The sequence below is a fragment of the Homarus americanus genome, unplaced genomic scaffold (genome assembly GCF_018991925.1).
Source record: "Homarus americanus isolate GMGI-L3 unplaced genomic scaffold, GMGI_Hamer_2.0 scaffold31037, whole genome shotgun sequence".
Classification (NCBI taxonomy): domain Eukaryota; kingdom Metazoa; phylum Arthropoda; class Malacostraca; order Decapoda; family Nephropidae; genus Homarus; species Homarus americanus.
This window is the reverse complement of record NW_024722227.1, coordinates 27,341,013-27,456,480: the sequence shown is the minus strand read 5'-3', so window position 1 is coordinate 27,456,480 and position 115,468 is coordinate 27,341,013. Positions and strand designations below refer to the sequence as shown.

Genomic DNA, 115,468 nt, shown 5'->3' with positions numbered 1-115,468 from the left:
GGGGGGGGTGGTGGGGTGGTGGTGGGTGGTGGTGAGGTGGAATTGGTGGTGGAGTTGGTGAGTGGGGTGTGGTGGTGGGGGGTGGGGTGGTGGGGGGTGGTGGGGGTGGTGAGTGGGTGGTGGTGGTGGGTTGGTGGTGAGTGGGGGGTGGTGGGTGGAGTTGGTGGTGGAGTTGGGTGGTGGTGGTGGGGGGTGTGGGTGGGGGGTGGAGGTGGTGGGGTGGTGGGGTGGGTGGTGGTGGGGGGGGAATTGTGGGTGGTGGTGGGTGGGTGGTGGTGGGTTTGGGTGGTGGTGGGTGGGGGTGGAATGGAGTGGGGTGGTGGGTGGGTGGTGGTGGGTGGTGTGGAGGGGTGAGTGGGGGTGGTGAGGTGGTAGGTGGTGGTGGTCAGTGGGGTGGTGGTGGGGGGTGGTGGTGGGGGTGGTGGTGGGGAATGGTGGGGTGGGGGTGGTGGGGAATGGTGGGGGTGGTGGTGTGTGGGGGGATGAAGGTGGTGGTGGGGTGGTGGTGGGTGGTGGTGGGTGGTGGGGTGGTGGTGGGGTGGTGGTGGGGTGGTGGGGGTGGTGGTTGGTGGTGGGGTGTTGGTGGTGGGGTGGGGTTGGTGGGGTGGTGGTGGGGGTGGTGGGGTGGTGGAGTGGGTGGGTGGGAATTCAGGTGGGTGGGTGGGGTGGTGGTGGTGGTGGTGGTGGGGTGGTGGTGGGGGTGGGGTGGTGGTGGGTGGGTGGTGGTGGTGGGGTGGGTGGTGTGGTGGTGAAGTGGGTGGTGGTGGGGTGGTGGGGGTGAAAGGTCTTGGTGGGGTGGTGGTGAGGTTGGTGGGGTGGAGTTGGTGGTGGGTTGGTTGGGTGGGTTGGGTGGGGTGTGGTGAGTGAGGGGGTGAGTGGTGGGGGTGAGTGGGTCATCTCCCAAGACACCATCACAAGCTGCTGTGTCCTTCATGCCACTTAACCTTCCCCTTCCTCTCTCTCTTACTTCACCTCAATTCCCCTCCTATCTCACCTGCCCCTCTTAGCAGTAAGACACAACACTGGGGAGCCTTATGTAACTTCATCTATATAAAAACTGACACCAAGGGAGTAATTATGACACAAACTTAATGTGATTTCCGTCCTAAACGTCTGTTATTATCTCACGGTATTGTTAAATCACACTGTCTTATTACCTAGACTTCATCTTACGTCAGCACCTTTCATATGTCTGTTCACCTGTGTTTTATTCATTGTTGTTTATCGTGGTTTTTTAATTGTGTTTTGTGTGTGTTGTTTTTCTTATTGGTTTTAATGTTTTATTCAGTTTAGAAATTGTGTTAAATTGTTTGTTTTGGTTTGTGAAAATTATTATCGTTATGAAGGTTATTGTTTTGTTGTTATTATTATTATAGTTAGTAGTAGTAGTAGTAGTAGTAGTAGTAGAAGAAATAGTAGTAGTGGTAGGACAATAAATTATGAAACAACCGAGGTCAAGCAAGTGGCATACGCTGATGGCCTAACAGAAGCAGGAAAAGTGGAGGATATCAAAAAGTGGTGGGACCTGGTAACATCGCGAGGCCCACAAATAGGGTACCACCCAAACGACAGCAAGTCCTTCCTCATTGTGAAGCCAGAACATTATGAACGGGCAATGGAGGTGTTGGGCGGAGGTGAGGTCAAAATAACAAAGGACGGCCAAAGACATCTAGGTGCGGTAATCGGCACGAAGGACTTCAATACCGAGTACGTAACGGGAAAGGTGAATGAGTGGGTTAGGGAAATCTAAGCTCTGTCTGAGATTGCTAACACAAAGCCACATGCGGCTTTTGCGGCATTCACCCATGGAGTCAAGCATCGCTGGAACTACCTGATGCGTACTATCCCTGATATCGGACCCCTCCTCCACCCTCTGGAAGAAGCTATCAGTGTCAAGTTCATTCCCAAATTAGTGAAACACCCTCACTTAACCCCAGCAGAAAGATCGCTCCTTGCACTACACACCGAGACTGTGAGGTATGGGATTGACCAATCCAGAGGAGATTGCTGCCACCGAACATCAAAACTCAGTTAAGCTCACGGCAGCCCTCACGGACCACATAATAGCTCAGAACGCAACAGGGGAGGTGGATACCAGCGAAATAAACAAGATTCGAAGATCCATTACGACAGAACGACAGCACAGCCAAAGTGATAAGTTGCAGCAGCTGTTGTTGCAAGTACCAGAGAATTGGAAAAAAAAGTAGCTAAAGCGCAGGAGGTGGGCGCCTCGAACTGGTTAACTACGTAACCGATAAGGGCAAATGGTTTCAGTCTGAATAAACAAGAATTCACAGATGCCAATGCTCTAAGGTACGGTAGGCCAGTGGAAGGTTTGCCCTCCCAATGCGTGTGTGGCTCTTCCTATGACGCCGATCACTCCATGGTGTGCAAGAAAGGGGACTTCATATGCATGAGGCATGACGAAGTAAGGGATCTCACAGCAAATATGTTGAAGGAAATCTGCAGTGATGTCACGGTAGAACCGACCCTCCTTCCATTGGACGGTGAGATTTTCCAACATAGGACTTCAAACACATCCAACGAAGCCCGTGTTGACGTCAGTGCTCGAGGATTCTGGACGCGGGGACAGTGAGCCTTCTTCGACATCAGGATCTTTGATCCCATGGCTGCATGTCACCGTAACTTAGCTCTCGATGCGGCACACAGGAGGAACGAGAACGACAAGATAAGGGCATATGGGGAGAGAATTCAGAACGTTGATCAAGGCAGCTTCACTCCTCTAGTGTTCACTACCGCGGAGGTAACATCTGAACAGAAGCAGCAGCCCAGAAGTTATGTTACAGCCTGGATCAGATGTCGACTGTCCTTCTCTCTCCTTAGGTCGGCTTTGCTCTGCCTCAGGGGAACGAGAGCTTCGGCCTCAAATCCGACAACAGTTGCAGATATTGACTATGAGGCAACAGTCACTGAATGCCGCATAGATCTGTGGTTCAACTAACTAAACACAGTTAGGATAGCTACTTATGTATTAGGATATGTAATATTAAGGTAATAAAATGGTGGTGAAGGAATGGCTATTGGGGGAGGCTGGAGGCCATTTAAAAAAATAAAAAATAAAAAAAATAATAACAGCAGTAGTATTAGTAGAAATAATAGTAGTAGTAGAAATAATGGCAGTAATAGTAGTAGTAGAAGAAATAATAGAAGTAATAGTAGTATAAATAATAATAAAAATAGTATTAGAAGAAATAATAGCAGTAGTACTAATAGAAATTATAGCAACATAAATAATAATAGTAGTAGAAGTAGTATCATTACCACAACAATTACCACCACCATGTATTTATGTCGTAGAGTAGAGGAAGGTCGTGGTTAGGGTTACTCAATGGTTCTATATATGTGTGTCCAAGGAAACACCTCGTCACGGACCAAGCGAACCCTACCTGTGGACTGAATAGGATCGAAGGTAACACAGTGATTGTTCCTGATCAGTAGATGGTCTCTTGACTATATTTTGTTATTTTAATCCAATTTATTTTATTGTATTCTGTTATTTTATCTAATTTTCGTATTTGTTTTTTTTTATAATTTTATTTTTTGTAATTATTGAATTTTGGGGGTTTTGAGTTCACAGAAATTGTCAAAAAAAATTGAGAACTTAATTTTTAGCGGAAAATGCTTCTCACATCCACGAAATTAATTAAAAGATACTTGACTGAATTTAAAAAAATTAGAATGAAATCGAATGTTTGTGAAAATATTTGCAATAATTTTTTAAGAATGTTCCATGTTTTAGATTTTCTGTCATATTATTAGTAGTAGTAGTAGTATTAATCATCATAGAGGGAGGAGATGACAGGGGGGGGATATGGGAAGGAGAGTGAGTGAGGGTGAAGGGAGAAGGAAGGAGGAGGAGGAGAGAGAGAGAGAGAGAGAGGGATAACTGTTAAGTATTTGATATGTCTTAAGTATTATATTTAGGTCGTCATATGGCCCTTAAGACGATGACGCGACAAACACATTCAGTAAATTACCTCGTTGATGGAGCAGACGTGCGTGATGATAGGCGTTCCGCGCAAACAGGTGTGTGTGTGTTGTTCTACAGTATAAGGCGTTCTCATGTACAGATAACGACCTCGTCAGTACAGAATTGTGTACATGTGAGAGGGTGAGTGAAAGGCGCTCCCACACACCACCACCACCAAAGCCGTGCTGAAGGAAGGTGAAAAAAAATAATCTTGATTAAAAAGATAATTGTTCCGCTTTACATTTAGATTAGGTGTTAATTACCTTCATCACATAGTATTTTGTAATCAATGTCTATTAATATCAACGAGTAGTTAAATAGTTTTCTGTTCTGTAATAATCATAGTCATCATTCTTGTTGTTTGAAATATTTATTCTGAGTGTGAAACAAAATAATGAAAAGTTAATTTCCCTTACAATTTATTAATATATTTTATCCATAGATATTTAGGAAAGGAATCAACATTGATTCAAGTGTTCTGAGACTTTTTACTGTAGTATTTACATAATATAATGAACGATTTATCAATACATTAATATCATATTCACCTGTGAACTCGGCCGTTGATGGACTGTATGCTTTGAAATTAAAATCGTAAATTTTAATAAACGATAACAGCAATGAGTTTGCTACATAGTGATGTTTAGAAATGAAAGTAAGCTGTTAATATATCGCCTTTTCTCAAGACAAGAGTACGTGTGTACGCGTTGAATTATGACTGTGCGTACAAATGTACATAGGTGTGTATGCAGATCAAAGCGCTTTTCAAGATGAGATTAACTGTCTCTGTACACAGTTACAACCACACACACACACACACACACACACACACACACTCGCACACCTTAAGTAATTACTGTATTACCAACCTCCACTGGATACATCACCCGTGCCAGGCGCTGTAAGGTTATAAGAGTTTACCTGGCTGGCGGTATTGTAGTGACAGTATTTTTGTTCGCCCGGAAAAAGAATTGGCAACATTGTTCTTTTAAGGCGTGACGTCATCTGTGTGTTATGATTGGTAGTGAGGCGTGTAAGGGGGGGTGAGAGGAGGGGAGGGGAGGGGTGGGGGGGGTTGGGGAGGGGTGGGGGGTTGAGAGGGGAGGGGTGTGGGGAGGAGAGGGGAGGGTGGGGGGAGAGGGAGGGATGGGGGGAGAAGGAAGGGTGCGCTGAACAATGATTCCAGCTAGTCATTATCTTACCTGGCTGTGTTACCTTGCGTTCGCTGATTGATGACTAGTAGGAAAAGGGGAGTGGTGCTGGTGGAGTTGTGAGGGTGTGGGGTGAGTGAGTGTGTGAGTGTGTGTGTGTGTGTGTGTGTGTGTGTGTGTGTGTGTGTGTGTGTGTGTGTGTGTGTGTGTGTCTGTGTGTGCGTGTGTGTGTGTGCGCTAGGGTCTATATTTTGTTGTTTTTAGTTCAGAATCTGTCTTTTGTATACTATTTTGTTCATAATATTTAGCCCATCAGTAGAGGTGTCCGCTGGTGTCAAAGTATTTCCCTCACATCTACTCCTTACTTGATTAAGAAAATAAATTATAATATATATATATATATATATATTGGGCTAATGAAATATATATACGTATATATATATATATATATATATATATATATATATATATATATATATATATATATATATATATATATATATATATATATAGATATATATATATATATAGAAGGACAGTTGGCAGTTGGCAGTGAATGGTTGTCAAGGGCAGTTGGTGTCAACGACCGTCTTGGCAGATATTGCAGGTCAATATCAGTCCCATTCATTGACAACTGGGACAACTTCTACGGCAGAAGGGACCTTTATGCTAGGGATGGGGTGTACCTGTCTCAGGATGGGGTGGCAACCCTGGCGGGATCTCTAGAGGGGGCAGTTCAAAGGATATCGAAGTCTTTAAACTGCTAGGGGAACATATGGGCACGGGGGTGGGGGAAACTGCAGTGGGAGCGGGTAAACAAAGTAAAAGATTACAGGGAAATAGTGTTAGGAATGATGACAAAGTTAAATTAGACAGGGAGTTAAGACCTAAACTCGGTAAAGGGAGGACTCAGAACACAACTAACCTAAATGTCTACTACGCAAACAGTAGAAGTATGAGAAACAAAATGGATGATATTAGGGCCTTGGTATGTACCGAAAAAATCGATATAATAGCATTCATTGAAACATGGATCAACTTAGACTCACGTGAGTTACCCGTCGAATACCAAATTGCGGATTACAAATTGTTCCATACCGATAGGCCGTCCCGGAAAGGAGGCGGAGTAGCAATCTATGTCAGGGATAATCTGAAGTGTAAAATAAATAAGGAAATAAAAACTGAGCGGATAACAGAAACAATTTGGATAGAATTAATCGACGGTAGGGAAAAATTAATCATAGGAGTAATATATAGACCTCCCAATATTGATAGAGTTAATGAGCAACTTATCTGGGATGAAATGCGCAGGGCTTCCATACACAACAAAGTCTGTATAGTCGGCGATTTTAACCTTGGCCAAATAGATTGGACTGACCTTACGGGTAACTTAGTATCAGAGGACTTCCTCGAAACAATCCAGGACTGTTTCCTAAGTCAATATATAACCGAACCCACCCGGGGTAATAATATACTCGATTTAGTTCTGTCGAACAGAGAAAACCTCATTTGCAATGTCGAGGTAGGGAACGAACTTGCAAACAGCGATCACAAAGAAATAAGATTCCAGTTAGATTTTAAGGTCAGACGTAAGGAAAATTCCATTAAAGTCCCAGATTTCAGAAGGGCAAACGTTGATAGTTTAAAGAGGCAGCTGAGAGAGGGGGTGTCACGCTTGGGCGTGAACCTGACAGATGACACCGACCTGATAACGAGATCTGAAATTGTCGAGTTCCACGACAATTTAAATAACGAGTTACTTAATGCACAAAGGCAGAACATACCATACAAAAAACTCAGATCAGACAACAATGACCCTAAATGGATAAATAATTATTTAAAGAACATTATTGGCCAAAGGAAGGCTTTAGGTAGAAGGATAAATCGTGGCGAAATTTACCTCCGGGAGTATTATAAGGTATTGGCCGGTAGGGTTAAGACCGAGATAAGAAAAGCAAAGAGAAATAATGAACTGAAGGTAGCAAGGGAGACGAAGTCAAACCCCAGGGGATTCTACCAAATGTATCAAACTACAACACGAGATAAGATTGGACCAATACGTTCAGATACCGGCGAGCTAACTGATAACGACGGAGAAATGAGAAATAATCTGAATAAATATTTTTCAACAGTTTTCACCACTGAAAATTTAAACATGATACCCAAGGCACCGACTCTATTCAGAGATAGTGAAGAAAACAAATTAAGCGAGATAGTTGTGACTAGTAACGATGTTAATAAGCAAATAGACAAACTGAAGCCTAATAAGTCACCTGGTCCCGATGAGATATTTGCCAGAGTATTAAAGGAATGTAAGGAAGAGCTTAGTATGCCCTTAGGAAAGTTGTTTAACATGTCATTAAAAACAGGTGTAGTACCAGAATCCTGGAGGATAGCGAATGTAACACCGATTTTCAAGAAGGGGGATAGATCGCTATCCTCTAACTACCGCCCAATCAGTCTAACATCAATAGTAGGCAAATTACTAGAATCAATCATTTCAAACTCTATTCGAAACCACCTGGAGAAGCACAAGTTGATCAATGATTCCCAGCATGGCTTCACAAGCGGGCGTTCATGTCTAACTAATCTATTAACATTCTTTTCATCAGTTTTCGAATCGGTGGACGAGGGGCACAATTATGATGTGGTATATCTCGAGTTTAGCAAAGCCTTCAACAGAGTCCCCCCACGAAAGACTAATTAGAAAGGTAGAAGCGCATGGCATCAAAGGTAATATCCTGAAATGGATTAGGGCGTGGTTGCGGGACAGGAAACAATGAGTGAGCATAAACGGCACTAAATGGCATTGGAGCAACGTCACTAGTGGAGTTCCCCAAGGCTCAGTACTTGGACCATTATTATTTATTATATACATAAACGACATAGATATCGGCATAGACAGCAACATAAGTAAATTTGCTGATGACACTAAAATAGGACGTGTAATTAAATCTGACGAGGACTCTGCAAAACTACAGGAAGATCTAAACAGATTTTTCGAATGGTCGGAAAAATGGCAGATGAAATTCAATGTGGACAAATGTAAAGTACTCAGTATAGGAGATGTAAACTGGGAAACCAGTTACCAGATGAACAACGATGCCATTGTGGAATCCGACTGCGAGAGAGATTTAGGAGTAATGATAAGTAGGAATCTTAAGCCAAGTAAACAATGTGTTTTTGCTCGTAACAAGGCTAATAAAGTACTGGGGTTCATACAAAGGAGTGTTAGTTACAAGACTAGCGAGGTCATCTTAAAATTATATCTAGCGCTTGTGAGACGTCACCTGGATTACGCAGTTCAATTCTGGTCACCGTATTACAGAATGGATATAGAATCCTTGGAAAGAATCCAGAGGAGAATGACAAGACTAATCCCAGGCATCAGGAACCTTGAGTACAGAGACAGGTTAAAGCATCTTAAATTTCACTCCCTCGAGAGACGTAGAGTGTGGGGCGACATGATAGAGGTGTATAAATGGAAGTCAGGGTTAAACAAAGGGGACATTACAAAGGCACTCAAACTATCCAACCAAGAGCGAACGCGTAACAATGGTTTTAAATTAGACAAATTTAGATTTCGGCGTGAAATAGGTAAACACTGGTTTGGAAACATAGTGGATGAATGGAACAAGTTACCAAATATCACCATTGACTCGAATACGCTAGATAGCTTCAAACATAGGTTGGATGCTTATATGAGCAATAGGGGATGGGTATAAACGGGACTGCCCAGTATGGGTCAATAGGCCCGCTGCAGTTTCCTCCATTCTTATATTCGCTAAAATTCGACATCTTATATCATCGTACTCAAGGGATTGCCATTGTATTACAGAGGCTGTCACTACTCAATTGGTTTTCATCATACTCAAGGGGTTGTCATTGTACTCATGAATTGTCATCGTACCACAGAGGTTGTCATCGTACTCACGAGGTTAAAACTCTTAAATAAACAGTTGTTACAGAAGTTTGTGCCTCGAGCCTTTAAATTCTGGAGGATAACAAACCTGGTCGCCTCAGTTGACGAAACGACGCAAATTGATATTTTTTTTTTTTTGGGGGGGGGGAGGACGAATTCAGGCGTCAGTGTCCGTCATCTGGCAACACTAAAAGGAGTAATGGCATCTGTTTGAGTTACCAAGTATTGTTATTGTTACCGACTGACCATGAAATTCTTTGTAAATCAAACACTGTAACGATACACCTTCATGGAAACGCTTACATCAGTTCCTTTGTTTAAAATGACAATAACATAACATTAAAAATACATGGGTGACAAATCTTTCTTGTCAAGTGAAATGTTCTTATTATCAACTCTAGGACTCAATTTTTCCAGCCGAAATATCACTTGCTTGACAATAATTATTTCCAGTTCTGGAATAATCAGAGATACAACTTAAGGCACCCAGAGCTACTAAGACCACCCCCCCCATGTGCTCCTCTCAGTCCCAGACCGCCATAAAATATCACGGTGTGAAGGTGTGGAACAACTTACCCCCACCCATCAGTGCAAAGACTTCACTCCCTTCCTTTAAATAATCTCTTAAAAAATATCTATTGTCTAAGTATTAATATTTCTTGTAACACCTACTATATTTATAGTACCTGCTTTTATTGTACCATCAAAATCGTTTTATCGGAGATTATCATGTAAATAGATAAGTAATTACCATTGCAATAAACAAATTTGCCAGCTAGTCATAATCCTGACAGCTCTGTCCTCTTGTTCAACCTTATTACTGTACAACCCATGTTGTACTGCTCCCCCATTCTACTTATGTTTTTCAATTCCAGTGTAATTTATGTATATGTTAAAAAAATACACTAAAAAAATTTAATAAAAAAAATAATAAATAAATACAATTAATAAATATTGAAGTGATAACCGTGGTAACATTATGAGATGTTCTTATTACCACCATGCAATTGTACTATTCCAGATGATACTAAATGTTACATAATACTTCCTTGAGATAAATGTATAGTATATATCAGGTGCCTACAGGAGAGCTCAGGTTCTCAACTGGCTCAGCCATGTTAATATTGTTATCCACTCTGTATCTGTGTTTTTTCTGGCTAAATAAACTGTTTTAATTCAATTAAATTCATTAGATGTAAACAAACTTTTCTTCCAGGGATCTTGGATATGAATGGGCGCAAGAGAGTAAGTTATCTCACGTGACCTCTCTCTCTCTCTCTCTCTCTCTCTCTCTCTCTCTCTCTCTCTCTCTCTCTCTCTCTCTCTCTCATTAACGTGGCTTCATGGCAGTGGTCTTGCGATAGATAATAAACATTTGTCTACAAAACAACATTGCTTTCCTTATTGTGAAAATCATGTTGGATGAGAGCAATGGTGTGAGGCAAGTGGTGGCATGTGGCTATCAGTATTAATGCTGGCTGAGGCAATAGTGTGTGTGTGTGTGTGTGTGTGTGTGTAATAACATAGGGCAGTAAGTTGTATGAATGATTGTGTCCTAGGGATGTTTTATGAATGGCAGGTGATGTCCTAACTTAAATAATGCTTATTTTTACACACACATACATACATACACACACACACACACAGTCAATAACATAATAGTTTTTTGTAAGGAATTATAAACAACAATGAGGAGATAGAGAGATAGGTAACAACCGGCAAAGCTGAGTGTGAGCTCATGTGATATCTACCTTTTGAGAGACTCATACCTTTTTATGCTTGTTAGACGTTCCATAAACTTCCAGCATGTGACACCACTGTACCAGGCAGCATTGCCAACACGCCTGAACATCTTAGCAACCCTGGTTTCAAGACATTCTCAAGACTGTTTTCAACTACTAAACATACGTTCCCAGCACTACAGAGGCCCACCCCTGCAACCTAGTACCTTGAATCACTCCAGCTCCAGCCCCCAGCGAGAGCCTATCCCAGCCTTTACGACCCATATGTTGTTTTGAGTGGTCGATCATCTGCCTCAGCGCCCATTCGACCCCTTGACCCATTGTGTGACCCAGTGCACCTGGGTTACATAGGACGACTTAGATCATCAGATCAACCACTCCCTGGCAACTACTACGTCATTGGTGTCATCTTGGACACGTCATCGAAGCCATATTGGAAAAATCACTTCGTCATAGTAAGTCGCCATCTTGGATTTTCGCTACTACAAACAGGGAGAGGCCATGAGCTTCTCGCCAGCTGTGAGACACCATGATGAACTCTACGGACCTACCTACCAGAACCTCAAGATTTCACTCAAGTCGTCTAGGTATTTCATAAACCTGCAGTATATTATTACACACAGTTAAAATATTGTACAACATACCATCACAGCGGTCGTCAAGGAAAAGGGCAACAAATTTAAAATTTTGAAACCAAACACACAAACAACAGACGTAGTACATGCGGACAGACTTAAAAGGGTACACCCAGAGTTACGACCCAAGGATGTCAACGATATCCCGGACACATGTGCTCAAACCGCAAACATATCAAGTATACACCAGTTGTATCTGATGATTATCGTTTAAAACTACGCTCTGTAAAACAATGACAAGCTCATTGTTGATTAATTAACACAGGTTTAAAACGCGTTGATGACTATCCCTTGTCTATACACACTCTTCATTTAACCCCTAATTTTCAAAACACAAGAGATTGTATTTTTTTCTCTTGTCTAAGAATCAATGCTACCACATGACAGAATTCTTTTTTTTTCAGTTTACTAGAAGCAATCCAACCGCATACTTCTTATTTTAATTCACATTCCAATGCATTCTTACTGCATGACATATGGAACCTTTCCCAATGCATGTAATGACACACTTGTGATCCTGGATAAACAAATTGATCTTTGGTAGTGCCTGATCACTTCTCCTTTGTTTTTGTTTTCAGCAGTGAATGATCCTAAGGTGACGCCACAGTGTAAGTCGTCATACCTACATTTGTCTGTATGTCTGGTCTATGCATTCGCGTTTATTCCTCTGCAGCAGGAATAAACGTGAATATGAGAACTGGCACTCATGCAAACAACTGCTCGCATAGCACTGACACAATGTACTTATACACCTACTTCCACAAAAACGGTGATTCATGCACATCTTCAAAACATGCGATATTTTTTTCCTGACCAACCCAATGTCATTTTACGATGCCAAGATGGTAGTAAGCACTTCGCAATTCAAGGTTATTATATTATTATATGGTTCCAGACTATTGTGAAATCACCAGTAGTGCCGTCATAACCTCACCAGCCCATTATCAACAATTTGCATTTAAATAATTTAAATCTAACCGCAGATTTGATTCCTTTGTTCCTACTACTAGTTTGACATTCGGTAAACTTAAAATATTTTCAGATAAATTTAAATTTATTTCTTATCTCAATGAAACTCATTAGGTGATAACCTATCCTCACTACTTACCCTTGACACCCTCAACTCAAGTTGTCACGCGCTTGTCTCTGAAGCCAGACACAAATATGTGTACCTTGTTGACCGGGGTGTCAAGGTTAAACTGTTGTGGATGCCCTCTCACATAGGTCTCATAAAACATAACAGAGTTGATGCCCTCGCCAAACTCGCGTCTAACAAAGACACTGTTGAATACAATATGGGTTTGTCAAAAAGAACCTTTAAAACTGTAATCAGGAAAGAACTTATTGATGAGATGTGTCAAATGAAATATGTATATGGAGCAAGTGACAAGATTACTTGTGAGTACCTCTGGCAGTATGTTCCTCAAGCAGATGTGAACAAAACTAAATGTAAAGTGCGTGGCCAGACATATGGCCACACACTCAAGCACTACGTCATTGACTATGTGAAAATAGAACCTCTTAAGGACAGATCTAAGCACACTGTGTGTGAAATAGCACAACACTTTATCTCTAATAGCAAGATAGCCGACATAGTAGGAATGTATCCACTTATTTGCACTCACTAGCTATATCATTTTACATGTATAGAACCAAACACACAATGTCCTTGAATACTTCTCACGCAAAGGTGAATAACAGAGTGTGCGGCCAGACATACTGCCTCACACTGCTGTACTCACGCAGGTGTTAATAACAAAGTGTGCGGCCAGACATACTGCCTCACACTGCTGTACTCACGCAGGTGTTAATAACAAAGTGTGTGGCCAGACATACTGCCTCACACTGCTGTACTCACGCAAAGGTGAATAACAGAGCGTGCGGCCAGACATACTGCCTCACACTGCTGTACTCACGCAGGTGTTAATAACAAAGTGTGCGGCCAGACATACTGCCTCACACTGCTGTACTCACGCAGGTGTTAATAACAAAGTGTGCGGCCAGACATACTGCCTCACACTCCTGTACTCCGCAGGTGTGAATAAGCAAGTGTGTGTAATACTACCTCACACTGCTGTAGTGTTAATAACAAAGTGTGTGGCCAGACATACTGCCTCACCTCTGTACTCACGCAGGTGTTAATAACAAAGTGTGTGGCCAGACATACTGCCTCACACTCCTGTACTCACACAGGTGTTAATAACAAAGTGTGCGGCCAGACATACTGCCTCACACTCCTGTACTCACGCAGGTGTTAATAACAAAGTGTGCGGCCAGACATACTGCCTCACACTCCTGTACTCCGCAGGTGTGAATAAGTTACCCTTTATGTATAGAACTAAACAAAGAATGTATCTGAAATACTGTATAACATTCAGTGCCATAATATCCTGACCACGGGGGTAAGTTATACTGACCCTTTGTGAACTCTACTCTGTAATACTTTTACGCCACCGTTCACAGGATGAATATGAGGTGCTCAAAAAACTACCCGCCGTAAGATGCAAATTTAAAAAAAATCGCACGCACACACGCAGCCGCACAAACAAACACACACACACGCACGCAAGCACCCCCTCCCCCCCACACACACACACACCTAGGAACAACACCGATCCAAAACAGCGCCCCTTTCTCTTACCTCACGCTGACGAGACAGGCATGCACACCGCCCCACACACTCCATCAAAACATCTTCTCAACTCACAAACACAATCTAGTCATCTTCACCCAGAGATCCACCGTCACCAGCTTATGTTTTCTCTCTCTCTCTCGTATATAAACACCGTGTAATGGGATATATGTAGGTAGTGTGGCCAAGCCCTTCGTCAGCAAAGCATCACCTCGTCGAAAAATTACCATCTCTTCAACAATGTAGGAGGTGTTGCTTCATTTTTTTCTTCAACAGTGAGGGAGGAGAGTCTTCAACAGTGAGGGAGGAGAGTCTTCAACAGTGAGGGAGGAGAGTCTTCAACAGTGAGTGAGGAGACTCTTCAACAGTGAGGGAGGAGACTCTTCAACAGTGAGGGAGGAGAGTCTTCTTTCTTCAACATTGAGGGAAGAGAGTCTTCAACAGTGAGGGAGGAGAGTCTTCAACAGTGAGGGAGGAGTCTTCAACAGTGAGGGAGGAGAGTCTTCAACAGTGAGTGAGGAGACTCTTCAACAGTGAGTGAGGAGACTCTTCAACAGTGAGGGAGGAGAGTCTTCTTTCTTCAACATTGAGGGAAGAGAGTCTTCAACAGTGAGGGAGGAGACTCTTCAACAGTGAGGGAGGAGACTCTTCAATAGTGAGGGAGGAGAGCCTTCAACAGTGAGGGAGGAGAGCCTTCAACAGTGAGGGAGGAACGTCTTTAACAGTGAGGGAGGACCTTCTTCTTTCTTCAACAGTGAGGGAGGAGAATCTTCAACAGTGAGGGAGAGGAGGGTCTCTCTAAAATAGTGAAGAACCCTTTCTCCAACAGTAAGAGTCCCTCCAACAGCACCAAAATATATTGTCAACAGGATATTGCTGAAAGTAACTAATACACAATGTTCTTCAGTAACTCTCTCTCTCTCTCTCTCTCTGTGTGTGTGTGTGTGTGTGTGTGTGTGTGTGATCAAAGCACCTCAAGAGAAAGTCATGACAACAGCTAACAGCAGTGAGGGACGGTGCATCAGGGTTTATGCTGTCACTCACTGTCACTCATTATTGCTCTTTGTTACTCATTACTCCCCCTTTCACTCACTGTCACTCATTATTCCTCCCTGTTACACCCTATTACTCAGAGAAACTCCCATATCCATCTCACTTCGCTGTCATTGTAAGAAATAACATCAGGTTACTCCCCTCTTCTACATCTCTCTCTCTCTCTCTCTCTCTCTCTCTCTTATTACATATTATTTACCTAACATTTGTTTTATTCATTTCCAGGTCATGATTCTCACAATGGCCATCTTTGCAGTGGTCCTTAACATGGCCACCGCTTCCTACTCGACCTACAGAGGACCACGCTACAAGGTTGTAAAGTATGGCCCTGTCCGTGGATATGGCCATGGTGGGGGAGGTCATGGTGGTGGATATGGCCATGGTGGGAGAGGTCATGGTGGTGGATATGGCCATGGTGGGGGGAGGTCATGGTGGTGGATATGGCCATGGTGGGAGGTCATGGTGGTGGATATGGCCATGGTGGGGAGGTCATGGTGGTGGATATGGCCATGGTGGAGGAGGTCATGGTGGTGGATATGGCCATGGTGGGGGAGGTCATGGTGGTGGATATGGCCATGATGACGGATATGGCCATGAAAATGACGGCTATGGCCACGACGACGGATATGGACATGATGATGGATATGGCCATGACGACGGCTACGGCCACAATGACGGATATGGCCATGACGACGGCTACGGCCACAATGACGGATACGGCCACGATGACGGATATGGCCACGATGACGGCTATGGCCACGATGACGGCTATGGCCACAATGACGGCTATGGCCACAATGACGGCTATGGCCACAATGACGGCTATGGCCACAGATAAATAGATCATCTTAAAATGCCCAACTAAATAAAAAACAACGTATCCATCCAATGACATATACTTATTCAAACTCTTTATTAATTTACTACATCATCTGGTGTTAGATATTACTAAGGAAACTATTAATAACTGTTCATAAACTGTAAGAAACTGTTTACATACAACTTTAATATAATATCATAGTTCACGCTTAGGTTAGGTTAGGTTGAAAGGGAGGCGGGTCATTTTCCAACACATACAACACCCTTATCTTACTTACTTCTCTTGTTCTTTTTACTTACTTCAGTTCAATGGTTACTACATAACCTCAGTTCTTTTTGGTAGCATGACGAGGGTCTAGGGCACATGGGTATGGTAATTCTGATATCAAGTCCCTTGGACGGAAATGAAGATGGAATACTGCGGGAAAATTAATACCCCTAATGTACTCTAAGAAAATGTTTATTAATATGAAATCAAAGTAGGGAAAAATATATCAGTAACATACAACCCCAAGGTGCAACTCCTCCGCTTTACTCAACTGCAAATTATTCAGATACTATACCATTACTACGCACAGCCTTACTGGTGTTACATTACATTACAGTTACCAGGACCAACTCCTTGGCTTTACTCACATTACAACTCCAATCAGATACTTTACTTCTCACACCTTCTGGTGGTACACGGCATTGCATCCAGTTATAAGACAAACTTACATAGGATAACTTCACTCATGTTTTGCGTTCGTGGAGTATAATAAGCTCCCCCTTTCCCCAAGATTCTTATTATGCGGTAACATTCGCTAAACATGTACAGTAGTCACACAGATTCTTTAAACAACTGTTACCTTTCAGCATGGTGTCACACTACATACACTCATAACAACACATCAGGACTATTACAGGCATCTGGCACAAAAAGCATACAAAACAAGAACACAATGGTTACATACATGGGATAAACCGTAGTCAAAAAAACAATCTATTATCACTGACAACATTGCATAGGGAAACAAAATAAAGATAATTAAACATACATAGGAGAATAATGTAATGATAGAAAAAGCATAAAAATGGGGTTACATACAAAACATAAAAAAAAATTTATACGATACACACTCTGGAGATACAGCTTCTCATTTCAAAAAAGTTTCACATTGAGGAGATTGATCAAATGCACTCGACACCACTGAGATTTAACTTAGACTTCTTAAGCTAGGACATAGCTGAACGGACCCCATCCAGCCGAAGGAATGATTTGTTTGACTTTATTCCAAAAAGTCATGTCACACTCGCGAGTCGTAGTAACTTTCAAGGGATCCCGAACGAGCGACGATAATCCCAGAATACGATGCAAAACAAAACGGTCCTTATGAGAGCACAACCAAATAAAAAAACTGTCTGTACTTATGGCAATTACCATTTAGCGGAAATCAGCGCCATGCTTAACCATGCCCCACCCCACCTAAAAGTCACGATCACTACTCCTATACACAACAACAAGCCTGGCCAGGACTTAACCCACAAAACTTGAGAGCTCACAACTGGTATCTTTACTCAATTGGTAACAGATACCCATCAGATGATTGCATAACTGCCAATCCATCTTCCAATCTCTGTGTCTTTACTGCAACTTGACAATCCTTCCCCGGAAAAAACAATCCAAAGAAAAATTCACAAACACTTACATACTCACAAACATTCCCATTGCACCACATTCCACACTCACATGGCAAACAACATACTCACTTTCCACAACTTACTGATGCAAGGCAACAACACATTCTCTCACTTACCAGTTGTACTTCTAAGTTGCAACACAAATATGCAAAACATCACTCTTCACCATGCACATCAACAACCAATGCATTCCAGTCAAAGGTCTACAACCCTTTAAAGATATCTCGGCAACACTGATGCCGGTCTCTCACATAGCTAGCAAGAGAGGCATTCCTTACTCTTCTTCCCTTTTACACCTCCCTGTCCATCAGGCCACACACCTGATGAAGCAACTGGTTGTGAGACCTGGGTGTCATTCCTGTGAATGAACATGTCTCCACCCCCATGCTTCTCAACTCTACTCATCAACTTACTGGACACAGGTTCTGAGCTGACTGCCCTGAACTGCTCCCTTGAGACGGCCATCATGCCTGGAGGTCACAACAACTCGCTGTAACTACACCACACGGGCACAGTGCACACCTTCAAATACAATCGGATTACTGCCTAACTGTCCTTCTAATGCGCAAAAACAATTGAAATACTGTTCAAAATTATTGCACAAATACTACTCAACCTATTACTCACTCCCCTAGCGATAATACTGGACAGGTGAACTCTTACTTTAGGTCTCACTGAACAATACACAAGGGAAACATCACTGTACTCTTTGTCACTTTCCAAGACACACTTACTGTGCACACTCAAAGGCAATTGTACTTGTTATTGTCAATCTCTGTATGGTGCAACACTGTATGAACTCTTCCCAAATTACACTGTACTCTAGAAAATCAACCAACTTTAAAGAGAACAATAGACATTTCCATTACTGAGAGTTCTGCTCACAAAACACTTGGTAATACTTTACGAGACTGTCCCCTCGGTACTAAACAAGTATTCACTGTCTTTTCAATTGCAATGATTTTAACACTGTTATCACTTCACAATATACTCTGTTGTACTCACACTTGGGGGACCTTACATGTATTTTCAACAATCAATTTCCAAAGATTGCGTTCTTTCATAGATTTCCATATCACCACAGAATCCTCAACCCATCAATGCAATTGGCATGGGTTTACTACCCAACAGGCAACTGCTGAAATTATACTTGTATTAGATCTCAAGTAAATATAAAACACACTTACTGACCATGCCTGTCAGTCTACACTGCTAGAAACTAATGCCCTTTGCACTAAAATCATACTCTAATAGAAACAACTCAAAAATACAATATACTCGGAAATATAACACAACTCGTGTTATACAAATAAATTCACTTGTCAAAACTGACGTCAACTGAGAACTAAAACACTTCCAATTGAAACCAAAACAAATACATCCAAAATATGTCACAATTTCAAATAACCCTCAGTTACATAACCCTAGTACAATTATGGTCTTCCGCTGACACTCAGAAACAAACACTGCCCACAACACTCTTATCACGGCAGATGTTCACTGTTCGCTCATTGTCTGTAAATATCAAAGTATTAACTCGAGTGACCACAACAATGCTATTGGTGCCAGTGTAGAAGGCACCCCAAAAATATTACCTTGGTATACAACCAACACTTTTCTGAGATTTCACAAAAAGAATGCAAAAAAAAATAGTTAGGTAGCTAACCTCTGTTTCTCAGACACTTTTCAATGCTCTGAAGATTTCCTGTTTCCACTCTTTACTGTACACTTTACTTTAAAACAGATTTCTAATTTCCTTGAGGCAATTGTTGTAACCTAACTCCAAGTAGAATATTTACCGTGAACTGTTTTCAACTTCTCCGTAAGACCACAGGAAAAAAAAATTTGCACAGAATTACAAACTATACTGTACACTGGAAAAATTACGTAACAAAATTATTAGCAATCTGAAATATTCATTAGTTACAGTGAAATGGTTAGGTACCTGTACAGAGAAATGGTTAATACAAATCACACTTAAAAAAAAATAACCACATTATCACATTTATTCCTCCTGACCTGATACCAAGTAAATTACATCACCACCCGTGCTACCAATGTAAGGGGGCGGTTTTTTTTTCCAACACATACAACACCCTTATCTTACTTACTTCTCCTGTTCTTTTTACTTACTTCAGTTCAATGGTTACTACATAACCTCAGTTCTTTTTGGTAGCATGAAAACAATCCGTCGAGTCGTAGCGAGTTACCGAGTGGATACGAAATCTATCACGGACGGATGAACGGACGGACGGATGAATGGACGGACGGATGAATGAACGGACGGACGGATGAATGAACGGACGGACGGACGGATGAATGGACGGACGGACAGACAGCATCATTGCTATGCTGTATATCCCCAAAATTTCAGTCCGGGAAGAACACTGTGAGAAAAAATTTTTAACACCAGTCAACAAGGAACGGCGCTCCCAATACAGTAAAACGAGTGACTTTCTTATCTTCATAAAACACAGAAAATTTAGTGTTTGGTGCAAGCTTAGAAAAACGTGGCACCCCTAAAAATTACATCGAAAAATACTTTTAATGTTCTTGAAACACGAGGAGGTAGTCTAATGCTCCCGAGATGTGAGAACGTCCCTAAGGCATAAGTGTGAGGACGTTCCCACACATCTAAAACGGGAGGAGAGACCCAACTCACCGGAAACATTGGTAACAAAGTCAACACTGAAAACTTCAAGATCAAATGGTTCTCTGCCTAAAAAGACCTTAATTATAATCGCCCTGAGGCATTACGGCCTCAGTATTACAGTTGGAGCCCATTAAAATTGGGATCCATTGGAATTAGTACCTACGGGAAGTGGAACCTGTTACTACTAAACCCCAATCCCAGTGGTTAGGTTACGTTGTTACCAATTAGGGCTGAGACCTGTTTGACGAATCAACAGCTGATAGAGGACATGACGCCTCCAAAACACGAATCAGATTAGCTAATATCTTATAAAGCAAGATAATGAATCCATGAGCGCATGGTCAGGTTCATTTTAACTCAGAGTAGCAAGAACTTTCCAAGAGAAATACAGATGCCTCTAAAACAGGTGAGTGTGATCACTGTACCCACTTGAATGGGAGAGGTGAGGCTCTGACGGGAAGAAGGTGGGAGGGGGAGGACTCCAATATCCTCATAGACGGCGTGAGGAAAAGGGGAGGGGGAATCTTTCATATAGACAGCAAAGGGACTACAGATGACAACAAAAACGGCGTAAGAATAAGGAGTGGGTCCAACGACCCCGTGAGCAAGTAGGGTCATCACGTTGACTCATTGAAATGGGAGTGACACCGACGACCTGAAAGATGAAGGAGTAAAGCGTAACGTTCCCTAAACATTTTTGTGATATGCGAAGGACTCCAGGCTTTGCTGATGACGAAAACGATAATCAATAAATATGATAACTTGGACGTACCTGAGATATGGTGTGTTAATGTCTCTCGAAGAGCTGTTTTAATTCACTTACCTGGAAAAAGAAAAGGAAAATTCACTTGAGATTACCTGCCATCTCTCTCTCACACACACACACACCTATATGATTATTCACACTAAACTTACAGGAACAACTAAGATAAAACCAATGATCTTAAGCATTAGTTTATGCCAAATGAATGACTTAGAGAACTTGTTCGATAAGTCAAGCACACAACAGTGAGCAGTATTAATAGTTACCTTGTGCTGGTGGTCGCGGAAGCTCTGGCGCAGTACAGGGTCATCACCTGGCACTGTATTGGCACTTTTGTGACATCTATTGGCACTTTACGACACTTTGAGCAACTCCACAGCATCTTACGACACTTTTCTACACCGTTTGACACTACTGTATGTTACTTGGACACTTAATAACTATTCTAGTCTTCGAAACTGTATGACACTTTGCTTCTTTCTGACACTGACACTTTATGGGTTTTTACAGCATTTTAGAACAGTGACATTTCAGGGTACTTTAGGACACGTCATGACACTTTTGACACCGTCGGACACTTCATGGCACTATAGGACACTTCAGGGCACTTTAGGACACTTTGATTCCTTAAGACACTTCGCGACATTTTAGGACACTTTGGCACCTTAAGACACTTCATGACACTTTGACACCTTAGGACACTTCAGGGCACTATAGGACACTTCAGGGCACTTTAGGACACTTCAGGGCACCTTAGGACACTTTGGCACCTTAGGACACTTCAGGGCACTTTAGGACACTTCAGGGCACTTTAGGACACTTCATCGCACTTTTTCATTATACACAACATCTTACGCATTGTACGACACTTATTGGACTTAGTGGCACGTTATCAGACCTACTGGCACTTTATGGCACTCTAACACCGTATGCCACTTTACGACACTTTATACTAGTCTTATGACACGTGTGGGTGTTTTTGACGCCCACAATTTCTATGTGACACTCATAAATCGTCTTGACACAAACACTTCATATCACTTTTAAAATTTAGTAACACAAACACTTTACAGCACTTATAAACACTTTACGAGATTTACGAACACATTGCGATACATGTGTTTAGTTCATAATACTTCTGAAAACTTTACGCTACTTAAAATCACTTTTTTTAAACTTAAGACCACTTTGAGACACTTACAGTATAACTACTTTACGACTAAACACTTATAAAACACTCTGTGAAACTTGATACATTTCAGCACTTGGTTAATATTCGTTTTTATCTCAATAGGTTAGGTTAGGTTAGGAACGACTCATTTCCGCAAGAAATTAATATCAGAATCAATTAAAAGCACCAAAATACACTAGAAAAATATTATACTAATTGGGAAAAAAAATTGGGATAAAAACGAATATTTTTCACTTTTCGTTAATTTCAGTCACTTCACCTCACCGACTATTTTGATTGTCCGTGTACTTAGAACTACTTTACGACACTTAGAAACACTTTGTGACACTTAATTCACTTCATTACACTCACAAACACTTTATTACACTGACGAACACTTTATGATATTTTACAGTCCTAGTTAATTTCAGTCTTTTCACCGGCTATTTGTATGTCAGTAAGTCTTCTTTTACGCCCTCACCCGCACTAAAGCAGAGACGCAATGTTTATGTGTTGTCCTGTTAGAGGCCTCCGTTGACATTCTCATAAAAACGAAACCGCGAAACGAGACAGATTCAAGATTTTAGCGATCCCGTCAAACCTCGTCCCACTGATATAACTCATTTGTTTCTTCACACAAGTAGCTTTAGAGAGCTTGTCTTTGTATGTTTGAATTATAAATATAAGGTAATATACTACACAAGATTATATTCCAGTACTTTAGTTCGTATAATGGCTCGTTTTTGGATGAGTGAGTCTGATGTATCGAAAAGCTGTTTCTGAACCCTCGAAGCACGTACACGTCATCGATGTCTCAAAGTGGTGTTATTTTAACTGGTGTGACAAAAAATATACAGAATTGTTTATATTGTTTATCCAATTTTATTTGCAAATTAAAAATAAATAAACAAGCAACCGGGAAACAAACGGAAATAAGATAAATCTGTATTAAACATAACAAATAACGATATAACACATTTTAAATTATTTTCTTATTCCAAAAATAAACGCTTTCGAAGACGTGTTTTTTCTCCGAACGATCAACTCAGACCACGACTAAACTAGCGCTACCAACCGTCTCCACACATCTGTCTGGTATATTCTGTGGTTTAATATTTTAGACAGACTACAGACAAACCAAAGAAAGTCAAATATCTTAAACTTAATTCACGAAAGGTGTTCCAAACCAATATGTTAGGCGTTTCTGTGTTTACCTGTGTAATTACATCAAACTACTAACTACAGTACTGAAAGGCAGTTTGTCGCAGTAGTTTACCTTGTGATAGTCAGTGGTAGTAAATATCATGGCGCAGAGAGAAAAGGGAAAATTCCTCTTTCGGAGAGGAGAGGAAAAAATCTTTAAGGATGTCAACATATATTTTGACACTAAACTGTCCCTGAATCTCTGAGACATCCCCGACGCCGTGGAGTCATCTACCTCCACACGTTCACCCTCACTCGGCTGCTCCGTCGTTCTTTATAAATATTGCGCCGATCATATCTCTGTAAAATAATGTAGACCTTATTACTTTGTTATATTCTTCACTTTCATGTCAATTTATAATTTGTTATTTACTGTAAGATATCCAGGATTTCATAAAGTAATTTAATATACAGTATACTAAAATTAACCACGTTACAGGTAGCACACATAACTTTATGGGTATGTTTCCTTGTGTTGTTTCGGCGCCACACGTGGATACGACCATGGTTGGTGGACGAAAATGTTTTTCGTCGGTGAACAAAGTACGATCCATTGCAATGATGACTCGAGAAGCTAAGGTTCGCCAAGAAGTTATTCCAGTGACCTACCAACAGCTATTCAACAGGATAATATTAGTAACGCAAGAGGGTGACCAACTGACCAGTTACATGACCTATGAGTTAGCTCCTAAGCCCCCCGCCCCACCTCTCACACTCTGATGAGGTTTCAATGAGGAAAGGAAACAAGGCAGCACTCACAACTGCATTTGAACATGTGGACCTCGGGAAGGCACAGCTCCCTAGGATTACCGATATGTCGTGGATGGCGCTCACTTTCTTCATAAAGTCGTGTGGCTTCGACCTACAATACTCAAAGACATCTTATAATCCTTCACAAATTATGTCATCAAGCATTATGGCAGCATCTGTAGTAGTGGTGTGTAATGGCTATCCAGAATCACCAACGATGAAAAGTCAGGAACAAATTCGTCGAACGGTTGAAGAAAAATGTAGCCACAACACCACAAGCAAAATTCCTTGTGAATTGATCAAACAAGACACAGTTGATTAGCAAAATGAGGATACACCTTCACTCTAGTGGTAAACTGATTCATCAAACTAATAATTATCCCTTATCTCCCTACAGTGCTTCAACCCCTACGCCCTTTAATCAGACTCACGTTCTGAAATAACAGCTTTGGTTAACAGACCAGGATCATGTAGACAAACCTTTGCTACCTCTCTTCAAACAAGTTCTCGGTTTGCCTGGTAGTACAAGACAGACATGGCATCACATTTCCTGAATTTATATAGCAAGGACTAGAGTGCCTGATCATTGAGAATACAATACATACTTGCATCTGAATTTTGCCGTTGGAAGTTGTAGGATTGATACAGCCCATGGATACAGTGCTCTACTTTTTCTTGGTGACACTTTTAACTGCATTTTCCTTACTCTGTATTCAAATCTGTAATCACTTTCTTTGAAGTTGAGAGAACACACACGGGCAAATTTGGTGTTAAATTTACAGAGCGTTTGCATTTACTTATCTATTCATCACAAGTTTTTTATCTCTGGGGAATATATAATGCTTGATGTGCTCTCTACTTGGGATGTGAGCATTGCTGGTGCTCCCGTATATTACACAAATAACCATAATTGTTGATACACTGGACCCGGGAGCAGACGCGGGCACACACGGAGGTCACCAGATGACTCGTTTTTACAACAGGGACGTCACAAAGCTGTGTAATGTGTATAAAACAAGCGCTTGGTGAACTATTCCAACTAGCATGTTACCCTTGGGCTAGGTTAGGTTAGGTTAGGTTAGGTTAGGTTAGGTTAGGTTAGGTTAGGTTAGGTTTGGTTAGGTTAGGTTAGGTTAGGTTAGAATGAAGCAGGAACACTTTTCTTGCATATTATTATCTCTTCATTATTTACATTTTATAGTAGGATAATAAAATATTCTCTCGTTGCTACACTTCATTTCATCGTCTCGTGTCAGTCAACCATTCCTGCTTACCAACCTGAAACAGAGAAACATTATCATAAGAGATATTAACTATTCCTATAACGATTATTGAATAGACAAAGAATAAAAAAAACTATATTACTTGAACCGGAGACAAAAACTGACCCCCCTCCCACCCCTCCAAAGAAAAATTATTGCTCTGTAAATGTCTAATTGAATCATTTCCAAGAATACCACAGTAAAAAATATTCACAGCTGTCAACGCACATCAACGTTCAAGAGAAACTGGACATTAAAAGCAATAATTTGGCGTCGGGAAAGATAGGGTAAACAGTATTTGGTACTCGCCGCTGATTGGCTGAATTAATTATATTTTAGTACCTCCTCGACGTTTATTGGATAGATCCTTAGTGGCATTCAAGATGGGGCGGGATTTTTTTTTTTTTCGTTTTTGTAAGTTGGTAAACACTTTATCTTGGATTATGTGTTATAGTCAGCGATCTTACCGTGTCCACCATGGCCATAGCCACCTCCGTGTCCACCATGGCCATAGCCGCTTCCGTGTCCACCATGGCCATAGCCACCTCCGTGTCCACCATGGCCATAGCCGCCTCCATGTCCACTATGGCCATAGCCGCCTCCGTGTCCACCATGGCCATAACCGCCCCCGTGTCCGCCATGGCCATGACCGCCTCCGTATCCACCATGGCCATGACCGCCTCCGTGGCCACCATGGCCATAGCCGCTTCCGTGTCCACCATGGCCGTAACCGCCTCCGTGTCCACCATGGCCATAGCCGGGGTCAGGTAGAGGAGTGGCCATGGTAGAGGCCAAGACACAGGTGAGGGCGAGTGTGGCCACAACCTGCCGGAGACAAGACAACAATAGTTAAATGAGAAACATTTCTCACCTTTAACTTAACTCTCTCACCTCTCACTTAACTCTCACCTCTCACGCAATGCAACACAACAAAAGAATGCAAGAACAACTCTCAGTGTTACAGAACTCAACAACAACAACAACAAAAACAACAACAACAACAACAACAACCTACAATCTTGGACACCATCTTGAGGCTCGGCGCTGAGGTCTTGTGTTGAGTGAAGTGTTGCAGGGAATGTTGTGTTGCTGCTGCCGCTTCCTTCAACACTTATATACCCAACACCCTGACACACCCTGACACACACTTCACAAGGTGTCCCATCACGCTGGATTAACTGAGATAAATTTGGAAATGTAGCGTGAATGTCGCTGTATCGCTAAAGACTTAAAACAGCGATGCTAAATTTATCCACCGACGCTGTCATAGTCGTAAACATTGTATAGTTTTGTAACTAATATATCGATATTGAAGAATTTGCTGTCGATAATAAATTATTTTCATTTTTATTTCTATAAGAGAGCTCATTGTCCCCTGAATCATTCAAACTAGATATAAACAATGTAATTAATGAAGCAACTTCTGTCATATCTGATCAGCTGATGGAATGTAAACAATAAACAGCTGATTATGATGTCAACAATAAACCAACCTGTTACTGTATATACTTCCTCGGTTGTCGTAATATAAATAGAATATCTCTGTTGTTTTATTTTCAGCAGGAATATTAAGCTGACTCAAGGTGTGTGTGTATGCGTGTGTCTAAAAGTATGGCACACACATATATTCAGAATTCACCATAATAACAGCGTAATGTTTGTTGATTTATTTAGCCTGTCAGAGTTAAAATGGATCACGTGAAAATTAAACACCCAGTTTATTTCACCTTAGGATTAACCCTTTAAATACAATGACTTAACCCCTTGAGTATGATGACGTAACCCCTTGAGTACGATGACTTAACCCTCTGCGTATGATCAATTAACCTCTTGAGTACAATGACAACTCCTGAGTACAATGTATTTTACACAAGGGAATATTTTGTCATAATCAAACGAATTAAATTATCGTACTCAAGGTATTAAATTATTATACTCAAGGTGTTATGTCATCGTACTCAAGGGGTTAAACACCTTTGCGCTATCTAAGCTATCTAGGGTAGGGTAGGGTATGGAAGGTTAAGTTAGGTTTGGTTAGATTAGGTTAGGTTTGATTAGGTTAGGTTAATTTTTATTAGGTTAGGTTCTACGTTACGTTAGATAAAGTTAGGTTAGGTTCTACGTTACGTTAGATAAAGTTAGGTTAGGTTAGCTTCAGGATAACTAATCTCAAAGTGAAATACCTGGGGTCCCTAATCATCAAATCATCTTAATAACATCTACCAAAGCCTAATCAAATACTTAAAACAACATAGTAGAGTTTTACCATACGATCCTATTTCGACTATTTGTTGTGTGGATAAATTCTCAGTTTTTCTTATCCATCTGTGGAGTATACAGAGCACAGGAAGCTTCATTGGCTTTAGGTAAGGTGAGGTGATCAACTTCTCTGCTACAAACTGTGGGGTAAATTTAGTCTCATCTGACCCAGTGGACGCTATTTTTTTTTTCCTATTTGATGTAATGCATTTGATGCAGGTGTTATTCATGTGTCGATCTGTCTCTCTCTCTTTCCTTCCTTCCTTCCTTCCTTCCTTCCTTCACTCACCCTCTTCCTGTTTCCTCCCCTCCCCTCCCCCCTCTCTCTCTCTCTTATTTGATATAGAGGTTATCTATATCCCCCCTCTGAAGATTAGAGAGCGTGTCCCCCTCTCCACACACACGCCCTTGTACTATATACCATCAGCTGACGCAAGTACCCAGAACACATACAGCAACATTCACGCTACATTTCCAAATTTATCTCAGTTAATCCAGCGTGATGGGACACCTTGTGCAGTGTGTGTCAGGGTGTGTCAGGGTGTTGGGTATATAAGTGTTGAAGGAAGCGGTAGCAGCAACACAACATTCACTGCAACACTTCACTCAACTCAAGACCTCAGCGCCGAGCCTCAAGATGGTGTCCAAGATTGTAGGTTAAGGGAGTTGTTGTTGTTGTTGTTGAGTTCTGTAACACTGAGAGTTGTTCTTGTATTCTTTTGTTGTGTTGTATTGCGTGAGAGGTGAGAGTTAAGTGAGAGGTGAGAGAGTTAAGTTAAAGGTGAGAAATGTTTCTCATTTAACTATTGTTGTCTTGTCTCCGGCAGGTTGTGGCCACACTCGCCCTCACCTGTGTCTTGGCCTCTACCATGGCCACTCCTCTACCTGACCCCGGCTATGGCCATGGTGGACACGGAGGCGGTTACGGCCATGGTGGACACGGAAGCGGCTATGGCCATGGTGGCCACGGAGGCGGTCATGGCCATGATGGATACGGAGGCGGTCATGGCCATGGCGGACACGGGGGCGGTTATGGCCATGGTGGACACGGGGGCGGTTATGGTCATGGTGGACATGGAGGCAGTTATGGCCATGGTGGACACGGGGGCGGTTATGGCCATGGTGGACACGGGGGCGGTTATGGCCATGGTGGCCACGGGGGCTACGGTAAGATATACTTCTCCAAATCTTTCACCACCACACCTTAACTATTAGTAACTTTGCCTCTACTTGACCATAACTACAACCCCTCCCCCTGTCACAACCTCTAACAACCACACACTAACAACCTCTAACAACCACACACTCACAACCTCTCACAACCACACACTCACAACCTCTAACAACCACACACTCACAACCTCTAACAACCACACACTCACAACCTCTAACAACCACACACTAACAACCTCTAACAACCACACACTAACAACCTCTAACAACCACACACTAACAACCTCTAACAACCACACAGTAACAACCTCTAACAACCACACACTAACAACCTCTAACAACCACAAAGACCGCCAAACCTTCCGTGTGTTTTTGACAATGTATTTTTATCCCAGTATTAACACCGAATTAAGTAAACAGGTTGCTATTAAAATGACCTGTGGCTTCTGTTTTTTTTCCAGGATGGTGAGGGAAGGAGTCGAAAAAATATATTCTGTAATAATGGGTAAAGTTAATATATTTTAAAGCTTTTACATCTGTTGTTTTACTTGACCCTTTTATAAGAAAAATGAATGTATCTGCCTGTCTGTCTGTCTGTCTGCCTGTCTGTCTGCCTGCCTGCCTGTCTGTCTGTCTGTCTGTCTGTTGTCAAGTCAAAGTTATTATAAATATACAACATTAAACAAAACCATCAAAGATAATTTTCCTCCAAGATAAATAAGGAAATTGGAAGAAGAAGGAAGAGAAAGAAAGAAAAAGGAAGAGAATGAAAGAAGAAGGAAGAGAATGAAAGAAGAAGGAAGAGAATGAAAGAAGAAGGAAGAGAATGAAAGAAGAAGGAAGGGTTAATGAGATGTGAATTCTGTTTGGGAAGATGTGCGGTATAGTATCATAAGAGACAGATGTTGATTGACAGACAGACAGACAGAGAAACAGACAGACAGACAGACAGACAGACAGACAGACAGACAGACAGACAGACAGACAGACAGACAGACAGACAGACAGACAGACAGACAAACAGACAGACAGACAGAGAAACAGACAGACAGACAGACAGACAGACAGACAGAGAAACAGACAGACAGACAGACAGACAGACAGACAGACAGACAGAGAAAGAGAAATAGCTTTCAATTCTAACCTAACCTAACATAACATAACCTCACCCCATCTCACCTAACCTTAACCTAACCTAATCTAACCAACCTAACCATACCCCATCTCACCTAACCTTAACCTAACCTAACCTAACCTAACCTAACCTAACCTAACCTAACCTAACATAACTTCACCCCATCTCACCTAACCTTAACCTAACCTAATCTAACCAACCTAATCAGAAAAGAATAAAAAACTCGATAAAACGAATAAAAAATTAAATGCCTTTAAGAAATTAGAAAGTTAAGTTACTTTCACCAGAGTACAAGTGGGGGAACACTCACCATCACCACCATTACCACCATCATCACCACCATCACCATCACCATCACCACCATCACGATCACCACCACACCATCACCACACCATTACCACCACTATCACCATCACCACCATCACCACACCATCACCATCACCACCACTATCACCACCAAACCATTACCACCACCATCACCACTATCACCACCACACCATTGCCACCACGATCACCATCACCAACCACACCATCACCACCACCACTACTATCACCACCACCACCACACCGTCACCACCACACCATCACTTCACCATTACCATCACCATCACCACCATTACCACACCATCACCATCACCACCACTATCACCACCAAACCATCACCACCTCCCTAGTTACCTCCAGCACTAAATAGAGACTTTCACTACTCTCTCTCTCTCTCTCTCTCTCTCTCTCTCTCTATCTCGTGTTTTCTTTAGCAAATCACATGGGCTCTTCCGTAGTTTGCTTAATAATAATAAAAAAATAAGAAGAAGAAAAAGAAGAAAAAGAAGAAGAACCACAATAACAAAAGAAGAAAGAAGAAAGAATGAGGAAAATACAGAAAGAGGAAGATATAAGAAGGAAGAAGAAGAAGATTCACTCACTAGAACTATAAAATAATATCAAACATCACAAAAACAACAACAAATTATAAATCCCATTATCACGATCCCCTGAACACTCTCACACACACACACACACATAGAGGATCATATGCCTCCAAGTTAAGAAAGTCCTGAGACGCTTCTGAGAGAGAGCGGTAAGTGACTAAGTGATGAAACAGGGTGAAGGAGAGATGAAAATATGTGTTTTAAACTCTAACTGACGTGTTTTTTTGTGTTTATTAAGATGGATTAAGTTATTATGATCAGGTAAATCGGTATTGTGAGATTTTCATTAACAGGTGAGAAAAGATAACGTAAAAATAATATAGTTTATGTGAGTTATTTAATTAAAAGGCTATTAAATATTGTGCATAGGCCAGTGAAAGCAGTCTTGTCTCTAACGTAACCTACCGTAAACTAACCGATAATATCATTCTACTCTACAGGAAAACCAGATGAAAATATCGCACAAGACATGTTTGTTATCACTCTACCTAATGATCTTCTGTAATATGCTGACAAACTTGATTAAATTCGGTAGGTGTTAGTCTCGTGTGGTTCATGTGGACTGTAAACACCTGTTGTCTTAGAGTTATAGAGTCACACATGCTCTCTATCGACACTGCCCTGGGCTCTATGGTCTATTGTTTTGTTCTATTACATCTGACATCTATTATAGCTGACATGAAATCTATAAATATTGATGTTATATTTCAGCTGGACTGTATCGTAGCTGGATTGTATCGTAGGTAGACTGCATCGTAGCTGGTCTGGACTCTATTCTCTATCATTCTATCTCCCTTGGACTCGATCGTAGCTGACCTGGACTCTATTGTTCCGTGTAATAGCCTCAGGACTCTGCCAAAGCTTCCAGCATACTCTAGCTGATAAGGGATCGATTTTCCGTTGCTTCGTTGCGTCATATCAAGCTTTCCTAGAGCTAAGGTGGTCCAATTGACACTCTGAGGTGCCCTTTATAATCCACCTGTGACCTGACTTTTGTCGTAACGCCCTACAAACCAAATCTTTCTCATGCCTTACCTAACCTAACCTAACCTAGCCTAGCCTAACCTAACCTAACCTAACCTAACCTAACCTAACCTAACCTTGCCTATCATAACCAAACCTGCCATAACGTAACCTAACCTAATCTAACGTATCTAATAATCACGACAACAGCAGATAATACCAATAATTACCAATAATCACCTGTAATTAGTCCAATACCTTCGATAATCGTGAGCCCTGATAAGGTACTGAGAATAGTGGTTCGTGTATCGTTGCGTTGCGCTACTGGTTCGGGTTCGATCCCAGGGCACGACAAGCTGGTTCCCACGACATTTCTGAACAAATGTTGGAGCAGAAAAACCTTGACTCTTCACCTTATAACAAACTGACATGTATGTAGCTGCTCTAACCGAGCCTAAAGTAACTTAACTGTTCTAGCATAATCTAACCTAACAGAACCTAACTGTTTTAAGCTAATCTATCTGCTCTAACCTAACCTAACCTACCCTTATCTAACCTAACCTAACCTAACTTAACTTAACTTAACTGTTCTAACCTAACCTAGCACAAGAACATAAGAACATGAGAATGAAGGAAACTGCAACGGACCTATTGGGCCATACTGGGCAGTCTTATTTACACCCAACCCCTATCGCTCATATATCCATCCAACCTATGTGTGAAGCTATCCAGCGTATTAGAGTTAATGATGATATTTGGTAACTTGTTCCACTCGTCCACTACTCTATTTCCAAACCAATGTTTACCTATCTCGCACCTAAATCTAAATTTGTCTTAACTGTTCTAGCCTAACCTATCCTAACCTGACCTAATCTAACGTAACGTAACATAAAATAGCGTAACCTAACCTAACCAATCTGAGAACTATTTTTCAGTATAAATTTCGTTGTCAATAATATTTCATTGTTTGTGTTATTCTCCGTTTATTTTCCCTCTCTCTTCTTACTCCTTCATTTGGTTACATGTATATAAAGTCCCTTCAGGTCAGGGCAGGTCACATTAGGTCAGGTCACATTAGGTCAGGTCAATACTGTTTAATTATAAGACAAGTTCTACATCAACCAATCACACCTGTTGATCTAATTAGCTTATCGCCAGGTGAACTATTAAGGGGGCGATGTGTGTGTGTGTGTGTGTGTAAGAGTGTGTGTGTGTGTGTGTGTGTGTGTGTGTAAGAGTGTGTTTTACTTATGCTATCCCCCCCCCCAACACACACACACGCACACACGTCACCTCGCGCCCTTAAACCTGCAGTAGATGTGAATGTATACTTTTATCTCAGCCTCGGGAGGGACAAGTAACCCATTCGCACCCTCTCTCTCACCCCCCACTCCGCCCCGCCCCGCCCCGTTGATCCTGGAGCTCCGCGGGGCAAAGTGAACGGTAGGGACAGGGTATATATACCTAGAGCGGGGCGAGGCGTCTTCATCACAACGCGAGGTCGTCTTACGGTCAGTTCAGCCACAGGTGGATCTACTTCAACATGGCTTTGAGAACTGTGAGTACTGCTGGCGGGGAGATGAGGTGCAGGAGGGGGAATGTGAGAGACGGGAGAGGAAAGAGAGGGATGCTGGAAGAGAGGGAGGAGGGGGGATGAGAGAGGGGGGGAGAGAGAAATGATGTGGGGTGACGGAGAGAAGAAAGAAGAAGTGGGAAAGAATGAAAAGAGATAGAAAATGTGAAATATGTTGAGATTATGTGGAGTATGTGTGTGGAAAGACAGTCAGAAATAACATTAAACTTGTTTCTTATAAAAATGTGTAAATTTTATCATTGTTGTGTTTCATGGTCGTTAATTTCACAAAACATCTTCCGTAAATTACCCACACTATATAATACATCATTTACACATTTACAAAACATCCATCTGGTAAATCAAATCCACAATACTGTAAAACAATTAATAAACTTACTTATACAATATCTCTCTATTGCGCCATTAAATTCACAATATTTTCATCTGTCTGCCACCATAATCCTACCATCTTCTGTTCCAGGTTATGGTGCTCGTCCTGATGGTGGTGGTACTCATGACAGCTACAATGGCCTCCCCAGTCCCTGATCCAAGCTTCAGAAGTTACGGCTACAGAAGTTATGGTGGTTATGGTGGTCATGGTGGCTATGGTGGTCGCAGCTTCGGACACGGTGGATTTGGTCACGGATTCGGACGTGGGTTCGGACATGGGTTCGGAAATGGATTCGGACATGGGTTCGGGGGTCACAGGTTCGGCGGTTTTGGTTATGGTAAGTGGTGTTGGACAGTCCTGGTTTGCTCATCGTGTTTACTGTTTCAAGAACTTTCAAATTATAGTTTATAATCGAAACCAATCTAACCTAACCTATTCCTACCTTCCGACAACAAAATCTTACCCTCCTACAACACAAAATCCTACAACAACAAAATCTTACCCTCCTACAACACAAAATCCTACAACAATAAAATCCTACCCTCCTACAACACAAAATACTACAACACGTAGGATTTTAACAACATTAATTAACATGATTAAAAGACATTGTTACCCCCACAGGTCGCTGATCATGCCTTACCTGCCCACTGCAATGATTACCTGGGCGGTGAACTGTACCTGGCCGGTGTACCTCTGCTCAACGATTACCTATAAGTGTTTTATCTTTTGTACCTTAAATAAATGTAATGTTAAGTTAAAAATGGTGTCAATACCCTCGTTACTTGTGTGTCTAATTTTCCTTTTAATTTAATTTTTTTATTTATGTGTATATGTTTGGGATTAGTGGTGCTACTACATAAGAACATAAGAATGGAGGACACTGCAGCGGACCTATTGGCTCATACTGGGCAGTCCCATTTACACCCAACCCCTATTGCTCATATATCCATCCAACCTATGTTTGAAGCTATCCAGCGTATTAGAGTTAATGATGATATTTGGTAACTTATTCCACTCGTCCACTACCTAGCTTAATTTCTTTTATTCACTATCTCTGTATAGAGTCGGTGCCTCGGGTATCATGTTTAAATTTTCGGTGGTGAAAACTGTTGAAAAATATTTATTCAGATTATTGCTCATTTCTCCGTCGTTATCCGTTAGCTCGTCGGTATCTGACTGTATTGGTCCAATCTTTTCTCGTATTTTATTTTGATACATTTGAAAGAATCCCTTGGGGTTTGACTTAGCTTCCCTTGGTACTTTCAGTTCATTTTTCCTCTTTGCTTTTCTTATCTCGGTCTCGAAAAGCGTATGTTTTCTAAAGTAGGCAAATAATTATCGTTTTCTGCAAAATTGTCTATGTGTTGTTTTAAGAAATTATTCCTAGATATCTAAAGTTGAGTATCAATGACCTAAAGACTTTATAAAAATTGTTTTTATTGAATAATAAGGCATTGGGTCAACCTCGCTGTATATTCTCATAGTTAACACATTAACATCAACAAATACCCCGTTTTGACCACCACTTACCTCTTGATTGTATGTTCCTTCACCAGCGATAACACTTTACTGTAGCACTTTATATAACTTTACTGTAGCACTTTATAACACTTTATTGTAGCAATTTATAACACGTTACTGTAGCACTTTATAACACTTTACTGTAGTACTTTATAACATTTACTGTAGCACTTTATAAAACTTCATTTCTTAAGACTTTGTAGCACTTCATTGTGACAGTTTTACCACGACAATAGCGACAACTAAACTGACCGTCATAGTTCATGACAATGTTTCATAAAACATCTCAAAACAAGTGTTGGAGTTTCACAGGACTGAATGAACCTGCTGAGACACCCCTGGCACCAAAGATGGGTGCAGTAGGAGAGCAGATCACCAGTAGATCTCCTTGGCGAAAGCCTTACTGGTGATCCGACAAAGAGAATGGCGTTCAAGGTGACGGAGAAAATGGGAGTTCAAGATAGTTTCGAAAATCTTTGAGAGGGATGAAGTATACAGTATACTCTTTTGTTTAGTTATTAATCACTTCTTATAATTTTTTATTGTTTTATTATTCACGTCTTATCATTTTTATTATAACTGATGTGTTTTTTTATATTATTACTTCTGTTTTTATCATTAATATTATCACCATCATCATTATGTATGTTTGCCTAGTTCACAAATATTCGGTTAAGATTGATATGACTGGCGTTCACATTTCCTATAGAAAGAATTAATATTTTGCTATTTGGACTTGGATAGGTTACGTTACCTTGTAGTGACCTGCTCTCCCTGCAACTCCTCTCCCGTCTTCGCCCAGCCAATCAGCGAACCTGCTCCAGTGTTGGTCAAGTTTGGTCTTGAAAGAGCTGACACTCGGTGCCGTCACTACTCTTTCTGGTAGATTGTTTCAAGAGTTCACAACTCTCACTCCGAAAAAGTTTGCCCTCACAGTTTTCTGGACCTGCGGCTTCAATCTTGAGCTGTGTCCCCTTGTGGGGCGGGCGTCCGCCAGCTCCAAGTAAGGACACTCGACTGAGTAGTGCCCCTTGAGATGCTTATACACCTCAATTAAGTCTCCCCTTGCCCGTCTGTAGTATGAGATAGGCAATTTCAGGCGCTCTAATCTTTCAACTGACAGTCCCTAGCATATCTTGAGGACGTGGAAGCACTTCACTCTTGAAGATCATTAGGAGTGATGGACCGTCTAGATATCTGAATGACCTTATAAGTCCTAATAATTTAGTTGCCTGATTTACCTTCTTCTCACAGTGGCCCAAGAACTTCAGCTCATTGTCAACATACACACTTAGGTCCTTGTCACATTGTCTCAATTAAAGGAGTCTCTTCGTCCCGTTTGGGACATGTGATATGTCTCCTTACCGTTGGTACGCCCCAGGTGCAGCCTCTTACACTTTGTGACATTGAATCTTAGCAGCCATTTCTTTGAACTTAGTTGAAGCACAGTAATAACATGACATCAACAATCTAGTGTGTTCAGTACAGATCCAAGCCATTTTCCTGCCTTTATCAATCAATCAAGAGTACCGTCCTCATATCTGAGGGATGGTGACCACAGTCCTCTACTCGAAATGTTCTCCGGCTGTTTTTACCAATCCTCCAAGGTTTTGTATCTCTCTGGGTACCAAGTTTTTAATTTCATTCACCCATCCCAGTCTCTACCTTCCCCTGACCCTCCTACCCTCAACTTTGCCCATTAACATTTGTTAGTATCCCTTCATCCCTAATTATATGATCAAAGTACTGTATGTCATTTTTCTTTTTCTGTATATTTCAAGTATATAGTGTACTATAATTCATCTCTCTCTCTATACAGGTATATATATACAGCATACAGTATATATACAGTACAGTACTGTATATGTATGTTAAGAGTTTATAATTAATGTTATGTAATGCAAGACGAATGAAGAACTGATTATCATCAACAAAAGTTTACAAGAATAAGATTCACAGATGAAACATGGTGCGTGTGTTTCAGTCCAGGTTCAAACACCATTATTGGGCAGTGACATTTTAAGGTAAGTTTAGATACAAAGGAGACATACTTACTAAACTGTATTATAAATTAAGGAACTTCTGGTGACTGCAGCTCCTCCTAGAGATGACAAAAACTCCCCCACAGCCATTTCCCACATGTTACTGTACATTACATTTGAAGTTATTATTTTTACTTCAAGTCCTCAGCATTTCAGGTTTATATAATAACACATACATACTTACATACATAATAGTAATAATGGTTGCCCCTCGTGTAACGAGAATGGCCGGCCCAAGGGCCACCTTGGTGTGAATTTGTTTAAGGTGTAGAAGCTGTCACCCACAACAACCACACCCTGAGTTAACGAGTTGCATGACCCAGAGTCAAGGAATAGTCCAAGAAGACCGGACAACATGCCAACGGCACTGGCTAACCATAACCCCAGAATACGATCCGCAAATCGATAAACATTCAGGTTCCCAATTACTGCTGGTTAGACATAGTTAGCCCATAGTTTCACCCTGCCCGAGGATCGAACTTGGGTCCGCTCGCTTGCGAGGCGAGCATGCTGACCATTACACCACACACACACACACATAACACAGACAGACACAAAATACACACACAGTAATAAGTAACTTTTTCTTTAGTACAAGGAAAAGTAATAAAAATCACTTAGAATTTGCAGGCTTTATTATGGATAGGTGGTGAAGTGGTATCTGCGTCCTGCCACAGCAGAGTTTGGGGAACTGGACAAGTCATTGTTGACAGCAGCAGTAGTGCACAGGAGAGAGGGTTTACAGTGCTAAATTTTGTGGGACCAAACAATTTATTTACTTCACAAATAAATCATTAAGAATATAATACTTAAGGGAGAATTCAGTTCCATGCTTCATAATAACCTTTTAATAATATCATCATCGGGTTCACCTGCCAACCTACTTCTTGGACTCCACAGTGAGACAACATTAGTAGATAAATTCTTCAGATCAAATTGTAATACAAGACAAAATAAACAACATAAACTGATGGAATCTGATATTTTTTATTGCATTAAGACTTTCCTATATACAGTACAAGATTTTGAGGGAAAAAGCTAAAATTTGCACAGGGAAAGCTTGGCAAGAGAACCTCAATATTCACAGAGCAACAAAATACTGTAAGGCCGACGGCCATCTTCAAAGAAATAAAGTGTAGTGTCGTACTTAACCAAGTTGGGTCTCGGCATGGGTGATAATTTTCTGTATATCTGTTTCAGGCACTTAATACTTGAAAATTAAAACATATTCTTCACAAAATGGAAACAATTGTGACAACCGAGCATTACACAGTGTAGGTATATATTTCATGATTAAATGCCAAGAACCAACTTAGCCAAGTCCCCAGTAAATGACACAGCAAAACTGGAACCGTGCTTTTAGCCTTCTCCAACGCTAAATAATATTTCAAGCGAGATTAATTTATTACATGCAGCAGACAAGACCATACTATGACTTAGAGAGGTAAGCCATAAAGCAACCGTTGTATCCTCTAAAAAATAGATGATCAAGGTTATAACGCGTCTTACACCGTGAAAACTTTGGGGGCACTACCGGAAATATGTTCACTTGGCTACGTCCTAATCAAGTTACTCCCTTAGGCTGTATTTTAGAAGTTCTTTTCTTCAGGCTCCAAGGAAAATAATACCCAAGCGTTTATAACCTTATCAAATATATGCTGTATATATATATATATATGCCCGGTATTCCACATTATTATTCCCTCTTCTTAATTCAAACCTAACCCTTTAATTTTACCATGCAGAAGAGTAGGCAGCTGGTCAAATGGGTCTCAGTGCTTTTGAGAACCAAACAAATCTATCCTCACCATGAGAATAGAAGCCCAATCACAATGAGCTCTGATGACCCCTAATTCTGATAGTCAGGTTAGTTCTGGTTGGGTTCTGTGTATGTGTGCGTGTGCTGTGGCCCATCTGACCTGCGACTGGAGAGAAGACATACTCCAGTGTGTACTGTACGTCAATGCGTCAGTCGTCAATAATCCGGTGACTTTTAATTAGAAGTGCAGACGACGATATATTGGCGACTCATTAAACTGCTTTCCACCGCACTATATCTAAAATTTAAAAACCTAACGTGAGCATCAAAACAAAGATATGTTATTGTTACTGTTGTTGTTGTTTCTTCTCAGTGCTACTACCATTTTGTTCCTCCATATCATCACAACTCAAAAAAAAATCATGAATACAGTACAGGAAAGCCTCCGATAACGACGGTTCTACTAACGACGATTCATATTTAAGACCCTGGTTAATTCAGGACCCAATTTAATTTACACCATTATTTTCTTTGTATTTACGACAAAAATATTATAAAAAATAAAGTAAAATTACATTTTCATATAAATAATAACTAAATCCCGATGTATTATTAAAAAACAAAAAACACGCCTTGTGCACGGAGGCTGCCCGGTTTGTGAGTGGTGACGCCAGCATAAACAGTCGCAGCTTGGCAGGCCTTTTGTTTTCATGCATCTGAACAGGAAAAGGAGAAAACCTTTCTCAAGTTTCTTATGGCATTTTTGCATCCCTATTCAACTTGAGCGAGTGATGGTAGTGCTGATTCAAAAGCTAAAAGAAAGTGTATAAGCTTAGCCGAGAAACTAGATGTGTTAAAATGATATGAAAAAGGTGAGAGGTCTGTGGATATTATATGGAGCAAGCAATGAACATATTTTCTGAAGTGGATCCATTAACAGAACAAAGCATTAAAATTAACAGGGACGTGAAAAACACAAATGACCTCTACATAAAGATGTAAAATGAGTAAAGAAAGCGGCTGTGAAAAGTTCTTTCGACAGCATTATCATTTGAAGGCCTAAACCATCAACTTCAGCTACACCACCAAATTCAGCATCATAAGCAGCTTCAGCAACAACTTCAGGTTCAGTAACAGTTTCAGCAACAGCTATGATATCTGAGTAAAAACTCACACAACATTCATTGGCTGTCCTTATGTTTTAGACTTTACCACCATTAGTAAGTATTATTTAAAACATATATGAACATTAATATGTGTTGCTTTCATAATCTTATGTAGAGAAATGACAATGTTTTCACATGTGCGCACTTACATACATTGGCATTCCCATTCTATTTCGTTTTTCTTTACCATTAATGGTTAGCTACTTCTGTTGTTCCATATATTAACATTAAATAACATTACTTAAAACATACATATTCATTTTTTTACATTAATTTTACTATAGCTACAACCAGGGTCTTATTTTCTTCAGTTTCAGATGTATAACTTACATTATGGGTGTAAACACTGACAACAATAGCATCCCGTCTCCTCTTGTGTGACCATATTATTATTCGTTTATATTGTATAAGGTGCATTCAGAAACATTATTTAAAGAATATAGTTTGCATTTTTCATTAATTTTAATGTTTTGGGGGAAAAGAGAGTAAAAAGTTACACAAAAGATATGAAAAGGTCACACTTTGGAATGCATCTCATTATTATTGCTTTACTTTAATGGTAATTAATGAATCACAATACGGCGAGTCACCATACACTGCAATATTGGAGGACACATTACCGTCGTTATTTGAGGCTTTGCTGTACAATAAACACCCAAAATAAATAATTAAATTGAATGCTACAGTGACCAAGTTCAACATTTAAGTACTTAATTGATGCTGTATCTCAAATCATTATCATACCAAGGTGTGAGTGATGGATCTCTACTATAACCATTTTCTACCCTGTATTGGGTAGAAAGAGAGTCGGGATTCCTGTTGAAACAAGAATCTGATTTGAGCGCCATTGGTTGATTCATCACTATCAATGGGAGCACCTCATATGACATTTAATAAGACTCCAAAAGTAATTCCTAAGAAAACCCAAGATTGAGTAACTGCGATGAGTTAATCCCGCTAAAAACATAATTCTCACAAAAAACAAAGTTGTAAATAAATGAATAAACAAATAAAAAATAATCAATGCCAACTATATAATTCCTTCTTTGCTCTTCCTCAAATGTTAATTGCTGAAACTTAATCCAGGAAAATGTAAAAAAACTACAAATAAACTCGGATTCAAGTAAAAATAGATAAAGTTGTCCGTCTGTCTGCTTGTCTGTCTGTCTCTCTCTCTCTCTCTTAAAAGATAATATCACCTTAAAAGTTCTTTGGTTTTAATCATACGAATACAGAGTTATCACCCCCTGGTACCGAAGTTATTACCAGTTGACTAAAGCAGATTTTTTTAATTCTAATCAATAGCAAAATAAAACTCAAAGATCCAGTCTTAGCGTTGAGGTTTACGCAGTCATAGTACCACAGGATAATCACGTCATTAGTTTTTGTGAACTAAATGCCAGGAATAGTTTAAATATTGCCCATCTATACAAACATAACCAGTCTAGGAGTTATACGATAAACTGCGATCTATTTCTAATTCTCGTCATGACTGCAGACAAGTGAAGGAATGTAGATATCAGATGTCTTCCTTAATGCAGCAATACTAAGCCTCTATAAATTTTAAATGCAGAAACGTACTTAAAAAATAATCCGACTATGGTCGTAATTTTAACGGTACAGAAGTTTGCCGACTAAAGTGTCAACGTCACATTACTACACAAGATTTTAGTTAAGTGTAAAAATGCAGAAAAGCCTCAAGTCCTTTACTTAATGGCAAAATTCACCAGTAAACACCAAGAAAATTATGATATGTAAAGATCTACGTAAATAAACACTTTCTTTAAACATAATACTAATCCCAATGACTCTTTGTATGTTGTAATTGAAGCAACATCTCGGATACACGATTCTCTAGGCTCGATTATCCATAAACCTGCATTAATGAATATAGTACAGAGTATCGTTCTTGTCTGTGGTATTTCCTTCTATTAACTGCCTATGAAAACATCACAATAATAATTATGTACCATTGAGTCACATTCTTTGGGTTCATCTGGAATGATTGTTTATAATGCTCCAACTGTACATTACCAAGACACTCACTCACTCATCATGAACAAGTGATGATGTACTGTACACTCATCGATGCAACAAATGACGACGACCTAACTCTAAATAAATTACATAGCTGCTCCTGCTGTCTTCCATCCGAGAATTGAATTACTTTAAAACCTTCTCTGGGACATACGAGTACTTAAAAGACACCCCGGAAGACAAAAACTAACAAACAAACACTTGTTAAAACATACATACAGAGTCACCTCGGCTACAAGTGCACTCATTACATGGAACAAATACGGCAATACAATGATAATACAAGAAATATCCAAGACCTTATACCCTTCCCAAAATATTATTGTTAGTTTTTCTTTAAGACCCAGCATAGGTTGACAAAGTGTCTAATAGATTTCAATGGGTTATAATCCTCTTTGGAAATGCAAAACGAAAATATCTATCACTTTGTCATTCTTGTTTTACATTCACAAAATAAATGACTTGGTTTGCTGCATGTATGTGTGTGTGGGGGGGAGGGGGGGAATTGAAACAGTAGTGCAAAATTTCTATCATTGATAACTAGAAAATTTCTAAAAAAAAAAAAACTGCCAATATGCTTATAATTACACATTTCAGTGTCTGTGTCTGTAAACTCTTGAGTGAGGTATTTCTCTAACTGCAACTACTTATAACACTAAAAGTACAATATCTGTATAAAAAAATGTCCCTCTAATTTCCACGGTCATTACTGTATAAATGTTAATTAAGAATCTGCTGGAAGAACACATCATGAGGCTGTGGCATCACCCCCCATCGTCACGACCACATTACTCGCACACGAACACAAACCAATGACCTGGGATCACAAATGCCACAAAAGATTGATATATATGCAGTATATAAATACATAGATGTATACTGTATATATAAATCCACCTGGGAGTGTTTTTAAGGTAACGTAGCTACTGTAACTCTTGACATATGGAGTAATAATAATGATCATCCTCCTTACCTCAGCAGACTTGGCCTCAGATATACTGCATTAACTACCATAAGGTGGAGAAGATACACAGGGTTACTATGGCAGGATTTTTTACCCTTGTCAGTTTCAATAACCATAATAACCCAGTACACGACTAGTAGCCTAATAGTTTTACAAAGTGGCATTCAAGCTCCAATTTTTAATAAAAAATTCTTACTTATAAAACTTGAGCTCTGAGTCAACACAATCTTTAAATAAGTCGTCCATTTCGGACAGCCTCTCTGGATCAAAGCTCTGGAGACAAGCTTCCGTTTCCTTCACACAATTTCTCTCCAGGTCTCGTAAAGTGTTCACGATGCTCCCACCATTCAAAGTGGCAGCTTGTTGGCGGCGATACAACAAGTGACTTCGATTGACTTTCTTGGCAAATCGAGGAGTAACCTGCAAATACAAGTGGTAAAAGTCATTGTTGTGTGTGACCTTAGTGTATGTTGCAAGAAAAAAAAAGAAAGCAAGCAAATATGAAGATTAATTATAGTTAATACATTCCAGCTCTGAGTAACTGATCCTCAGTCTGTGTAGTGAATCCTGCAGTTATTGTTAGTCCAGTTTAAGAAATGTAAAACTATCATAGATCATACAAGAAGTCCTTGTTCCAAACAATCTTTAGGCATGAGTTGTGAAGTAGAGACAAGCACAAAAAATACAATAACTACATAGAATAAGAGAAGTTTATAAAGCCTTGCCTTGGCTGGGTCCTCATCATCAGGGATCTTGGGGCTCTGGATGTGTGGCGAGATCTTGACATTGTTGGTGAAGATGAAAGGCTTAAAGACTGAACGCTGAGGATCAGGTGTTCCAGTAAACCAGTGGCAACTGGGTCGTCCCGAACCGTGGCTGATCACCGACACCTAACAACGGGAGGCACACCATTAACACTGTATGTATGCAACACTTACTGAGCTTTATATACTGTAACATACCTAATCCTTAAAGACAGTTTATATAATAATCTTAAGAGCCTCTTTTATATACCCAGACATGTTGCATATGCACATGCATGCCCACACACATTAGGCATACAACATGCATGCACACATACACACTAGCAATTAGTTTTTAATTCAGACACTTACAGAGTTTATCTCCATCTCATGATAATACAAGAGCCTCCATACTCACCTACTTTACATTTTGTCCTGTTATTATTCTTAATTTACCTATGAAATAGTATTTATTTATCTAAGTTTATAATGTCCAAGAAGGTAGAGTCAACAGTGTGTCAAGAGGACTGGGAGGTAGCCCAAGGCTTGTGTCAGTCAAGTACCTTTATTGAAAAGATTTGAAAGAATTTTGAATCAAAACAGCAAACGCCTTAAACTAATAATTATAGGTCGGTGACATGATCAGTGGCACAACGAATAAGACATACAAAAACTAAATCAGTCTTGCTAATGAACTTTCGTAGGAGCCAATTCTCAAATATAAACTACATTTCTGTCTGAATATGAGAACCAACCCATCCAAGTAATTTACATGAACCATCAATGATAATTCTCCTATGGCATATAAGACACCTGTAGCATAATAACAAACCTCTGAAGAAAATGACAGCTCTAGACATGGAATTAGCTCACTGGAAGTTTCTGGCACAAACATAAATCCTAATAACAACACTTCTTTATAAATCAACAGTTATTCACTACCTATTTATAATCTGAAACTAAAGTCTATGAGAAAAATGGACACCTAATGTTAGAGTTTAGTTTCTCATCTGAAGAACAGCAAGTAACTATACACAGCACTGTACTCAAGGAATGGCTTAATGTTTGAGGTGAAAGAATGAGCAACTGGTCAAACAGCAGTACAGTACAGTCAGCCCCAATCTAATCTTAGAAAAGGACTTGGGGACCAATCTTTTAAAAGGTTATGTTACATTGAGTCCCAACAGTGATTGTAAACATTACAGTATAGTCTCGGTTTACACGGTCAATTAAACCCGTGGAGGTCCGCATAAAACGAGAAACACGTAAACGAAATAACAGAACATATGGGATTAATTGAAATAGAGACTGGGCCGACCCCCAGACTACCCTTTTTCCGACAATACGTACGTTGTAGTGAAAATAACATCTTAATTTTATGATGGTATGAGCACACAATTAATATTTAAGAGAAATATCAATAATATTAGGTTTTTTAACACTTATGTTAGTAGAAGAGATGGCTGGGCACATGGGGATGGGGGGTTGGTTCCGAGGCAGAGGGCAGATTATTGGCCTTCACCTGTATCACTTGCATCACCTGTATCAATCCACCACAGAGGCTTGCAGGGCCTCTTTGTCAACCCCTCAAAGTCCATATCCTCACTATCGCTGACTCGGGCCGGCTGTGGTGGGTGGCGGGTGTAGAACTCGGTAATGTTTTGTTGACTGGGCGACCTTGTGAACACCCTGACCGCGCCGCTTCCCGCGTAAATGATGGAATATACCGCTTAACTAATAATTGTCGGTCTGGCCAGGTGCTGCGTAAATGACCAAACGCGAAAAGGAAATCCGCGTAAATGACCAAACGCGTAAAGGAAATCCGCGTAAATCGAGACTATACTGTACACTTCAAAAAATATATCATAAAATTACTGTACTCAATAGAAAACAATAAGAAACACAATAAACAAAACTAAGACGTAGCCAATTAAAAGCTCACTGAAGAAAGACTCACCATACTCCCAGCAGTAGGGCGATTATGGTCTGTGCCACGACAAATCCCAGATTCCTTGTCTCGGAGAATCTCAAACATTTGAGTCAAGGAAAAGTCACCTGCCAATAATCCAGAGAAGAGATGTACTGAACTAAACCAAATCCACAGTTATCCACGACATCACACACGTCTGGGCTACTACCATTAATGCTTCATGATCGCTAATGCTGCCATGGAATATTTTACACACACACACACACACAATGAGAATCTAAGAAAGAGCAGTGTTTTGGGATCTTAAGATTCTGTATATTGAGGCAACACCATAGAGAATTTAAAAGTTTATAAGGGAATGAACTACAGTTAACCACATTACAGCCTGTACTAATTTTTTTTGAGATTCTAAATACATTCACAAATTATTTACATGTTGATTTTTTTTTTCAATTTCTTAGGACAAACCTTCCCCCAAACACTTCAGGTACCATCCACCTCCTCTCACACACACACGTCTATCAACCAATCGCAAACCTCAAAATATATGCTGAAGTATATGATTGGTTCTTGTTCATCTGACTAGCTAATCAATGGAGTAATTGCCACAGGCTTTCATAACAAATAATGAAAATGTGTAGAAAGAATGGAAGAATGAAGAAAAATACTCATGAGCGGAAAATGGCAGGAAAGGAGAAAAGAGGAACAGCAAATAGCAGAGAGGAGAGGAGAAGGAGAAGAGAGGAGGAGGAGAGAAGAGAGGAGGAGGAGACAGAGGAGAGAAGAGAGAGAAGACATTTCTTGTATGTTACTCAAATAGTGTTTCATACCGTGACCTGAACCAAAATAAATTAATATGAATATAAACAGTAGATAATAATAATTACCGCTTATAGAAATTGGTACTGGAGTATCTCTAGCCTCGAGGTCCTTATTACACTTAAGTCAATCTTCAATTTAACTGTTAAGTCCTAAAATATATTCATCAAAGGCAACAACATCCTGAATATATTGCGTACTTTTTTATCGGCATGCTAATGGAATTCACGTAAGACCACATTAGGAATATTTTGGAATGCATTTAGATTAGGCACCCCAGTTTATTTCATCTGATGATTTAACACCCAGGGAATGGGGAAGGGTAGGTTAGGTTAGGTTAGCATTGAGGTGGTAGTCATAAGATGAAATAAGTTGCGGTGCCTAAACTTCATGTGATCCATTACCCGTATTATAGAAGGGAAGATAATCACAACAATAAGCAAGGTACAAGCAACATGCAGACACACGGCCGAGGGATCTAAAACAAACCTGGCAGAGATGCAGCCAACACTTTTTGCCAATTTTTCGGCACTTAGTCAGTCACCTAATAAAAGGTCCCAATTTAAACCTTTGTAAATGTTTATATGTAAATATATATATATGCTGATAAACACAAGGAAACAAGAAAACACGAAGTTCCCAAGCGCTTTCGTGTAATTCACATCTTCAGGGGTGAATACAGACCGTTTCCTTGTGGTTATCAGCATATACTTGGATCACGCACACCTACAGCGATTTACTTGCATATACATATGTGTGTGGCATGTTTGTTAAGCTTTTTTAAGAGACAATCAACAAGCACACAGATGTTTTAAGCACCACATGCAAAAAAACACAAAAGTAACATTTTAAGTCACAAAATCTGAAAGCTCCATTTTTACCACTTGAGAGTATGTAGTTATTCCCTTCTAATACTCCATAACCTTTACTGAACTTAATTTCTACATCATTACTAAGCCATGAATACTGTAGACACATCTCAGTATATAGTAGTTTCCTTTATTTGTATATATTGGCGTTTTCATTAACCCCTAATTTTGTAAAGCACGTTATGTCATTAAGTCCACTCGATAAATTCTGGGGGTTTTCAATTCTTTTGAACACTTGGAATTTGTTACTTGTAAGAATAAACAAATCTACTTCACTTTGGATAATTCTAACTTTATGGTTCCTGAGAGCATAAGTGTAATGTGTCTCAGAGGCAGAGGGTTTTCGTTTCACTTGGCATCTACACCTCATTAACCATCTAGTAACTAACACTCTTTGTCAAACACTGTACTTCATTTAGCTTAAAGTATTGTACTGAATATTTCACAACAGTGGTAGAACTAAGCCGGTGTTATGGAGTTCAGTTGGATCACATGAAGAATAGGCAACTGAGCTTGTATTCATTTATCCTATCCTCCAAGGCAGTGTTAAGGTGTTTATTCATCAGGTGAAATAAGCTGGGGGTGAGGCCAGGCTTGGGGGCATCTTCAGGTAAAATGTTAATTTATGAAGTTGTGGGTCACTTATGGACAGGTGTTGGATAAATGACATCTAGAGTTGCGAAGAGACACAATGTTCGTTCTAATCACAATTTTAATTACTAATATACGACACTCCCCCCCAACCCCACAGTTATTGGCTTAGTCCTGCTGCCAGCCATCGAGAGGGGGAGTTCCCTAAACGTACCAGGGTTTCTCGACCTTTTTTTTGCCCAAGACCCCTTTCTGCACTGTGTATTAATCTGAGCTGTATCAAATAGAATTACAGCATAAAGACAAAATGTTTGTAGTACCTAACAAAAACGATCAATTCTATAGACATAATTGTGTACAAGCAAACAAATTTCCAGACAAAATGTAAAATGCATTGTAGCAGCATAAGGCCTACTAACAAAAAATATTGCAATTGATAGGTAATTATAGAATTATAAAGACAAAGTGTTTGTAGTACATAACAAAACTATCAATTCTATATTAAGTTTTAGTAGGGGTGACAAAAGCTTTTTCATTACGGGAGATTCCATAAACTTCGTCTGCTTACTCGAGTCCACTAGAGTAATGTTCAATATATAAGCTACTGAACTTAGCACAACGAATGAGATGTGACAAATTGATCATACGCCTGGCAGGTATGTTTGGGTGGCCCCTTCAGAAACTTACTGTGGCCCCCTAATGTTCCATTTGTTCCATGTGGCCTCCTAGGGGGCCAGATGACCCATGTTGAGAACCACTGCTCTATACAACCCAGCTGTAGAATGGTACCTAATTTTACCAATATGGAAAGTCGTCTCTTCGTCACCAGTAATCTGCATCAACACTGTCACTAATATGTCGTCATACCTATAGGACCCTACTCACTATTCACTTGATAATCATTTTCCTTTCAATATCTAAACTAACATCACTGCACCTTACTGTATAACTTGACTCATACTTAACCTATACCGAACCTAAAAGTTAACATTATAGACACAGGTAACATGTCACTATCCCACCAACCTTGTCATCTCCTTTCATTGTTTGCATTACAATTACAGTAAACATTGACAGACTTGGAAGTTTACATTACTATTTGTTACAGTAAACATTATATGAACACAAACTGTAGGCATTCCTTCCTCATATCTCTGTATAGTCTAAATGAAGTGTGTTTTTGCTCTTAGTTCCAGCCACCCTACAATATAGTGGGAGGGGGCTGTGGGATGGGGCTGTGGGATGGGACTGTGGGAGAGGGGACTATGGAAAGGGACTGTGAGAGAGGACAGTTGAGGAGATGGGACGGTCAGAGGAGGCTATAGGAGGGGGGCTACAAATGAAGGTCATGAGAGGACTGTGGGATGGGAACTTAGAAATGGGTCTTGAAAAGAGCAAAAAAAAAAAATGTAAACCCGTACAATGTAATAATGTACAGGTCTACAGCTATCAACCATCTTACACATTAACAAAATCCAAGAGGACTTTCATAACAAAATAGCAATAAGACAGTCACAGGGAAGCAACTACCAAAACAGAGTACTGTATTTATATATACTGTATATGTATATCACATCTAGCCATGTTTTTTAACTTACGAAATTTGGCAACAACTTATCATATAAAACTAATTACTAGATTTTTTGAAATATTTAGTGAAAAATCCAGTTCTGTTATACATGTATGCCAAAGAATCATTCAGGAGGGATTATTATTGTTTATTTATAACCAGATGTTCCCATTGGCTATGTCAGTGAGGAGGTTATGACCCATCTTGAATAGGTCAGGTCAGGTCCTAAATGTACTGAAGTAATCTGTATTTCCCTCACTCCTGCCTGTCTGTCTGTCTGTCTGTGTGTGTGTGTGTGTGCATGTGTGTGTGTGTGTGTGTGTGTGTGTGTGTTTATCAGTATGAGAGAAACTAGCAGGAGAGAATGGCATATATACACATTAAGACAAACAATTAAAGAACGAAGGCTACAGCAGAAGAAATATTTTGCATGAAACATTATCTTTAAAAAACAATCCAATATTCTACCCTAAATATAAATACATATAATCCTCAATGGCAAGTCTCCCATAATACCCGTACAGTAAAAAGATCAAATACTGGTCAGGGTCAAAAACTCGGAAGAAAAAAAATTTATAACATACATGGCACAGAATCTCATTAAATGAAGTTAGAAAATGAACCACTAAAAATAGGACAGGAAAAATATATAAAACAAAACATAATATTTGTTCTTGAGAGGAAACTTGAACGAGTGAGTGTCAGCGTAAAGTAAAATACCCCGGCAAGAAAAGGAGACAGATTTTTTTTTTTCCGGGCGAACTAAATACCTATAAATAACAAGTAACTCATCTGTTGTCTATCACACTAAGTATGTCTATTGTCTGTCCATCAATCATAAAATATTTTGGTCTTGTTATTAGAAATTCTTTGGCATTTTTTTTCAACTCGTGTAAACAAAAGAAAAAATCTAATACTCTGTTCTGTTAGGATGCACGAGGCAGAGCATAAAACAGAGCCACTACCTGTGAGGAAGTACTGACAAACATGCCAGCAGACATGCATATCCCAGACTTCTTATCCCTCAATACACTGAACATAGACTGCAAATCAAAGTTACCTGGAAAGATACACAACTTAGCTTAAGATATTTTTTAAACAATTAATACTTATAATACAAGAATCAGTAGATAAACATAATTAAGCTAAAACTAGTACTTGGGTTTTTTGGGAGTCAACACAATTTTCTCCACAAATTGCATCAACCAGCACTATCAACATTAGTCCTACCTGACTGACTGCCTCCCACCATCCCTACCTGACTGCCTCCCACCATCCCTGCCTGCCTTCCTCCCTGCCTGACTGAAAACCTATTGACCAGCCTTAATCAATGCAAAATATATACAAATCCCGATTCCTACTAGGTCTCCCAGATGAATAAAATGCCCCATAATGTTCTCTTACCCAAAACACCACAACACACAGAGGACTACAAGTGTTAAATGATCCACGTAACTACCCGCTCCTTCATCAAACTCTCCGAAGTTCATCTCCAACTGTATTAATTGTGATACTTTCTTGGGACATTTCTTAATCACTACTTCTGTCATATTTCTGGCCCTTGTACTTGACCCTATCTCCTTCCTAAATCACCTTACTATTGGTTTATCTCATCACTACAGAAATTCATCTTATTTTGCCAATGCTCTTCAATCCCAAAACTCACATATGTTTCATTTATTCTTTCATATTTCAACTTCCTATTAGTTACAGTACAGTACAGTACAAGGTTCCAATCGGCAATCTTATCACAATTCTTCACTACACACAATTGCTACTTAATCTCGGCCACCTGTTGACTCCATTACCAGATAAACAGATAAATGTCACTGTACTATTGCATATACTGTACCCACAATGCATCTCGCTGTATACACCTAACCAAAACCTAACTCTACCCATATTATCATAACATAATATTCTTTCACTTATGCCACTAAACTCTGCAAAAGATTAAATTCCCATTCTAAATAAAAAACAAATTAACTACCTCTATATTCAGTCTAAATATTCAACTAAACCTAAGTCTACCCATATTTATTTTCACAACACAATATAATTCTTCCCCTTCTTTACGCCACTAAACCTGACAAAAGAACAACCCCAAAATACTCGTACATATAGGAGGTCAACTGTCAAATCAAACTATAATTCACTCTAATAGTAAATATCTTCACTCAGTATTTGTATCACCACAGTTGGGTCTCTGGAAGCTGGTATACGAGGAGGTCTGAAATGACGGCAAGTTTGGGATGAGAGTTAGGCAAGGTTTCTCGATGATCTACCTCGACTTAAATGAGGGAGGTACTGTCTTTAATGGTAAAGCGTGATACACAGTTAAATCATTGCCTAGACAATGAGTTAAACAGACCAAAAAGTGTTATAACTATTCTAAAACTAGAACCTTAAACAGCCATCACTGTTCTTGACCAATCTTTAACGGAACCTTCGAACAGCATCACTGATAAGGCCAGGTACCTACAGCAATACTTACTATACTTCAGACACTTTTTATCCCTCAGGTAACCTTATCTAAGTAGCTCTGGGATCAACTAGTACCGTAGAGTATATCTGTCGTGACAACACAAAAGCTAAGCTCGTAAAATTTCAATAATCTAAAAAGGGCAGATTTGTTTACGAATGGGCACCCCAGCTTATTGTCCCTGAGGATTGAACACCCACTAACAGGTAGCTTTAATCATCAGGTGTAATAAGCTGGGGTGACTAATCTTCATGTATCCAAAAGTTCTACCAGTTCTATCCTTTATCCGAACAAAAACTGGCCAGACATGAACAACACTAACTTTATACATGAATAACAAAATGTATATGTAAGCTGAAGGAGTCGGGTTCTGAAAGGTCAGGTTTTCTTTAGCACGGAAACAGGTTCAACGAGGGGGCATGCTAACTCAAAAGGGTTTTAGTATGTACAGGTGCTCCTCTACTTATGAACGAGTTACGTTCCTGAGGCTTGTTTGCAAGTCCAATTGTTTGTAAGTCCAACTTTACTCTTGTAGATACCAAACATATTGTAAAAAATGAAAAGATAATGAATATTTAGTACAGCTATACCCTTTAATACAGCCTTAAAACCTGGCTCACTCTTCTCCTCTTAGGTAATGTTTGTTCTAACTGGAATTTTCTTCAAAATAAACCAGTCTCATCCACATTAAACACCTGTTCTAGCAGGTAACCCCCCCTCAGTGATGACGTTTGTGTCTCGGAAAGTTTGTAAGTTGAACGTTCTTAAGTAGAGGAGCACCTGTATTGCACTACAAATATCAATACTAAACTGGGTAGGAATCAGCAACACAAAACATTTTAAAGGGGATTCCCATATGAAGGGGTAATGAACACTATATTAACTACAGTATAGTATATTAAAAAAACTACCGAATTATGTTTCAAATCAAAAATATATAAATCTTCATGTCACGCATAATTCAAGAAACAAATTTCACTATAAGTTATTCCCATACATATTATGATTAGATAAATAAACTTGTGGCAGCATTTGGTTTGTCTTTTTTTTACAATCCAAAACAAATATTGAAGAGCCAGGTTAACTGTTGCTCCATAACTTAGCTATTCCCAGGAGGACTTCACAGTGAGGCAAAGTAAACAATGATATTCTGAAGATTACTGTTGGGTCTTCACAAGTTAACTATGTGTGTATGTGCTGAGGCGTGGTATAACTGAAGGTTTGGCGAAGTGGGTAAATATACATGATACTCACATACATAAACTCATAAAGACAAAAATACCTGAGTTTATCAAATGTTTTATCAAGTTCATCATCATTCTATCATACCTAAATCTATCAAATGTTTTACCAAGATAATCATTAATTTATTTCCTACACAACTGAACTGGACAATCAAGGTTCTCTCTTAATCATGACAATGGCAAGTATAGCTAGGAAGATTATGTACACATTAATAAAACACAAATCAAAGAACATTTCTAACCTCCTGCAGATAGTTTAGCCAGGAGCTTCTCCCCACACTCTTTCCTCCCTCCTGCCGGATCTCCCTCCTCTGCGTACGCCTCGGAGAAGTTGAAGTCGCCGTTGCCATCCCACCAGCCTTTCTCTTGTGCAAATTCTTTCAGGCCTTCACTCATCTTGTCAATCTTGGTGCCGATACTCAGAGCGTTGCTGATGTTCCTGTAGCCACCTGCAAGAATGTTGACACCGGGATACATTTTCAGTAGCTACAGTGATCACAAATACAGTACAGTATCCAGTACGGCTAAGAAAATATAAAAAATATAATAACAATAAATAGTAACAACAATAATAGAAATATTCATTCAGCAAAATTGTCATACAGGTTTAAAATGGACAGTCATGTATATAAACTATGCAATTATACTTATACATCCCAGCATGAATATATGTAGGTATACAGTGCATGTAGACTGTGGGATTACAGGTACTGTACTGTACTGTACTATACAGTTTCCTGTGTGCCGAGACAGTGCAGGTAAACAGTAAGGCAACTTGACCAAGGATAGTCGGCAAAGCTGCCACATAAGTCTGAATTCCACAACTTTGCCTTTTGTGACTAATAATAAGATATATATTATTTTTTACGGGGATTAGCCCACCCGGGCACAGGTCACTGACCTACATCGGGGCCTGGGGGGCGAAAATGTAATAGTAATAATAATAATAATTCATAGAAAATAAATTTTATAATCAGAAATAAAAAAATTTAAATAAAATTAAATAATATTGATAATAATAATAGTAATAATAATAAAGAATCAAAGAAATACAAAAATTAAAAAATCAAGAGCGAGAAACAATATACTGTATGTATGTTGTGTTGTCAACAGTAAGAGAAACAATTGAGACCCTGCAATTGTGTGTAAATGAGGCAGAAAGTCAGATCATCAACCTAGGACTTGGTCACTTATGGCAGCAGGGTCTACCATTAGACAATACATTATGCTTCCAATATCTTCCCAGGTGGTAGTACCTCCCTGTTTGGTAGCTGTCGACTACCTACTAGGTAGATGAAAGAACTAAACAAATACTAACATTACACCAATAAATAATGCCCACAAAACTTAGGAACCAATACCCTTGTAGATCTCGTGTCACCCCTCCACATACCCCTACAAAATCAAGTACCTGTAGATAGAATGTTCATTTCCTTAGTTCACAAGTGCAAATTTCATACTTACCAAAAAAGGACAATAGGAATATCTAAGATGTTCTTGTATGACTATTATGTCTGTAGAGTCGAAGATTTCATCAGAATAATCCTTAAGACTTGCCATCAAGGATCACATTGTCATAGTGACCAACAGTCCAGAAATCGCCAGGTTTGGAAGACGGACCAACAGACACCTCGGCTTTATCTCCTCAGTCGGCAGGAAACAGAAAACACTTACTTTTGACTTGTTCAGCAGCCCAATGCTTGTCGGCAGTCTCCAGGATCCATGCTTCTTGGTGGTCAGCAATGAGGAAACTATTGTGGTACAGTAGGTTTGGTTCTGCGTCAGAGCACGGCCCCCCCTGGCCATGCTCCTCCAGCAGTGAGGTGATCACCTCTACCGCCATCTCTGCCGTACTGCTTCGCTCCAGAGCCAATCTTCAGTAGATATTAACAAGATTAATATAAACTGATGAGGGAAATGTCAATCTAGTGAATAATTTCAAGACATTAATTCTCAAGTAATCAATGGGTGAAATATGAAATGCTAAAATGTATTATAGCTGAAACGAGGTAAAAAGAACTGCAATGTCCACCCTACAATAACAGAGCCACTTTATCCTGGTCAATATCCACACCTTAAGAACTTACCAACATGAATAGTTATATTGCAGCTATTTCTTAAAAATACTAAAGTATATTTTTAAATCATGACAAGAGCTAGGTGCCAATTGAGTGAAAGTGGAATGACCCATGTGCCAAGTGGAAATACCCCAATACTACCTGGGAAGAGGACTAAGGTTTGGTTTGGTAGCGTAATATTTAGGATGGTTTATCTTAAGGTAAAAAAAGCTTGGTATTATGCTCAAGACAATTCCATAATTTCTCTCATTTAAAAGTAATGTAACAAATACACAAGCAACAAGCATAAGCAATCATCAGAATTTTATATACAGTGGTTAGGATAAAGAATTTAGAGGGTGTCTAATAAAAAATCTATACACACTGTAATTCAGATTTTTGTGGCTGTAACATGAAAGCTTGTACTGTACTGTATTACAATTAACAACAGCACCACTGTCTTCACCTGTTGTTGCACGAGGTCTCCCTAAACAATGTGGGGACCTCGCATATCAACAAGTGAGGACAATTTTGCTCTCAACATTCACGCAATCACCACAAAAATCTACAAGACAGTGTTTATACATCTATTAGATATCCTCTAGTATTAATATTAGTGTTTATAATTTATGTAGTTTTAAAATCTGCATAACATCAAATTATCTTAATGCTTAACAATTTTATGATCAGGCAAATAATTATAAACTAGATCCACAAATGCCTACTAATTCAACATTTAATAAATAAAATAATTAAAAGCCAATTTCTTCTCAGTGCTTTGTGTCATCTTCTACTGATTCCATGTCAACAACAGCATCACTGCACAACACTTTACAAATATGCTGTACATAATTCAGTAACTACATTGTTACACCGACAACATATATATACTATACAGTACAACACTATCACACAAGAACAGTGTTATAAGAGAGGCATTCCACACACCCATAATAACCTAACGAGGGTATGTGGTTTGCTAGCTCCGAGTGGTTCACAACTAGACAGTCCTCCAGTTAACTTAAGGTAAAAATCTTGACCTTTCAAATAAATTCTTGGACTACGGTACCTGCCAGATCTCTGAGGGCAAATCATTAAACTAAAAGTAGGATTATTTATACCTATATTGGTGTTTGGTCTAAAGCATTACCGTACCTTTTTTAATACAGTCACCACATTAGAATTACATTCCCTGTTCTTTATACCTGTATCTGTACCTGTTGCTGAATACTGTATTTCAGAATTCAACTCTCATATAGAAATCACATCCTAATTTAATACACTGGCCCTGATCTTACCTCACCAGGTCCATTCCCAGTAGTCTCTCTATGCTGTCCTCATCACTCTGAAGTTTGGTCCACACCGCCTCATTGCCAACACAAACACCGTGCTCGTTTGACCCCATCTCGGCTCCCCACATCCATGATGGCTTACTAAGTATCACTGCATGAGTGTGGCTTACCTGATCTATCTCTATGTATGTGCACTGAAAGAGGGAAAAAACAATAATGACTAAGTTTTTGTATAATTCGTTAAATCATGACAAACAAATCGACACATACACAGTACAGTCTAGTCCAAACAAGGGGTCATATGAAGCTTAGCCCCTCCCAGCTTATTTCATCTTATAATTAAACATTACAACACTATCTTGGAGAGGCAAGTAAGATTAAGTTGGTTAGGTTAAGTGCTAGTTTTGGATAGCATTAAGTAGTTAATCTTAAGGTGAAATAACCTTGAGGGCTAATCTTCATGTGGTCACAAACAAGAGCATCTAATATTAGGATACAGCTTCATGATCATACTACAAATATTTAAAGTACAGGATGATAACTGCCTCCTATATCCACCACAACTTATTAACATACAACACCTAGGCTCTGACCCTCCTATTCTCTATACAAAAGTTAAAAAGTCATAACAAATTTAAGAGTTTTATTGTATCTTTTGACACAAACCTGAAAACTTCCATTTCTGTGACAAAAGATTCATACACAACCTAAGACTGTGAGATAGGTTATGGCAGACCAGTCTTAGTACATCAACATGGCTCTTCTGTTACAAAGAACAGTGTAAATATCTTGGCTGGTCAACACCTCTACACACTGATAAATCGTCCTTAGGTGTGTTTTTGGTACAGTACTACAATAGTGTGCTGTCTACGAAGATATCCTTAGTCTAACCAACCTGACCTAACCTGACCTAATTACCTTGTAGACCACACGCTATAGTTGCCCCATGTTTCCCATAACTAAACTCGTCACAACTCACCTGAAGTTTGGTACCATCCTCGTGATCCGCTGGCTGCCGGTAGATGACTTCTTGAACCTCCTCATTTGGTCTATCAGAATTCTTTCCAAACACAACATGGCCACCTTTGGTTACATCAGGTAAGACTACGAAAGTATCACATGAGTTTGGTGGAGGGCAAGGAGACATCTGGCGAGAAACAAATTAACAAATTATATTAAGTATACGGTAGTAGTTATTCACGTAACAACAGTAATCGGTAAAATTTTAGCTTCGGTCATCCCTTTGTTGTTCCGACAGTTTTTGACGCGTTTTAAATGATTTTAATCTAACCTAACCTACCCAACCAAGCCACAGAATCCAGGAACTATATCTAACCTAACCTAAAATTATAACCAGTTAGCATATAACTAGCTTCAATAAGCACATATTATGGGATACTAACAAAAAATAAGAAATAACATATGCCTAACTTAAGCACTTTTTTTTAATATATTTATACAAGGTCACCAAAAGTATTCAGCAATATGTATAAACCCCTTTCACTTTATCATTCATGTACAGTAACTGATCATTCATATTTATCAAATCTCAAAGAAATAAAAGCAATTCATCTCTTAAGTGTTCACAGTAAGTACATAAGTAAACAATTTATATATTTATAAGTGACCAATACTCCTCCCTCACACCCAACAGATGTTCACTTATAACACACCAACACTACTTAACACATAATCCAAAACACATCAACAATCTCAAATTCAATTACTTAATATTACACAACAAATAATAATGATAAATCCTCAGGTGTCAGGAACTTTCTGATCTGGAACTGATCAATCATGCATGACTCCCTTACTTGGCCCCATCATTTACCATCAAACAAACACCCAATTCAATAACTACATTAAAGGTAAAACAGAAGGTAATATTAGGCTAAAAAGTCATCAAAATATACAAAAAGGAAAATATTTGGTTAAGATATACAGCTTCAATTTCTCTTATGGTGAAAGGGGTCGACCACTCCCTCACAACCCCTATGTACCTTTTATCTTCCTTATATGACTCAATAACACCTGAAATAACAGTTTATAGTATTATGTGACAATATTGGCACACTAGGTGGATATGGAGAGATTATATTAACCCTAACTGGCCTGTTAGGTGTTAATAAGGAGATAAAAACCCCATCAGAGAAGAGCTGTCAAAGAGGAACCGTTATGCTCCTCACGGGGCCCCTAGCTGCTATCCTCCTTTAACTACCTATAAAACAAAAACCAAAGCCCCAATTCCACAACCAATTAAAATTATCTTATTCAAACTTCCATTCCCACACTCAAAAATGTTTAAAAAAAGCCATAAAGGGAAATTAAAACACCAATCATAACCACAATAATGAATCACAACAAGAGCATTATCCATTTCATCCATGTATTTATATCTAATTTCTTCAGTATTTACATATCTTAGCCATTTATCAACAGTCTCTATTTATAATTTATATTCTCTCGTATCCATCATAGAAACTAGAACTGTCCTACATACCTTATTAAGCTTAAAGAGTGACAATTTAACAGTCAACCCTGCCAGCTGAAGCCACCCAAGCAGACGATGTACTGATCAAGCTGGGCAACACGGCGTCAATTATCACAAGTTACTTTAATACAGTAATTTGTGGATGTATATTCAATAATCTAAGTTAAATTAATTATTTTATATATTTTAAGTATTATTTCGCTTCTATGGAAATATGATAATTTTATTTTATATAGTTTTTTATGGATTTATAATTAAGGGCGTGTGTAATCCTTCTTTAAACAACCATATATATATATCAATAAATATATTTTTTCTAGGCTTAATAGTTAACAATTTTAATATTATTAATTATCCCTTCTATGTTATAATAAATATATATGTATAAATCCGGCAAATAATAACGTCGTGTTCCTTAGTAGTCACGTGACGAGCTCTCTATTAAAGTCTTGTATAGAAAGAAAGTTAAGTATCATGTATGTACTATAATGCTATATTATATACTACTAGATACCTCTATAATATAACCCACGGAACCTTATGTGACTGTGGAAACTTATGAGATACTAGAAATATTGAATATATAAGATAGATAACTGAAGATAAATGAAAAGGAAAAGTTCTGATTAAGACAGATAAGTGAAGATAAATGAAAAGGAAAAAGTAATCAGAGTTAATTTTTTAGTTTAACAAATTTATTGGCAGAGCTTGTAGTACAGTTTGACTATTGTGAGTAATTCAGTCAGGTCTTGACCTGACTGAATTACTCACAATAGTCAAACTGTACTACAAGCTCTGCCAATAAATTTGTTAAACTAAAAAATTAACTCTGATTACTTTTTCCTTTTCATTTATCTTCACTTATCTGTCTTAATCAGAGACCCAAGTTTATAATGAATATTGTGAATGATTATAATGAGTTAAATAAAGAGTTATCTATCTGTCTTCCTGTATATATAATAGGAATCACAATCTAACTTTATATTACGCCATCTAGATAGTAAATTACTAAACCAGACTTATTTCGAGGTGCCAGTTAAGTATTATAGGAGTGTGTGAGGGTGGGTGTGAGGGTGGGTAGGGGGTGGGTCAGGGGTTGGGTAGGGTGGGTTAAGTCGTGTTGTGAGGCTCCTGCTGTGAGGGAGAGCGGCAGGCAGTTGAGGGAAAGGAATATAAGTGACTTTTTTTAGTCTTTTTCTCTACATATCATCCATCATGGCTCTTTTTAGAAATGCAGCGGCGAGGTTTCTCAGTATTCCGCAGGTATGGGTTATTTAAGAGGTATAGGAGAAGGGAATTATGGAGTAATTTAGTGTTTTATTTAAGAATTGGGGGACTTGCCGGCGACTCGGGTTGTTGATCAGCTGTGCCTGGGGTTTAAGTATTATGTAATTAATTTCTATATTTAATGATTCTATAGAGGTTATATAAGGCCAGATTAATGTTGATTTTAGTATGTATTTGTTGTATAGTCTCTAGTAAATGTGATTAAAGTTGAATATTTATTTATTTCAGTTGATTTGGGTATATAGTGTGCAGCCAGTGGTTGGCCAAGGCACTGGTGAAAGTATTAATAGTTTACGTGGGAGTAATTATATTCCAGGACACTTAATGAATAGTTACAATATCAGTTACTTTTTGTTGTATCGGTAATGCATTTAATTACGTTAATATCCAGGTAAATAATAAATATCACTTGGTGGTACCTGTGCATGGCGATAGGTTAGGTTGTTAGGTTAGGTTAGGTTAGGTTAGGTTGTTAGGTTAGGTTGTTAGGTTAGGTTGTTAGGTTAGGTTGTTTGGTTAGGTTAGGTTAGGTTATGTAGGCTGATATGTCAACCTAACCAATTGGTAGGCAAGTATTGATTGTGTGAGAGTGGACTAGGGTCAGTGTACTATGAAAATATAAATAAATTGGTAATTATATAGGACTAACCCAAGGGGGAAATTGATTGAAAAAAAAAATTATAAAACGCCGGATTTTCTTTGTTATATTATAGTGGATACTGTTGTAGTTTGTGGAAATATGTAAAAAAATTATATTAAAATAAACGCTACTTAGCTTTTGTGGTTATGAAGAACAGACCTAACCTACCGAACCTTACCTAACTTCCCGGGTATATTAAACAGAAAGAACTTGCAATGATATAGTGAAATTTGAGGCATTTTATTTGGACGCGAGATGATATGGCCGCATTGGCGCAATGCAGCCCTGGCGGGTTAGTCCTATATATTAACCAATAAATGACCAGAATGTGTATTGGTCTAGGAGTAAGATGCAAGTTTTTCGTATTTCATCAAGAAAGCAAGAACCGTACAGCTACTGCGTCATTATCCAGAAATCATTCTCCGGCTATCTTGTATTTAATGTGGGTAAAATTGTATATACTTTTGTTAACATTCAATGATTGGTGTCATCCTCGGTTACCAGGTCCTGCTACACTATATAATTTTTCATTCATAAAGCGAACTAACCTAAAATACTACAGGTATCTTTTCTGTTTTGTAAAAGTGGCTGAATGTTTTTGTTTGTCTGAGGCACATTAGAAGTTGCTGCACACCCACAGAATATTTTGTAAATGTTGTGTGACTGTTTTTAAGTTTTGTTAGATTTAATTGTTCAAATCTGTCTGGCTGTATGGTACTCCCATCCACCTTTAAGTAACTGAAGTATTACTTGGTCTGAAAAAGGTGGCTAAATGTAAGTGTGGTAGATATGCTTGTTAAATGTGACTTGCATGTTTTACTTAGGTGCACATGTGTACAGTAATGGCTGACCTTGGGCTGCAGTTAATGTGTGTGTGGTTGATTTATAAAAAAAAAATACTATATTCACATTATTAGGTTAAAGCAGATTCAGATTTTATGAGTAAATACGAATTCTTACCAAGTTTGGAAGCTTAAATGTGTTTTAGACAATACATTTGTTAAATTGTTTAGTTGATTATACATATGCAAGGACACACTTTAAGTGAAGTCTTCTGTATACCTGATGTGGGACTTAAGTTAAAGACGCATTGTTTGAACATGTTTCACAAGGTTGTGTAATGTATATGAATGAGTTTTTTTGTTACAGAATGTATATGATTTTTATGGTTATCTGTTTGGTAGTTTGTAAATAATTTGCAGTTCTGTACTGTATTTTATAACCAATGGGATCACCTGAAGATTTGGCACTCTGTATTTCACCTGATGATGCCATAGAAGTTAGTTGAGTATTAAGGTGTTTCATTATCAGGTGAAGTAAGTTGACTCTTCTGGTGATTCTTAATAATGTATGGGAATGACTTTTGCAGTTGATGTATTTCCTTAATTATCAGTGCTTTATCTTGCAAATTCATTAATCTTTGAGTTAGAAAATGTAAGTCTGTTGCTTTAAGCTGCTTTTGTATACTGTGTAGTAAATATATGGTAACACACTACTTACAGAAAGCTAGTCCACTAGCTGCAGTGACCACCAAAGCTCAGTACTCTTCAGAGAGCACTGACCTGCGGGAGGTTATGGCCCAGAAGGTGCCCATCATGCAGGAGAAGGTCAAGGCCTTCCGTAAGGAATACGGCAGCACCAAGGTTGGGGAGATCACCGTAGATATGGTAAGAATTATTATTACAAGGGCTTTGTTTTTTACTTATGTTTGCATTTTATCACTTTGCACTGAGAGAGATCAAGAAAATCAGTTGTATGGACTTTTTCTTTATCTTTAAGTGAATTTATTACTTTTGACTGAGAATATAAAATTTTCTCAGTGAAAGATTTAATTACACGTGAATATGGTATAGTGGACATTTTTTCCCTAGTTATAGAAAAGGTGTGTTCCTATAATGATAAAATGTCACAGATGTATGGTGGCATGAGAGGCATGAAGGGCCTGGTAACAGAGACTTCGGTGTTGGACCCAGAGGAAGGCATCCGGTTCCGTGGATACTCCATTCCTGAGTGTCAGGATGTCCTGCCAGCTGCCGAGGGGGGGACCGAGCCTCTGCCCGAGGGCCTATTTTGGCTCCTTTGTACCGGAGACGTACCAACGAAGGCTCAGGTCAGTTAATTTGAGGTGCTCCCTTGATACTTACACCAAATACAGTACATACAGTTATACACATGTAGTTATTGAACCCTTTTAGTGCTTTTAGATGCTACCCCTTCTCTTATTACTGTACAGTATAATAATTTACGCAACTTTTTTGTCCTGCGACCAAACACATTCGTGGAGGTTAGTCACGTTACCCGTCTGTCTGTTCATAGCCACATCCTTTTCTGAACAATGTCTATTCTGCTTTGGGCATGTGAAAAAGACAACACAGCCTTAACAGGTACAGGAAGGTGTTTATAGCTGTTGATGTTTGTCGGGTGTAAGTCAGCGTTGCTCAAGGTCAGAGGGATGGGCTGGTGGCTGTAGTTACGGTTCCTGATATCTCGAGTTCATATATTGTACTATAGATATCATCTCCTTCCTATATATTCATTATAGAACTCCATGTATAGTTAACATTTCAAACTTCATTTTGTCTTTACCATACCATTCATGTCTTAATTGTATTACTCAAGATCTGATATCAATATATGTTTTAGTTAATGTTCAGTTTAGATCTACCACTCTTGTTATTTTTGGTGGGGGCCTTGACTGGTATGTTTATTGGGTATGACATGAACCAGCCAAACTAAACCTAACTGGAAAACACTTTTTGAAGATCATTGAGATGGGAAGCTGCCATCAGGTAATCATAGCTGACTCGCACAAGTAAATTGCCTTAAACAGTTGTTTTTGTTGATCCCACACTAGATCTGCAACTCTCCCTTAAGACAAACACATGAATGAATAAAAATCCCAATAAAAAAAAGTTACTGGTAAAGTGGATCTGAACTGAACCCTTACTGTTTCTTTCAGTTTGCCATTCATTCCTGCTATTGTGTTTGTAAGTACCCTGTACATTACTGTATGTTTGTTTTAATATGCATTACTCTTGGTTCATCTCTCATTCATCTGTTTTCTTTCCAGTTGCTCCTCAGTAAATACCATACAGCTATTGTATTACATTAGGAGAAGAAGCCTTTTGATTGCAGTAATATGGCCCCTCAAATATTAGAGTCTGTAGGGTTTTACGTCGCTATATTTTGTTCCTTAAATAGCTTGTTTCCTTAACTTTATGTTGCTTGTGAAGGTAACTGCTGGTTGAAATCATACGATCATATACCTTGTCTTGTTATATGACTGGTTTTCAGTGACCTTCTTTGCCTCCGTGATTGTAAGGAAGGGAGCATTCACTTCCCTCATACTCAAACTTCCACATATGCTAGAGAATGGTTAAGTGGGAGGCTTTTGGGGGGGGTGGATATTGGTCAGGTTACTATGAACATTGCATTTTTTTTTTCACGTGACTTTCATTTTTGCCTGTTGCTGTTGTAGTCGTAAAGTGCATCAACATCACTCACTTTTGGCAGCCACACAAGCCTTTCATCTTTCATTGATTTTCTCTTGCATATGTAGTATTCATTTCTTTTAATAGCTTCTCTGCTTTCTCATCTCTCATGCACACTTGAGTCCTAAGGCTTCTCAGTGTAAGGTAATCCTTCAGTGAAGTATGTAATCCTAACCTGAATATTGACGCCAATGTAACCCCATCTGTATGACTGCACTTTTTTACTGTCATGTTACCTGATAACCCTTGACTGATAATTCTGAAATGTTTGTCTAACTCATTATCTGGTTAATTGTCCTCTTATCTATTCTTATCTCGTTATTTTTTACCTTTCCCAGGTGTTCAAGTGTTTACAGTAGTTATGTTGTTGATGTCATTTGGATTCAGTTTAAAGGACATTGATATTAGGAAAGTCTTGAGCTAATGATTAAGACTACTAGACATGTGGTTCTTAGGCACCATACACCAGAATGGAGGGAAGTCTAGGAATCGCCTTGTGTGTATGTGGACATCTTTCGTTTGTCTCCTCTGTTTACTTTATCGTAAACCATATATGTCACTGTGTGTAAGCGATTGTGTTGTGTGTTTTAGAGCCACGAGGGATTTTAAAGGTGTTGACTACCCTGCTGAGTAAGGATCATAGACTGCCTCATGGTAGGGAGGACACAGGTGTTTCTCTCATCCGTTTGGGGGCTCTGTGGGAAGTCTCCAACGGAAATTATATGAAACGTGAGGCAGACTTTGATGCGTAGTTGTGGTATTTAATGTTATGAGTTAAACTTGGTCTTTGACTTTTCCTTCCATATACTAAACCTTTGCTTTTGGGAATTTCATATCTTTCCCGACTCAAACAGCTAAAGACAAGACAGTCGTCATATTTGGTTTTTGCCAGGAACTAATAAATACAGTTTAATTGGGTTTAGCTACTATTTAGGAGTAAAGGTCTCAACGTGAAGTTTGAAAGTGGTGGTTATTCAACTTTGTATTGTTGGCTTTGCTGTTATGAAATTTTAACCATTGAAAGGGTATTTAAAAAGAGTATTGATAATCTTTTCAATATTTATTATAACATCAAACCTTGTTATTATGAAGCGAGTGTTAATTAGTCGTGTAAATTCTGCTTGGCCGAGATGAGTTGTGCATCGGTAATCATAAGTGTAGTATAATAATAATTCATTATATTTAGTTTAAATAGTTATTTACAATCAATGATGGTTTATCTCCAATGATTTATGGCAGAGTTGTCACCTGCTATTGTGTACTAAAGAGCAACCGAGGGATGAATTCTCTTCTGGTGACTTGTTTCTCCCATAGTTATAGTTTAACACATTATTATCACACTGTATTTTGATGATAACTATTACATCACAGGTTGACACTCTGTCCAAGGAGTGGGCCAACCGTGCTGACCTGCCCCCACACGTGGTGAACATGTTGAACAACTTTCCCTCAAACCTTCATCCCATGGCCCAATTCTCTGCAGCTATTACGGCGTTGAATTCCGAAAGCAAATTTGCCAAGGGATACAGCGAAGGCGTGCCAAAGGCCAAATACTGGGAGGTATGTGACCTTGTCTGAAAATATCTTTAATTGAAGATAGACATCTGATTATTAGCAAAACTATGAAATTTATGAAGCGATGATGACAAAAATCTATGCGAAGGTCGGTCCTGGTGCAGTCTCTTGAGGGTGACCAGGCAGCACAAGCTCACTCTAGGGGATAATTTATCCCCTGGGAAGGTCTGAGAGAGAGGTGTAGGATGCTCTAGCAGGGCAGCCTCTGAGAAGAGGAACAGGACAACAGACAAGCCCCTGGCTGGTAATGGATCCAGGACACCTTGCATTGGTCCTCTTTACAAGGTGGAGATTATCTTGCCATCCTTGGTTGGGAGTCCTGTAGCCAGCTTAATTAAGTGTGATGAGTGAGGTGGCCACTTCAGGTCATAACTCAATTCAGACTAGTCTGTGCTGCTGAGTCCCCTTAAAGATGACCAGCCAGGAGGTGGACCACATGTGCAAAGATTATGAGAGCTGAGCGGCTAGATTTTGTAAGACGAGTGTCAGCCTCGATAAAGTAAAGTTGTGAAAGTTTTTAATGTCCACAGCTCTGCTTCGAAGACTCTCTTGATTTGATATCCAAACTGCCCACGGTAGCTGCTACGATTTACCGCAATTTGTACCGAGATGGAACAAGTATCGGAGCCATTGACCCAGCAAAAGACTGGTCCGCCAACTTCACCGCAATGCTGGGCTATGACGACCCTCAGTTCACCGAGCTGATGCGTCTCTACCTCACAATCCACAGGTATATACACTTGAGTATTGAGACAGATTAAAAGTAAATATTATTGTGAAGAAGGAAGCAGACAAGGGATTAAATTTGTGCCACTGATTAAGAAGAAATTCGACCTAGATCCGATTCTGTAATGAGGTCTGCTGGTAGTGACAAGATTGATAGCCAAATTAGATAATGAGGACACAGTCAGACTATCAGTTAGGAGAGTGGGTGGGAGTCTCACATTTATAAACAATCGTCATTTCTTATTTACTGTACCAAGTAGTGTTTGAACTTGGAAGGAAAGTAAAGTACCATGCCCTAGTACTGTACCTCCCAGACATATAAAAGTTGACCAATAAATGTTTTAGCTCATTTCAGAGGAGGAGGAGGGTTCCATACATCTGATTCTTAATGGGTCATATTTTACTAAGTTAGTAACCCCTCAAATGCAATTACTAGCAAGGTGTGTGTGTATCTAATAATTCTGGAATGTTTTGATTTTGGGGGGGGGGTGGGGGAGGGGATCACATAGAAGAAAAAATTCTGGTGGCTTTTACTGAAGTGTTTAGATTTTTTATTTAATTTTTTTAATTACCTGCCACTGATGGATATGTTTATTAAAAGGTAAAATGTCTTGATACGCAAAAGGGAGGATGCAGTGTACATAGTATTTCAGTTGGAAAATTGCCAAGAACATCTACAAAGGAAAAAGTCTAGAATTTGTACAGATGATGCTAAAAATCCATTATGCCAACCTTTGATTAAATGGTTCGCCTCAAATTGGTTGATATGTAAAGTCTAGGAATAAGCTTAAGTAAATTTGAAAGATTATTTAAAGTCTCATGGTTTGGAGGTTTTAGATCAGTAGTAAGCATGATGTAGGGTTGGTGTGTTCTGTCCTCAATAGTATCCTGGATCTGGGGTTTATACTTGTAAGGTGTTTATGATCAGTTAAACCTAAGATAATCTATTGAAATCTTCCTTCTTCAGCGACCACGAGGGAGGAAATGTCTCTGCCCACGCCACTCATCTAGTGGGGTCTGCTCTTTCTGACCCGTACCTCTCATTTGCCGCTGGCATGAATGGCCTCGCTGGACCTCTCCATGGTTTAGCTAACCAAGAGGTAACGCACCTTAATATATAAACATAAATTTGTGTATATTACAGAGTGAACATCTTCATTGTCCTTGTCACTAACAATACGTGATACTTTTTGCCATATTTTATGTAATTCTGGTGTATTATATTTTATATCGGGTTAAATATAAATGTTTTAGCATTTAATGATGGGAATATTGGTGTTGTAGGTACTCCTGTGGGTCACCAAGCTTCGTGCTGAGATCGGTGATGATGTCACGGAAGATCAGTTGAAGGAGTTCATCTGGAAGACCCTTAAATCTGGCCAGGTTGTTCCAGGTTATGGCCATGCTGTTTTGCGAAAGACTGATCCTCGTTACTCGTGCCAACGTGAATTTGCCCTCAAGCATCTTCCTGACGATAAGCTGTTCAAAGTAAGTATGGCATGTAAACCACATGAGACCCTTGTTATACTCTACTGTTGGTGAAGGGAAGTGATGGCTATAGGCTGAGTCGGAGATAGAAAAGGGGCACAAATTTTATTTGATTGGAAACTATTAAGGTTGAAACTCTTGTTTAGATAAATCTTTACAGAAGTTTTGAAAAGCTAAGTGATGAACTTTTAAGGATATCACATAATCCGGGTATAATTATGAGTAATATTGAACGGCATTGTATCGTGTGAGGGGAAGGGGGGAACATTTTGAAGGTTAAGTTACACTACTCTGGCCATCGTCTCATTTACTTTCTGACCCATGCTATTTGTAATTATACTTGTGGCATTACTAGAGTGTACATTTAACCAATGGCAACCCTGAGTTGAGGAATGGACGAGTTGACGGTCGGATTTTTTTTGTAAAATGGCAGGTCAATGGGTAAATAAAATGCTTAAATTCACTGTGGTAATGATATTTTTTAATAAATTGGACCAAAATGTGTAAAAAATAAGGGTTAAAGTTGCTAAAAAGTCATGTGACTGAAAAGCTGTGTAATTGGTTGTGATGTCATTGGTTGGGGTGAACTTCCCAGCGGGAGGCAGCCAGCTGTAGTTGTCCGTCCTTCTCGGCTGATCGGCTCTTTAAATAAATATTATTAGATAATTAATTGTGCTTTATTGTGCAACACAGTAATACTACAGTATATTGAATATATAAATATTACTAAGCACATTAACTAATTCAATGGATATTAGCTGCCCATACAACAAATTTCATAGTATAAACACTCCAAACTATATTGATATTATTTTGGTTTTAGTCACCTGGGGAACCTTAAGATTCTAACTATGCAATTAAGTAGTTTAAACTATAAGACACATTATCTCTACAGGATTTCTGGCGCAAAACATTTTTCGTTCGCATAAGAAAATACAGATCATATGTTAGGTTAGGTTATGATGAGTTACTAGGTTAGCTTAACATACATCGGTAAGGGGGGGGGGGGGTAATAACTCAAACTAGTGATAGAAAAGGTCAAAATCATTCATAACACATCGCAAACCATCGGAAAAAACGGTCTGCATGTCAAAGTACAGGGATGACCAAAACTTAAAATTTACCCAATACAGTAGGGTCGGGTTCCGCAAGATAGGGTCCAACGATGTTCGCTATTTACTAAATCGCGATATATAATGACATGTAATCAATGGGGAAAATAGGTTTAGGTTCTGGAGGTCAATAAAAGTATCACTCTACGAATGTGTTTGCCCAGACCAGTCAACTCGTTCATTACCCATTGATATGTGGTATGGGGGATTTGCAATCTAACTAGGACAAAACTGATTATTTGGGTTTAGTAAACTGATAATGACTTGTACACTTTTATATATTCATAGGTTTTTAATTCACGTGTTATTCAGTCTCGAAATACACTTGGTTATCTCTCTCTCTCTCTCTTTCTTTCTTTTGTCATTTTGCTATTCATTTTCTTTCAGACTGGCTTTACCTGTTATGATTGCTTAGCTTGACAACCTACTTGCATATGTCATCAAATTAGGAGCATATTTTACAGACATGACAACTAAACCATCATACAGAGTTATTTAAGTTATTTTGACAAATATATTCATGAAAGTTATTCTCCCTAACCTACCTTTTGTTTTGTATTAAGGTTCACACCTAGGAAACTGAGGTACTTTACTTTACTGTACTCACTAAATTTAACTTTTATTTCACAGCTTGTTGCCAAGTTGTACAATGTTGTGCCTCCAATCCTCACTGAACTTGGTAAGGTGCAGAACCCATGGCCAAATGTGGACGCTCACTCGGGCGTACTGCTCCAGTACTACGGCATGATGGAGATGAACTACTACACAGTGCTTTTCGGAGTCTCTAGGGCCTTGGGCGTACTGTCGTCTCTGGTGTGGGACCGTGCTCTTGGGCTCCCCATCGAGAGACCGAAGTCCATGAGCACTGAAGGACTGCAGAAACTAGTCGGTGCCACAGCCGCCCAAGGAGCCTAAAGCAGCCGGCGACTCAGTCAGGATTTTTACAATTGCATGTAATTAACACATTTTTGTAAAATTATTTCATGTGAATGGATTAATTTTATTAGAACAGTGCATTTTCTGAAAATTCTGACTGCCTTTGGAGGGATTGGTTTAATTGTGAGATGCGCATGTCTGTGAACGTGTATGTTACGAACCAGTTATCTGTACCTATAGTAAATATGTCCACGACCACCTTGCATTTGCACCCTTGTGTTTTCCCAAATTTTGATGTGCTGGTTCATATTTCAGCATTCATATTTTAACAAAATTATAACACTTTTTTTTATATAAGAATGGAGGTATTTTAAGAAAATGTATTTTTTGTAAGAATTTTTTTTAAAAGTGAAGAAATTGAAAAGTGTTAGCTAAGCTTGTGACTGACTCATGGAATGGCAGGGATGAATTGGATGTGTGTTTGTGGTGAATACACAAAGATTATTTACATTAGCCTCTTCTCTATTTATTTAATTCCTGCTTTTACCATTATTTATTCTGTTTTGCCTAATGTTAAATCACCCTGAGATACTTTCCTATGTTTCATTCCCTTTAAGTTGTTTAGTTGCAGTTGTGTCTTAATGCACTACACTACCTTTCACTCTATTTTAGTATTAAACATTGGTCAGTAGTCCTCTGACCTTCATTAATAATAACAAACGCTCTACCAAATCTGATTTGACAAATTTTTTGATCACCTGTTGGAATCCAATGACTTTAAGTGTTTGTGATATTTTTCTTTTGTCAAATCTTGTGTTCAGTGAAGCAATATATATAGGTTTGATGCAGTATGATAGCAGTTGTTAATAATTAAAGTACCCTTTTTTAGGGTACATCCTCCTGGGGTGACCACGAGATGTATTGTACATAACATTGTATATTATGGTAGGTGCAAGGCAGAACAACTACCTGTTATTGTAAGGAGTACAAAAAATTAAAAAAAATGTTTTAGTAAACATAATTTTTGTTTTAACTTCCTGAAAACTAAAGTTATATTTACTAGCACTTATCACTTGTAAGTAACATTTTAATAGCCAAGAAGCTCAAGTGAATGATTAAATGTAAAATGTCACGACCGCATTTTTATTTGATCAAACTACCAAACTTTTCTTGGGAATACGGACATTGTTTAAACTTGAGGGAGAGACTGTCTACACGCTGTGTATATGACTTGAGTGATATATTTTCTATGGAATTTAGCCACCAGGAGAGTTAAATTGCCAAAGATCGTCTACAAGAAGGATTCAACATGTTCTTACATCAGACTAATACAACAGTGAAATGTGAATGAAAGGTTAAGACAATACTGCATATAATAACTTTTAGTCAATCTCAAACTTTAAAAATACCAATCTCATTCGGAGCTCAAAATATATATGTCAGAAAACTGCTGTTTACAGACTATACCAAGATCTTAACAAAAGGAAGTGTACCAAGTCTTAACCAAAAGGAGCAAGTGGGTCCTCACGAATGTGCCAAGTCTTATACTGTACAAAGATCCCCAAGTATAATAAATGTCAAGTTACGAGAGTTGGCTTTGTCTGTATGGTGAATGTCTTTCAGAGATTATATAAAAAAATGCTCCTTATTGGCTGAGCTGAAGCTACAAAAACATCCAAAAAATATCAGGACGGAGAGTTGTGAAATAAAAAGTTTATTAAAAAATCCTTTCGGGTTTATTCGTGGTGGTGGTAGTTCTTATACTTCAGCTCAAGTTGATCAGTTAAATCAGTGCAGTTTTATATCTTTACTAAAGGAGAGATGCATTTATGAACCCTTTGAAAACGGATAATCTTGTACGTGACTGTCAAGTACAGTACTACAAGGTGTCCTTACATAGTTTGGGTTGTGGTCCTTGAAAACATAATGGAAGTGGATTAATTATAACCATATGAATTAATGGACATAGCCGGGTGGGATAGGTTCTATACAAGTAAAGTTTTAACAAGATTATTGTAAAGTTGCAAAGTTTTAACAAGATTATTGTAAAGTTGTAAATAAGTTAAACAATTTTATACTCACAGTGGTGGGAGAGAGATGTGGACCAACAATGTCCACTATGCCCACCAACATCACACCAATAGACTTGTATTTCCAATTCTTTGGGGTTAGTCGCTGCACTTGTCTCATCATGGATATTTTACACACTTCCTAGGATAGTTCATAGTAGTAGAGTGTCTCTATATAAGTTCCACACCATAGGGAAATAAATATCTTCTTTTTCAGGTGAGGGAATCCTAACAAAGATTGAGTGATGAGAATCAATTGAATGGGTCATCTAAAATCTGTCTTCTAACCAATATTGACCTAAGAACCATTTAGGTGTCCCACAGAGGAATATATCGGAGACCTTTGTGGCCGTTCAATTGGTTGTCATCTAATCCTTGTTGAATTGTTTGGATTCCTTCACTTAAAGAATATTAATTCTCCTATACTGTGAAACATATGAGACACCCTGTATATGTGGAGAAATAACAAAGGGAATACAGTACATTGACAGTGTATCCAAAAATTACATTCCACTATTTATGGGACAACATAAAAGAACGAAGACAAATCGAGCAAACTGAGATGTGAACCGTGAATATGTCCGAGCTGCTCCCTCCCCACTTCACTTCGCTGAGTATTCGAGCTCCAGCAAACGATGACCTAATTGAACAACAGCACTTAAAGCAGCTGTAGATGACACCCTGGACTAGTATTATGTGAGTAGAACTGTTTACAAGTGTTAAGCACTGTACAGTTTGGTTGAGAAGTACTGAGTGACACTATTGTATGTAGGTGCCATGTAATGTTCAAGATACCAAGACTTGTACAAAAATCATGCACGTACCAAGTATTGCACAGTATAGATGTTGCATGAAAGGGTTGTCTTTTGCATGTGAGATTACTAATTGAATTGAATTGACCATAATATAATATCCCATTTGAGTCTTATACAATAATATGAAGCCTAATACCACATCCTCTCTGCGTATTAAATAAGAGTACCAAGTCTTATGAAAGAGTTAATTATACATTTGTACTAATTCTTATACAGGCAGACTGAGTATTACTCAAGACTTCTAGATCTCAATAACAGCCCCTGGGTCTTTAGAAAATGGTCAAGTGTTATACAAGTGATGGGTTTTATTCCTGATCACCAAGTCTTACTTGTTAAGTCTATCCCTTAAAGTATATAACTATTTAGCTGATACTAATTTATTTTAGGCCTGTTGTGTATGAATAGCAACACAGATCAATGTCATATTGTAAGGGTTAAGATGCCATACTCTTGGGATAAAGTCATCATACAGAAAGGGTTGAACCATTGTATTCAAAGGATTAAGTCTTCACATTTAAGGGGTTAAGCCATCATCCTCTAGGGGTTAAGCCATCATCCTCAAGGGGTTCAGTCATATCCTCAAGAGGTGAAACTATTGTGCTCAAGAGATTAAGTCATCATACTCATGGGATTAAGTCATTGTACTCAAGGAGATAAGATGTCATAGATACCTCAGGATTGGCATGGCACTGAAGGGGTTACAATATTAAACATTTATAATAATAAGGAAAACAAAGAGTCGCCTCATCTCCAGACACATTCTACAGTTCCATAATTATGACTTACGATTGTAATCAATTTCTCAATATTGATTTGATGCTGCAGATCTTGCTGAGCCGACATTGCAAGATAAATTGTGGCAACCATCAGCAAAATTAGATCTAAGACAATCTGTACAAATAAAAAAGTATAGAGATATTTTTTTATTGTCACATGACTTCATCCTTAACCCTTGTGGGGTACGTGTTATTGGTTCACACTCAGGATGGGATGGAGAAAGGAAACTCACAATGTGCTCTCTGTATACATATTGTATTGGATGTACAATGCAGCTTGGTGCTGGGAAGGCAGCATGGTTACGAGCGTTGAGTAGAGAGAGCTGGTTGGTGAGGGTGCTCAGAGGAGGACCAGCTTGTGGGTTGCCATGGTCGCCGGCTGGAGCGGGAGCTGCCAGGCAGGGGCGGAGGAGGAGGTGTTGCTTGCTGGAGGCTGTAGGTAGGAAAGAGAGGTAGGTCACCACGAGGTCAGGTCATATAGCGGGGGTAGGCGTGGCTTAATACTTGACCTCACTCATGTAAGGCGGCGCTGGTTGCTGACCTAGACCACGAGGCATACACTGGGGAATTCGCGGGGTCGGCTAGCCAGCGACAAACAGCGTTTGTAGGGGAGGAATCCACTACAATACTCCCCCTTCCCTCCAGGCGGTGTAGGAGAACTTGTTGTCTGCAGGGTTGCATGTGAGGCAGAACGGGCGGTGCTTGCCACATGTTAGACATGACAGCGAGGGCGTGTATAAGCCGGCCGCTAGTGGAGACAACCTTGTCTAGATACACGAGATCTGTGGGAGGAGAGAGGGAGAAGGAGGGTTGTGGAGGCGATGAATTTTTTTGCTTCCCTCGCGGCAGGTACAGTCCTTAGATGCACCTGCTGGGGTGTGTGGGTCTGGGTCAGGAGCAGGGGCTACGTCAGGAAGAGGGTCTATGACAGCAGTAGGGTACATGACAGCAGCAGGGTCCACGACAGCAGCAGGGTGCAGGACAGTAGCAGGGAGTACCTGAGGGAAAAAAAAGAGTGTGTGGGGCCGCACTCAGGCGCATGGGCCGCATCGGGAGCAGGGGCTGCCAGGCAGGAGCGGAGGAGGGTCCGCGTCAGGAGGAGGGTCCAGGACAGTGGCAGGGGGTACTGCTGGGCCGGGGGCGGCGTCTGAGGCAGGACGGGTGTGCTGAGGTCGGTAGGACGTGGTGCTTGGGGCAGGAAGAGGAGCTAGTGTCTGCTTAGAGAAACAGTGCTGCTCTAGAGTGCCTAACCTGCGGTGTAGAGACAGTAGCTGTAGAGCCGATGAGAGCTGCCTCTGTGTAGATAAGCCAGTCTTCCCTGTTGCTTGAAGACTGGGAGAGTGATTGGTTTCTCCTCCATCCAGTGTGAGTGCGAATCTCCGGGGGTCACCATTTGTGGGGTACGTGTTATTGGTTCACACTCAGGATGGGATGGAGAAAGGAAACTCACAATGTGCTCTCTCTATACACCCTCATAGAAATGGGTATGATTGTTTATCTTGAGAATAGATACTTTTATACAACACAGATATATAAATTAAGCAACTTGTAGTGGGGGTGAAGCATATATATATTAAATACAAGATAATAATGTGTATATCTATAAATTGCTTTGTAGTTTTGTGCGACAGACTACACTACCTCAAGCTGTTTCTATCTGTGTGTAGAAGGCACAAGGGGGCATCTACAAACGTGAGAAGCTTTTCAAAGTGCATTGAAATATTGTAAGTATATTAAGGGATATTCTCTGTGCCATGGGAGGACATCTTACTATTAATATAATACAGTACATAAATATATTATCAAGCAGATGCTACAAGTCTTATACTTTTCACTCCCTTATCAGCTGACAATTAGCAAAATAAACATGCCAATTGTCAAGGGGACATACAGAAATAATATTATCATTAATATACAGATTACACGTATAGGTATATTAAATTATAATCATTTTTCTTAGGAGAATCTACCATATTATGCATTCATTCATACAGTATATATGTTGTGGATACTTATCATGCAGCTCAGTAACTTCGCAGGTGGTCACACATTCTGGGCGAGTCAGTAGTCTCACAATAAACCGCATCTAAGGAATCCTACGTATAAGAGAAAACTCCTTTGTATCTACACCTGGATTCAGAAGTATTCACAAAAGTTCTCAAGCAAAGCCACTATTAAGTCCTCTGTATTTGCACTCTGGAATGCACATAAACTTTATAAAAGCTCTTAAGACAAACTCATTTCATATTGAGTTCTTCATCCGGTGCTGGAGGTTCAGAAGCATTTCTTGAAGGCAGTGGTGCAGAAGGGGATCAGCTGAGGGTTGTTACACTGCTGGCAGGCGGAGGCCAGCTGGCGGCAGCAGTGGAAGTGGTCTCGGCAGCAAGTTGGCCACATTGATGAGGAAATGTTGGAGCAACCTTGCCGGCACTGTTCACACGTATCTATGAGGGAATGGAAGACACTTGTAGTGATGAGGAAGCAAGTACAATGGGGAGCACTGAGTGAGTAGAAATAGAGGTAAAATGATGACATTTTGGAATAGAATGAAGACATTTTGGGTTAGAATGAGGATGTTTTAAGGTAGAATGGCGACATTTTGGAGTTAATTAACCCCTTGAGTGCAATACCTTTCACTTGAGTACTGTGAATCTGTCCATTGAGTAAGATATCTTTACTTCTGAGTATAACAACGTTACCCCTGAGTACAATGACTTTACCCCTGAGTACAACAACTTTACCTCTGAGAACAACGATTTTACCTTTGAGTATGATGACGTTACCCCTGAGTATGACTTACAATATTTAATTCATTATATACAATGTCTTTTATCCCTTTGAATATGATAAAAACTCCTCTTGAATACAATGACACTGTACCCCTGCGATTCAGTCATCCTACACAAAGAGTTAAATGCATTTTATCGTTCCTAGTTAAGAGATAAAGAAAAGTACAGTCCCCTTCACTAGAGTGTTTACAGAGGCTTATATAATTATTATCTTTGAGATATTTGTTTTAATATTGTTTTAATTTGATTCTATAATATGTTTACAATCGCAAGTTTCGTTCTGTCGAATGTAAACAGGTCCAGGAATACACATAATAATTTTAGTCATATATGTTATTAACGTTCACAATTCTACTGAGTAATTATAGATTTAGTGAGAAAAAAAAAGTGGAATAACTGGGCAGCTGGTCCACCAAGTTCACGTCCATCTTGACCTCTTCAACACAACCCAGAGGAGGATTCATTAGTGTTGCAGGAGAATGTTTTTGTGTGTGTGTGCGTGTCTCAAGAGTTACTGAAATGTCATGAAGTCAGAACAAAACTCGCAGTGCCAAGGTGAGCAGCCAGTGAATAATATAATTATTTGTTGGGAATTGTACCGTTAAACACTACCCTCGCTGTCTGACAAACAAGCCTCATGAGTGTAATTTTTTCCTTGTAATTATTTAAAATGTTTACCCAATTACTTGTTTTTATAGGAATGTTTATGTTACTATATTTAGTCTTTTGAGTTAATATTTTAAGGTTTTTCTACTTGATAGTCACCTTAAAAGCTGGTTGAGAAATTTTTTTTAATAAATAGTATTTTCATTTTTGTAAACTTGGTGCAGCTTCCCAGAAACACTCGTGAAGGTGTTGTGCAATTCACTCACGCGTTCACTTATCAACCTTGTCTGCACTTGTTAGCTTATAGACCAGTCAGGTGGTCTGTTGCACACTGCTGACAGGTCCCCGACAAACACGGGCTCTTAAACATGCATCAGTGTTGGTGTAGTTCTGGACTTTAAGAGATATTTTAATATTATTATATATATATATATATATATATATATATATATATATATATATATATATATATATATATATATATATATATATATATATTTTTTTTTTAGGGGATTAGCCCACCCGGGCACAGGTCACTGGCCCACATCGGGGCCTGGGGGCGAAAATGTAAATAATAATAATAATAATAATAATAATAATAATAATAATAATAATAATACTACTAATAATAATAATAATAATAGAACCATAAAGAAATACAAAATGAAAAAAAAATCAAAAGTGAGAAACAATATATGTATGTTGTGTTGTCAATAGTAAGAGAAACAACCGAGACCCTGCAGTTGTGTGTAAATGAGGCAGAAAGTTAGATCAGCATTATTACACATTATTGATGTCATAACATTCACTGGTGGATTATTGAATGAGGTCACAACTACTCCAAAGATGTTAATCCTGGCAGCTTAGGGAGCTGCAAGTGTCCCTAGTTAGAACCTGTTACAGTCTGAGTATATTCAATAAACTACTAAGCATTGTCTTCAAATATTCACACTTTTCAATATGCCTGGTTTCACAGCAGACAAGTACTGTGTCTTAAAGAAGGTTACCTTATAAACATTACAATATTCTTCGTAGGCCATAAAACCACCCAGGTAAGCTGATGTAAGGTGTTTTACCTGTAACACCAACACCCCAGGCAGGTACAGTTATCAGCGATGGTATAACAGATCACTGAGATCACACAACATGAACAAGAAACATATTGGCTTCTAAACTAGAAATACCGAAACACTCCTGGAGTCCGATAGGATATATCCCCATAAAAGAAGCACTGTACTGTACCTGTAAGTGATATTTTACCTACGTTTGAAAAGAAGCTCAGGTTAAACATTTTGCTAAAGTAATATCTAGTATACACTTTATATAAATTAATGTATGCGTAAAAAGAAAGATTGAGGAATCAGTGTATTGAAATAAGTATTGTATTCAATGATCTGAGAAGGTCCTGCAAATATCCTTTAAAGCCTGTACAGCATGTGTGAAGGGTTACCTGAGGTGCAGGTGAGGGCACTCTGGGCCAGCTCCTCCCTACAGGCGACGCCACGGGTGCCTCGGGGACATGGACTCTTTCCGATCTCGTTCTCCACCTGCAACACAACAACACACCTGTCAGGTACTCTCATGGGCTGTACGGTACATATATTTAATACAAAATCAATCTAGATACTACACATTGCCCAGAGGAAGAGTGGTTCGGGGATGAAGTACAATTGTCACGTACTGTACACTTGAGGTAGTACTGTACACTTGAGGTAGTACTGTACACTTGAGGTAGTACTGTACACTTGAGGTAGTACTGTACACTTGAGGTAGTACTGTACACTTGAAGTAGTACTGTACACTTGAAGTAGTACTGTACACTTGAGGTAGTACTGTACACTTGAGGTAGTACTGTACACTTGAGGTAGTACTGTACACTTGAGGTAGTACTGTACACTTGAAGTAGTACTGTACATACATTTCTAGTTTAATCTCTTACTTTTTGAAATGTAACTTATCACTGGTATGTACTCTTGCTAACCAAACAGGCTGAGTTGCTCTAAGGTCAAGTATGGTACAATTGTCACATGTGGCTGGTACAGTTGCAGCCCAAATTTCCCACAGCACTTGGTAATATCTGCCATCTCTTTGTGGTTTATAAATGTGATTGATGTGTATCTGGGAACACTGATAAAAGACACAGAATAACACCAAGAGAAATCCTCACTAAATAGACTAAAAATCCCATCTTTCCTGACCTATGTGAGTTAATGATGCACAGAGCGGGATTTTCTGAGGAGAGATTTTATACCGTAACTCAAGGGGGAAAAGTGGGATTTTACCTTAGAAATCTAGAGATAGGCCTAGCTAGTTCAGATCATATTGGGTGAGGTGTAGGTTAGGTGTAGTTACTTTGGGTTGGGTTATGTTTGGTTTGGAAGTTACCAGTTACCAGCGTCTCAACTCACAGGGGCCTGGGACTGTTTGCCGGCGTTGATGAAACTGGAGGCGGGGATGAAGGTGGCGGTGCGTGGGGAGGCAGAGCGTGGGTCGGGTACTGGCACCTCAGCAGCCTCCAGGGATCCTAACTCATACATCAGAGGTGTTGGAATTTTCTCGCCGCCACCCCACGACGTACACACCGTCAGCACCACTACAATTGCCGCCACTAACTGCTGCTGGGTCATCATATCGACTCTGGATAAGGAAAGAACACCTGTTAACATCATCTGTACAGGTAAAACCCAGGTAAATGGCATGGAATCTTTTATACAATGTATGATAATATTCACTAATCAAATGAGCTCTTCTCTTTCTCATTCTCTCCCTCTTTCTCTGCTATCTCTACTTTATCTCTGCTCTCTCTCTCAACCCATCACAACCTTCTCCCGACCTTGGGTCTCTGGTACGGCCAGTCTCTCTTGTCGGTAGCAGTGTTAATGATGAGAGAGAGAGAGAGAGAGAGAGAGAGAGAGAGAGAGAGAGAGAGAGAGAGAGAGAGCTGTACTGTGCCTCTGTAATAATAATAATAATAATAATAATAATAAACGGTTTATTAATAGAGTTGCACACGGTGGCTGAAAATATACAAACTTACATGTGATTTAGACATAATGATATGCGTTCAATACATTTACAGGGCTGTACATTACATAAATCAGGAGTTGTTTATTATTTTAACAATAGATGGGATGGTGTTATTCTTATATCCATCAGTGCGGGCTCTTATGGACTGAATTTTGTTGAAGTGGCGGACTGCGCGAGGTGGGTGGGGGACTGCCGGTGGCAGGAGGTGGCGATGACGAGGGTGGTGCAATAGTTGGCTGCCAAACCTTTCCAGTGCTTGGTGGTGGAGATCACTGAGGGATGGCATTTCCAGGGTGGAGAGAGCGTTGGTGTAACCGGAGTAGTCAGCGCCGAGCATGATTCTGCAGGCCCTTTTCTGTACCTTCTCTAGCTGACGTTGTTGGGTGGAGTTGAGAGAAGACGACCAGGCTGGTGACGCATACGATAGTTTGGGGAGAATAAAGGCGTTGTAGATGGTCCTCAGCTCTGGCGTGGGTGTCCCAAGTGTGTGTGTGTGTGTGTGTGTGTGTGTGTGTGTGTGTGTGTGTGTGTGTGTGTGTGTGTAATGCTTCTATTTGTTTAAATGCAAGAAAACCAACATTAAAAGCATGCCCAAGAACTGTCACAATGAAGATATGAAACTAGATTCATCAACAGTGACTTCATCAGCAAGCAGAAGTCAACAGCAGGGAGACGACAGTAAAGAACCACAAACATCAAACAGAACCGTAATAGAACAAGTAGAACCACCCAGAAGTAACAGAACCAGCAAGAACCATAACCTGTCTTAGGCCTAGGAGTGGTTCTGGGTTTCGTCTGTCTAGCTTCATCAGGTGGTCAAGTCTAACCCCGTGTAACGAATCGTCTATTTCTTCCTCCTTGAGCGAGGTGACGCTACAGCAGCGTCTATCACTTGGCAACAGCAACTTAACAGAGGAGGGAGGGGAGGGGAGAGGAGGAGAAGGGAGGTGTGTCGAAAAAAAAACCCAGGAGGTGATAATGCAAGTAATCACCACCAGAGGGCCAGATATGTCGTCAAACAGGTATTACAATATCAGCCGATGAACACCAATAGAGATCAACTCCCCTCCTCTCTCTCTCTCTCACACATACTTAAACACACCACCTAACATGACCACTGGTTAATTATGAGCTCCAATCAACATATAACATTCCCAGGCGCTGTGACCCTGATTGACGCCTCTTCCTACAAGGTGACTCCAACTGTCTGAACCCCTACCAGTCCCCTTTCTATCCTAACCTGTACTTCTGGTCGAGTCTGGACGCGGAAATACCCCTGACTGGCTTGGACTTCCCTCTATAACGGCACCAGGACTCGTTGACATGGAGACACCCCGAAATACATCTAAAGGACATACATTAATTTTTTTATATTCCACATTTACATTTCCAGACATGTATAGACTCAAAGACACACTGTTTTATTGGTCTTTTACGCTGATTGGACATTTCCAGGACAAGTATGGACATGGGGATTCTTCTGATAAGGGTTTTCCAACTACATTTCCATAGCCATCGTGAACTCCATCTCCAAGGCACGCCTGGACATGGGAACACTCGCGGCCTTGGTCTTCCTTTAACGGGCGTTTCCGAGACACGTGTGGGCATGATGATATGCCTGGCCACACGAGCCCTCTGGACATAGGGAGGAAGAGGAAGAAGAGGAAGAACGCGTAGGCAGGGAAGAAGAAGAGTTTTTCTGCAACTTCAAAACCCAGAGTGATAATTGTGTACCAAGTGTGTGTGAGTGAGTGTGTGTGTGTGTGTGTGTGTGTGTGTGTGTGTGTGTGTGTGTGTGTGTACTTTTCTTTCTCTAACTCTTATGGTGTTTCTCTCGATTTATGGTCATATTTTCCTTTTCTGTTTCTTTATTTCTCTTGATATAAATCCTTTCTCTCTCTCTCTCTCTCTCTCTCTCTCACTGTTATTATTCCCGTCTCTCACTCTGTCTGTCTGTCTGTCTGTCTGTAACTTATGGCTCATGCCCCGGGGAAGGCTTGGCAGGACTCACCAAGGCCAAGAACTGGAGCTTAACACCTGACTGAAGGTACCTCAAGGTGGGTTGTCTGTCTTCCTCTCTCTCTCTATCTCTACACATATGAATCAAATTATATCCATCGCCAAGAGACATAATTTCTCTCTCTTTGTCTCTCTCCTCCTCTCTCTATCTCTCTCTCCATCACTAGTTGCTACCTCGCCTGATTTACCTTATAATTTCTCAAGGCTACACCCGACACTGCCAGACTCCACCCATCTATGTTTTGTCTCTCCATTTGTCTCTCCTATCTCTCTTGTTCTCTCACTCTCATCTCCATTCTATCTCCTTTCAGCATTCGTTACCTTTTCATTATATTTGTCCCTTAAAATAAAAAAAAACCTTATTTATTTGATGATGATTGATGAAATGGAGAGAAGGGAACCGTTTGCTGAGGAGATGGAAGACGGTGTGGGAGGAAGGTAAAGTTAGGCAGTGGGAAGTAAAGTGGAAGATTTGATAGCAGGTGGGGCTATCTACCTTGCGGGGAAGGGGTTATGTCTGTTACGTCAGCATTTCCACTAACTGTGTGTTGTGGTAATGTCTTCTTGCATTAGTTATTGTAATATGGGATCTTCCAGTCCGTGTACTTTATACCATATTGTTAATGCTTCATTGTGTGTTCTGATCTTGATCGTGGTTAGGTTATGTTCTGTGTGTAGCTCGCTGGAATTTTCTGTATATGGCGGTCTGAGTTTTGCTGCTCTTCTGAGGGCTATGTTTTGAACTGCTTGTATTTTGAGTATATTTGATTTTGTTATTGTGTTGAGTGGAATTGGGGGATATTCCAGGTGTGTTCTGACTAGTGCTTTATAGAGGCGTAGTTGTGTACTGGTGTTTAAGTTAACGGAATCTTCTGAATTTAGTTAGTTGAGTCTTGTCTAATGCGATTCTTTCTTTGATATGTGGGAGTATGGCATTTCTTGTAATTTTGAGGCCAAGGACTTTCCCATTTTCTGCAGATGGTATATTTTGATTGTTGACCATGATTGGGTAGGGTCTTTAGTTTTTGCGTGTTTGTTCTGATTGCCATCAATTGTTTAGATTTCCCTGGGTATTGTATAATTTAAGTTACGTCATCTGCATATGGTATGTACTCTGAGTTTCTTGGTTTGGGCATGTCCGCTGTATATATGGTGTATAGTATTGGTGATATGTTGCTGCCTTGGGGTACTCCACTGTAGAGGGTGAAGTTTTGTCTTATGTAGTTGTCTATGGTGAGTTTGTAGTGTCTGTTGTCAAGGAAGTTACAGAGGAGAGCCGTGATGTTAGGTAGCATGTTAAGTTGGATGATCTTGTATTTGAGTCCGAAGGCTTTGCTGACATCTATAAGTTCTATGTTGCATTGGTTTCTGTTGCTGGCTGTATTTATCTTCATACACTCGATAGTTTTTATCTCCGTAACACAAAGTAGATTAAAATTGAGATGAAATTTGCAGTTAATATTCCTCGTCTATGTAAAACAAATCAGTTTAATTTTTTAAGTAACTATAAAATATATATTATTTGTATTATTATTTTATGTATCATATATCGCGTCGTTAGTTATCAATTTAAACAAAAAAATATATCGCTCTTATCGTCTCTGTTTCCGCTGCCACACCAGGGAAGAAATATCGTACCGTATCGATTCATTAAATTCATCTAATAATTAGTATAATTCGTCATAGACCATTTTTTTTCTCACCCACGACGAATGTTTTAATAGACGAAATATTGAGACGATTCTTCCGACTAAAAGAACGACGATGACGATAATAGTGACGACAAATAACGATGATAGCAACTATGACGACGATGGTGTCTGAATTCTCTACCCGTGTCAATATATAGCTAGTGCATGGTGAGGCCTATATGACGCCGCCCGTATTAATTCTGTCTGTGTCTGTCTGTCTCTCAGGTGAGGGGGGGAGGTGGAAGGTGGAGGGTGAGGAGGGAAGGTGGAGGGTAGAGGAGGGAAGATGGAGGGTGAGGAGGGAAGGTGGAGGGTGAGGAGGGAAGATGGAGGGGTAGAGGAGGGAAGGTAGAGGGTGAGGAGGGAAGGTGGAGGGTGAGGAGGGAAGATGGAGTGGGAGGGAAGGTGGAGGGTGAGGGAGGAGGTGGGAGGGTGGGGAGGGAAATGGAGGGTAGGAGGGGGTGGAGGTGAGGAGGGGTGGAGGGTGGGAGGGAGATGGAGGGTGAGGAGGAAGGTGGAGGGGGAGGAGGGAAGATGGAGGGGAGAGGGAAGGTGGAGGGAGGTGGAGGGGGGAGGTGGGGGAGGGGAGATGGGAGAGGGAAGGTGGTGGGGAGGAGGTGGAGGAGGGAGGTGGGGGAGGGAAGGTGGAGGGTGAGGGGTGGAGGGCAGAGTAGGAAGATGGAGTAGAGGTGGGAGGTGGAGGTGGGAGGAGGGAGGTGGGGTGAGGAGGGAAGGTGGAGGTAAGGAGGGAGATGGAGGTGAGGAGGGAAGGTGGAGGGTAAGGAGGGGGAGGTGGAGGGTGGGGAGGTGGAGGGGAGGGAGGAGGTGGAGGGAGGAGTGGGAGGGGAGATGGAGGGTGAGGAGGGAAGGTGGAGGGTAAGGAGGGGAGGTGGAGGGTAGAGGAGGGGAGGTGGAGGGTGAGGAGGGGAGGTGGAGGGTAGAGGAGGGAAGGTGGAGGGTGAGGAGGGAAGACCTTCCTGACTAGACCTTCCTGACTAGACCTTCCTAACCAGACCTTCCTGACTAGACCTTCCTGACTAGACCTTCCTAACCAGACCTTCCTGACTAGACCTTCCTAACCAAACCTTCCTGACCTAACCTAACCCATTGATTCCCGGAGGGTTAAACCATCGTCCTCAAAGGGTTAAATTATTACCGACAACAGGTTAACCAATCATCATCATCATCATCATCATCATCATCATCATCATCATCATCATCATCATCAACATCAAAGGGTTAAACAATCATCCTTAAAAGATTAAAGTCTAAATTAGATCAAGAAATGAGAGTATTTTCCACAACAGGATGTGTCATAGTCTAACCCATTCAGATACGTTTATATATCATAAGCTTGTGTTTAAATATAATGTAAGAACCTTTAAGAATAACTATTTATTTTATTTTTTTTAATTAAAGTTTATATGTCAGTTTGGGAGAGATAATAAGATATTTTTTTTTTTGAGGTGTCGAGCCCAGCAAAACAGACCCAGCTTGGTGTCCCTCAAGGGTGGTTGACCTCCTTCATTTTCCTGCTAACTTATTTCTCTCTTTCTAAAGGTTATCGTGGCTGTAATTATTGTGTGTGTGTGTGTGTGTGTGTGTGTGTGTGTGTGTGCATATACACTGTTGCCTGCTGAACCGTTGAAATCAGAGGTTTCCTGTTTGAGGTGAAGGTTCCTTGTGAGTGTGTGTGTGTGTGTGTGTGGACAGTGTGTGTGTGTGTGTGTGTGGACAGTGTGTGTGTGTGTGTGTGTGTGTGTGTGTACAAAGTGACTGAATGTTTATATATCGTGAGGCATAAAAACACACCCGCTAGGTTAACACACACTCGACGTCCTGCTCCACAAGTCTCTCTCTGGTCCACCTGTCCTCGCCACCTCAGGTAACACGGTGAGGTTATCTGCTTCCAGGTAAAGGAAGGCTGTGCTAGAAAGTGATTCTGACAGCAATTCAACTCATAAACGCACCAAATCCAAGACGAATTTCGAAAAGACACAAATAAATTTTATTCTTCATAATATATTCTTAAACTTAAAAAAACAAACATCCTTAGCTCATAAATAGTTAATAAATGGTGTCTAGTGTTTATTTATTTCATGAATCACATAAGAAAGTGCTTAAGTACTAACTGGGAAGTGACTGAAGTACATTATTAACTGGCTTTTGGGTATGAGAAAGTTTACTTAAGTATCTAGCACCCAGCACTCAGCAAATCATTACCTAGCACTCAGAACCTAGCAACCTATCCCTAGCACTTAGCAACTAGCACCCAGCACTCAGCCTAGCCTCCAGTATCCACCCCCTACCACACCCGCCACCCAGTATCTCATTACAGAGAGAGAGTAGTAGTAGTAGTAGTAGTAGTAGTAGTAGTAGTAGTAGTAGTAGTAGTAGTAGAGAAAAGAAAATCATTAATAAAGACAGAACAAGGAAGAAGGCTGATAAAAGTGAAGGGAAACAGGAAACGCAAAAGAAAAGGGAACTAGCGAGACGAATAAATATCAGATGTCAATAAACGGACGAATCAAGGACGAAAAGATAAATTAAAAGACGAAAAAAAAGGAATAACAGACCTTAAGAGAATGGAAGATCAGACATACCTAAAAACAATAATAATTACGAAGAAGAAATTCGATAACGAGAAATGATTAAAGAGCGAATGAAGAAGAGAAATTTAAATAAGAGAATAAATAGAGAGATTATATGAATAAGATAATAATAATAATAATAATAATAATAATAGGAATAATGAAACGAAACACTATTATGATTGTTAGGAGTATATGTAAACACACACGGACACACACACACAGAGATGACAGGCACACACACTCACACATCTACACATACATAATGAGGCGTGTGTGTGTGTGTGTGTGTGTGTGTGTGGGAAAGGTATGCATCCACTTTCCACACACCGTGCAAGAGAAAGAGCATTACAAGGGGGAGGAGAAAGGAAGGCAAAATCAACTGTTTAAGTTACCATGACGACGGATATTTGTGTTAAATTGTGTTGGTAATGAGAGACAGACAGACAGAGAGAGAGAAAGAGAGAGAGATATACATACAGACAGACAGACAGACAGAGAGAGAGAGAGAGATACATACAGACAGACAGACAGACAGAGAGACAGGCAGCAACACCAGACTCCCCACAAGACAAATGCTTAAATCCCCAGATGACACAAATGGTAGAATGTTTGGTGGTAGCGCATCTGATATCCCCTAATTCTCATATCCAGCACTTAGGCAACATGCACCTCACTCATAAACACACTAGACTTTCACGTGAACACAGAAAACGCAGTAGAAATATCCAGGAGGAGAGAGAGTTTGGCTAGAAATCAACTAAAGTTAATTTTGGAAAGGTTAGATGACAGTAACACGGATGAAATAGGAAGATGGTTAATGACCACTAAACACGTCAGGGGTTTATATTCCAGTCCAGTGATTCTTGGAACTGTGTTGTTGAGTGTTAGGTTTGTTCTCTGTATCTAAAGCAGGTAATGCTCATGGGTAGTTCGAATCAAGTCATAGTGCTGAGTGTGATCGTATGGCTGGTCACTTGGTTCCCTTCCTCTGACCCGGTTGGTCATCTGTTACCTGTGATTATTCCATATTATTTATTATCGTTTGTGTTTTAAGGATGCTTCGTGTAGTCTGTTTGTTAATTACTCGGTATGTACAGTCAGCCAAAGATGCACCGACCCCACCCTGGGTCTCGTGCTCGCAAGTTTACCTGGCAATGCTTGGTGAAGGAAGGCTGTGTGTAAAGGTGGTTGGTGGATCTGTTTTCGGCTGTATTACTGTCAGGATAAATATTAAACAAACCAAAGATAACATTTTTATTATAATAAACTGTTCATTGTTATTTAAGGTCATGAGAAGTTTCCAAATGTTCTTATATTTGTTTAAATAATGAAGAGAATTTGATGTGAGAATATTGTGGCAGCTGTGGTTGTAGTTGAGTTGCCAATTCATGAATATAATTGTTTTCATTATATATATATATATATATATATATATATATATATATATATATATATATATATATATATATATATATATATATATATATATATACATGGGTGTTTCGTATAGGCGTATGCCGTGGGTGTCCAGTATAGGAGTGTAACTTGGGTGTCAAATATGGGCGTGAGGAGTGACCGTGGGGGGTTGGGAGTGTAGAAAGAGTAAGAGTGGGGCGTGACCAAGTGATGTGGTGGGTATGAAGGCGTGGGAAGGTCACTGAGACGAGAAAATCCCCCCTCACCTCCACCCCTCCCTCTTTCTCACGCCCACCCCACCCATTGTTTGCTCCACCAAACCCCCACCAGACCTTCAAAGATCTTAAACTGGAGTGGAGCTTTTCCGGCACCTGCAGCCTTACCTAACGTGACACTAAACAATAAACACCAGACTCCATCAAAGACGTACATATAGACGAAAACAAAACAGCATCTACATATTCTCCAAAAAGTGTAAACACTCCTTCATTTATAATTCTCACAAAAATACGTTCACTAATAAAATAAGATAAAATATATATAATAAATAATTAATGTGATGGCTATATGAGTACACCTTAGTATTACCCTCTTCTTAATTAATCTTTATGTATTTATTTGAGAAGTATAACAATAATAATTAAGTGTGTTTGTATACATTTTTTTTGAGACACTGAACATAGCCAAGACACGATTATAAGGAATTAGATATCTTAAAAATAAAATAGCATCAACGTGGACAAATGTAAAGTACTCAGTATAGGAGATGTAAACAGGGAAACCAGATACCAGATGAACAACGATGTTATAGAGAAATCCGACTGCGAGAGAGATTTAGGAGTAATGATAAGTAGGAACCTTAAGCCAAGTAAACAATGTGTTTTTGCTCGTAACAAGGCTAATAAAGTACTTGGGTTCATACAAAGGAGTGTTAGTTACAAGACTAGCGAGGTCATCCGAAAACTGTATCTTGCTCTTGTGAGACCACACCTGGATTACGCAGTTCAGTTCTGGTCACCGTATTACAGAATGGATATAGAATCCTTGGAAAGAATTCAGAGGAGAATAACAAGACTAATCCCGGGCATTAGGAACCTTGAGTATAGAGACAGATTAAAGCATCTTAATTTGCACTCCCTCGAGAGACGTAGAGCGAGGGGTGACCTGATAGAGGTGTACAAGTGGAAGTCAGGGCTAAACAAAGGGGACATTACAAAGGTACTCAAACTATCCAACCAGGAGCGAACTCGTAACAATGGTTTTAAATTAGACAAATTTAGATTTAGGCGGGAAATAGGTAAACACTGGTTTGGAAACAGAGTAGTGGATGAATGGAACAAGTTACCAAATATCATCATTAACTCTAATACGCTGAATAGCTTCAAACATAGGTTGGATGCTTATATGAGCAATAGGGGTTGGGTGTAAACAGGACTGCCCAGTATGGGCCAATAGGTCCGCTGCAGTTTCCTCCATTCTTATGTTCTTATGTTCTTATTGCGGATAAAAACAAAATTGCATCACTAATTGTGGATAAAAGCATAATAGCATCAATCATTGTGGATAAAAACAAAATCGTATCACTCATTGTGGATTAAAACCTTTGTGTTGAACGCGATAACCCACGTGTTATGATTTATATACGAGTTGATCCAAGTTAAATTCTCAAATACAAACTAAACTAAAAATGTACTTTGTAAATATAGATAAGAAGTATACCAATAAATGCTAAAAGTATTCATTTGTGTTAGTTTCACTCTAACCTGACCCGTAAATGCAAAAATATAATGCAAATTAAATACTATTTACATAATACATACAAAATTATATGCGGTTTACATAATACATACAAAAAACACATATACATTACACTAGCCAAACTTTAAATAAACTATAGTACAATCAGTATAGCAAATGAACGTAATGCTAAATTATATAATTGTGTGGTAAAATTCCTGTAGATCACCTGTAAATGATATATAATAATCGTATGTAAATCATGAACTCTTCTGTGTGTGTACAGGTAAGCTACAGACACTACACCTTGCACTGCATTATAACCTGAGGTAAATGATGCAACATACTACAATTCTCTCCTACCTGATGACTGTAATTAGATTTGCGAGTCATGAGCGATGTTCCCATGACATATTTACACAGACACAGACAGACACAAACACACCAGCCCAGGTGATCAACTCAGGTGTGGAGGAGGGAGGGGCTGGCGAACAGGTAGGAGCCACCACACACCATTAAGGGGAAGGAGGGAGGAGGGGGGTTGAGAGTGGGGTGATGCAGGGTACACTGGTCCATACCTGGTCAACAGTACAGTGCTAATTACCTACCTGTGTGACCTTAGTTTAAATTCACCTGTACTTTCTAATACTGTTCCACCACCACCTGTTAATTGTGGTTACGTACAACAACAATCTACTACCACTATCGTAACTACCACCCTCAATGTTTATACTCTCTTCACTAATCACATCTACTACCATTATCATCAGTTACAACTATCATTCAACCTTCTACCACAACTACCACCATTGGCAACATTATTACTACCACCATTACCCAGACAATCACCAACCTACCCTTTCTTATGCTCGACCCACCACCACCAACCACACCCCCACCCCCACACTAACCACCCAGCCACGCCCTTCACCATCCACTCAACACCTCCCACCCACAGCCACCCACACCCACCCAGCCACCCACACCCACCCAGTCACCCACACCCAGTTTATCAGTCATTACGCCATTCGTTCTTTCTCTCTCAAGACACAAGTTATATCATGATGGCGTGAGAGACAGAGAGACAGAGAGACGGAGAGAGACAGACACAGAGAGAATCAGACAGGGAGATGGACAGGGAAACAAAGGAGAAGAAGGGAAAAGAGAGATAGAAAAGAAGAGAGAGTGAGAGAGAGTCAGATTGAGAGACAGAGAAACGGAGAGAACAAAAGCAATTGCAAGCAAAAGCAAAAGTTAGAAAGTCTAGGTTAAGTCACACACACACACACACACACCTTTCTGTCAGAATTTCACGAGTTGAGTTTCTCTGAGAAAGGTGACGTCAATATGCGTGATTAAATGGAAATAGGTGGTGGGCGGCAAGCAGGCAGTGGGCGGCAAGCAGGCAGTGGGCGGGAAGCAGGTGAAATTGGGTGACAAGCAGGTAGTGGGCAGGAAGCAGGTGAGTGGGTGACAATCAAACACTCTGCTTCACGCTTAGTGAGATTAACCACACTGGCCAATGTTACTGTGAGGCTATTATTATTATTATTATTATTGTGTGTGTGTATTATTATTATTATTATTATTATTACAGCATTATTATTATTATTATTATTATTATTATTAGCAATGTTGGTGAGAACGTGAGGCCTGAGTGAAGTGCTTAATCTTAGCAATCTAATCTAACTTCAACACATATGCATAGCCTAACCTAACCTTTACGAACTACAGCATCAACAACTACAACTATTACAAACAACAATAACAACTACCACAACAACAACACCAGGTACAATTCATATAAAAAGAAATTAAGTACAGCGTTTCAACTTCGCCTCCTACACCCCGAGAGAACAAGACCGAGAGAACTAATAAAAACTGAGAGAACAAAGGAATTATTCTCACGCGTTTTAGGAGAGAGACAGAATTACTTTGGTGAACAATAGAAATATATAAAAGATTAATGCTGATGTTATTACGTGCCAAGGTTAAGAGCTATATATTAACCCTTGTTATCATTCATCGACAACGTTTATTACCAACATAATTTATTAACGAGAAAAATTCACATTCATTAAAAACTCACTGAAGAATAGTTGCTTCATCATTTCTCCTAACTGGCCCTATTTTTTTATTTTTTTCGTAGGTTCTACTATTTTGGTAACCGAGCGCTATTTTACCAAATATGGCCAATGAAAACAACTACGCAAGCACTGAGTCGACCAATCAGAGCGAAGGGCGTGGTGCGCTGGCGCGCAAGTAGAGACCGAGGGAGGGGACGACAAGTTGCATGGTCTGACGTAGGAGATGAATGCTGCTCCAACCTTGAGATAGCGGGTCTCAAATCTCTTGCAACATCAGAAATGTGGCCGAATATTGCAAGGTTTCTTAGCACTAATTAAACACAGACGAGATATGAGGCTCCTGACAATTATACATCACCAGTTTGAACCGTGAAAAATGATTCATGGTGGACAGAATGGGATGGTACAGTGTTTTTTGTTCATAACTGTGAAAGGAACCTCTCTGCTTACCGTACCCATTAAAAAAATAAAAATAAAAGAAAATTCAAATCAGAATTAATATAATGCCATACCACAAATCCATGATATGGTGGTTAATACACTCAGCTAGCAAATTAAGAGACCCCACAGGTCGATTTCTCACTGATGGAGCCAAAATTGAGGGTGAATGTGGGTTAAGATCACAGTGATGTACCCCAGTGGCTGAAATCAGAAAAACACACACACACACACACACACACACACTACTTCTTTGCTGTCACCCAGAATCGGTATGACGATCATCCAGCTATGATACAATGATACAGTTATAAGGATGTCACCCTAGGTTGGTGAGTTTGGGGTGACTAAAAGAGGCCGATGCAGGACCCTGCAGGTCGATCACAGTTGCACATGTGGGGGCTACATCTATTGCGGGAGGGCGGCAGCGCGCTTTCCGCGTTGGCGCTTGTCTGCTCTGACAGTCGGGCTAACTCGAAAGTTTGACATTTCGTGGTGCTCCTCAAAGCGTTATGGTGTGGAAATCGTCTCCCAATGGGGGGTCGATTTGGCACTTTCAGTTTGTCTTAGACTATCCTTATACCTTTCAGTTGCCCGCCAGGTTACGTTTCTATTCGTTGGTGACTGTAAAGTAGCTGCTTTGGCAGTCTACTGTCGTCCATGATGATATGGCCAGTCAGCGTAGTTGTTCATGGATAATGGTAGCCTCGATGCTCCCTCAGTTGGTGTCATAAGAATACTGGCATTTGTTCTCTTGTCTTCCCAACAGGGTAGGAGGATGGGCGTAGACCACTTTGGGTTCCCATGGTGGTCACTGGTCACCTCTTCCACTTCCCCACTGCCACCGGTAGGTCTTGTTGGAGCTCTGTAAGCATGTCTGCCTGATGCAGGGGCTCCCATGATTTTTCGTTCAGGTTTACTCCATGACCTTATACCTGCCAAGGTTAATCAGCAAAGACATGGACCCGGTGGTTGGTAGGGGCCAGGACGTGTCCACATGCCAGTGGGGCCTATGCTGGGCCCTCTGGGCCACTGATGCTCCTATAATCCCCTGCTGGTTTAGCCCTGGGCCCACACGAGGCGCCCAGTAACCAGTACCGTGTGTTGCCACGAAGAGGCAGCAGGAGTCTTGATGGTGAAGAGGTGTGTACTGGCAGAGAGGCTGTAAGTTGCTTCCTGTTCACCACAAGGCTAGTCAGCAGTGGCAGCTGACAGCGAGGGAGCAAGCAATGCTTGCACCTTAACTCCTAACCTGTGCTGCCACACTAGACATTTCACCACCCTAATTTGCGGCTACACACACACACACACACACACACACACACACACACCTCCACACCCGTGTTTTACCTGCCGTAATATACCTGTGTGTCGTATTATGAAGAAGGGCGAGGTAGATATAGAAAAGGACAGTTTTTAATGTATGTATGTATGTATGTATGTATGTATGTATGTATGTATGTATGTATGTATGTATGTATGTATGTATGTATGTATGTATGTATGTAACTGTATGTATGTATGTATGGTGGGGTGTCTAATGTTCTGGTAGATCCGACAGTCTTCAACATCACAACATTACGACAGACACGCCCGAGGAGAAAGCATCCATCATGCCTTCAGCATGGCATTACTCTCTTATGGGCAAAGTTGAGGTGGTCGGTACTCTGGTTGTAAACAAAAAAACAGCTGATCTAAGAGACTGCGTGACGGCGGTGGGAAAGGAGAGAGAGAGAGGGTATATAAAATGCCAAGGAGGTTGTTTGACTGGTACCGCAGAGTTAAGTTGATCTTTTGAGAGATAAATTATAAAAGTGTAAGTGAAAAGACGAGAAAATTGGGCCAGAGACAGATAGATAGATGAATCGATAGATAGATAGATAGAGAGTTGATAGTTTATATGATAGAACTATAAATAGATGCCTAGAGATATATAGAGATAAGAAATAATATATAGAGATAGATAAAGGTTCTACAGGTAAAAATAGGAACAGTTAGATAGGGTTAGGTTAGGTTAGGTCAGGTCAGGTTAGGTTAGGTTAGGTCAGGTTAGGTTAGGTTAGGTTAGGTTAGGTCAGGTTAGGTTAGGTTAGGTTAGGTCAGGTTAGGTCAGGTCAGGTTAGGTTAGGTAAGCCAGCCCACCTGACCATTCAGGAGGTGATGGCATGAATCCATCGCACACTGTTTGTCTCACCTCAAGGTCGTTCAGGTGATGTTAACAAAACAAGCAACTATCTCTACCCCCACATCCTTACTTTCTTCCTTTTCTCTCCTGTCTCTCCTCTTCTTCACTCCTTCCCCTCTCCTCTTCCCCCTCCCTCCCTTCTCCTTCTCTCCCAACTATATAAGTATCCTGATGCTCTACTTAACATAGTGACATCAGGCCACTTCAGTCCAAGGCTCTGGCATTTACCTGTGCAAATAGTTTAATCGATTATGAACGAATCAAAGATTAATATAATCTTAATTCGAACTTCTTATCGTCTCTTGGTAATGGAGGTTTGGTATTTACTAAAGAAAAACAAGAATTAATAAAAATCATAATCCGCAAAAACGAGAATTAAATAGAATAAATAAAAACTAGAATTTAATGACTAACTATTATTATTTTTTCATATTTGAATATAAAGGAAAAAATCAAAACTAGCTGCAGCAGACAGTGACCTCGACGAATAAGGTGAATGGTCCTTGAACTACACGGTGAAGGAGGAGTAACGGAGTAGACACTGGAGTGTGAAGGAGGGAGGTGGAGAGGTTCATGGAAAGGAAGAGAGGAGAAGGAGAAGGGAGGAGGGAAGCGAGAGGAATTGGTAAATGGAAAAGGCAAGAGAGGGAAAGAGAATGTGGCAGTGTATGGGAAAGGAGAATATGTGAGAAAGGGGAGGAAGGAAAGGGGGAGGAAAGGAGGGTGTGTGTGTGAAAGGAGGAAGATCAAGGGATATTCAGGAAGGTGGAAGTTGGAGGGTATGAGGAGGAGGGAGGGCGAGGATGAGGTTGAAAGGGTGAAGGATAGTGAGAGAGAGACGAAAGAAGACAGAAGGCGAAGACGAAATTCATCATACACCATACAACACTAGTAGTATATATCGTATGAATATAATAGCAAAAACAAGTCAAAATAACACTTGCTATTTCTATGTATATTTTCCATGCCGAATGAATACAAACAAGTGTATACCCCCTGTACTAACTAAACATACACCTTCAGTATTAAAAAATAATCCCATAAATTTTTTCACCTTTAATGCCTCATGCGAAAGAATATCATCTTAAATATATATAAATTACCGTTTGTTTGATTCGGTGTTTGGTGTGTGACTTCAGACGGTCGGGAAGTAGTGATGTTATGGATAAGAAGGAAGTTTTACATATACACTCGCTGAGCTCACTGAACCTCCTAATACCCAGCCCCTCCCAGCCCCCAGCCCCCCCAGATCCCCCTCACTATAATACTTTTATTGTGAGGCGTAAAATATAAATAGGAAGGATTAGTCTTTCTAAGGATAAGATTAGGAAACACTTCTCTCTCAGGTTACCTCACCTAGGATAACCTAACATGACTAACATAACCCTAACATACCCTAAAAGTAACCTGTCCTAACCTTGCGTAATTTAACCGCACCTAAGATAACCTAACCTAACCTGACCCGCACTTTTCATTTCTTCCCTAAATTATTTCCTGCTTTATTATACCCTTAACTATAACATAACTATAACTATAACCGGTAGTGATTTCAAAGTCAGGATAAAAAAGGAAGAAGGAAAAGTTCTATTCTGCCAGGTCGACATAGTGGAACCTGATTTATTTTACATTTTTCCAGATTTTCGCAACCCATCGTCGACCCCCTGAAATATTGCCCTGGGAACCGTGTGTGTGTGTGTGTGTGTGTGTGTGTGTGTGTGTGTGTGTGTGTGTGTGTGTGTTAAGATGTTAATGGCGTGTCTGTTGGGGCCCAAAAAACAGCTTCTCGTTAACTCTGAACTTAAACAACTCCTCAGGTGTGTTGTGAGGACATAAACCTTACCCCCGAAACACCTGTTTGTTTTTGTGCATATATAAGGTTAGAGGTTCATTGTTGACACACACACACATACACACACGCGCTCCCTAGGGTCACTATGTTTAACAAACTAAATTCGAAAACACACGTCAGTGAAGTTGTCAAATCCTCCAGTTTTCGTCTCCACCTCCTCCGCCGACTCAAGTCCCTCGGAGTTCCTGCGCCAGAGCTCCTCCATGTTTACTCAACAGCCATGCTTCCCAAGCTCACTTATGCCTCCCTGCCTGGTCTTCCTCCCTAAATGCCACACAACGTAAACACCTAGAAAAAGTGCAAAAGAGGGCATGCAAGATTATTCTCTCCCCTTCCTACTCCACATATCAAGAAGAGCTCAACACACTGACCCTCTCGGCTCTCTCTGATCATCACCATGATCTCATCTGCAAATTTGGTGAGAAGCTTCTGCACCATTTTCAACACCGGCTCCTGCTTCCACCCGAGGTCCCTCGTCCGCTAATTGCTGTTCGACACCACAACCGCATCTAGCCCACACGAGCGCGTACTGATCGCTATAAGAACAGCCCAGTCCCAACCATTGTAAAAATTATAAACAACTCGTAATCAACCAGTGTGTTCACTCCCAGCCAATCTTACCTTTTTGCACTGTCACTCTGTTGAAATGCCCTGCAGTATGACCTTCTCCCCACCTAGTTATTATATATCATATTTTCATCACACACACACACACACACACAGAGGAATCAATACAGTCGCCCAGGAAGACCGGACAACTGGACCACCTCACTGGCTAATCAATTATCCCGTTATCTCATCCGTTACTCGAATAGGTTATCATGATCTAGGTGGCGCTAAGGCACTTGACTCAAATTTCACCACCGAGGTAGGAGATTCGAACCCTGGTCCTTGACGCCACATACCCGGGAGGGAGAGAGGGGGGGTGTTCTATAACGTAAAGGAGAGAACAACATGTAGATTTGTTCTCTCTCTCTCTCTCTCTCTCTCTCTCTCTCTCTCTCTCTCTCTCTTGCATCACATCTCATCCCGTAATAAACAAGAAGAGGCAATATCCGCACGCCCACCACAACGGGTCATATGAGTTGGTTAAGAGTGAGAGTGAGTGTGGGAGAGTGAGTGTATGAGAGTGAGTGTGTGAGAGTGAGTGTGTGAGAGTGAGTGTGTGAGAGTGAGTGTGTGAGAGTGAGTGTGGGAGAGTGAGTGTGTGAGAGTGAGTGTGGGAGAGTGTGTGAGAGGAGTGGAGAGTGAGTGTGTGAGAGTGAGTGTGGGAGAGTGAGTGTGAGAGCGAGTGTGGGAGAGTGAGTGTGGGGAGAGGAGAGAGAGAGAGAGGAGGTGGGAGGAATGTGTGAGAGTGGGAGAGAGAGAGAGGGAGTGTGTGGAGAGTGAGTGTATGAGAGTGAGTGTGTGAGAGAGTGAGTGTGTGAGAGTGAGTGTGTGAGAGTGAGTGTGTGAGAGAGTGAGTGTGTGAGAGTGAGCAAAGAGTGGTTGAGTGTGTGGGAGAGTGAGTGGGAGAGTGAGTGTATGAGAGTGAGTGTATGAGAGTGAGTGTGTGAGAGTGAGTGTGTGAGAGTGAGTGTGTGAGAGTGAGTGTGTGAGAGTGAGTGTGTGAGAGTGAGTGTGTGAGAGTGAGTGTGGGAGAGAGAGAGAGAGACGTCAGGTGAATGGTATACATAATGGCCCTGTAGAACATAATTGACCAACAGCCTCACAAAAACACCTTCTCCACGCTGACCTACAAACATACACACTTCTGCATGCTTACACCTGTGTCACTGTGTGGTCTGATGGCGTTCACACACACACATACATACATACATACATACATACATACATACATACATACATACATACATACGCCAGACATCTTTCAGTGTTGCACAACGATACGACAGGGAAAAATAATGTTTGAATCAGCATGTCAAGTAGTTCGCTATGTCTAACCTAACCCAACCTAACCTAACCTAACTTAACCTAACCTAACTTAACCTAACCTAACTTAACCTAGCCTAGCCTAACCTAACCTAACCTAACTGACTACTTTAGGAGTGTACAATGTGGCACAGCTGAAGTGAATCAGTCAGATAGATTCTCACATCACCATTTACGAGTAAAGATTCTAGGTTCTAATCTTTGTGAATCGAGGAGCGTGGGTCAGTTTCCCTCCCTCGCCTCCTGAATCGGTCTGGGCCTTGTTGTTTTGCTGGACCGTGTCTGGACCAGCCCCTGATGGACCAAGGAGCCAAATCCCTACCTGCTGGACTACGGTGTACTTGATGTTTATAAAGTCCCTTGATGTTTGTGTTTATAAAGTCCCTTGATGTTTGTGTTTATAAAGTCCCTTGATGTTTGTGAATACAGCCATATTGTGACTGTAAACACAAGCATCAAGGGATTTTATAAACAGAAACATCAAGGGACTTTATAAACAGAAACATCAAGGGACTTTATATACAGTCTGTGCTGTTGCTTGACCGGCTTGTGAAGGTCAGGCATAATGTAACAGTTTGAGTCATTTACAAGTGTCCCCCCACCTCTCTGTACCCCCACTCTGTACCCTTTCGTCGCCCGTCCTCTGTCCCCCCGTCGCCCGCCTCTGTCCCCCCGTCGCCCGCCTCTGTCCCCCCGTCTTCTGTCTCCTGTCGCCACTTTATTAGTTTACTTCCACAAGTTAAGTTTCATCGCAGTTTATAAATATTCGTTCCAAGTATCGCGTTGATAAGAAGCCTCTGACTGACGGAGTGACGGACGAACGAATGGACGGTGACGGGCAAGGACGGGCAAACGGAAACACGAAGACAGAAAGTACAGAGGAGGAGAATCATATATACACACTGTCTAAAATCTTCATCAACATCAGACAGACACAGAGACAGACAGATAATCAGACAGACAGCCTTCCATAGCAACAACCTCCCCCACTATGCACCATTGGAACCTTTACAGTGGCTTTAAATGGCACAGGAAGAAAGCAACACCCTTAAGATACAGACGTTATTTTCTTTACATCAGTTTCCCCTCAAAAAGAAAATGTAAATAAATAAACCATGTCACGTTCTTTATGGGGGTGATTATAGTGGATGGGGAGGGGTTGAGGTGGGGCAGATTCGTTCGAGGAGGGGCGTGAGGAAAGGGTTAGAGCGAGGAGGGGCAGTGTGGGGGTTGAGGAGGAGCAGACTGGGGTGGTGAGGAAGGGGTGGGGTGAGATGGGGTCGTGTGCAGTAGCGTTAAGTAGGACGAGATAACGTGGGTAAGGTTGGAATAGCGATGAGAGGGGAGGGGCAAGGTGGGGTAGGGCAGGGAGGGAAGGGGCAAGGAGGGAAGGGGAGGGAAGGGGCAAGGAGGGAAGGGAAGGAGGCAAGATGAAAGTTGAATAGAGAGATGGTAGAGGGAGTCAGACAGGTGTGAAGGGGTGACCCAACAACCTGCCCACGCTCTCTACCTCTCAAGTGTGTGTGTGTGTGTGTGTGTGTTGCTGTGAAGAGCCTGGGGGCGTTCACACACACACACACACACAACCACACTCACTTTCACACTCACACACTCTCATTCCCACACACACACACACACACACACCTGCCCATACACCTGCCCACACACCTGCAATTACAAGCGCCTGGCGTATCCTTTACACCTCACAGAGTTATGGTAAGAAGTAGGTGAGGGAAAAATTATACTGATATTGCACTGACTTAACTTAACTTAATCCAACCTAACTTAACTTAATATAACCCAACCTAGCTTAACTTAACCTAACTTAAATTAATCTAACCTAACCTAAATTAACTTAATCTAACCTACCCTAATAAACTGGGTATAGGGTTAATCTTCACGTGATCCATAGGTAAGGTAAGGTAAGGTAAGGTAAGGTAAGGTGAGGTAAGGTAAGGTAAGGTAAGGTAAGGTGAGGTAAGGTAAGGTAAGGTAAGGTAAGGTAAGGTAAGGTAAGGTAAGGTTAGGTTAAGTTAGGTTAGGTAACACCAAGTTTCTCTGACAGATGTTCAAGAATTAAGCAGCTGTCATTATCGCTGCTCATTTTCCTTACCATTCTATTTCTAATACATGTTTCTTCAAAGTGTGTGTGTGTGTGTGTGTGTGTGTGTGTGTGTGTGTCAATTTTACGAATAGCTTGTCATCAATCCAGTTCCCAAGTGTGGTTGAAAGAGAGAGAGAGAGAGCGAGAGAGAGAGAGACGGGGGGGTGTTGCTATAACTTATTGACCTCGATGATAGTTTTAACTGATATTAGCACACACACACACACACACACACACAGCAGAACAGGCACACAGACAGACACAGAAACAAAGAAACACAATCAAGTAGGCAAATAGATAGACAGAGAAACAGACTACCGTACAGACAGACAGGCAGACAGACAGCTTCTCCCATTCCACAAGCAAAGAGCATGAAATAAAACTTTAACTCAATGTACAGTACTTATGCTAACTGGTGTCATAATTATAAAAACAATTAACATTAATAAATATATAAAATAATGTGCAGGTATTTCACTCACGTTTTCAGGAGGAGAGACTGACACACCCTACACCCACGATACCTAGAACACTACTGACGCACTCCAAAGCGATGGTGGCCTCAAGCCTCTCTCACTCCCCCCCCCTCCCCTCCAACCATCACTCCTCCAGGATTTAGTGAGGCCATCTGACGACATGTTTCGTTAAATTTATTTCCGATTTTGGTTATGATAACTATATTAGGGATTTATAATCTTATATGAAATAAAACAAAAGAGGAACGCAGAATAAAGATAATAAGCAACGTGTATATAGATAAATTCATATATAACAGGGGCGGTTCATCAGAAAATTCCAATACTTTTTCTTTAATGAGGTTTTGTACTCGGGTATTTTTTAATAGAAAAAAGTAATTTCTTTTGACCTCAGAATATCTCCTAATGTCAAGGGCACGTGGCTTCAAAATGATCTCAAAATGCCCATCATGTTGATCAGACGTAACAAAATAATCCTGCGGGTATACAACGCCCCCCCGCCCCCAGCTGGGTGGGGGCGGTTTGCTCTCCACGTTCCCCCACCCACAACTTCTTAGACCCCCCTTTTGATATTCCTGGATCCGCCCCTGACTTTTGACAGTTCTTTCATATGCCACAAAACTGTTATTCATCCATCCCCATTTTTCACGGTTTCTGAAGCAAGTTTGTCAACAATTAGTGTGTGTGTGTGTGTGTGTGTGTGTGTGTATGTGTGTGTGTATGTGTCGCACACAGGGTGGTGAAATGCGTCTAGTGTACCAGCACTATGTTAGTGTTAAGGTGCAAGCACTGCTTGCTCCTTTTCGCTTTCAGCTGCCGCCGCTGGCTAGTCCTCTTGGCGAACAGGGAAGTAACTTGCATAAGTCTTCCCCTGCCAGTACACAGCCTCTTCACCATCAAGACTCCTGCTGTGCCTCCTCGTGGCAACATACGGTAACTAGGTCACTGGGTGCCTCGTGGGCCCATGCTAGACCAGCAGGGGATCTCGGAGTAACAGTGGGCCCCAGAGGGACGGCGCATAGGCCCACTGGCATGTGGACACATTCTGACGCCTACCAGCCATTGCCCCGCTGCCTTACAGATTAACCTTGGCAGTTATAAGGCTACGGGAGTAAACCCCAAACGAAAAACCTGCGGTGGAGCCCCACATCAGGCAGACATGCTTACAGAGCTCCAACAAGACTCCAACGGCGGTATAGGCGGAAGAGGTGACCACCATGGGAACTCAACAATTACACCGGCGGACGAAGGCAATGCATGATGGACAGGCTACTAAGGCGAAACCCAACAAACTGGGCTATCGGCAGTCCATTGCAACTCTCCCTCTCCCCAGTCGTTGCAACACTTGCACCACTGGATCAGGAAAAGGGAGAGCCAAGATGTGTGGTTGCAGCCTGCGCTCCTGCCTCACCACATAAATCAACTCACGCTTTAAGACTGTGACTGTTCCTTCCTTTAAGACTGTGACTGTTCCTTCCTTTAAGACTGTGACTGTTCCTTCCTTTAAGACTGTGACTGTTCCTTCCTTTAAAACTGTGACTGTTCCTTCCTTTAAGACTGTGACTGTTCCTTCCTTTAAGACTGTGACTGTTCCTTCCTTTAAGATTGTGACTGTTCCTCCCTTTAAGACTGTAACTGTTCCTTCCTTTAAGACTGTGACTGTTCCTTCCTTTAAGACTGTGACTGTTCCTTCCTTTAAGACTGTAACTGTTCCTTCCTTTAAGACTGTGACTGTTCCTTCCTTTAAGACTGTGACTGTTCCTTCCTTTAAGACTGTGACTGTTCCTTCCTTTAAGACTGTGACTGTTCCTCCCTTTAAGACTGTAACTGTTCCTTCCTTTAAGACTGTGACTGTTCCTTCCTTTAAGACTGTGACTGTTCCTTCCTTTAAGACTGTGACTGTTCCTTCCTTTAAGATTGTGACTGTTCCTTCCTTTAAGACCTATGATTTGGTCATAGGTTGTAGAGTAGAGGTTTTTAAGGGATTAAATGGCCTTATATCCTTGGTATGAAAAACTGTTTCTCTCGCTCTATAGGTAAAACATTATTTGCATATGTTAGAATGGTTTCAGTTTAACTTTATCAGGTTAAATAGAGCCCAATTTTCTTGTAAGTCTATAGATATTGATGTATTTATCTTAGTTTTATATTGTGTGGGTGTTTAATTCCTCAAAATACTACTCATGTGCTGTCAAGATGTATTAAATATAGTTAAAGTCAGAGTCGTAAAAGAGACACGGACACGGGCCAGCTGACAAAATAAATAATGTTAAAAAAATACTTTAGGCAAACCACTAATTAATTTGATTTTTAAATAACTTACACCAACCAAATAAAAACTTATGTAAAGTATTTTATGATAGTAAATTTATATTCAATGAGGGTAGTTCGTTTTTTTTAGCAAAGTAATAGAAAGAACAAAAATAGTTTAGTGATAGTTTAATGAATTTGTTCGTGGTATTTTTCCAACAGTCGTACCAGGGGGCCACCAGCTAGGTGTACGGTGAGAACAATTGATAGTTTTTTTTAACAAATATTCCCCTTCCTTCTCTAATTTTGTTAATATTGAGTGAACAACATAATAAAGTATAACACAGAGCAGTATATACGGGAGTGTCATGGCAGTAGAGTCCGTAAAGCACACACATATTGCTGTAGTAGAAATCCGGCAGATGACTGGGCTGTGGTGAGGAACAAACCTTAACAAATGATGTAAGTATTTTTACCTGAGAGTTCTTGGTAGTTTTAGTAGTGTCTTGCGATAACACAATTGGAGCAACAACGTAGGGGGCAACAGGTACTCTGATTTTATTCTTTTTAAAATTCAATATCTTCCTTATTATTAATTTACAATGGAAGTGTAATATTAAAAAAAATTATCATACAAAAAATAATTCTATCAATTGAATGTATTGAATTCTGTGGTTGCTGTAAACTGCATCATTATCACCTAACCTAACCTAACCTGTGATGTCCTCCATATTAGCCAAATGTTCTCTCTTGCACTCTGTAATCTGATAAATGGTCTATGTTAACCCTTGGGCTGCAGGAGCTTGGTTGCCAAAATAAAATGGCAAGTGCGCGAAAGGCAGCGAAAGGGTTACAGAATTTGTATGTATAATTCACCCTAGAGTCGACCCATTGTTGATAATGGCACGACTCTAACTTACACTGTTATATCTGCTGTACACACACACACACACACACACACACACACACACACACTGCACGCACACACACACACACACACACACACACACACTGGTACTATAATTAGTTTATATACAGTGTTGTTGGCTACAATAAATTGGGGACTTGACAACCGATGCATTATTTGTCTGGAATGCTATACTTTGTCTTTCTCGTCGTGATGCAGCGATACACAGTCAATCATCTTCAATCGACTGTTTGATTCAACACCAGTTGCTAGCCAGTGTATGTTAATGAGTGAATTGGTCTCACATCAACAAAAATGTAAAATTACACCATATAATAGTAAGTTCTTTCTGTTTAATATGTCAGGAGGTCCAGAGGGTGGAGCCTCAGTTAGGTAATGTTAGGTTGGTTTCCTTGTTAGGTTGGTGAGGTCTTGTAACAATGCTTCTGCCATTTGTTTTTCTTATCAAGTAAGGTTAGGTTAGGTCTAATTTAGAAATAACCACTTTTTAACACATTTTATATAATTACGACAGTGTCCACTATAAAACAGTGAAATTGTGGCTGTAAAGTCGTATATAATTACTGTGTTGATAAAGATGTGTTCTTCTGGGGTCACATTTGTGTGAAGAAAACCCCATAAGATAAAGAGAAATTTAAGTATAATATTTTTTTTTTTTTTTGTCATCCTGAATGTAGATCTTCCTTTAAACCTTTAATTTCCACTGTTGATCCATTTTTTAGTCAGTAGTGTTCCTATAAAATAACAATAATGATGATAATTACCTTTTATTCCAATTTTTACTTAGCTGTTCTTGTATGTCTGTTAATTAATACCCTATAGTACAATAGTTGGTGCTGCTATAGTGTGCAGTCGACAAGCTATTTAGGTGAGGTTAGCTCAGGTTAGGTTAGGTCAGGTCAGGTCAAGTCAGGTTAGGTTAGTTTAGACTAAAGATATCTTTGTAGCCTGCACACTATAGTAACACCCAGTAGTTATAATCAGGTTTAATACAATGAGATTTTGTTCTTCAGATGGCACTGTCAGTGGTAAGAAGGGGGATGACCTCCCTGCGAGGAGTGTCCAGGCATTGTGTTGCCGCCCCAGTACCCGTTCTCCGCCCGCAGGTAAATATTGTCCAAAACTTCCTTAACCGACAGTCTCTGAAAAGTTCGATGTCAGCTTGTGGAAATGTATTTCAAGGTGTACTGATAGTGAGGCTGACTCCACACACAAATATGATAAATTATATGAAGAGAATCATTATTTAGTACCTCTCCAATCTTAGCTCCTCCGGCCAGACACACAGGCATCATGCATTAAAGACCTGTGTGGTTACCATCTTGGCTGGAACGAGAGATTTCAACATCTGTCAGCTATGCAGACCCTTTTGATGTGGGTGGTTGTTAGGACAGTATACTTTTTTTATTTAGGAAATATTTTAACTTTTCATGTACAGTTATATTTATCATGTTAAGCTTAATTTTGATCTTTTATTCCATATTTAAGTTAATAACTGTAGTTCCTCAGACACGCTTCACTTGTGGGTGTTTGCCGAGAAATGTGTCCAATACTTGGGTGACTGATGATTCTTGACGTAGAAAAAAATTTCACCCACAGATTGCAACAATTGTGTCGAAGGCTCTACGTGACCAGGACTACAAGCGTCCTGCCCCATTTCCATACAAGACTGATAAATATGGCTTCTTTGCTGCACTATTGGACAAGACGACTCATCGCTTTGACGAAAACTCTAAGGTCATCGTTGTAGATGGACCGATTGCTGCGGGAAAGACAGAGTTTGCTAAGGTGTGGTCACTTTACTTTAGATTGATTTATTATGATCAGATAATTGACAAGTAGTCGTTTAAGAATGTACAGGACTGTGTAGAAAACTTAAAACTTAAGTCAAACAAGTGGTTTATATAATACAGATGTGTGGGAAACTTAATCTCTGTTTTGAAAGAGAGAAATCAAAGGCTTTTATATATCTTAAACATCTGCCTTAATAATAAGTCAAATGTAATTACTATACAGTACTGTACTTTTAAATACTGTACATATATTTAATTAGGTTTGTTTTAACTTAGTCTAGTTACCTGCTTGGGGTACTTCACATGAGGAACACAACTAATTATTAAGATGTCAGCAAATACTTTAAGTAAATTTGGATGATGTGTTTATTGAAGGAGATAAATATTGTCAGTTCTCATTTGATATTAGAGAAACAGATGGTAATCAACTTGTAACTACTTGTAAACTTGGAGATTTGTACATGGTATTATGAAACAACTGTTAATTTGGTGTGGACAGCACAGTACTGTATTAGTATTACATAATTGTTTTTTGTGCAGACACCTTATTCACATTTTACTTCTAGTGCTGAAAGTTTTGATGATTTTCAGGAAATAGCAGATGAGTTGGACATGTTGTATGTGCCCCATGCCAACATGGACATGCTGTACATCAACCCTTATGGCTATGACATGCGACAACTGGACAGCCAACTTCCAGACTCAGTAAAAAGCTTTGATGAGAAGAATTTTCTTCAGAATCCAAAAGATCCCAATGCTGCCGGTTTCCAGTTTCACATGTTCCGCCTTCGCCTGGTACAGTACATTGATGCCCTCGCTCATGTACTAAGCACTGGTGAGTACAGTACAGTAACAAAATAATTATCATATTATGAATTGGGATTGATGGTGATTGAGATAATACTCGTACACTCTCTGTATTAAGTAGATTTATATAAGTAATGTAGATATTACTGATAATGCTTTTTTGTAGAGTATATCTGATTTTGGTGTATGTCCATGTAAATCTGACCTGTAAAGAAATACATTATGTAAGGTAGATTATTATAGTGTACAGTATAAAGATTCCTCCTATATTATATTATTTAAAATAAAGTGAGTGTGATGACTTGACAGGTCAGGGGGTTGTGATGGACCGCAGTGTGTACAGTGACTTTGTGTTCATAGACGCCATGGCCAACTTTGGGTACATCAGTAAACCAGGTACGTGCAGCATAGTTTGGAGATGCTGGACCATAAAATACATAATTTACAAGTGTGTATATAGTATAATATTTAAGAAATAAATTATCTCCAAGGATTTCTTGAGCATTCTTGGATAAGTCTGCGTAAATTTAATATCTCGCCTTTTCAGTGTTTCTTGAGCTTTTGTTGGTATTCCCCAGCACGCAACCTGTACTATGAGTGCAAAGCGATGACCGTGCCGGAGTTGATGCGTCCTCATCTCGTGGTCTACCTGGACATGCCGGTTGATGTTGTGTTGCAGCGGATCCAGGAGAGAAATCTTCCCCACGAGGTCAACTCTCCGGTGTTGACCCGAGAATTCCTCTCCTACATGGAACAAGTGTACAAGAAACAGTTCCTAAATGAAATGAGGTTTGTGGTGGAGGAGAAATTACACAAGTGTTGGGAGAGGAATTGGTGGATCTTGTGAGGATTAGGAACCACTGTTTTTTTTTCTTCTGATGAAACATTTTAATGCTAACCTAACCTAAGATAACCTCATAATATAAGTACAGTAGTAGGGGGTTTAATCATCTGGTGAAATAAGAAGTAGTTCCTATTTTGGAGCATACAGTACAGTGAGGATTGTGGAGCAAATTCTTTTTAAGGGTTGTGTCGTGCTCAGGGCCAGATTAAAGTAAGTGGTGACCCTGGGGCAAATATACTTGTGGAGGCCCTTTTGTATATAATTGAAATAAAAAATTAAAACCTTCACTAAGGGGTTCTGTTAGGTATTGTACTGCACTTATATTTATTTTATATTTTAATAATCAAAATATATTATAATAATTAATTTTTTTGTGTGTATTAACTACTAGGACATAAATAAAAGACAAACAAATGAATATAAACTAAAAACTTCTTTATTACTTTTTTTAGTCATAGTTGATCAGAAACAATTTTTCACGTATTTGACTTTAGAAAATGATCTTTCTCCGCAACAATTTGTTACCATAAGACTCTAGTAAATCTGTAGATATATGTCTTTTGTTTGGAAATGTGGATTCTAGTCTTTGATCACAACTTATTTTGAACATGTAGTGTTAAAGATTTACCTCTTCTTTCTTGGTAGGAAAAAGTATTTTAACAATATGGCAAAATTTTAGCAACTCTATACCAAGGATTCTCTCCAAATCTGATGAATACACATATACAAGATATTCACATTTCACTTTGATATTTTATTCATTGATTTCATTTAAATCCTGCGGAAATACAAACTTATTATTCAACTCAGATCATGCATCAATTTGTTTCTCTAGATCTACCAAAAGACAATCAATCACTGGAATAAAGTATTTCTTTCTAAAAATTTCCCTTGGAGACGAGAGTTTCTTTTTCGGATTCTTTTTTCCTCACTTCAATATTCTTTATTTCCAGAAGTCTCAGTACACTTTTCTCAACTTCTTCAAATTGATCTCTCAATGAATGTACAAAACTGACTAATGATTTCAGAAGCAGGAAGACAGTACTGTATTCAGTTGAACATTTTCTTTTGGGAGTTTTTTGTTTGTTGTATTGTAGCGTTCCAGGATGGTGTGCCACTGATTAATACATATGACTGTCTCAAGCTAGGACGTGTATTTAGCAATCCAGTAGCTTTGCATTTATTGACAGCTACTTCAGCATCATCTTCAATGATGCTTTTCAAAATCTCAGCGATGACATCGTAACCGGACAGAATGGCCTTTGTGGCATTGGCATGGTTAGACCATCTACTTTAGTGTCAGACAACGTTTTTGGAACAGGCAGTTGTTTTCCTTAAGTTTGTTCTTCAGCTTCAGCCAATGATTCACAGAAATAAGTGTATATTCTCTGCTTATAATCAACATTGAACTGCAGCTTCCCCAACCAAATTCAATGAATGAGCTGAATAAGGTACATGTGTTGCTAAGCCACACTGTCCAGTGAGATGACGTTGCATGCCATTGAATTTTCCGCTCATACTCATAATCTGGACATTCTTGATCGATGTCCCATTCCTCACTTATTTTTTTCTCAGCGGTCACTCCGAGCTGCTGGTGTATGACTGGTCCGAGAAGGGGGACTGTGAGGTGGTCGTCGAGGATATTGAACGCCTCAACTTCGAATTTGACAAGAATGACCCTAAGATGGCCGACTGGAAGCTGACCGACGAGTGGGATTGGTGCAAACAGCGGATGTTGTAAGTATGGCGCCCACTAGCTCCATTGTTTACACATACAGTATTTGGGAATTTAGGATTAACTTTGAAACTACTATAGAGGTTATTGGTAATTTAAGAGTGATTATAAAACTTAACAATTAGATACAGTAATAGGTATGTGTGTGTAGGTATGGGAGGGTGGGGTGGTCAACATGCTTACCTCACAAGCGTGCTGACCCGGGTTCGATCCCTGGGCAGGGTGAAACTATGGGCAAGTTTCTTTACGCCATTTGCCTCTGTCTACCCAGCAGTAATTGGGAACCTGGGTGTTAATCGATTTGCGGATTCAATTCCAGGGTAATGGTTAGCCAGTGCAGTTAGCGATTTGTCCAATCTTCTCGGACGATTCCATGACATTTGGTCCTGCAGCTCTTTAACTCGGGGTGTGGTTGTTGTGCTGGCGACAGTTTCTACACCTTAAACAAATTCACGTCTAGGTGGCCCTTGTGCCGGCCATCCTCGAACACGATTGGAAACCATTATTATATATTATATATGTATTTATGTATGTGTATATTTGTGTGTGTGCTTGTGGATTGACCGTGTGTAGTGTCTAATGGCATTACATCTTATATATTTAATTTTTTATAGATTCACAAAGAATAAAGACAAGATCCTCATGTGGATGAACGTGCCAGGCTTTTCAGTGCCTGAGTTGGTGGTCAATGCCGAAGACCACAAGGTGTTTGAAGACGTCTGGTGGAACGTAAGTACTTGGTGTTAGTCTTGTTGGGTTTAAGACAGGTCAGTTCAGTGTTTACGTTCCCGGGATAATCTAGTTTGAGTTTTCATTACAGGTGAATCAATTGCCTGGTTGTACAATACAGTAGTTTATTTTGTAGTTGCAACGTGGAACAAGAAGATTATTATTTAGTGCAGTTGTTGACCTTTATTCCTTCACTTGAACCTTGGAGACAACCCACTGACTGACTGCCTGGATGTGTCACTCACAGATAAGCCATAATATTCTCACCCATCTCAAAGGAGGACAGTAATTATTAGTTATACTTTTTTTTTTAGCTAGTCTTCCTTCTCTTCTCTCCAACAGTAGCTTGGAGTCTCTCTCTGTCTCTCTCTCTCTCGTTTTGAGGATCATTGATAACGTGACGTCAGTGACCGAACTTTGTATAAACAGTCTTGATCAGATAATTTACAGGGCATGAACAGTTTCCTTACTGTGACCTAAAGTTTTTGGGAAAAGTTCTTATAAAGAAAAGAATTATGTCATCTTTACATTTTCCCATTATGCTTCTAAAATTATATGCAAATGTGAAGTGTAATTTGCAATGGCATGTTATCCTCTCCCAAGAATTTTTTCCAGTTCTTTTGATATGAATTTTCTTATTGAAGTAGTAACAGTATTAGGGAAGCGCCACATGTAAAGGACTCAATGATGAATTTTAAATTTTCAAGGATGAATGTTTTAATTTTACTCTGAAGTATGCTTATGAGGTAATTATTTTACTTTATAATTTGTTGCATTCTTGGCAAAACGTAAGATAAGGAAGCCAGTTAGATAATATAGTAGTAGGTAGGGAGTAGGCAGCTATCAAACAGGGAGGTACTACCGCCTGGGAAGATATTGGAAGCATAATGTGTTGTCTAATGGTAGACCCTGCTGCCATATGTGACCAAGTCCCAGGTTGATGATCTGACTTTCTGCCTCATTTACACACAATTGCAGGGTCTCATTTGTTTCTCTTACTTTAACAACACAACATATATATTGTTTCTCACTTTTGATCCATTTTAATTTTTGCCATTTATGTATTTATTTATTTATGGTGCAATTTATTATTACTTTTGCCCCCCCCCTCTCCCCTTCCCCCTGTCTCCAATGTGGGCCGGTGACCTGTCCCTGGGTGGGCTAATTCCCATTAAAAACAAAAAAAGACAGACAGATAGAGGATACACTTCACTACTCTCATATTACACCATACTTCACATCAGCTGCCTCCATCTCTTGGGGTTTTCCGACTCTCTTCACCCAACCCCACACTAAAGTGAGAGACAGGAGGAGTAAATATATTCAATAGACAGTCTTACCTTTTGTTTGCATTTAATTTGTATCTTTTGGAAGCATTCAGGGGTGTAGACAGGTGTATGGATAATAGTGTTTACATATGACATAATAGAGAATTGTAAATAGAAATAACTTGTTAAAAAAAATTCACCTTTGGGTGGTTGGTTCGAATCAGGGCTACCATGGTTGGCAGTCAGGTAGTTTATTCCACTGGACCAAGATGAGCAGGGAACCTCGAGCCTCAAGTTAGTCATTAAGTTGAGGTAGCTTTTAAGCCCATCACGGCGCAGTGGTTAAGCTGGTCGACTGTCAACCACGGTGGCACCTATTCGAACCTAACACCCAAAGATGAAATTATTTTAAATTGATTTCCTCGTGTACATTACAGGTTCTGATTTAGATAATTACTTGTTTACATCTGACGTTTTCCCTCCCCCACTCCCCAACAGGCGCCCGGGATGAAGTACGCGGAGGGCTTCAATGCGGACATGGGAGATCAATTCATAGTCACCAAAACGAGAGTCGGAACCTAAATGATGTACCGCACCATGTTAGGTCTTGCACTTTGTTTATCCGGCGAGACATCTTTGCTACTTGATAAACAATGTTAGAAAAGGAATTGAAAGAAAAAATAGATAAGATATTCTGTTATTAATGACAAAACAAGACAAAACAAATTAGCCAAAAAATTTTAAGTATTGTCATAATGCTTATTGAATTCCACACTATGTAAAATATTGTACAGATGGGAGAAATATAATGTTAAGTTATTATGACTTATAGTTTTTTTTTTTACCAAGTTTAAGTTCTGTATACATATAAGTGTTTTTTTAATCATTACTTTAACAACAACATAAAAAATCAGTTGTTGTTTTGAAAGTAATCTTGAATTTTCTCTGTTATTTCCAAACAGTTAACTTTATGAAATTTTTCTTCTAAGGGTTAAGTAAAAAATTAATTCATATATACAGCATAAGATACATTTAAGTTTGATGAGATACGTATGACTTGTTTTACTTGACTGTATACATACACTCACACTATACATACACTCCTTCACACTAAAATATACATACAAACCCGCACTCTATACAGGTACTACTTAACTCTCTTTTATACATACACTTTTTTAATTCAATTTTATCAGAAATCATCATTGTGATTGTCTAAAACTAAAGACTTCCACACAATTTTCTTCATCTTAATTTTTGCCTTTTGAGGATAGAATCTGTTCATTTAATCTCAATCAATCAATCACAGTTATTTGCTCTAGGATGACTACATGTTCTTTAACTTCTCTTGCTTATTGCTGTAGTTATCTTTAATCCCAGTGCCAGTACAGTAATTAGGTCATTAGGTCGAACTCCTCAACTACCAGATATCAATTAGGCACTTGACCAATAAGAAGGCATTATTTGCTGGTGTTTTAAAAGTGAATAGGACAAGCCCTCATAAATTGATTACAGGAAAGCCTCCCATAACGACGATTCATATTTAAGACCCTGGTTAATTTAGGACCCAAATCAATTTACACCATTATTTTCTTCATATTTACAGCGAAAATAGAATAAGAAATAAAATTACATTTTCATATAAATCATCCGAGTAAAAACTCGCACAATATTCATTGGCTGTCGTTATATTTTGCACTTTACCATCATTGGTGAGTAGAATTTTTGTTTTACATTCGTAAGTATTATTTAAAACCTAAATGAACATAAATAAGTGTTGCTTTCATATTCTTATGTAGAGAAATGACGTTAAGTTTTCACGTGCGCACTTACATGCGTTGGCGTTCCCAATCCGTCTTGCTTTTTCTTTACCATTGATGGTTAGCTACTTCTGTTGTTCCATTTATTAACATTAATTAACATTACTTAAAACATACATATTCATTTCTTTACATTAATTTTACTATAGCTACAACCAGGGTCTTGATTTCTTCAGTTTCAGATGTATAACTTACATTATGGGTGTAAACACTGACAACAATAGCATCCCGTCTCCTCTTGTGTGACCATATTATTATTCATTTATATTGTATAAGGTGCATTCAAAAACATATTTAAAGAATATACTGTAGTTTGCATTTTTCATTAATTTTATTGTTTTTCAGGAAAAGAGAGTAAAAAGCCACACAAAAGATATGAAAAGGTCACACTTTGGAACGCATCTCATTATTATTGCTTTACTTTAATGGTAATTAATGAATCACAATACGGCGAGTCACCATACACTGCAATATTGGAGGACACATTACCGTCGTTATTCGAGGCTTTACTGTACTCTATCCAAAATAGGTCCCAATTTTGGGCATACTCCCAAGGGCCTCAAATTTAAATCCCTAATTTGATACTCCCCCAAATTGAAACCCAATTTAATGGCCCCTAAACCAAATGGCCCTAAATACAAGCCCCAGTTCTAATGGCCCCAATTCTAATAGCCCCCAAATCATTACTGATAGTCAGGTTAGATATTTTAAACCACAACTTCCACAACTGTAATTCAATAGATTTTATTTATTTTTATTATCAATCTGTCTCACAAATTTGATTAGTTAGCATATGAGTTTGATTACCTTCGAAAATTGGATGATGTTTGAGGTGTGTCCATTTACAGTACCTGTTCGTGCTAATTGAGATACACCTATTTTTGTTTTGATAATCTTCCTTTGTTTTTATATGTATACTTGGATGTTAACATTTGATTTCTTTATTTTTTTTCTATTTTACTTTCATATATTTATTTTTTTAAAGATGTTTTAAGCTTCATTTATAACCTCTTGAGTACATTAACAAGCTTTTAAGTACAGAAAATTAGCCCATTAAGTACGATGTTTTAAACACCTTGAGTACAGTGACTTGATTCCATGGGTACAGTGACATAACACCAACCCAACCCACCTATGGTCAAATAATTAATATGAGTAGGAAAAGAAGTGGGTGGATAAAATTTGACCAGTGCTTTAGCTCGAGTCAGGAGAACTCAACAACCAATCAACTTTATTAGTTTTAGTAAGATCTGGATGTGAAATAGGTGAGGATTTCTGACAATGGAAAATAAAAATGATTAAGATAATTTACACAATGTTAAATCTTTCTCTGTGAAGATTAAGTGGAGATCATCCTGGGATTTATTTGTAAGTTCCATTTGTTTGTTGTTTGGTGATGCCTGTCTTCGTGTTTGTCAGAATGTATGTCTATATTGTACTTGTTTTACACACACACTGCATTAACTCTAGTGAGAAGTTAGTTACATTTAGGAATGTTCAGAAACTATACTGAAGACCAAGTTACCCTCAGAGATGTTAAAAAATACCTTAACTTTACTGAGTGTTTCGTTACCCCCGAGACATAGTTAGAAATTTACTGAGTTTAGGGACGAAAGGTTAAAAGTTTAAGGTCTGTGATGTAGTCTTGTGATGTACCATATATTTCCACATATCTTCAGTGTCTTTTTTTAGTGTTGGTTCCTTAGGTTACAATTTGTGTTTCTTCTCTTGAGTTTATTTTAAGAATGCCTGGTAGACTTAGAACATCTGTATTGGTCATAACTTTCAAGTTACCCTGAGGAGAGCTAGTGAGTGTGTGAGAGAGAGAGAGATTAAATAAAAACAATGAGAAAGGTGGTTAAAGACAGAAAAGAGGGGTAGAGAGAGAGAGAGAGGGGGGATTAAAGAGAAACAAAGAGTGGGAAATGGGGTTGAAAAGAGTGGTAGAGAGAGGGGGAGGAGGGATTAAAGAGAATCAACAAGAGAAAGGTGGTTAAAGAAAGAAAGAGGGATAGGGAGAGAGAGTAGTATTAAAGAGAAACAGAGGGAA

General features: G+C 39.8%; 7 protein-coding genes and 2 long non-coding RNA genes across 12 annotated transcripts; 4 read left to right on the top strand and 5 right to left on the bottom strand.

Annotated features, from left to right (window-relative positions):
• Positions 1–25,320: 25,320 nt before the first annotated feature.
• LOC121862574 (holotricin-3-like) lies at positions 25,321–26,505 on the bottom strand. 2 transcript variants are annotated; one of them, XM_042360882.1, is made up of 3 exons: positions 26,443–26,505; positions 25,895–26,252; positions 25,321–25,443 (listed from the first exon to the last, which is right to left on the bottom strand). In XM_042360882.1, the coding sequence occupies exons 1-3, from the start codon at positions 26,455–26,457 to the stop codon at positions 25,436–25,438; spliced, it is 381 nt and encodes a 126-aa protein (XP_042216816.1). In that variant the 5' UTR covers positions 26,458–26,505; the 3' UTR covers positions 25,321–25,435. The 2 variants fall into 2 exon arrangements, with proteins under 2 accessions (XP_042216816.1, XP_042216817.1); XM_042360883.1 differs by having other exon boundaries at positions 25,922–26,252.
• A 1,756-nt stretch (positions 26,506–28,261) lies between these two features.
• LOC121862573 (cold and drought-regulated protein CORA-like) lies at positions 28,262–29,392 on the top strand. Its single transcript, XM_042360881.1, has 3 exons — positions 28,262–28,338; positions 28,514–28,853; positions 29,321–29,392. The coding sequence occupies exons 1-3, from the start codon at positions 28,324–28,326 to the stop codon at positions 29,326–29,328; spliced, it is 363 nt and encodes a 120-aa protein (XP_042216815.1). The 5' UTR covers positions 28,262–28,323; the 3' UTR covers positions 29,329–29,392.
• A 3,950-nt stretch (positions 29,393–33,342) lies between these two features.
• LOC121862572 (neuropeptide-like protein 30) lies at positions 33,343–34,620 on the top strand. The gene is made up of 3 exons (XM_042360880.1): positions 33,343–33,447; positions 33,947–34,193; positions 34,481–34,620. The coding sequence occupies exons 1-3, from the start codon at positions 33,433–33,435 to the stop codon at positions 34,486–34,488; spliced, it is 270 nt and encodes an 89-aa protein (XP_042216814.1). The 5' UTR covers positions 33,343–33,432; the 3' UTR covers positions 34,489–34,620.
• Positions 34,621–42,932: 8,312 nt separating this feature from the next.
• On the bottom strand, positions 42,933–59,538 carry LOC121862464 (secernin-3-like). 3 transcript variants are annotated; one of them, XM_042360764.1, is made up of 8 exons: positions 59,449–59,538; positions 57,925–58,092; positions 56,952–57,139; positions 55,271–55,470; positions 53,839–54,045; positions 46,049–46,146; positions 44,074–44,238; positions 42,933–43,768 (listed from the first exon to the last, which is right to left on the bottom strand). In XM_042360764.1, the coding sequence occupies exons 2-8, from the start codon at positions 58,090–58,092 to the stop codon at positions 43,541–43,543; spliced, it is 1,254 nt and encodes a 417-aa protein (XP_042216698.1). In that variant the 5' UTR covers positions 59,449–59,538; the 3' UTR covers positions 42,933–43,540. The 3 variants fall into 3 exon arrangements, with proteins under 3 accessions (XP_042216698.1, XP_042216697.1, XP_042216699.1); XM_042360763.1 differs by lacking the exon at positions 59,449–59,538 and adding an exon at positions 58,891–58,909; XM_042360765.1 differs by lacking the exons at positions 46,049–46,146; positions 59,449–59,538 and adding an exon at positions 50,836–50,930.
• Positions 59,539–60,549: 1,011 nt separating this feature from the next.
• Positions 60,550–71,655, top strand: LOC121862461 (probable citrate synthase 1, mitochondrial). Its single transcript, XM_042360761.1, has 8 exons — positions 60,550–60,702; positions 62,869–63,033; positions 63,279–63,476; positions 66,229–66,417; positions 66,963–67,162; positions 68,126–68,258; positions 68,443–68,646; positions 70,389–71,655. The coding sequence occupies exons 1-8, from the start codon at positions 60,655–60,657 to the stop codon at positions 70,671–70,673; spliced, it is 1,422 nt and encodes a 473-aa protein (XP_042216695.1). The 5' UTR covers positions 60,550–60,654; the 3' UTR covers positions 70,674–71,655.
• LOC121862462 lies at positions 69,106–70,502 on the bottom strand. The gene is made up of 2 exons (XR_006088235.1): positions 70,366–70,502; positions 69,106–69,288 (listed from the first exon to the last, which is right to left on the bottom strand). It is a non-coding gene; the product is annotated as an uncharacterized LOC121862462 (long non-coding RNA).
• LOC121862463 lies at positions 71,086–74,595 on the bottom strand. The gene is made up of 2 exons (XR_006088236.1): positions 74,305–74,595; positions 71,086–72,845 (listed from the first exon to the last, which is right to left on the bottom strand). It is a non-coding gene; the product is annotated as an uncharacterized LOC121862463 (long non-coding RNA).
• A 1,481-nt stretch (positions 74,596–76,076) lies between these two features.
• On the bottom strand, positions 76,077–101,335 carry LOC121862460. The gene is made up of 4 exons (XM_042360760.1): positions 101,251–101,335; positions 80,098–80,326; positions 79,140–79,236; positions 76,077–76,738 (listed from the first exon to the last, which is right to left on the bottom strand). The coding sequence occupies exons 2-4, from the start codon at positions 80,317–80,319 to the stop codon at positions 76,569–76,571; spliced, it is 489 nt and encodes a 162-aa protein (XP_042216694.1). The 5' UTR covers positions 80,320–80,326; positions 101,251–101,335; the 3' UTR covers positions 76,077–76,568.
• A 2,359-nt stretch (positions 101,336–103,694) lies between these two features.
• On the top strand, positions 103,695–112,423 carry LOC121862459 (NADH dehydrogenase [ubiquinone] 1 alpha subcomplex subunit 10, mitochondrial-like). The gene is made up of 9 exons (XM_042360759.1): positions 103,695–103,747; positions 105,436–105,528; positions 106,022–106,210; positions 106,807–107,050; positions 107,332–107,418; positions 107,601–107,811; positions 109,442–109,603; positions 110,216–110,330; positions 112,097–112,423. The coding sequence occupies exons 2-9, from the start codon at positions 105,436–105,438 to the stop codon at positions 112,178–112,180; spliced, it is 1,185 nt and encodes a 394-aa protein (XP_042216693.1). The 5' UTR covers positions 103,695–103,747; the 3' UTR covers positions 112,181–112,423.
• The last annotated feature ends 3,045 nt before the right edge of the window (positions 112,424–115,468 follow it).

Bases quoted from the DNA above. Each gene is read 5' to 3' on its own strand.
- LOC121862464 (XM_042360764.1), bottom strand. From the start codon at position 58,092: ATGTCTCCTTGCCCTCCACCAAACTCATGTGATACTTTCGTAGTCTTA. The intron at 57,140-57,924 runs GTGAGTTGTGAC...TCCCTCTTTCAG, and splicing joins AGGATGGTACCAAACTTCAG to TGCACATACATAGAGATAGA. The intron at 46,147-53,838 runs GTTAGAAATGTT...GATTATTGGCAG, and splicing joins GGCTAAACTATCTGCAGGAG to GTGACTTTTCCTTGACTCAA.
- LOC121862461 (XM_042360761.1), top strand. From the start codon at position 60,655: ATGGCTCTTTTTAGAAATGCAGCGGCGAGGTTTCTCAGTATTCCGCAG. The intron at 63,034-63,278 runs GTAAGAATTATT...AAAATGTCACAG, and splicing joins GGGAGATCACCGTAGATATG to ATGTATGGTGGCATGAGAGG. The intron at 68,259-68,442 runs GTAACGCACCTT...TTGGTGTTGTAG, and splicing joins ATGGTTTAGCTAACCAAGAG to GTACTCCTGTGGGTCACCAA.
- LOC121862460 (XM_042360760.1), bottom strand. From the start codon at position 80,319: ATGATGACCCAGCAGCAGTTAGTGGCGGCAATTGTAGTGGTGCTGACG. The intron at 79,237-80,097 runs GTGAGTTGAGAC...GTTGTGTTGCAG, and splicing joins GCAAACAGTCCCAGGCCCCT to GTGGAGAACGAGATCGGAAA. The intron at 76,739-79,139 runs GTAACCCTTCAC...ATTCCCTCATAG, and splicing joins TGCCCTCACCTGCACCTCAG to ATACGTGTGAACAGTGCCGG.
- LOC121862459 (XM_042360759.1), top strand. From the start codon at position 105,436: ATGGCACTGTCAGTGGTAAGAAGGGGGATGACCTCCCTGCGAGGAGTG. The intron at 105,529-106,021 runs GTAAATATTGTC...TTTCACCCACAG, and splicing joins TACCCGTTCTCCGCCCGCAG to ATTGCAACAATTGTGTCGAA. The intron at 106,211-106,806 runs GTGTGGTCACTT...GATGATTTTCAG, and splicing joins GAAAGACAGAGTTTGCTAAG to GAAATAGCAGATGAGTTGGA.